The following is a 104558-nucleotide window of genomic DNA, read 5'->3' on the forward strand; positions in this document are numbered from 1 at the left end:
GATTGGACAATGTGGGGTGTTGACAAAAGCATTGGACAAATCATGCCTTTACACTTATAGTTTGATGAATTGTTCTGTGCAACTCTTAATAAATAAAATAAAATAGTAATAAAAGTGTGTTTCTATTTTTGTATGTTACATTTTGTTTGGTTAATGAGTTGCCTTTGTGTTTTAATTGATTAAATATGGTAGAAAAGACAATGAATAGCGTAAAATTTAGCAGAAATTTAAATAGGCTAATAAAAAAAAGAACAGGATAGTTTTCACATGACTTTGTTGGAGCACATGTTCATTCTGGGGACAGAAACAACTTGAGGGCTGACATGTTATTATTTATGAATCAACAATTTTGTAAAAAAAAAAAAAAAAAATAGAAATATTTCAATTCATTCACTCTGTTGGGTAGGAGGTGGCCTATTTACTTTGACACTAATAATTCAAATATCCAAAAATGAAATTATCTCAAAAAATTGTGCCAAGAAAACCAAAGATTCCCAATTGCGTCATCTTGCCTCGATAACCAACACATTCTCCAAAAAAAAGATCAGTGTGTGAAAATTTTCGGGTCAAAAGATCAGTTATTTCCATGAATAATGGAAATAATAGTGTAAAAGTTAACTGGCCTTCTGTAAACCAAGAGTTTCTTTTTAGTTTATCATATCTAACATATTAAAACAAATACTTCAAAAATTAATCCATCCTGAGATGTTTTCTCTGTAGTAATAAGTGTGACAACTAGCCCCGGGCAAATTCCATTCTGACAATATCTTCTCAAATAAACACCATTGTTAGGTCTGAAATTGTCCAGGATGTCATCTTGAACAGGCGTGCTGCAAATATATCTATCCATATCAAGCTGGTCTAAACATAATACTGAGCATCATCAAATGCATGATGTGGTTTCATTGCATCCTTGCTCTTCTGCGCTCAGGGTTCTCAGATGTGCTTCATTTGTGAGCGGACTATAAGTTACAGCCTTGTGGATACCATCTCATCATCTGTGTCTATCCTATTCCCCATCTTCTGCCATCAGCATGACTGCAGAGATGCCTGCAGGACCCCCATCTGCCAGCTGTTCCTGAGCCTGGCAAAAGAGATCCTTGACTTGGTAATCTTCTCCACCAGCCCCCTTTGATCCAGCTGATAGATCAGAATGAGGCCTTCAGCAGTGCTGGAAAATGAAGAGGACCTGAGTTTGAGCATTGGGGGATTCTGGCAAGCTTTTTACGGTCACTGTACAGACTTGAGGTCGAATGATTTATAATATTTTTGCTGATTAATTGGCACTGATAACAGCTTTTGTAACTATTCGATACTGGCTAAAAGAACGGCCATAGAAGTTTAGGCTTGAATACAACCAACAAATCACTGGCTATATCTAGTGTCAAAATGACTTTCAAAGTCATATCTGTTATGCATGTTATAGCTACATAAAATGCAATCAATCGATCAATATAATTAGTCGGAATTTAATAGTATGTGGTTTGTTAATTCAGTTATTGCTGGTAGAGAATTGGAGAATGTTCACAAGTTCACACTAACTTTAATTAACAGTACAGCAAAATAAATTTTACCCAGGCTGTAATTTTGCAGTCTGAATTGAATTAATTTTTTCCCCCTCACATTAGTTGTTACATTTGCAAAATTGATTATCAGTCAACTTTTAGTTCGTATGTCCGCCTGTTAGCTGCTTTCTTTGTATGGTGGCTGAAGGTCGACTGAGACATCCACCTTGAAACATGTTATGTACAATGAAAAGCGAGGATAAAATTATTCCCATGTTTTTTTGATGGTAAACATGATCAAAGTTAAGTGCAGTGACTTTCTGTGGAAATGAAAGAGGGATTATGATTTCTGTTTGTCTCACTCAAAGAGAAATATTCATTAGTTGCTGCTTTGGAAGTAGACTTGCAGGATGGTGAATGTAGGTCATGAAACTTGAACTGAAATGTTTCCAGCAGTGTCTCAATTTTTGACTCTAAAAGCATTGATAGTGTTCAGGAAAGGAATAAAGCTAATTGTAGGCTGTTTAGAGGAGATCCATTAAACCTTACAGTATTATATAAGCAATATGTCAAATAGTGGGAACCCTAAGATGCAGTGATATGCTGTAAGGTATGTGTATCACGTCATATCTATGTATTAAAATCGATACCTTATTTGGGTGTTATCTTATGAATAGTCACGTCTTTCAGAGGTTTTGGTGAGGTCTGGTCCTGCAGAGTTTAGCTCCAGCCTGCTCAAACACACCAGTATGAACATTTCTAGCAGAGGTCCAGATGGTTCTGGCCGTCTTTGGAAAGGTGCTTTTACTTATCAAAAATTTAATTTTTCCTCCCTGCTGATTGATAATTTAAGTTTTCCTACATTTTGATCTCCCAACTCTTCTGTGAGTGTTTTTTCTTCGTTCATTAGTTTGTAACCTGTTTTGGCCTGTATGTCTGTAACACCTTTAAGATGGACGTTTTCTCAAGAGTTTAGTTTGTTACTTATTTATCTTGGATATTTTATTTACTTAAACATTTTTTAAATCACACACACACACACACACACACACACACACAGATATATATATATATATATATATATATATATTAGAATTAGTAATGAAAATAATAAAAAAATAAATAAATTATTTATTTATTTGTTTGCTGAGTTGAATTGAAATGTGTGTCAAGTTCCAATTCATATTATTTTATTTGGGTCCGAACCGCGGTTCGTTTCGTCATCAAGCCAGCAGCTGTTTACCCCGTTGCTTAGTAACGACGGCGCAGGAGAAGGCGGCAAATGCATAACATAGCTCTCTGCACTTTTATATATTTACATTTTTGAACCGTTCATTTGTTTACAAAGCTTCGGTACATAACAGCACTTACGTCTGTCTTAGGAAAGTACTGCAAATGATCTGAAGAACACTGAAGGCAAATAGAAATGAGATATGTAGCTCTCTGTTTGCAGCGTGTCAGTCACGCTCATCAGGAAAATGAGTGAAACACACACAAACACACATTTTTATCAAATGATACATCATTAATAGCGGTTCACTTCCACGATTTGGTACGATTGTGTTCACATCAGCAGTGAACCGTACTGGATTTCACATGAACCGTACCCCAGACCACCCTTTTTAAGCGGACTCTGGTACGGTTCGCGGGTGCGAACCCGAGTTCGGAAGACATCGTTCACATCATCCAAACAAAGCGAACTCTGACGTCAGTCGAACCCGGGTGCGCACCAAAAGTGCTATTGTGAAAGCACCCTTAATCACAAGTAAATTTCATTTGTCCTCCACAGAGTTTTCACAGCATTTCTTAATTCAAACCGACAAATGGCTAGTTCCACTATAAGATACTGTGCTGTATCCTGACAGTCATAGACTTTGGCCTTCAAGCATTCCACCTCATTGCTTTAGTGTCTGAGCTTTTGACCATATAAAAGAATTCCGGATGGGCTCTGGCGGTCCCTGAAGGGCTGTCTGCAATGGTTCCGAAAGCACAGAGATGCCCACACAGATACACACACACCTGAATGGTGCAGTGGGAATTACTAAGGGGAGACAGACAGGCCTCAATAACCTCTACTTTCAGACCCATCTGACAGGGCAGACTGCTTCTGCGCATCCCCAGAGACGTTCACTGCTGCTGGGTCACCTCTACCGAACCTCTCCCTGCTGACTTTCATCGATACGCTCTTGGTGATTACCAGTCAGTCACATTTGAGACGGTGGTGGTCTCGCATTCACCCTCTCTCTCCTTCTGTCCCACCCTTCAATCTTCATCCCCGCTTTCCTGCTCTATTGATTTTTTTATTGTCCTCTTTTCTCCCTCTTCTCTCTATCTCTTGCTCTCCTCTACTCTCTCGTGTTCTTGGCTTGTTTGTACTCGCTCCCGTGTCAGGGAGGGCGAATGCCAGGATCTCTTTCTGTCCAATGAAGTCGCAGTCTTGGCAGCACGCACCGGTTCTTAACCTGCACAAATGTAGATGTAATTTAATTGAGAAGAGGGTAATGGAATCTATGAGCAGTGGACTTGATCTTGTTAGAAGGGCAAGTTCTGGACAGACTCCATGAGGAGAAAAAAATCAAAGGTGCAGCTTTGCTTGAATTGAAGAGGAGGCTTTTAGTGGAACTCTCTCTGTCTTTCTGTCTTGACCCCTATCAGTTTGTGCATTCTGTAAATTGAGAACAGCCTGTAGATGTTTGTAGTATCAAAACAGTAACTCTTGTATTGGACTGAGGTTCAGATAGAAGTTGAAGTTATATGTTGAAATGACTCCCTTTTGACAAAAAAAAAAAAAGACAAACTAGTAATGTGCTATCATTCAAAAGTCTGAACTCTGGTCTCTTATGCTCACCAAGACTGCATTTATTTAATCATAAATACAGTAAAAACAGTAATATTGTGAAATATTATTACTATTTAAACTAATTGTTTTCTCTGTTAATATATTTTAAAATGTAATTTATTCCTGTGATGCAAAGCTGTATTTTCAGCATCGTTACTCCAGTCTTCGGTTTCACACGATCCTTCAGAAATCATTCTGATATGCTGATTTGCTGCTCAAGAAACATTTCTTATTTTCAGTGTTGAAACATTTTTGTGAAAAGTGATTGCTTTTAGGATTCTTTGAAGAATAGAAAATTCAAAAGAACAGCATTTATTTGAAATAAACATTTTGTTACACAATAAATGTCTTTACTATCACTTTTAATGAATTTAATGGATCCTTGCTGAATAAAATAAATCTTACTGACCCCAAACTTTTGAATGGTAGTGTGATTGTGTAACCATTAGTGAGCTAAAGTGAGTCATATCATTGTCTTTGAACAGTTCATTTCAGTGAACTGGTTTTCAGTGTTTCTCATATCTTGCAGATCATATTACATAATTTAATGTTACATTAAAGATTCATTTATAAGCACATATCACTGTTTATTACAGAATTGCAATTAGGCTTTATTAATAAATGTGTTTATTGTAATTTCAGGTGTCCAAGTTTAGTTTGTTGCAGCCATGATTCATGAACAATTGCTGTTTATTTAAACCAACTCGTTTTATATCTGTTTATATATAAACTCTCATACAATTGACATACGATTCTATTATGTTTTATATGTAGCACTTAATTCTCAGTTCACTCCAAACACTCTTGCTATCAGCTCATTTCAGAGAGTCATTAAGTTGTTGATTCAGACTCAAAAAACAATTTGTATGACCAATTAACAATTTATTGATCTACTAACACAAACTGTGCATTACACATTGCTCTTCTACTTTCTATGAAATCACTAATCTTAAATATTAAATTGGGTGCATAACTCATGTTGTTGTGTGATTGATATGACTGATGACTCAAATTGTGTAGTTTAGGACAGGTTTTTCACTGTTGTAACTGACTGGATAATTTTCACAGATTTCAAGATCAAAAGGATATTAAAATATCCTATTTACATAGAGACCAAAATATCAGACTTGGTTGTGCACTCTGTTGACCTGGACCCACAAACAACCACCTAGAATTTAATTTCAAGTGTTCATAATGTATTTAGAAAGCAATATGAAATTAAATCATTTTTTTGTAATTGCATAACTTAATTGTTATAAAATGGCATCATATGTCTTTAGGTCATCTGCAAATATGGCATTAAATGTTTTATCTCTTTAAGTCTTCATCTTCAGTATTAAGCAAAGTTTTGTGCTCTTTAACTCTCTCTCTCTCCTGTTCTTTTATATCCATTAGTCTTTTTCTCCATCTGCCCTTGATCCTGATTTCTCTCCACTCATCACTCATACCTTATTGACTCTCTTCCATCCCCCTCGTTTTCCATCTCTATTGCTTTTATCCTCTCATTCGTTCTACAAATGAATCAAATCAGGCCCTGTCCTCTCCATACTGCATTAGGAAAAACATCTTTCACTCTCTTGCTCTTGTACTTTAGAGCTCCATCTCTAAAACTTTTGTACTACCTTTCAAGTTGAATAAGCATAACAAACATGTTCAGTGTAGTTTGCAGTCTGGGCAAGTTAAAGTCCCAAAGGCCACAGAAATCAGACAAGGATAGACTGTTTGGCTAGGAATGGAGAAGAATTGCATTAGCATTAATAATCTAATGTATCACCAAGTCCATCTCACTCTCGAACCCATTTAGTCTAGACTCTAGAACATGTATACTACTGTTTACAAATACATGGTGTTCTGCAGGAACAGACCATAGTAAGACAGAAAAAGGTTAAGTTGGGATGTCATATCTTCCCCTCAGGGGTACGTACCCAAGATGAATGCCACAATAACCCCAGATCTATTCTCGACAGAAGGGCACAGCAAGGGCACTGGAGCACCGTATCTATCAGCCAAATAAACGGCCATTTCTTCTAGAAGCGACTCTGGTATACATCAACACCAACATAGACCCTTTTTCCAATCTTTTTTCAGACCTATAGCAGCAGGTGCAGGTGTACACACACATGCTGTAAAGATACATTACCAGAGTTGTGTGCCATTCAAAATTGAACCAAGAATTAAATTGCTATTAATTCTTGAATTTGAATTGAGTTTGAACAGCAAACAGAATCAGAGAAAGTGGAATTAAAATGAATTGAAATTAGATGAAATTCATATAAATGCTTGAGTTTCTCAGTATGAATGACCTTAAACATGTTATCAAATACACAACATATTGGGTGTTTCCCTAATTATTATTCCATCATAATCCTTAAAATGTCAAACACTGATTTTATAGTCTCTTATGCTGAGCAAAACTGCAGTGATCTGATAAAATACAAAATCGGTAAAATTGTGAAATAGTATTACAATTTACAATAACTGTTTTCTATTTGAATATATTTTAAAATGTAATTTATTCCTGTGATGTTAAAGCTGAATTTTCAGCATCTTTACTCCATTCTTTAGTGTCACATGATCCTTCAGAAATCATTCTAATATGCTGATTCGCTGCTCAAGAATTTTTTTTTTAATTATCAATATTTAAAACAGTTTCGTATATATATATATATATATATATATATATATATATATATATATATATATATGATATATATATATATATGTATATATATATATATATAAAAAGAACAGCATTTATTGGAATTTTTTTGTAACAAAAACAAAATAAGTTTTTACTCTCAATTCTGATTCATTTAATGCAAAAAAAAAAATCTTACTGACCCCAAACTTTTATAACAGTAGTATATATATATATATATATATATATATATATATATATATATATATATATATATATATATTTCATTTTTATTTCTCATCTTAAGGATCATAGTGGAGAAATATATAACTTCAAAAGAGAGCAGTTATAGGCCTAAAAAAAATTCTCAGCATTGCCAAAAAATAGCGCTATAACAAGAACTGTCTTCTTTAATGGTAATATTGTTTTTCTTTTGGGTCAAGAATGTTCAACCAAACCAAGCTGGACTTGCAATGGCCAAACACACATCTAGATTATTAAAATATGCACAGCTAAAAAAAAGCGGTAAGTTATCTTTTCTTGTCCATTTTGTTGTTTCGTTAAACTAATGAAATGCATTGGTTGTATTTCTATGAACTGCATTTCAATTCAAGAACCAATGGGGGTCAAACTCCATAATTGTTACATTTAGAACCAATGTCAAACACCGCAGTACACACTCCTCTTCCATCCGACCCTTTCACACACCCTTTTTGCTTTTGATAAACTTCCCCAGACAGCTCAGATGATTAATGATAGTTAACAGAATTGAATCAAGGTTGAGAAAGACAGGGGCCAGACGGAAATCGTCAGGGAAAAGGGCCAGGTTGGTCTTAGAGAAGGCATGGTAAATAACTTCTTTACAGGAATATATGACAGGGGCCCTCCCCTTTGCCATGCCCAGTAATTACTCGCCCAGGCCCTCTGTAATAATTCCTATTACAAGTAGAACGGAAAAAGTCGGTAACTCACAGCACTGGGACAAGGTGAAGGCAAGGCCACGGAGCAGTGGATCAATATTTCATTTACTCGCCCCTAGCTTCCACACCCAGACCTGGGTTAAATTCTTCACAGCCGGCCGTGGAAGGAGGGAGAGAGGCCGAGCGCTAGAGAAAGGCAAGATGTAGAAGGAGATAAGAAACAAGGTTCACGAAAAACAACAGCACAAGGCCTCTAATTTCTCTGGGGTGCTGGCAGAGGTGGTCATTCATTACGCACTACTGTCAATTGGAAATGCACAGACCTGTTAGAACCGCGCTGGTAAACAGACGTCAATCAGCGGCAGACAACAAAATGGGCCTTTTCACTTCTTCAGTACCAGCTGGAAATAAAAAAGCCCTTGTCAGCTTCATTATGAGACCAAGGTTGGTCCAGCAATTGTGTTGAAGCTAGCGTGTAGTGCTATCTCTGCCTGAGCTGCGTAATGTCGGACATTGTGGAGCATTGTTAAAGAGATGACATTCACTCTTCTGTTCAACATAAAGGAAGATATTCTGAGAAATGTCTCAAAGTTTGCTTTTTTCTTCTGTCCATACAGAGGAAATCAATGGGCTCTGATTTTATTCTTCAAAATATCTTCTATTGCGAAAAGAAGTCATAAAGACATGAAGGAACGACATGAGGGTGAGTAAATGATGATCATTTATTTTTGCGTAAACTATCCCTTTAATACACTCCACTGTTCTCTGTTTACCCATAATTCCTGCACAGAATCAACAGAGGCCAAAATGGCAGATTTGACTTGATGCACTCATATGGCCTTTTTGTCCGTTCAAATGGATTTATTTGTCTTCTGGATATTTTTGGATATGTGTATTTTAATGATTGGTTGACTGAGCCTTTACTAAAGAAAATGTAGAAGCTATTTTCACTCAGAAACTGTAAAGGTAAATTTCACAAATAAATACAAAGAAATGATGACAAGTAATAAATTGAATTAAATGAATTAAACTTTGATGTAGAATGACTGAAATAGTATTTTCTTGTAAAATAATAGAATAATCTTTCATTTACAAATTTAAAAAATATATTTTTAGTGTTTTTCCTCCCTAAAATGATTTTTAGAGCACAATGCATGGGGCATGGCTAGTTTACTTGTGTAACTCAGCATTGCAATAATGCTTACTTGTGCAATATTGTTAAATCATTAATGATAAATTGCTTGTGACGTTACTGATTTTGAGTCACTTTAGTGTCTGCTCAATGATTAAATGTAAATGACTTGCTTCTCTTCAGCCACTTAAAGGTACCATTCCATTTAAGTTTGGGGTCAGCTAGATTTTAATTTTAATTATTATTATTTTTTTTTAATACTTTTATTCAGCAAGGATGCATTACACTGATTAAAAGTGACAGTAAAGACATTTATAGTGTTACAAAAGATTTCTGTCTTAAGTAAAAGCTGCCCCTTTGAACTTTCTATTGATAAATGTATTGTAACTGAAAAGAAAATGCTTCACAGATTCCACAAAATTATCAATCATCACAACTATTTTCAACATTGATAATAATAAGAAATGTTTCTTGAATAGCAAATCAGCATATTAGAATAATTTCTGAAGTATCATGTGACACTGAAGACTGGAGTAATGATGCTGAAAATTCAGCTTTGATCACAGGAATATATTATATTTTAAAATGTATTGAAATAGAAAAGTGCTTTTAAATTCAAATAATATTTCACTGTTTTTACTGTATTTTTGATCAAATAAATACAGCCTCGTGCAGATAAAAAGACTTGATAAAGCATTCTTTTCCTCTAATCTCATCTATTATGCTGAATCTTGATGTGTTTTGACGTTTTTTTTCACAACTTTTCAGTACTCTTCATATGTGTGCCCATGTTTCTCTTAGCATTTATGCTCAGTATGGAAGTGGCTTTGAGAGCGCTATCAAAGCACCCATGCCAAATTAACTTCAGTAGCCGTAGGAGTTTGAATTTAATAAATAAATCTCGCTGCTTCTCCTCTGAGCTTTGCTTTGTGCTTAATTGCACTGTATTGATTTTCTGTTTGTAGCCCGGGCTGAAGTGCATGTTGCCGGGGTCTTATTCTCAACACAATCAGGACCACAAAGTGGACCTTGGAACCTCTCGGCCCCCTTGTTTTTAATTCCTTTTCCCCCATAATGCATCAGAACAGAGGACAAACCAATTTGGTTCAGAGCCAATGGTCTATGTCGGCCAGGGTATGTCATCAAGCAAGCAAATACCTCTGAAAATGTTTGAAATTCTTAGGTAGTCATTTTTAAAACTTGAAATCATTCTGAGAAAGCATTGAATTGGTTTTATAGGATTGTATACCAAACCTTGCAAAAATATGTTGGGTTTGTGTATTATTGATGGATAATTTATCAAGTAGAAATAACTTTATAGTTTCAAAAGTGTAAGACCACTGTTGAAAATTTTAGTTTTTTGTATTTTTGTAATTTAATACAAAAATTTGCTTTACAAATTAGGCTAATTTAACTAGAAATAAATGAAGAAAATAAGAAGAAAAGAAACTGAATTGTGAGATAAAAAGTTTAAGAATTAAATTTTTATTAAAAAAAGAATAAAACAGAATTGTGAGATATAAACTCGGAATTGTGAGATAAAATGTGTGAAAAAAAAACAAAAACATTTTTAATTCCATGACGGAAATTAGCTTCCATACTCTTGTGCAGAATATTATTATTATTTTTTTAATGTAACATTTTTCTTTTCTTTTAACTGTTTATTTCCGAGTTAAATTTGATTTTCAATGGCATTCATGTGTTCAGACATTTTTAACTATAAATGCATCTTCCTGTCTGATTGTATTCAGCTTTATTTTCTCATTTCTCTGTTTTTATGAACCAAATTGCACCTTTTATTGTTCCAATATTTTGAAAGGTTTCAAAGGTTTCAAAACACAAATGCAAACTTCATGAATGACATTTTACTCTCAAACGATGTCCTTCACCTTTCACTGAGATGGTGGAGAAAATGATGGGTTGTACTATGACTTTGCATACTGTAGCATAATTAAATATGATGAATGCAAAGTAATAAGGCTCAACGCAATCTTGAAAATGGCAGTAAGGATCTCCAGTGACAACACGGGCATACCTTTCTTTCTTCCCCTTTCCAGGGGGTAACGCATGTGTATCTTCATGTGAAAAGCAAACAATTGTGACGAACCCCTACTCGGGTTGGGGACTTGACATTTCCTGTCATTACTGACACAATGCACTCCATTAGTGAATGAATGGCAATTACACACAATGAAAAATGTCAGGAGGATTGCACCACGCTGGCCTGTTTGGCGCTTGAGAGTTAGTCTGTCATTGCAGCGTTCACTCTCTCTCTCTCTTTCTCTCTCTCTCTCTCTCTCCATGAACGATGGTAGGAATGTAAGACAGCACATCATTAGTTTACCAACTGCTTTGTATAATTAACAAATACAAATTGTTCTTTCAACAGTTTCTAAATTTCATTGACCAAGGCATAAAAGAGGCATACTGTCTCTGATTTGATCATCATCCCCTTTTCTGGTGTTGCTGTTGATTCATTTTTCAGCATTGTTTTTCATGCATGAGTTTGACCTGTTCTCTTTTTTCATAATTTGGGGTAATCTGTTGATGAATATAGCATGTACATATTTGAATTTACAGTTTGGAACTAACTCTAGAAATCAAATCATTTGCATTTTTCTTTTGTTATCGCAATATTTGTTAACAGATATATTCAATATAAAAGGATAGACTGAATAATAATTTCTATATAATTAATAATTATATATGTATAATTTATTTTTTGTTATTTTATAATAAAGTGTGATAGCATTTGCTTCATATGCTAATATTAATCTTCATATGCTAATATTAATTTTGATCTCATGTAGCAGATGGATCCACGGACCACAATACATTAAAATTCAATATAAAAGGATAGACTGAATAATAATTTCTATATAATTAATAATTATATATGTATAATTTATTTTTTGTTTTTTTTTAATTACTTTATTTTGCTTAATTTTATTGTATTTTATTTTTAATTATTTAAATATTTATTTTATATTCTGTTTTGTATTATTTTAAGTTTGTATTTTTTATTTGTATAATTTCTTATTTGTGTGTTTTGTTGATATTATTTTTGTTTGTTTATTATGTGTTGTTTTATATTTTATTATTTCATTTTTAATTTTTATATTTTTGTTATGTTTATTTATTGATTCATTTATTTATTTGCTTTATTTATTATTATTTATTTATTTATTTGTTTGTTTTTCATTATTATTGGCAGAATTTAGCTATAACCATTACAAAGAGTAAAGTTACAACTGAATAACAATTGAATAATAAAATTTGATAATTAGGACAAGCAAAACACAAAAAGCTAAAATAAAAAATAGTGCAGGTTGGATATTCTATATTAATAAATATATTCTAGAATACATAATAATATACTCTATATTATTAATATAGTACTTGTCAATGCAGTTCATATTCCAGAAGCCATTCTGTATATTATTAATATTATATATTAATAAGAACACTGTAAAACATCTGAAAAACTAAACAAAAGTCAGAATAACAGTGCAGATGAATTCATCATTGCCTTATATTACTGTCGTATCCCAGAAGCAATTATGTCCACCCATATTATCCTGCCATTGTGTCCTCAAGGTTTTTCTTGGCAGGCAGTTTGGCGCTGCGGTGAAGAGGTAAAGGCTTTAGTGCTGTTGCTCTGCACCTGTGTCCCTCTCCAAAGTGACCTCACCTCTAAGCACGTAATTTCCCAGGTTGCAGTTTTTTTTCAGATGTATTTCAGGCCTCTTACATCATGGCCATTGAACCCCGCGCCACTCAAGACCAACACATTTTGATTATCAGAAGGCAATAAGTGCTTTTTCAATGTCAGAGGTCAGAGGTTAAGCCTTTAAGGGTCACCAGGGTCAAGATACTTGTGTGGACAAAACACATGTGATGTATTCCATCATTTTCCCTTCGAGGTTGTTATCTACAGTCATCGGAAGGTAAAGTCTAGAGGTCATCGTTGAAAAAAGCTTTTCAGTTCATGAGTTCAATATATTGTGTTCATCTTGTGCAAACCTTTTAAGGCTTAACCTTGTCCTGGAAAAAGAAAAGCGTGCTGCCTTAACAGTTATATTAACAATTGAGAATGCTCGCCAAGTATTATACATCACATTCATAGTGGGTTACTTGGTTGAATTTGTTTCAAAATACATCAGGTTTAGTCTACTCAGTATGTTTTTTGGCTTTGCTAAGTAACATTTTACACAGACATGAAAGTTTTCTTTTTAAGCCTATACACATTTATAATATCTTCAATGTTTTCAGTATGTTCAGCAAAAGGAAAGCGAGTCCAAAATCTACTTCTGCCATCCATCTTTGGAAGCCAAAACAATGAAACACATGGCACATGTTACTCTAGATGCTTTCATCTGTTTTGATGTTTGTTAACGTATGTATCAGTTTAGACTGGATTGAACTGTTTTTCTTTGTGGTATTCAGGTTTCTGCAGATCTGGCTTCACCAGCAGACATCAGTTCACATGTTGCTCCAGTCCTGAAGTCTTCTAGCCATAGTAGAGATCTTCTACCTCAATTTTAAAAAGTGACATATATGTAAACTATGAAGTAAACATCATAATGGACGTGTTTTGTTTCATTAGAAGTTTTTAATAACTGAAATGATAGAAAGTTTGATTTGGTTATAAATCCTTATAGAACTGCATTAAAAAATGCTGTGGGGGGACATGCTGTCCTTTTTACAGTAAACCCCCGGGTCCTACTACTCACACCCGCTCCAAGCAGGAATCAAACCCGGGTCACCAACATGGGAGGCAAGTGAATTAACAAGGAGGTTAAAGACCGCAGCCTCTAACATCAGTTGCCAATATGCCTCTTGAGATCAGGGGAGTGAGGTTTTATCTGCACAGAACCTACCAGCTGGCCTCTGTTACACTCACCACCCTAAACCTCACTCCCATCCGGGTCACGGCACCAATATAACCCCTCCGGTTCCTACTACTCGCACCCACTCCAAGCAGGAATCAAACCCTAGTTACCGACTTTTGGGTTTTGATAATTTATTCCCTATAGTGAAAGGCTTCTGAGTAAAATGAGTTTTTAATGTGCCTCTTGAGATCAGGGGAGTGAGGTTTTATCTGCACAGCACCTACCAGCTGGCCTCCGTTACACTCACCACCCTAAACCGCACTCCCATCCGGGTCACGGCACCAATGTGACCCCCCTGGCTCCTACTACTTGCACCCGCTCCAAGCAGGACTCGAACCCAGTTCACCGACATGGGAGGTGGGTGCACTTACAAGGAGGCTAATGACCGCAGCCTCTAGCTGGCCTCCGTTACACTTACACATGTAACTCACTGTGTTGGTGATATTTTATATGCTTTTTCTTTATGGATAGTCATCGGTTTGGTAGTTGTTTACACAATAAGCAGCTGCTGGTATTTGTTTGTGAACGTAGATGAGAGAGGTGGGCATGTCGTAGTGGGTTGTATAGAGGTCTGATCTAGGTGGTCATCATCCTTGGCTGACTGGTTTTGATAGTAATTGTGGTGGATGTTGTGGCAGTGGGAAGGCTCAGGAAACATGCACAGATGCCCCCCGTCTCATTATTACAGCTTCACTGAAACTATGAGCACCACTGCACATTACAGTACACTTATTATAAAGACAATCCTCTCGGAGCAACCTGAGGTTAAGTACCTTACGCACAATGGAGCTTATAGGGTTCGAACCAGCAACCTAACATCCCACTTACTAAGTGGAAAAATGTATATGCCATACAAGCACCAGAACGTGGTGTTATTGGAGCATGTGCACTAATTGTTTGGCCATACCGCTGATAGGTTGAAGTTTATTTAATTTATTTGTTGTTTTAAGCAATTATTTATTTAATTTGTTTATTTATGTATTTAAGTTTAAATTTATTTGTGCATTTGTTTATGCATTAATTTTAAAAATTGTGTTTGTTTAGGCATTTATTTATAATTTATTAATTTATTTAATGCAATTATTTATTTGTGCATTTGTCTGTTTATTTATGCATTTTTTATGTGTTTGTTTAATTTCAGTTTATTTGTATTTTTTTCCTGTGATAGTGATCAGGCCCCTTTGACCGCTCTGTCTTTTGGATATTTTCTATATAGCCATTTCTTATCACTGACACTAGACATCATGTACAGCACATGCCACTTCATATTCCCTACACAAGAAACACATGCAAAATGACACAAGTGTGCACAGCTCACATGCCCTAATGCACATAGCTTTATAAACACACATGCACATCATACTAGCACCTCTAGACCTCATTAATATTTACAAAAAGATTTAATTACCCGTTATAGCACCAAGTTGCCCTTGGTGAAGTGAAATTGTCACCTATCAAAAGAGACTCTTCTTACCTGCAGCCAATCAAACACTGTGCCTGACAAGTGACCTTGTTTCTGAGTAGCTGATTGGCCGTGTCAGAACTGTCAATCTCTTCAAGACCCTGACAGGATAAACAGAGCACAGATATGCACATAGTCACAAACAAAAGAGATGCGGGAGGAATTTAAGAGGATGGAAACAGATAGAGAAGGTGCTAAGGCATTCAATCAGGGTCACATTTTTTTTTTATTATTATTATTATTTATTTACCGATTCTTTATATAAAATTTTGACCTCAAGTGTAAATGTATCTTTATCCCACAATGATCATTTTACAGAACTTGATGGCGATGGATATACAGTGCCCTCCACTAATACTGGCAACGCTGGTAAATATGAGCAAAGGTAGCTGTGAAAATCAATCTGCATTCTTTATCCTTTTGATCTTTCATTCAAAAAAATCAAAAACTCTAACCTATCATTGATGTAACACAATGAAAAGTGGGGGGAAATCTCATTATGAAATAAATGTTTATCTCTAGTTCACACTGTGATACATTAATAGATTACTTGTATACTCAAATACTTTGTATGTATACTAATACTTGTACTTAATATGTTATTACTCACCCTGCAGCATTTGTTGACATTTCTATGGCATCTTTGTGTCTTCAAGTATAATTCATTCTACTAATACTTTTATGTTACATTTTACTTAAGTCTTGTTTGTCATATTTGTCATTGTGTATTTGTGTTTCTTTTGCAGTGTATGTATGTTTCGCAGTGGACAGGAAGTGAAGCACAGTACCTCTGCACTCGTTTCTCAGGCCTCGCTCCATATTTGTATAGGAGCTATTCATTCTAATTGTATTCTGGTCATACGCATCACACAGGAAGCAGAGCACATGGAAGCAGGAAGTGCCCCATGGGCAGCTAAAAGTGTCACAGCATGAGTCGACCACACACACACACACACACACACACACACACACACACACACACACACACACACACACACACACATAAACACACACACATGTCGAATGGGTTGTTCAAAATGGGTTTGATATCATTATCAATTATCGTATAAAATTATAGCTAATTAAATTAAGCAATTAAATGAAATGAATAAATCAGTATATATAAATTTTTGGTGAAGACATTTTAATAATGCAATTATCAAAATACTATTTTTATATAGATAATTACAATTATTAAAATGTATTCACCACCAAATAATTTGAACAAAACTTAAAAACGCGCAATCATTTTAATAAAACAATAAAAACAAACATTAATTCATTTTATGGTGATTATTTAATTATTTGTTTAATTTAGTTCAATTATTTTAAGTTTAAGTTTTTAATTTCAAGTCAATAAGTGTAATTAATTTATTTTGTTTTTATATGGTGAGTTTTTCTGTTTTGGATTATTTTACTACAATTTACTTGAGAGCAAAAAAAAAAAAAAATGGAATTACAAAAGCTGTTTATTTAAATAAGTCGATCCTTCACTATTTCTAACGTCATTTGGGACCTCAGAGTTTGACCACTGTGTCTCAGGCTCAGATTAAACGTTGGCTCTTTCACGTCCTCCTTGCACCCGCTGACCTCTGCTGATGTCATCTCAACCCCTCACCTCACCCCCATTTTCCTCTATTCTAATTTTAGATGCAAGACAAAACTTGCATTTCAGTCTGAGAGCACTTAATAAATTACCCCCACTTTTCTGTTCTCTCTTCTGTCTCCGGCCTTTTCATTTTTTTTTTACCCCAGTCTTGAATATTGTTTTTGAGACTTGAGATATTTTAAAAGGCTCTGTGGGAAATGTGTGAGCAGATGTTCAGAAGCAACAGCGTGGATGGTCCATAAAGGAACTGCCATTTTAGTCACTCATTGTGAGCAGCGAAACACGTCAATACCAGAACTAAAAAAGCCTGCCAGCCTACTTAACCTCAGAGCTTTCATGAAAAATTCTCATAAAATTACAGGCTGCCACTAGCATTAAGGCAGGTAATTTTCCCCTGTTTTTTTTTTTCTTCCTCTTTTCTCTTTCCCTGACACTCAAAAAAGTCCTGTGACCTCTTCGCTGCAAAAGAACTGGCCAGACAACGAAAAGATTTTATTTCTTCTTTTATTGCGCAAAATAAAAGAAACACCTAACCTTTATTTAACATTGTTATTTATGCAGTCTTTCATTCTAAATTGGTATTCTGGTCATACGCAATATCACACAGGAGCAGAGCACATGTAAGCATGAAGTGCCCCATGGGCAGCTAAAAGTGTCACAGCATGAGTCGACCACAACACACACACACACACACACACACACACACACACACACAACACACACACAGCACACACACAGACACACATAACACACACATCACCACGTCGAATGGGTTGTTCCAAAACAAAAAAATGGGGGTTTGATATCATTATCAATTATCGTATAAAAGTATAGGCAATTAAATTAAGCAATTAGAATGAAATGAATACACCCAGTATATATAAATTTTGGGTGAAGACATTTTAATAATGCATTATCCAAAATACTAAATTTTATATTAGATAAATTTACAATTATTAAAATGTATTCACCACCAAATAATTTGAACAAAACTTAAAAAACGCGCACTCATTTTAATAAAACAATAAAAACAACCATTATTTCATGTTATGGTGATTATTTAATTAATTTGTTTACATTTAGTTCAATTCATTTTTAAGTGTTAAGTTTTTGTAATTTTCAAGTCCAATTAAGTGTAATCACAATTTTGTATTTTGTTTTTATATGGTGAGTTTTTTCTGTTTGTGGAGTTATTTTACTACCAATTTACTTGAAGAGCAAAAAAAAACAAAAAAAATGGATACAAAAGCTGTTTATTTAAATAAGTCGAATCCTTCACTATTTCTAACGTCCATTTGGGACGTCAACAGAGGTTTGACCACTGGTGTCTCCGGCTCCAGATTAAACGTTGACTCTTTCAGTCCTCCTTGCACCTCTGCTGATGTCATCTCAACCCTCAACACTACCCCCCATTTTCCTCTATTCTAATTTTAGATGCAAGACAAAACTTGCATTTCATCTGAGATCACTTAATAAATTACCCCCACTTTTTCTTTCTACATCTGTCTGTCTCCTGGCCTTTTCATTTTTGTTTTTACCCCATCCTTGAATATTGTTTTTGAGACGTGAGATATTTTAAAGGCTCTGTGGGGAAATGTGTGAGCAGATGTTCAGAAGCAACAGCGTGGATGGTCCATAAAGGAACTGCCATTTTAGTCACTCATTGTGAGCAGCGAAACACGTCAATACCAGAACTAAAAAAGCCTGCCAGCCTACTTAACCTCAGAGCTTTCATGAAAAATTCTCATAAATTACAGGCTGCCACTAGCATTAAGGCAGGTAATTTTCCCCTGTTTTTTTTTCCTTCCTCTTTTCTCTTTCCCTGACACACAAAAAAGTCCTGTGACCTCTTCTGCAAAAGAACTGGCAGACAACGAAAAGATTTTATTCTTCTTCTATTGCGCAAAATAAAAGAACACCTAACCTTTATTTAACGTGTTATTTATGCAGTCTTTGGAGGAATGTGTTGCGTTGTTAACCATCACTTTTAATGTTGTTTTATATCATAATTCCAAAATTATTTCTGTCTTTGCTGATTTATAGTTATGTAATTTACAAATATATACTTGGTAAATGTCTTCATACTGATGTAAATTAAAATAAAGAGTGCAAATTACATACTATTTATGCATATGTGTCTTTAGGGTAGGTGAGTGAGATCGAAAACTGGAAGGAGATGAGAAAGGGGGGAATTTTCATCGGGATGCAAGCCAGCCTTGAACCTTGAGCTTCCTATGAGCACAACGGCTCTTCATTGGTTCAGACGTATGTATTAACCACTGTGCCACATAAAATTTTAGATAAAAAAATTAAAGGCGGCGGGCAACTTTTTATAAGTTGACTCATAAAAAGTATAGACAAACTTAAAATCAAAGGCTTAATTTTTATACAATTTGTTATAAGGGGTTCCTAGTTAATTTCCAGATCCCTTATGTACATTATTTTATATTTCACATTCATTTTACATTCATAAAAAAAAGATTTTTCGAAGTTGTAAATGAAACAAAGATTATTGTACATTATACGATGACGAAAATACTATTTCAGTTTTTCTACTTCAAATTTTAATGTTTAATTCAATGCATTACTTGACATTTCTTTGTAATTATTTGTGAAATTTACTAGCAATTTCTGCAAACAGTATAAAGCAATTACAAAGAGTATAAAGCAGTATATTATGATCAGATAAAGTAGTTTAATGTACTGCATTATCAGAATTCAAGAGAATTCAGAAGAACTCTTCATATGTCAGATGTTCTCTGATGTTCTCTCAAGCTGTATATTTCCAAACATAATGCTTTGTTCTGGCCCTGGAATTCATAATCAGAGTGACGGTGCTGCTGTTTTGGTTCTCACGTGCGAGAGCTTGGATGAATGGGGATGGGAGGTAAGCGATGGCAGAGGACCGATGGGTTGGTGAACAGAACAAGAACAGAAACGAAGGAGATTTGCAGTGCATTGCAAAACAGCAAAGAGCAGTGGCAGTGACACAGGGGGTTATAAATAGATCTCCATATACAGAGCCAGAGGCTACCTGGCTGGCGGAGGGCGAGCGCTTGCTACAGTAATCACACATGATTTATACCTGGTCCAGTGAGGTGCTGCGATTCTGCACCTGAGTTCTGCCACATGTGGTGTCAATTATGTGATTAAAGATCATAGACGGTGGCTGTGTTTACATAGACGGTGGTAATATGACAACAGATAATATTTTGGATAAGAAAATTGGTGTAATAAGGCACTGGGAACATTTTTTTGAATTTTATGTCATTTTATTTAAGACATGTAGACACTTTAATCGGGCTATAACTCTGTATTTAGTTTGTGAGCGACTGGCAGCATATGGTAGTCAAAACACTTCATGGCACGTGCTTTACATTCCTCATATACAGTCATTAATCAGACCAAAGCATGAGCGTAAATGGGAAATCTGAATGAAACCGCTGTACAAACAACCAGTGTAAACAATTCACAACCTGTGTAAACAACTTAATCAGTATGTCGTCATATTCATAATAAACACAGAATATATAAACAGTGAGTTGGAAGTGAAACAGACATTTATTAGAAAATAGTGCTGTTGATCCTGTGAAACATTTTTATAATAATAATAACAATAATAATAATTTAACAATTTATATTAAAGGCGTCATATGATGTGATTTCAATTTTTCCTTTCTCTTTGGAGTGTTACAAGCTCTTGGTGCATAAAGGAGATCTGTAAAGTTGCAAAGACTAAAGTCTCAAACCCAAAGAGATTTTCTTTCTAAAAGTTAAGACTCGTCTACGCCCTCCTAAAACGCCTCGTTTTAAACACGCCCCCCACATGTCTACGTCACCATGTGGGAGGATTTGCATAACGCCGCCCAGATGTTCACACAAAGAAAGAAAGAAGAAAGAATGATGAGCTTTGTAAAAAACTATGTGTTTCAGAAAGGCAGGGCATAGAGGAGAAACAATAATGTACAGTATGTGGAAAACAATATGTTTTTTGAACCTTAAACCACATAAACACTTTTAATTACACCAAATACACCAAATAATGTTCTTTTTAGCAACATCATATGACCCCTTTAATGGTTTAATGGTTAAAACTTGATGGTTTGTAATGGTATTTGTAGTGGAAATCATTCAGATTTCTGTGATGGTTTCTATTGTTTTTGTCAGCAGGGTCACCATGGGTTTTGTGATGTTATTTGCCATAAATGCGATAGGATAGCTGTGAAAATGTGAGATATTAGCGACTGTTGAAGTTGTGGTGGGCCTATTTGGGAGAAAATCCAGGGCCGTTTTTTACTCCCAGTCCGCCCCTGCTCCTGTATATACATATAATGTAAATGCTGCAGTTCTCAGTATAATGACCCCTTGTGTATACACATCTGGACGTACACACACACTCTTAGCTTCCTCTGTACATACTAATATTCAGACTCCCCTGCTTGTGCTGCAAAAACAAGCAGCTCCCGTTAGAGGCCTGGAATAATGGTTCCATTTTTCTCTCTTACTCTCCCTCTCTTTCTTTCTTTTTTTTTCTCTGAGACGGGCCATTCTTTACATCCTATGAATACTGCATAAAGCTAGCCACGCGCCTACTAGTCCTCCGGGGCCTTCCCCAGACACAGGCGGGCAGGCCAAGGCCCACTCAAAGAACTCACTCGCCTTTATTCTTGTGTAAAGCGTTCACACACAGCCTACGGACTGCTCAGAGTCTAAACCGGCAGAGCTGAGTTCACAACATACAGTGACGCGCAGGACAGGTTTGGCCAATTCTGTGTAGGTTTGTCTTAAGGTCAAACATACATATTTATGCGCCCACAGTGCACATGGATGAAAACGGACTTATATTTATTGAAGCTACTAAACTGCTTATATTATCATCTAAATCTTCTGCATGAAAACACTGCATATGGTCAATTGAAATCGACAGGAAAAAAGCACCACGCTGTCATTGGGGGCGTACCCTGAGGTACAAAAGCTAAAACCTAGACATCAAGATGTGTCAGCCCAGATCCGGCCCACATCTGGCCCACATGGATTTCACGCAGGCCAGATGTGGGCCAGATCTGGGCCAACACTATGTTGCTGTCTGGGAAGGTATATCTTTGTAGCTTATTTGCACCTTAATAGTACATATTAGTATCATAAAGATACATGTTAGTATTTTGAAACAAATTACAGACATCCCACCTCTCCCAGAAGGTCCGAGATTCTCCCGCATATTGATAGCAGTTGATGGAACCATCTCCTGGAAATGGGTGGGATGTCTGAAATTAGTACTTAAAGTGTAGATATTAGTACCCTCGGAATATAAAAGGTAAATGTGACTTTTTATCTCACAGTTTGGTCTTTATTTCTTGGAATTCTGAGGAAAGAAAATCATAAATGGGAGATATAAACATGCAAGAAAAATTAACACATAAGATAAGTGATATATGAACACAGAATTCTGACCTTTTTTTTCATTCTTTCTGAGATTATATCTCGCAATTCTGACTTTTTTCTCAGAATTTCAAGAAAACAAATGTGAGAAACTCATCTGAGTTTACATCATAATTCTGTTTTTGTGTGTGTGATTTTTTTGTTGTTGTTGATTTTTATAAAAATAAAATAAGGTAATCTTGACTTCTTTTTTTTTTTAATCCCACAATTCCTACTTTGTTTCTCACATTTCTGAGATGAAAAAAAAGTCACAATTGCGAGACATGAACTGAGAACTCTGCCCTGGTTCTTGAAATTCTGAGTTTACATTTTCCAGTTCTGTTTTTTGTTTCTGCCATGGAATTAAAACAATATAATATGAATTTAGACTTTAGACTAAGAAAAATACTTTTTTTTCTCACAATTCTGACTTTTTTTTCATACAGTTACAAACTTATATCTCACAATTCAGACTTTTCTTCTCAAAATTGTGAGATTTAAGCTTAGAAAAAGTCAGAAAAAAGATGCAATTAACTTTTTAATTTTTTTATATTGTGGTGAAAATGGGCTTTCATATGGGCTTTCTATATTTCGCATGCATGTTCAGAAAAAAATATAAAACTTTTGTTTAACTCGTGGTTGTTGAATTGCAAGTGACAATGCAGGAAATATAGATAAGTAATAGGGATGCAAAGTGTTAAACTGTGTTATAGAAAGACTAACTGAATCTTTATGCAAACCAAAGCACAAATGCTGTAAATCAAGGCAGAACAGTATACTTTATTTTATTTGTAATATCAATATATTTCAATTGAACGTGTTACTGTAATACACATCATCAAGAGTGAAATCTGAAAGTTTCAAGGAAAAATTTAGATTATTTGTTAGATGTGTGTAGTTTCAACTGGTGCAACACTCTTATAAAATGAAGTTCTCACCAGATAAACTACATTTGTGTAAAGACAGTCGCAGTTTGCAGTCCATGCTTTGAATGAGCAGGTCTTTTTGATACAGAGATGTCTGGTAGCACTTTGACATGAAACCCATTTTAATTCAGTATTCACAAAGTGATAAATACTTTAGTCTGTATCACTACCCATCTTGTTTCAGTTTGCTTTTATTACTGTTTCACTCTTAAATAAAAATTATTGACTGAAGCTTTTCAATGGTTCTTTTCAGCAACTTACAAGAAAAGCCTGCTGAATAGAGGTTTTCACTGGACTATTACTGAGACTCCAAAATGTATTTGGACACTTTTATAACGAATGTCTGAATTTCATGAACTAACTTTACTTTTCTGAAACATTTTTCTGACTGTTCACCCGTGGTGTAAAGGTTTATTAATAGAAATACTGTATGAAGTCACTTCTCCAGGACGCAGGTGTCCAAATACATTTTGAACAGTCTATCTATTGTTTTATCATTTCAAACCTATTTTTTTAGGATCCACTGTATATGGTTCTTTGGAGATTTAAACTATATATATCACAGTTTCAAAAAAAAAAAAAAAAAATAAATATATATATATATATATATATATATATATATATATATATATATATATATATATATATATATATATATATATATATATATATATATATATATATATATATATTAAACAGCACAACATTGATAATAAATGTTTTACAATATTGCTGTTTTTACTGTATTTTTGAACGGTAGTATTTCTGTATCAACAATGTCTTGGCAATTTGTAATATATATATTGGTAAATTTTTGACTAATTCATATGAATTCAAGCAATGTAATTCAGATATTTTCGTATGATCTGCTTACTCTCCATTGCTGGTTATGTTTAGGAGTGGACCATCATGCTTACTCTTTTGCTAAAAATTGGAAGTTTTTGTACTATTCACGCTGTGCAGATTCACACAATATCGCCACCTTGTAAAATAGTTACATTTTCCCATAATATATATAATATATTCATATATACATACAGTGTGTGTGTGTTTCTGTGTATAAAAATATACATTCATTACTTATATATATACCTTCCCATGTGTTTTTTCCCCCTCTGAACTGAAACTCTTAAGTATGGATGAAAAAAAAACATGGACTCTATAAGCAAAAGCTACAGCCTCCCACATCAAGGTAAACATTGTACTATTGTAAGAACCCCTGCTGAGTGAGTGATTGGAAACATGAACTGCAGCTACATTACAAGGTAAATCATATTGTAAACCATATACACACATGCATGTAGTTCTTTGCTTGCCTTTGCAATTTTTTCTTGTCATCTGTATTTATTTTGACTGTTTGAACAGACAGCATTCGTTTCCAGACAGAGAGAGGCAGAGAGCAGCCCAGATGTAACACATCAGTGAGCGGCAGATTTGATTGTGTGTGATGGCCCTGAGGTTGTGAGACGCTACAGAGAGGCGTTTGCCACAGATACATGAGGTCATCAATTTAACAGACAGACTTTATTTATCTGTTCCTTTTTCTTCCCTCTCTCAGTTTTTGCCCACACACATAAATACACGACACAAACACATCTCCTGCACCTCATCAGTGCTCTCTTTCGCTTTCATTTATTTGACTGTGCATGTGAATAGTTATGTGTTATTCATGTACTGTAAATAATGAACAGACTTTTAATATATATATATATATATACATATATCAGTGATCTGCTTAAGGGTCAATGTAGAAGATTTGATTGGACCGAACCGATGAGGAGGATCATTCCTACTGGACAGATTTTCATATCTTCAGTAAATTTGTCTTAATTTTTAAAGATGAAAATCATATTAGTTCGTTTGTTTTCATCGGTTCGGTTGTAGTGGGTGTAGCATTCCTGAAGCTCAAATTAGATCATGGTGTTAGCAATGCCACTGTCATGGGTTTGTTATTTTAAATTGTAATATTATTTCCAAATATAACTATTTTTTGCTGTGTTATTGATCAAATAAATTCAGCCTTGGAAAGTATAAGAGACTTATTTAAAAATATATTTTTTAAATGTTACAAATCCTAAACTTTAGAACAGTATTTAATTTGAAGATTTTGCAATATTTTTTTTTTATAAATTGCAATATATTATTCTTTTACTAATAAGTCATTTAATATAAGTCAGTAGTTTTACATTGTACTCTTTCTAATTTAATTATCATGCATCATGCTATTCAAACCTGCATTAAAAAAAGAAAAGGCAATAATTTCAACTTTATTTCTCATAATTGTGACTTTCATATGTTATAATATTAAACTTTATCTTTATAGTTACCTGTTTTATTTTTCACTCCTAAAGGGGAAACGAGCTTCAATACTTATGCATACATTATTATGATGATTTTTTTTTATTGTGATCACTTTATTGTTTTTATCTTCTAAAATGTTAATTCAATTTCACTTTCCATCTATAGTCTTTTGTAATATTCATTTATTAGTGCTATAGTGGCTTCAGGAAGTGACATCATTTTGGTGCAAAAACCACACAAATATAAGTGTTTGCGATGAATGGGATGTTGCTGTTTCTTTTCTTTTTTTTCTTTTTTTTTTTTTGCATTAATTGGTATTTCACATTCCTGCTTGATAATATTATACAAATCTGTATGATATCAACAGATTTTTTTAAAAGATATCAAAATCAAGTTGACATCTTTATGTAAGCTAATGTCAATCCCTCATTTATCAATGGCTAACTTTAGCTCTTTATTTCAGTCCTGGTAGATATCTATTCATTTTCTTGCTATTGTGTAAGTAATCGATTTATTTAAAAAAAAGTCCCTCAAGTCTGAATACCCTTTATTAGAAACACATACTTAAAATACAAACATATTCAGTTTTTACACTTCAAAAAGGTAGTGCATAGCAGGAATGACCCAGGAATGCTTTTATGAAAGTGCTACAAACAGCCTTCTAGTTGCAAAATATGACAGACAGAGTGAGAAAGAGAAAGAGAGATGAATTGGAAGCAGGCAGAGAGGGGCGGGAAACAGCTCTTTCATTTTCTGCAGTGGGGACTTGGCTAAAACATGGTAAATCATGGCCACGGGACAGCAACTAGGAATGCCATCGACAGGATATAAAACATTGCATGTACTCGGTTGGCTCTCACTCATTCCACACGCACACACAATCACGCTGTCTGTGTTCCACATAATGAAGAGACCATCTACCATCTCCTCTCGAGATGGAATAGAGAGTTAAATGGAATTGGGCAGAGAGGAAGGATGGGGGAAGGGAAGGAGATATAGAGACAGATGTGTAGAGATGGAGCGATGGGTAAATGGACGCATACAAGAAGCAGAGATAGGGTAAGTATCCCACAGAGGATGTAGTTCTGTTCTGCATTCTACAACCCAATTAACTCTGAAAAATTCAGGTAGTGAATACACTGTTGAAATTAAATCCACATTGCATGTGAACAACCAAACTAAACTGTTTTGGCTTTTGGAATGACAACTATATTTAAATACAGGAGTGAATTATATTATCATTCTGTGTGGAATGACCATAGATTTTTGGCGTCTCACAACTATAGACAAGACACATGGATGTTAAAGGGATACTCCACCCCAAAATGAACATTGTGTCATTAATCACTTACCCCCATGTCGTTCCAAACCCGTAGAAGCTTTGTTCATCTTCAGAACACAATTAATGACAAAATTTTCATTTTGGGGTGGAGTAACCCTTTAACATCCATGTGTCTTGTCTATAGTTGTGAGACGCCAAAAATCTATGGTCATTCCACACAGAATGATAATTTTGGATGAAAACCGGGAGGCTTGTGACTGTCCCATAGACTGCCAAGTAAAATACTGTACACTGTCAAGGCCCAGGAAAGTATGAAGAACATCGTCAGAATAGTCCATCTGCCATCAGTGGTTCAACTGTAACGTTATAGCGACGAGAATACTTTTTGTACACAAAGAAAACAAAAATAATGACTTTTTTAAAGAATTTGTCTCCTCTGTGTCTCTCTGCATCACCGTAGCAACATTTTGAAGAATATGAGCTGAACGCAAACTGCATACGCTCTCCTGTGTCAGCCGCGACACAAGGATACGTTTTCTACGTGTATTTATGCCTTGATTTGGATGAAAACAGTGCATCCGTGCAGAACGTGTTCTGAAGACAAACAAAGCTTTTATGGGTTTGGAACGACATGGGGGTAAGAGATTAATGACAAAATTTTCATTTTGGGGTGGAGTAAACCTTTAACAGTTTAATTTATTGGGCATAAGCTATTTTTGACCTAACAAATGATATAGACTGGCAAATGTTAGGATTATTTTATTTTTAAGTGCTACTTCATGACAATCCAGGCAAACTGTAATAAACTGAATTGGGTAAGGAACTATGCTGCTGAAGTCACTGCCAAAATATAGAAATATTCAAATGATCCTTCAGAAATCAATATGCTGATTTGCTGCATAACATTTTTTGGAAACATTGATAGATTTTTTTTGCAGGATTCTTTGATGAATAAACCATATTTATTTGAAATATATATATATATATATATATATATATATATATATAATATATATATATATATATTGCATTATAAATGTTTTTACTGTTACTTTTGATCAATTTAACTCTTCCATGCTGCATACATTAAATTGCTTTAAATGTAATTTAATTTTGAATTGTATTATTTTAAGATTTTGCAATAAAGTAATTTTTTTATGAATTGCAATTTTATACAAATAATTGGTGACTTTAAGTCGATTTTATATTGTGCAGTTTCTGATTTGATTATGTCATGCTTTATGAGACAAGTATACATCATTCACTTATCATTTTTGATTTTGTTTCAAATCAGAGATAGCAAATGTGGAGTTGGTTGTTTTGGTTCATATGGTTGGATCATGGTTTGGTATAGTGTGAAAAATAGTGTGGTAACAGTTAAATGACTTATTAGCAGCAGTTTTATTCAATAATTTTAAATGTACACTGCGAAAAAAGGTACAAAACTGTCACTGTGGTGATGCTCATACTTATATGCACACTTTAGGTACTAAAATTTAATTTTTGAGGCTAGACCTTCATGCATTCTGACTTATATTAACTACTAAAGACTTGGATTCTCATGCTAAATGGCCAAAGTAAAAAAAATAAAATAAAATGAGTTGGATGTATGAGAAGTATTTCCGTGCCAAATATTTCGACCACAAAATCAACAGTCACCAAAGAAGTGTGTTTTTGGTTGTGAAGGAAAGCTAACCTAAGTCAATAAAGTTTTTGTTGCTGTTTTATGTCGATGTCACATCTTGCAGATAATCCCTCTTTGCTCTTCAGCTCCACTCACGGCACACCTCCAGTAGTTTGACTGTTTTCTGAGAGAAGCGCTACAGCTGTATCTGTCTTTTATAAATCTGATAAAACTAAAGATTCTTTGGAGATATGAAGGTCGCAAAACTACAGGTACTCAAGATTAACATGAAATCGGCAGAAAGGGTGTGTGTTTGGTCCCCTTTAAGGTACTAATACATGCCATTTAGGGGTAAATAAGGTACAAAGATGTACCTTTTAGCTTTTGTACCTTAGAGTACTGTCCCAGTGACAGCTTTGTACCACCTTTTCTGTGAGTATAGTCATATTTATATGTAAACGAATAATAGAAAAAAATTCTAAAATGTTTTTTTCTTGCTTGAATAAAATCTGTTAATTTCAATGTTTCCACACAAAGCACATTGTTTTAGGTTACATGACAAAGCATTCATAATTTAGGGGATTCTCTCCAGTTATCACTGCCAAACCTTGTCACCGCAGTGTGCATTTGGCCAAATACTTCTAACATGCATCCAAACAACCAAGAGCTCTGAGCTTTCAAGAAATTAAACAGTGTGGTTTGTTTGCTTTTGTTCCAAATGAATCTGAAATTTCATTAGAACCGAGAGCCCGAGAACATCAAGCCTCTCAATAGGCTTAACGACACCCATGATTTCTCTTTTCTCATTGCATATGGAGAGACTATAAAAATGTATTCAATACATTCTAAATCAAATTGGTTTTCATATTTGTTTCTTTCAAAATATAATATGCAATAATGCAGTGCATGGGCCTGCAGTCAGATTTATTTGATTATTGGGGACAAAGAAGACGTAAGCCTTGTGTTTCATTGCAGGTCTGTTGAGTGATTGAGCGGGATGAGAATGAATGTTTGACAAAGAGTGAAATAAAGACACTAAACATCACCTGCCACACACATACAAACGCACACAATTCTCAGAGCAAAACACCATCAACAACCACAGCAGGGTGGAAAGCAATGAAACTATGATATCGTCTGAGACGCGTGCAAGCGCTAACGCACAGACTTCATGGTCCAGATATATCACACACTTCTATATCTAAAGCTAAACATCATATACATATATTCATGATTCACATGCATTATTCACATGAGAGACCATTTCATGTGGTATATCTGGGGCCATAAAGTCTAAACTTGCTACGCTGCCATGTGACCCTCACAAACACGTCGAGCAGTCGTTGTTTCACACTGCAGTTGCCATCCCATCTCTACAATAAAATTTTCTGTTCTTCCTTTTTTTATTGTCACACTTTCAGAGCCGAAGGGGAGAGAGAGGGAAGACTGATTAATCCATCTCTGCGGTTTAGCATTAGTGGAGGAAAGAGAAGGGATTGAGAGTTCAGTCTCTCTGAAGAGAATCAACTTCATTCTGGATTCTGAATTCTCAAACACTCAAAGAATTTACAAGTAAGAGGAGAGGGTCAACACTAACTTTCTTATTGTTTCATCTATCTATCTATCTATCTATCTATCTATCTATCTATCTATCTATCTATCTATCTATCTATCTATCTATCTATCTATCTATCTATGTCGTTTTTTTGTATGTATGTGTTTATGTGTTTTTGTTGTTTGTCTGTTGTTCTTTATATAATTATTTATTTTGTTCTTTATTTATCTGTCTCTATGAAATGTGCTGTTAAAGAACAACAGACCTTTGTAAACCCTGTCAAAACATGACAAGAGACCATTCCACGTTTTGTAGAAGCAGCATTGTGGCGCAGTGAGTTCTCACCCTGATCAGTGCTCCAGTTCTCCATGACTTCCGAAAAGTAATACATGTAGCGCACACCCTTGGACCCACAGGCGCAGAGCTGTCAAAGCGACAATGAACAAAACACTGGGTTAAACGTTACAAGTGCAACCTGATATTTTACAGATACACTCTACTGCTCAAAAGTTTGGGGTTTTTGAAAGAAGTCTTATGTTCACCAAGGCTGCACTTATTTGACCAAAATACAGTAAAAAACAGTAATACTGTGAAATATTAATACAATTTAAAATAATTGTTTTCTATTTTAATTTATTGTAAAATGTAATTTATTCCTGTGATGCAAAGCTGAATTTTCTTCAACCTTCAGTGTCACATGATCCTTCAGAAATCATTCTATGCTGATTTGCTGCTCAAGAAAGATTTATAATTATTGTCAATATTGAAAACAGTTGTGCTGATTAATATTTTGGTGGAAACTGTGATACTATTTTTACAGGATTCTTTGATTCAAAAGAACTGTCTTTACTGTAGATTTAGATCAAACTAATGTGTCCTTTCTGAATAAAAATATGATTTTCTTCAAAAATCACTTGACACTAGTTGTCAACTGCTGATAGTTGCTACAAGTCAAGGGTGCAGATTTTGAATAGTTGAGGTTGACTGATTTTACAGAAAATTACAAAGTGTGTGATGGGCAAGACTGATTTTTTTAGTTTCAGACTATAATTCATTTCAGACTTATCAAACATGTTTGATATTGTGAGTCGATTTTAATAATTAGTCACATGACATTTTATGGCTCAAGTGTTTGGCTCAAAAATTTGAGCATGAGCAAAGATATACGGTTGTGTATTTTAATGGCCATTGTGGTTTATAGGAATGTTCTCAGATATCTTTTTCTAGGTATTAAGTGGGTCTGTAATAATTCAGACTTTCATGCAGTGCAATATTAAATGAAATCCAATTATATTTTTCTCTACTCTAGTTCCCTCTAGTCTTGATTTCCTAATCCAAAGAGTGACAATATATATGATCAACATAAATCTCTCTGTGTGTGTGTGTGCTTCTATCTATCTGAGAGCCCTTTGTGCCCCTGCTGCTAGATTTGGGTTAAGTGAAAATCACCCACCACTCCTCACAGATTCTATCCCACCCTCCCGGTTAATATGATTTTTATTCCGTTTCCATTTTCATAGAGTAATTTTGCCCCTCTTTTATAGAAGGTCATAAAATATATAGTGAATTTTTTAAGCATTCTGCATAACATTTACATTTTCTATTGTATAGATGTGATCAGGGGAAGAAGACTGAATAAAACATTCATGTCAGAGGCCATTTCTTCAGTGACATTTGAAGCTGTATCCATCATCGCTCTCTCTCTCTCGCTAGCACAGGCAGGGGACAAATGATGGTGTGGTGTTTAACAGCGGCCTCTGCAAAGAAAATTCCTACTCTGCCTTCACATTATTGCCCGCTGGCTAGTTCGATGAAAACACATTTTCCAGAGATAAGAGAGAAGTTCAATAGAAATGTTGCTTCGTTGTGTGTGGTTTGCGTGTATTAGTGTGTGTGGGTTTCTGTAAATTGAAACATGTCAGTGAAAAATCCACATTTCAATGATTCATCTTCTTGCTTGCAACACGTAACAGTAATGCACAGCAGATACCAATGCCGTCATTTCACCAGCAAGGTAAAAATGTACTCTTTTCAATTAGCCCAGTCGTGATTTTTACGGCTTAGTATAAGTCACCACGTTTATGATCCATATACTGTATAAGGCATTCAGATCTGAATTTAACATTTGCCACAATACTTGACATGTGAACTGATTTGATTGGTCTGAGTGAGCAGTGTACTGGGGCAGGGCAAATCATTTTCAGAGGCTGAATGGGAAAAGCATAAAATCAATTCCTTGACATGCTAATAGCAACAAATATACAATTATAACGTTTATATATTTACATGCTAATTGCATCAAAGCATAAATAATAAAGCCATTAAATCAATTCCTTGTCATGCTAATTGCAACAATCAATTGTAAGGTTTATATAGTTACAAAACACTATAGAACACCTAAAAAGTATCACATTTTTCAAAATAATCCCATATATGTATAAAGACTAAATAAAAGTCAAATAAAAATGGGCCTTTGAATGTAATTTTGACCGGATTTTTGAAATATTTTGATGGTTCCTTTCTCTTTAAATAACTCTTTGATTAAAAGAATCTAATTACAAGCTATATGTTATATGTACAGTATACTGTATGAATGCATTATCCATAAATACACACATATACATAGAAACTTACATTACACCTGTTTATTTGGTTATCAATTTTTGAAACAGCACAACTGCACATAAAATTACAATTAACAGCTGTTTATGTTCTTTAGAGCTCTACACTAATTTGTTTCTCTCTTACACACACATCTATACACACAACAGTACGTGGTACCGATGAGTTTTAGTAGGAAGAGTTGCTTTTTATTGCTATATTTGTTGTATATTATTCTTATTTTGACACCCACGTGTGAAACGCAGTAATTCTGAACTGAACCTATCGCACATACATTTTGACACATTTAACAGGCATGTCAATAATGCATTTCTTATAATGGTATGATACAAGATCTCATTTTACCATGAAGCACAGAAGCTGGGATTTCTGATATTGTAATAGCTCTTGTTGTTATTGTTTTTGGTTACATATTTTAACATAAAATGATAGAAGAGACCCGATTTAACAGTGTGGACCAGTGTGGAAAATTTGGCTGTGAAATTCACCAAAATGTGGCCCATTTTACCCGACTTTACACTATGAAATGAACGCAGACCCTTTTAACTCATTCCTACATGGAAAAACTTTGCAAACATCACTTCATTTTGACAGTAACAAAGACCCAGTGCTCTTATAGACTACACACAGCGTGAAGTAAATCATGGTGTCTCCTTTAAAATGTACCCTAAAAATGCACTTCCTCAAGGTACTTTAGGTCCTCTTGGGTTTGATTAAATCAATGCAATAAAATGTAACCCCCAAAACAAAGGACACTGCAGAAAACGCAAAAATAAAAGGCTTATAAGAAGGTCTCTCCTCTCCACGTGTGAATGCATATCATGGCAGACTCTTCTGAGGGAGGGGAGGAGTAACCACACACACACACACACACTCTCTCGCTCCGCCATGCTAGTACGGAGGCTATGCTCTCGTCGCTGCTCTCTGACCCCAGTGGCAGTGCTTTCTTCCTCTGCCGCGGTCTAGACTCGCTCCCCCTCTCCGCCAGTCAGAGCGAGGCTCGCCGCCTGCCTGCGCCGCTTCTCCCGCGTCTCGCCGCCAGCTCGCCGGAGGGTCTCCCAGGGTCGAGGGTCCTGCCCCTGCCCGGCTCCGAGTGCCACCTCTTCGGCTACCGACATCTGCATTCCCCGGCGTGTATGGAGCAACATCTTTAGAGGTGGGCGAGAGAGAAAGAGGGTCTTTCGACCTCTTCTGCCGTGTTATGCAGCCTGGAAATGTACGCTTAGACAGGGAGCGAGAAAAATAATAAGAAAAAAAAACACAAAAGGGTTAGAGGTGGCTTGTCATTGAGCGGCGGTGTCAGCGCGGCCACTCACCCGGGGAACGATCACCCTTCGCGGCGGGCGCGTTGGACGCATTTACACGCGACTTTGCGTGTTTTTAACTCGAGATGTCGGTGATATATTTTAGTCCAGGGTGATGCAGGTTCAAGTTGATCTCGTTTGCTCTCTCTGAAGAGTGGAGTCCGCACTTGAAACATGATTTGCAGCCTTTATTTTGATCGTTCCCTCGCATTTTTCAGCCGGAAGCAGTAACGTTAGAGTTGAGCGCAAATAAATATCACGCTGTTAACGTTATATATTAAACGCAACTGCAGGTTTTTCGCAGCTAAGCTAGTGTTTGCTAGCTAGCAGAGGTTGGGAAAACGATTTTATTTTGCAGAAGACGCGGAAAAAAGAAGATGAATATTGTTTTATGCAAAAAAAAAAAAAAAAAAAAAAACGGGTTGGTTTACGTCAAACAGACTAGTACATTACCTGTAGAGTTATTTGTAATTTACTGAAAAAGTTTAAAATCAAAGATAACTTAATGTATTTCGATTTTAAAAACTGTTGTAAGTTTACAACATATTAGCATCATGTCGTGCATATGATAGTACTTTTAAATTAAATTAAAATGAATTTTTTATTTCTGTCATCTGTACAGTGTTGTAGATGTAAATACAGTAAGCATAAATAACACTGTTGCAGTTGGGGAGGGGGGAAAGGAATATTAGGACTTTTGCAAAATTGCATAATAATGTTAGGAGGTAAAGCTACAGAAATATTGGAAAACAAGACTCATAAATAATTCATCAATTAAAAAAAAACATCCAGTTGATTGACAGAATACTACTGACTAATGCTTGCATGTCTGACACTACAGAACAAAAAATGCAATAATTCAGAATTCATTTGCATCAATTTAAATGCCTTCAGCCTTGTACATATTAAACATATTAGTTGAATAAAGTGATTTTTACACACTGCTACAGTAGATAACATGGAGAGAGCAGTGTCACACTTTACTCATTTTTTTTTTTTAGGATGTGCAATAATGGATTGGATCATTAAATGATGTCGAGCTAAATCTAGTGTGGTAAACATACTTTGTAGAGGATGTTCCTGTGCAAAATCAGTGATTATTGCTGCATTCACTTAAACAGTAAATAGTAGTCAATGCGATTCTTTTCCCATATAATTATTATTTTGTTTTATTACAGCAACATGCTATGCGGTTTTTGCACTAAATATGTTATAATATCTTTTAAAGTAAGTGAGTGAAAGTTGTTTTGAGGGTTTTATATGAAGTTGTTAGATTTTGTTGTCAGCTTGATAAGTTAGATGGTTTAAGGTTGGGATCATGGTACTGTTATATCGATCTGTCGTTAGAGTTTTGGTTAAATTTGCAACTGGAGTTTGTGTTGTTGAGTTTGGACGAGATTCTGAACTTTATTAGTGATCAGCATGAAGGTTGTTTTTATCATGCATTTAAAGTGGAAATTAAATGAAAAGTATTATAATTATTAGATGTTTGCCAGAAAAATGTTAAATATTTAAGCAGATGTATTCCAGAAAATAAAATTGATATGCACTGTAAAAAAAAAAAAAAAAAAAAAAAAGAACTTAAGTGGGAGTTTAATGTAGTAACATCTAAATTAACAGTTTTTTTTTTTTTCTACAAGTCAAAAATATACTTTAATATGACTAAATACACCTAAAAAAGTCATTTTTAGGTAAAAATGTGTAATGATTGTCCATTTTAACTTTTTTGCAGTCAGTTACTCTTTACATTCATATAAAGAATATAAAACACTTCATTAATGTAAAAGACTTTCTACAAAGCAAATATTGCACATAATTTAAATTTTTTGCAATACAACTTCAGTTATTTATTTAGCCGTTTCCATGTTTTACTATCTATTTTATTATTATTATTATTCTGTATTACTCTTACAGTCATTTTATGCAATTGTTTTCACATCATAATCTTTATTCTGTCACTCTTTCTTTACAGATAGTATCTCGTCCTCCATCTCGGCACTGTCAAGGGTTTTTTTTTTCCACGTTTAAGTGGTGGTTCTGAAGGATGCTGACTTTGTGGGTCGCTCCAGGGTCCTGGTGAAGTGTCTCATGTGTCACGTGGAGAAAGAATGGCCCACAGAATGCCGTCACAAGGCAAAGTGACCATCTCGGTGGACGAGTACAGCTCCAACCCCACGCAGGCCTTCACCCACTACAACATTAACCAGAGCCGCTTTCAACCGCCACACGTGCATATGTGAGTAACAAGGGACGATGCACAGAAATACAGTTCTGATTGCCTTTTTTATGCATTCTGTTTGTGTTTGTGAGTCAGTTTAGTTTTTAGCTGCTCTGTTTTGTGCTCACTTTGAAATTAAGTAATGCATCAAAAGTTTTTTTTCCTGGTCTGTCAGGCTCGCAGTATCACAGAGCCTTATATGTCTAACATGGTGTTTGTTCCTAAATAAGCAAACTTTGTAATAGGTTTGGACTGCATCCGACACAAGATACCTTTCATAGCATAATGGTCTATGCGGGTCAGACAGAAATAGATGGTTACTATTACGATTTTCAAGCTCTTGGTTTTTATATCGACCTCAGCTGTGGCAAAATATTGCATATTTCAGGTGAAACGTACACCAAGCTTTTTGTCAAATAGATTTTCGTGCACTGCATTATGTGCAATTTAAAACCGGATTGTTCACTCTACGTGTAGTGGTTTGTGGTTTGGAGGAAAAAGTCTTTGCAGCAGACATGCTGTTTTTGAGCATTATTAATTTTTGGGTAAAGTCTTCCAGACTGTTGAATATGATGATAAAATTAGTATTGTCGCACGCCGGTGTTATTACAAAAGCTTTTACATCATTCCAATTCTTATTTGGAATCCATTTTTTAGGCTGATAATTTTTTGCACCAAAGTATAAACTGAGCCGTTTTAACACAGCGCGTGTTTTTTGAACTGTAATATGAGGAAGATTAAAAAGGCTGCATCATTATTTAAAGCCATTGGTGTTTGCATCGCCTGCGGTTTAACGTCGCGAGGCCTGTGATTCCTCTCTAGTTGCAGCCCTGCTTCATCCACTGCTTTCTCCTTAATCACCTCCTTGCTTATAGAGCAGTGTGTTCTGGGAAAGCAAAGGCTTGTTTAGATTGGGGAGATAATGATTGTGTTTACCAGAGGCTAGCGTTGCTGGACATAAACACACACAACTGCACATTCGCTTGAAGAAACGGGGGACATTTATTTTTGTTTTTGGTTTCTTGTCAGCATGCACTGTGATTTGCATTACTTTAAAGCTGCGTCTGCCTGATCTGGTCCTTTAAGTCAGCCTGAAAAAAAAATAAAATAAACAAAAAAATCTGTGAAATTTACGAACAAGAAAAAAAAGACAGCAGCTGTGGTTGCCTGAACTTTACTGTAAAAGTAAATATGGTAGCAATATTCTCAGATTGAAATTAAATTTACAGTAAACAATGCATATTTCATTAACTGAAATATTGTTAATATATACCAAATTACTCAAATCTGTTTTTACCTTTATAATATACTGACAACCACCTTAAAATCCCATGTGGTGAAGAGAAGATGTAACGTTAAACACGAATGTACATGATTAATTAGGAAAAACAAAGAAGAAACCATCATTTAATTGAAAACCCATCAAACGTGAGCTGTCACACAGAGTTCTGGTTATGTGTTTTTTTTACTGTACATTTTAAGATGACTTGTTCTTTTGCACTTTCAAAAACGGTACATTTAACAGTATTTTACTGTAAATTACATGAAATATCATGTTAGAGCTATTCCAGTATTTCACTATACTGTAAGGGAACTTTTTATAGTTAAAATTGTGATCATTTTGTTAATTAACTTAAACGTTACATTTTTAGATTACCTGAAAAAAAACAATATTATTTTATATATATTTTTTTTTTTTTTATTTTTATACTGAACTGAGATTCAAACCTGTTTTATGTCGGTAACATATTTTTTTGTGAACGGATACAAGAGAACAAGAAAATATGCAGGGTAGGATTTGTTTTTATCCATTGGGAGTTGGTCTTTGTGGCAGCTCAACACTAGAGTTTACAATAAATTTTATAAGACTAGCTAGTTGGTTGATGTCAGCTAAAAAGGAAGGATGCTTTAGAGAAAGATTATAAATATTTATTTTACTTAGGAATAATGTCTATAGGCTAGATGAATTGTGCAGCACTCCAGGAACGTGGTTTAACAAATAGGCTCAGTTTGGATTTCACCTTGACTTCATGCATCCCTCATGTAGGTGGTTTAGCAGGGAATTTCGTTACACTACACAGTACACAGTAGACAGTGTGTGTTCAGACGATCATGGCCATGACCCAGTTATGCACATGGCCCCTGTGCATCGACAGCAATTACCCTCGTTAAGGCTCGCCAACATGACCTCAGGAGTCAGAGGAAGACTTAGGAAGAAAGGTTTTTCTTTTGTGCAGCACTCTGGCCAAGAACTAGCACATATGTCAGTTTTGGTTCCCTCCCCTTTCTTTTAGGCACCTATTTGTTTTGTTTTTCTCCTCTTGTATGCATGGAGCAAATTCATAGCAACAGAAAGCATATGCTCCTGTGCTAGTCATGTCAACTAGTGAAGCTTGTGTGATTTTTGGGAAGCTGATTTGTGGAAAGGAAATGCTGAGCACATTGTTTAACAATATCTAAAGCTGATGTGATTTCTGCATTGTTGTTGTAGTTGTTTTTCTTTACTTTTTAGTGTGCTTAAAAGGCAGCAGCACTCGATTAAAACTCTTCTTCTCATCCACAAAGTTCTACTATTAGTTTAGTTTGAATTTTTTTATCAAACTAATATAAATTTTCCATGTAGATAATTTCAGCCTCGGATTTGAATTATTGGAGAAATATAATATGTAAAGTTTGAAAATGTTGATAGTGTTTCAGAACCTAAAATACTGCATTGTGATTGAATCTGTCTGAATTTATTTGTATACTGCATTTCAATTGGTCTTCTTTCTTGTGCTTATTTGCATATGTGATTTTGTCATTTTTTTGCATCTATTTAACCACATAGCTGGCTTTGCACTGAAGTTAATATTACGTTATGTGTTTATTCTCAATGACAAATTACTGATGCAGCATTTACGCAGAACTAAAACTTAAATCCCAAAATACCTAAAGCTTGAACTATTCTTTTGCTGCCTTGTAAGCACTGCTAGTCTGCTCTAGTTATTTTTTTACCTATATTGTCTTCCCTACATCCTTTTTTATTTGTTCCCTCTCTTTCGATCTTCTTTGTGATTGAAATCGGTTGTTCACCTGCTCTCTCATTACCCCTCCTCCCCACAGTCTCCTTCCACCTGAAATTGGTTGTTGCCTTTTTTCTTTTCAACCTGATCTAACAGAAATAACCAAGCACGGCCCGGCAGCTCCTGTGTCTTTATTTCTACAGCCCTATTTAATAAGAGTGTAATTGATCTTTGGCTCCATTGCCCTGCTCTTTAATGTGCATTTGTTTAGGCCTGAACGAAAGCCAGCCTAAAAATACTCAGCTGTTCAATACAGAGTATTTTGATTATGAAATCACAAAGAGAAAATGAAAAACAAAACAATAGTCCTATTTTTGATAGATTCATCAATGGGATAATGCTTAGTTTAAGTTGTGAATGTGAATTTGCAATCATTCAAAAAGAGTTGAATGAGTAATCTTATTTATATATATATATATATATATATAATATATATAATATATATATATATATATAAAATTAATAAAAAATTAATTCTATAGGAAACATTACAATGTTGTGTACTACTTTGAATTATCCCTCTCTTTTCCACTCTCTCTTTCTTTTATTTTTCATATTTTCATATTTTTTATGCAGCTCTGATCGCCTTCCTTTAGCCTTGTTAATTTCTCAACCTTTGAATAATTAAAACGCTCATGAAAGTGTGAAGCATTTAAGAATTTCAACTCAGTGTTCATTTCATCCCAGCCAGGGGGGAGAAGAGGGTGTACGTATCGAGCTAATCGAATGCAGCACACTTTCCTACCGCACAAACAAACCACAGCACAGAAAGACTTCTGTGTTGTTTGAATTACGTCATGTATTTATCTTCTTGTTGGACAGAAGAAAGAAGAATATTGTTGCTTTATGAAGCCTGTTTCTCTTCTAATTTGAGAAAATCATTGCTTTTTTTTTGTTGTTGTTGATGAAAGGCATGCAGAAAATTCCTCTTCTAAAAGAGGATATGGTGACTAGGCTAGTTCTTTTGCATTGATGTGCTGTGTACAAGCAGGTTTCACCACACCTGTCTTAAGAGATTTATGTTAGGAACATTTACATCGTCTTTCTGAAGCACATGAGTGACAAACGACAGGAATGGAGTGCAGTTCGTGTGCGTATCCGTGTGTGATGCATGTAATGGAAGTGCATGAGATTGAAAATATTGGAACTAGCGAGGCTTTGCATGGACTGTAATTTCAGTAAGCATCGCTCTAGCCGGCCTCCGTAATGCAGATGTCCTGCAGAATTAAATCAGAACTCTCTCTCGTTCCATCGGTTCCTCCGAAAGGCCTTAACTCTTTCTTTCAGGGGGATCTGTTTTAGCTTATGTGTGTGTGTGTGTGTGGGAGGGTCACACAGAACTTCCCGATGCCTTTGAAATGAGAGAACCCTTGATTAAACTCACACAGCTTCTGTCCGCCGAGGCTGCCACTGCACAAGGTCATGGGGGTCAAGTGACAATTGACACTGGGCAGGTCTGGGACCTGTATGTTTGAAGGTTTTTTTTTTACATTTCGGCACAGACGACCGAGCACTTCCCTTCCAGACAAACGGCTCTGTGGCCGGTACAGACGTGAAGATCCTGCTAAATCGATTGGCTAAAATTTCCCACTTGTGTCGCAGATGAAGGATGTCTGACTTGCTAGTTCTTAATAGATTATTCATTAAGATTAGATTGGCCTCATACTCTGCTTTAGATGTCATGGTGGACTGCATTGCATGTTCTGTAACTTTCCCTTCAATTGGTTTCCGTACGATTGAAAGAATCTGTTTTATAACAGCCACTTCAGGATTAACTCTTTCAGTCTGCACTGTTAAAAAATTCTGAATCACAAAAAGTTTGCTTAGCTCACCAAAGGCTGCATTTATTTGATCTGTAAAAACGGGAATATTGTAAAATAACATTACAAGATAAAATAACTGTTTTCTATGTGGATATATTTTAAAATGTAATTTATTCCTGTGATGCAAAGCTGCATTTTCAGCATTATTACTCCAGTCTTCAATGTCACACGATCCTTCAGAAATCTTCTTAATATGCTGATTTGCTGCTCAAGAAACATTTATTATTATTAATAAGAACACAACCTGTGGAAATACAGAGTGGTTTCTAAAAGGGCTGCAAATTGTCAGAGTTCTAATTGAAATGTTCGTTCTCATTCATCCTCATCCTCCATCCTTTTTTCCAGCTTCTTTCTCTCTCTCTCTCTCTCTCTCTCTCTCTCTTTGTGCTCTCTGTGTTGCTCTGAAGTTTATTGAATTAGCGCCGACAGCTGAGAAGCACAAGATAAGATAGAAATGCTGTGTCTCTCTGTCTGAAATGGATTTCATTGCTCTATATGAGGGAAGGTGCTGGACTGCACGTACGGCTTGATGTTTCTTCACCAATAGCAGTACAACCGGAGCTGCATGAGTGGAAAAGCCAGTAAATATTTGGCTCTTCTTGATGATTATCATTATCATTTTTATTCTTTGGCCCTGGTTCACAGCGCTTCCTGCCCCTGCTTGTCTTACACACACACACACACACACACACACGTGGCCCTGAGTGAGGCAGATAAGCCTGAAAGTCCATTTCCTGCTGCAGATCAGTGCAGTGGCGGTGCTATCCGCATCAAAGGCTTGACTGCAGGGCACTCTTTTAACAGCCCTGTGCCCCACATCTACAAAACCTGGCCCTCTAAAATATTCATACTGTACACAGAGGGTTCACTCTCTCACTCTTTCTCTCGGTCACTCTCTCTCGCTCTTTAAATTCCTACATTAAAGAAGGAATTTTTCCATGGCGGGAGAGAAATGCTAAATATTTCCTGTGCAGAGCTCTGATTTATCCTTCTATAAAGAAATTGCATGTCATCTTTTAATGGCTGTAACAATTTTTTTTTTTTGTCCTATCCGTTAGTCCATCTGTCTGTTTATCTGTCTATGATATTTTTGATGTTGTCGTATTTGTGAAGTTAAATCAATAAATACTATTCCTCTAAGTATAATTAATAACATTAATATTAAAACTTCAAACCTAAGAAACCAGATAATGGGCGTCTGATGTTAATTAGCAGTCGGAGCACTGCCTTTAATCCCGCAGACCAGAGGTCGGGCTCTAAATTAACCGCCTATTGACCGGACAATCATTATGTAATAATGAGTGCTGGGGGGGTCTAACGTAATTATTCCTTTCTTCTCATTGGACAGCAGGGGTCTCTGTGCTGTAAAGCACTTTGACTAACAGTTCCTCTGTCGATTGCAAAGAGTGGGCGGGATCACAATGTAAATCTGGCTATATGAATGTCAATGGAATTAGTCTGGTTAAAAAAGAGAAGCTTAATTTGGAAGTGGATTTTAAACCCATTTTGCTCTGATAATGGATGCATTGTTCACTTATAGGCTGTTAGAAAAAAATCTGGAAAAGTTAAAGTGTAATGTGTTTGATGCAATCAGCCAATCAGAACATATTTGATGTTTAATATACTGTTATGTGCAGCAGGATTTCCGACCAGTGAGAGTGTGCAGTGGGCGGGGCTACCCAGCACAGCATACAGAAATAGAAACCAAGCAACTAACAAAATGTCACTCATTTTTAGCTCTGATTGTGACTTGATTGACACAAAAAACTCAGATTTGCATGGCAGATATACCCTTTATCGGATATCTTTAATCACTTGTCACTTTATTTCTTCCCATGAGGACTGAGGGCACAAATGTTAACTGTGCTATAAAGGGAAAAAAGTCAAAATAGAAACCAGATAATTGTTCCCTACCTCAGTTTTGACCTTACAAACAATTGTGGCTGCTATTTACAAATTTTAGGTTATTTCTTGTAACAAAAGCCAAAGGAAGGAAGAGAGATCCACAAATAGCACGGCGTCTTCGAGTCTGTTTCTGAAGCTTTGATACAGTTCAATCACTTGTTGTTTCTGAAGGTTAAAGAATCAAGTGAGCGCTGTCAAATAGAGTATCTTTGAACAAAAATCAAAACGCTTTCCTGTGCAATATGACACATGTATCCAATAAAAGAGCCGCAGTGCATCCGGAGTCTAAGAGTGCGTGTTTTATAAAGGTCTTTTCCTGACATGAGGAAGTGTGATCTTCCCACAGCTAAATGTTGTTTTTACCATACCTTTACTGTGGATTTGAACAACAGTGTTATTCACTCAGTTTCCCATTCTTTCAAGATATATCTTGCCTTTTTCAGTGTCACACACTCTCTCTCACTCTCTCTCTCTCTCTCTCTCTCTCTCTCTCTCTCTCTCACACACACACACACACACACACTAGTTTTGCTCTAATGCAATTTCAGTGGCTCTATAAGCCCCTGGTCCGAATAATCCTTTCTTTTCTCCCCCCACCTAATGAATATTTAAAAGACTGTGTGAATATTTAAAACAATGAGCAAATATTCAAAAGGCTTCATCCGGTCATGGTTTTCTTTTAGAGAGCACCTTGAACAAATGTTTTGTCAGGTAACCTAAAGAAATGTGCTTAGTGTTTAAACATCCAAGAAATTGGTTTCATTCAAGTAAAAATCAATGAATCAAACAGTTTTTAAGGGTCAGGAATACAGTTCCTCTGGCTTTATGCTTGAACCACCAAACTCATGGGTTTGCCTTCCAGGTAAAAGAAAAAGTATTAAGATGGTAAATGGTCAATTTTTTTATTTCATTTTGGCATTAAAATGTTGGTTTACTTGTGAAACAAATCCTGTGAGTTGCATGTTCAGGTGATAGCGAACCAACAGATACGCAGGTCTGCTTCCATGTGGAAAAACCTTGTTTACTCTAATAGATTCATATGACTGTGTGTGTGTGTGTGTGTAAGCCACAAAGTTCAGCATGCCAGCCGCTTCCATAACTCTGTCGAGTCTTTTATATCTCCGTGGCTGGCCTGACCACCACAGACCACATTTAATCAATACGTGTGTGTGTGTCTATGTGTGTGTGTGGACTTGCTTTTATTTACTGCATTGTGATCAATAACAAATATTATTTTCTGTCTGCCTGTTTCTCTCTCTCCTTTTTAAAGTGTGAGGATTTTCTGTGCAGGTGGTTCATTTCAGATATGACTCGGTCATATAAATGTAAACACAGTTCAGACAGATGCATGAGCCAGTGTCTTTTTCTTTCTTTCTTTTACTCATTCATTCATTTCCCTTTACTGTGTTTGTTCTTCCTTATGTGTATATTTCTTCTTTTTCTATCTGTCTTCTCCTTTTTTGTTGACTCGCTATTTGCCATTCTGCACTATTTTCTTTTCTTTCATTTGAGTATATTCTCTTTTATGTACAACTGCTTAACATACTTGTTTTCCTTAATGGAATTGTGTGTGTGTGTGTGTGTGTGTGTGTGTGTGTGTGTGTGTGTGTGTGTGTGTGTGTGTGTGTGTGTGTGTGTGTGTGTGTGTGTGTGTATTGTGCACAACCACCCACCTCCCTTCTTAAGGCCCTTTATATTTTTAGTCGGACAGGAGATGTAAGTGTTAATTAGAGAGCCAAGGGCTTTTTGTCGACTGACAACCCTTTTAGTAATGAAATAATAGTGTGGGGAAAAAGTGCGGCTTATTGCACGTTTCTGACTTCAATTACAGCCAAGATCCTTTTTTCATTCCTTTTGAGTTATAGAGGAGAATTTCTTCCATCCCCGTCCTTCCCCCAAACTATCTTTGGGAAAATAAATAAAAGGATGTTCAGACAAGAAGAGAGTGATTCTCTTAAATAGACATCAAATGTGAGAATTTCTGAAGGCTGCCTCCATTTTCAGAGCTTCTGCAACAAAAGATTCTGCTCTAGTTTTCACTTTTCCACAAAAGCTGTGAATGTAAATGTGAAAATGTTTCTGCAACAACAGTTTTTTTTTTGCACTCCATTTCCAAAATATCTATCTATCCATCTGTATGTCCGTCTATCCAACTATCCATCTATTCTTTGTTCTATTTGTCTGTCTACATAAAAAAGTCTAGACAAATGTCTTTGAAACAAAAAAGCATGTTGAATTACACTAACTGAAAAAATCATGCATTGCATTAACAGTGCTTGCATTTTTATGCCTTGTATTTTCAAAAAAACAAAACAAAAACTGATATGCAGAAATGGAGCAAGCGGTAAAAGTTATGATTATCAGGGCAAGTATGTATTTGCGGAAAAGCTGATTAAGACTTAAAAGCTGTGTTTACGTTTAATTCAGTATCTTAGCTATTGCTTGTTTCCCCGTGAAGCCACATGTAAGTAGCTTTCTCTACCAAATGAGATTATAATGCTATTTTACGTAACGCTATTTTTGTTGTTGTTGTAGCTGTATGTGTGTGTATTGTATTGTGTAATGTGTAATGTGTATTGATGTAAATTAATGTTAGACAGTAAACTCTATGGGATGCGAGACATTTTTTGGAAGAAATTCCAGCAATAAAGTGAAAATTGAATTAAATTTAATTAAATAATATAAATGCATAACATAAATGCAGCCTTGGTGAGCATAAGAGACTTCCTTCAAAAGCATTAAAACAATCTTACCAACCCCAAACTTTAATGGTAGTGTATGATAAGAAATTTGGTTCAATTCCAATATCACATAATGAATCCAGTTCCTTAATGTTTCCGTCACACATGATTCTGTTATAGATCAAAATTTTGCCACTACAGTGATGTTTCATTCACAATTTTTTTTTTTGGTTTGTTCTGTTGTGTTACGTGCATAGCAATGACAGACTGATTTAAACATGTCACTGAGCTCATGTACTTATGTAACTAGCCGGCTAACAGTTGAGTCAAGTTATTTCTGCTGATTTTCATGCTCATAAAATAAGCTCCTTCTCTTTCTCTCCCGCCATCTGTTTCTCTGTCACTTGTTCTCGCTCTCAGGGTGGACCCCATCTCGTACGACACTCCCAAGCCGAGTGGCCACACGCGTTTTGTGTGTGTGTCAGACACACACTCACGGACAGATGGCATCCAGATGCCTTACGGGGACGTTCTCCTGCACACGGGGGATTTCACCGAGCTGGGCCTGCCCTCGGAGGTCAAGAAGTTTAACGACTGGTTAGGTAAGGAGCTGCGATTAACCACAGTTTAACCTCTTGGATCACAGCTGACCCTCACACACACACGTAGCGTTTAGAGACGTGTGAAGTGGTGGTGACAGGTTTTAGTGACTGAAGCTAATGGTCAGGAGAGGCTGAGTTTCTCCTTACAGCATCCGTCACAATAACAGAAAGTGTTCAGTGAGGAATTCTGGGTGCAATAAGTCATTTTGTTAGATCTTTTTGCTGTTTTGGGATTTGTCAGATTAGGATTTAATTTTCCTCAGACTTTTAACTTTGTATTTTGAAGTATGGAAGTATTTCTCCTGTAAAAAAAAAAGTGCTTATCTAGTCATTGTACAGTACCGTTCAAAAGTTTGGCATCAATACAATTTTTTTTTTCTTCAGGGATCAGTAATTTTGTTCTTTTGTTCAGCAAGGATACATTAAAAATTTAGAGTAAAGATTTCACTAGAAAAGATTTCAAATAGATGTTGTTGTTTTCTAATGAATTTTCTATTGATCCAGAATTTCAGAAAAAAATACATTTACATTTAATCATTTTGCAGAAGCTTTTATCCAAAGCGACTTACAGTTGAGGAAAACAAGTTTAACAAGTTTTCAGTCATCGTTCAAAACAATAAAACTTAGGACAGGAAGATATTAAGGGAAAATAAGAGCATAGAAAAAGTGAAAGAAGTAGAACTATATAAGCTGCACAACTGTTTTCAACATTGATATAATAAGATTGTGTGTGTGTATGTGTGTGTGTAGCAAATTAGCATAATTTCTGAAGGATCATGTGATCAATGATAGACTGGAGTAATGATGCTGAAAATTCAACTTTGCCATCACAGGAATAAATTACATTATAATAAATTACCATAGAAAACAGTTGTTTAAAATGGTAATAATTTTTTACACAACATTACTGTTTTTACTGTATTTTTGATCGAAGAAATTCAGCAGTGGTGAATGTAATTTACTTCTTTTAAAAACATTTTTAGAAACTTAAACAAACCCAAACTTTTGAATGGTAGTGTATCTGTGCCACTATAACTCATATTGATTGATTAATAAATTTTGATAAATCCAGAATCCTTTGATTTGATATTTGTATTTATGTAATTTTTACTCTGTGTCTACAGTAGAAGTTTCCAGTGTTGCATCAGTTTTTGAGACCGTTTACTAAAACAGACCAATAAGCCACACTTCAACCATAGTAAAATGAAGAAAAAGTCCATTGAAAATAATTCTATATTTAATTTTATCAACTAAATTTCAGTACTATTAACCATTTACTAGGTTATGGAATTAAATATTTTACACAATACAGATGATCGGAAACCAAACATTTAAATTAGAAAGCAAGAAACCTGCAACATCTAAATGTGGCTTTGATTTAACAGTAAGTTGTTTGAATTCACAAATAAAACTTGTAACAAAAATATATTTGTATTTGTAAATAAATTCAGTTTATTTCATATGGACTAGGACAATAAAGTGGCAGGAGAATTTTTGTTCAGTGTAGACAGCTCTGCTTATTATAATCTTTGAGATCTGTTTTTTTTTTTTTTTTTTTATCTGGTGTAGACATGGTGTAAGAATTATTTAGTATTTTCTACAAGCCATTCTAATTACAGATTCATAGGAGAGCAATGGGTACTTCATTAGCAACTAATTATGCTTATTTTTGTAGGGTTAAATTCAACATGATTTTATGTGTAGGAACAATCCTCTGAGAAAAATATGTAGAATACAGATGAAGAAAAGGCAAAAAAATTATGAGATTGAAACATCAGTCCTGGCTTCCATAACTCTTGTTAATATATCTGTTTGGAAGCCCTTGATGCGTGACATGCTCTCATTAGTTTGAGCTGTAGTACAATGTGTGTATAACACACACACACACACACACACAATCTGTTATGCGGTGTGTGTTAGCATGCATGGAGTTTGTAATTTGCATAAGTCTCAGCATTTGTAATGCACTTTGTTTAAACTGTGAAATCTTATTGTATTCTTTGAAATTCTTCTTTTAACGTGTTTTCATTTCATTTAGAAAGTCATAAAGTTATTGGTATTTGAAACCAGTTTATATTTAGCTTTGATGGAAGTTTCTTTCATATGGTATTTTGTTTACTGATCATGACTGAAAAAAAAAAAAAATAATAATAATAAAATTTACCACTCACAAAATACTGTGGTATTACCATGGTTCATGTCCAAACATTTTTTGTTAGTGACGTTTCTTGAGTTGGTTTCTTTAAGAACTCTGTTCATAGAAATGTAGTTTAGCAAGTTTCTGTATTGTTTTGTTCACGTGTGTAGTAAATCCTGCACCTCAAGTCCTTTTGGATCCTGTGCTTTGGTTGAGGTGTTGATTCAAAACACTTGCGATTAAATCAAACAGTTGTCGGCTCTGACATCCAGAGCTCTGTTGGTGCCAGGGAGTCCTGGCCTGAGGGTTTGGGATATTTGCACCTGACTCACGTTGACCCATGAAGCCTCTCACATCTCTGACCTTCAGATCAGTGAATCCGGTGTAATATCATACTGTATTCATACAGTATACTGTATAGCATGTGACACACAAGCAACATTCAGAGTTAGGAAGCAAATAAATACTAGTAAAATGTACCACACTAAATTTGCAAACATAACTTTTAAGTTTCGTAGTATTTTAGTATAAAGCAGTAAGCCCCGTGAAGCCATGGTTTAATCGACCTACACATATATGGGTACAACAATGCGCATGATGTTATTGTTTACACGGTCATCAAGGATACGCAGAGCGAATGTAGGCAGCCACGCATCTTTTTCAAAAGTCTCCGTTTTGGTCCGTTTACACTGAAATGCAACCCCAGAGTTTTCAAACTAAAACGGGGTCTGCAGCGTTTTCAAAAGTCTCAGTATTCGAGGCTCGAAAACGCTGGAGTAGTGTAAACGATAGGTGTAACCGTAGCAAAAGTTATGCGTTTTAAAACGAAAACTCACTAGTGTAAACGGGGCCTAAGTCAATATGTTTGCAACTTACCTGGTTTGAACAGTTTCAATGAAGTTCAACTTAGATTCAAAGAGTTTTTGCAAAATTCTTTGTCTTTTTAATATTCTTTTTTAGTTGTTGTTGAGCAGAATATTTCATTTGTCATTGTTTTCAGTGCAGTGTTTTTAGTAGTTAGTATTTTTTACATAATCAGATTTTTGGGTCCACAAAACTGTTTCTGCTCTGTTTTTATAATAATTTTATATCTTCAATATAAAAGTACAACTCCAAAAGGGGTTTCTTTTTATTATTCTTGTAAGCCTGACAGTAGTTCAGCTGTTTTCGCATCGAATATAGGCGCTTCCATCTACGCAACTTTATTTCGTACATAATTGCTTTCTGAAATGTGTGGGACTGCAAGTATGGTTGTATTCTCAGTGTTGCCACAATAGGTATTATAGCAAACATTTGCATAAACTTCGCCTTCTGTTTTCTCTTTCAGCTAATCTTGCTAAGTCAGCATTGTTGCAGCTTAGTTTGAATGGGTTTATTCAGTGAATTGGTTCAGTCTGAAATTAGATTCAGTGATTCATAGATTTGGTGATTCATTACTCATATAGTGTTTGCATTGCCATTGTACTATTCCACCAAAATATTTTGTAAAATACTCTGTCATTGTTTTCAGTGCAGTTTTTAGGTTTTTATGGATTCAGATCCTCATTTTTTTTAATTATATAAGAAGTTTCTTCAAGATACTGTCTTCATAAATAACTTCAGTATAGTAAGATACTTGTGCTTGTAGCTTGTAGAATATATAACTACTTTTTACTATAGTTTGGTCATTTAGATAATAATTGACTCGATTCTTGGCAAGTTGCAATTTCAAAGTAGCTTCTGTGACACTCGTATTTGCAGGAGCCTGATTTTTCATGTCGCAGGCTCTTGGTTTGTCCTTCGGGCCGTCATTCCATCCATGCATACTCCCGTGTCACACACGGTTGAAATAGTGCATCAGAAGGGAGGAAACTGAGAGAGCTGTCAGCAATCTTTCCATCCCTCCATCTATCACCATACTCGACGCCACCTGGCATGTGACACCTGGCAGCTTTTGAAGTGCCTGGTGGTCGGAGAACGCTCCGACTTTCTTATTATTCACGTCCCAAAGGAAACCTGACGATGAATTATTTTTCACATCGTCGCTTTTTGTTGTAAACACTCAGCTGTGCGCTAATAGATAATCTCATGATGGCTGAAAGCTGTCTTCTGTCAAAAACCATGTTTGGAGAGAAGAGTTTAGTCAGTTTGAAACAAATCGTGACATGATGATGGAGTAGTTTATATAAGCCTTTTGACGAACTCAAAGAAAGTTGTTCAGACGAGCCTGAAGTGGATCTTCGGGAAACAGGATTCTTTGTGTTTTCATCGTCTGAGCCAAAGCATTCCTGTTATACTTTCTGGAGAGTTCCGTAACATAAATGCTTGCGTTTCTTTCCAAGGTCGCTCCTTTGTTCTTTAGCAGTAGGGGCTAAATGATACTGAAAAAAAACAAAACATAAAAGGCCTTTATAAATGAGACTTGCAAGGGGAAATTGGTGTTGTTTATTTTAGACCTTTTAAATACTGCCGCTTTTGCCATTCCTTTCTTTCTCTCTTTTGCATTTGCCTCATTCAACATGCATTTTCGTGAAGCGTAGCTCACTTTTGTTGGTTTTTCTGCCACAGAAAGCCCAGCTGCTAATCGTTGTCATTGATCATGGTGTTTGTTGATAAGTGGGATCGATTCTCAAGAATCGTTCGGTGGGAATGAGGTTTCTTTGCTAAACTTCAGTTCTGCTCAATATCTTGCCCGTGAGATCTGACCTGTACTTCTCCGGATGCAAACATGGATCTGTGCACCGTAAATAAGGAGCTTTCCTAGGTCTTGACTTTGTTTGTCTGAGTTCACTGCTTATTTCTTTGATCAGTGCAGGACAGCCGATAGATCCAATGTCCTATAGATCAGCTTTGTTTCTAAGTTTTGCAATGTTGTGAGGTTGGGAAAAACAAAGTGTTCACATGGTTTTTAAACAGTCAGTGATGAGATATAGGGATAGTTTGCCTTAAAATGACAGTTCTGTTATTATTCACTCACTCTCATGTCATTGCAAATCTGTATGGCTTTTGTTCTTGTATTAAACAGGAAAGGTATATTTTTGAAGAATATCCTGCCTGCTCTTTACAATAGGCTTCCCAAAGCACACAAACGAATCATAAACTTTCTTAAATTAGTCCATATGATTCATGAAACTTGCCATAATTTGAAATCTAATTTGGAATATAAAGTCCTCTCCAGTGACCTTATAACTGCATTGACCTGAACATTGAGTCAGTGAGTTGAACTTGAGAACCAAATCAGTCAGATTCATGAATAAATCATTCGGACAGGTATTGTGCACCAGCGCAAGTGATTCATTGGAAACATCTGATTTGTGAATCACCCATTGGTATTTCTCTCAAGAACATCATTACATTTTATAAAAAATAAATATAGAAAGGATAAGTTCAGACTCTGAAATCTGGTTGGATGAGATGTTCAGTTGTAAGATAGTCATTTTTTTCTGTTACTGTACATCAGTCCATCTCTATTGATGTAATTGTTTAATGTAAATATTAATTATCATTTTTTTTAAATGACTTATGCAATCTGTATTGATACAACCAATCTACAATCTATAATATGCCATTATTGCTGCTATTTTGCAATAAGTTGCAAAATAGTGTAACACTGGCTTAATCAGACACTAAATTAAAAGCAAAATATCTCTTAAAAATCTTTTACTCATAATACGTTAATTGTTTTGTGTAAAATATGAACTGGTCAGATTCATGAAAAAAATCTTTCAGACAGGTATTGTGAACTAAACAGACTGATTCAATGAGAATATTTGACTCCAAAGAAAATTTAATTCAAACCAAGCATCGATATTTCTCGCTAGAGCAAGACTTTTAATAAATAACAATTTATATTTTACTATGTTCATCACAAAACTATTGTATGGTTCCAGAAGACATAGAAGATTGTCATGTGGACTATTTTTATGATGCTATTTAACCTTTTTTGGAGCTTGACAGCTCATCATATGAAAAGAGTGACCAGGATATTCTTTAAAAATGAATCTTTTGTGTTAAAATGAAAGAAGACATCATACTAGTTTGAAAAACATGATGAAGAGTAAATAATGAGTTTTCATTTTGGGGTGAACTGTTGCTTTAATTTATGATTGAACGTTTGGTGATTTGTGCTGTTGGGTTTTCTGGTGCCATGTGCTCTTTGTTTTTAATTCAATTCATCAAATCCCACGTTTTTTTTTTTGTTTTTTTGCGCAGCGGTTCGAAAAACTTGACGAATGTGATTGCACCGCTCTGTTTTCAACAAAATACACATGTTCCCTACCAGCCATCCTTTAGTTTCAGATGTTTACGGTGTGTAGTTTATTTTCACTAATTTGATTTACATTCATTACGTACAGCGATTGCCAAACTGTGCCCCGCGCCGGTCCTCTGATGTAAATCAGATTCAAACACTAGGCTAAACCCAAATCCCTTTCCCAAACGCCACATACCTTCCCATATTTTCCTCTGTAGCTTCTTCAAAGTAATAAACAGACTATATATCTGCAGTCCTTTTCGAAAAATACATTTTGATGGCAATAAAATGTTGTAAAAATCCCTGCGGGGATGCAGAAGATGCAGTCTGTGGGGAGGTAATTGCATTCTAGGCCTTTTTCCACCATGGAGCGGCTGGCACGAAGCTCGTCCGCCGGGGGTTTGTGATTCAGTTTTGTGCGACAGGAAAGCCCCATGTAAATGGATCCGTGATAGCGTTTGGCTGACTGCGGACCGCGGAGCTGAGAGATGGGCTTCTGGTATTAGATTAGACTGGGATTTATGATATATCCCAGTCTATATAGTGCCGAGCTCATGGAAGGAGCAAGAAAGTAAATTAAACTGCTGGGAAAGTGTTTACTTTTAAATCAGGTTATCTTTTTATTTTCTTTATGCTTTCAGTCAAGCGTTTTGCTCCTTTCTGATGCCTTTACAGTTCAAGATTCAACTGGTTTTTATTGTTTTCCATAAAAAGACACACTTCCCATTCAAATTTTGAAAAGCCTTTATTAAACTTGCTATTTCATACTGTTCTCTTTTATAAAAGAGAACAAATAATGGGCTACGAAGAACACCTTTAGATGTATTTTATGGAGCTTCTGATTTTGACTTTTATTATGTCTTTGCTTTTGAATTTTCAGTCCCATTTTGCTTTGAAAAGTACCACGTTTCATCTTTGTTTTGGTAGGAGAAATATTGCGATTTGTTCTCAAACTCGCTCCGCATTTGAAGCGTTCCATATGTGTTACGCAATCCACTGACAAGATGGTCTGTGTGTGTTTTCCTGAATGAGGATTTAGCATATTAGAAATAGAGACGCTCGTTTTTCTTTGAGTTCTGTGAAGAACATTATCCTGATGTACCAGCACAAAAGAGCTTTGCTGTGATGATGGAGGGAGGACGAGAAAAAGGAAAATGAGGCGGCCGTGACTTCAATAAATAGGGATGCAGTATCGATGTCGGGCCCAATACTGCGCTCCTGTACTCGTACTCGTACTCGTACTTGTTAAAATGCGCCAATACCATACACAGCATGTGTTCAGACAAAGATGTAGTGTGCAAAGTGTCCGACCGCACAGGGCCTCACGCCTGCCCTGCATTGTATGTGGTTTATGTCTAATTTTTTATTACTGTTTTTTCCACCCAGCATTGCTTAAATACAATTCCTACTCTCCTTCAAATATATAATCAAGGCCACATGGAAAAAAAAAAAAATTTTAATTATTATTTTTTGAATTTCAGTATTACATTCTTCGTGCTCGCTCCACTTGTGCATGTCTGTGATGAAAAGAAAAAAATGTCGCTGGATAAATTTATAAAAACTAGCGGTTGTGAAATATTGCGCCAATATTGCGACTACAAGCAGCACAACCTACACTATCACTGAAGCAAAGATGAAGTTCAAGGTGAGGAATACAGTAATAAGTCACCGGGGTGACTGAAAAATATGTATAATCATGTTTGTGACATTTTAGTTAAATTAAACCACACAATCAGTTTTTTTTTTTTTACAAACAAGATTGCATGGTTTATTTGTCCATTATTTAGGGCCCCCTCTTGCGACGGCTCTACTGGACAGTTTGTAGTTTGGTCGGATACGTCAAAAGCAATTATGCAAAACAATGCACAAGTTACTAAAGTTTTTTGACGATAAATGTGGGCGCACATTGGGCATGTTTTGCTTGTTGACGTCAACTGCATTATATGAATCACTTTGGAATATAAGTCGCAGCATGTTTCATTTGATAAAAAACGTGATTTGTTTCAGAAAATATTTTCATCACTGTTACAAGATTTATGTATATAGGCTAACGAGTGATTCTTTACGTTATTACAGGAAAACACCTTGTGATTACAGTACTGTGCCGCCACAATGGAGCAGCTCTAATGCTATTAAATTAAAGATGAAGTACCACAGAGCAAAAAAAATAAAAATAAAATGAACAGTGAAAGTAACAAAAGCTTGTAGAATACATTTTAATGGGCATAATTAAGTGTGAAAATAACTGAAGGAAATATCTGTTTTCTAAATTAACTAAACCAACTAACATTATACATATTCTTTTGGTTTCTGTACCCAGTGTTTAAAAAAATTACAGATGCAATGAAAAATACAGATGTCAGTACACTGTATCGGCAAGTACCAAAAATAAAAGTATCCGTATCGGCCAAGTTCTGGAAAAAGTGGAATTTGTGCATCCCTATTAATAAATGTGTGGTGCTGTTCAGGGTGCCTGTTGTATTTTAATGCACTTTCTGTACATGGGAAAAGAAAGACCATAGTGGCCTGGAAGACACAGACAGTACCTTTTATGTTATGTTTCAGTTTTATTTTTTTCCCTAAAGGAAAATATCCAACCATAGTTGTTAAGGAGAAAGCTAACTTAACAATACAGTGGTTGTTGTTTGAGAATAGACAGTAGCCTGAATAGAGAGCTAAAGAAAAATGTTTTGGTGTATGTTTTGTTGTAATGGCCTGTTTCTACTTACAGAGTCCTGTTTTTCATTATCTGAAATTTTCCTGAGGATCACAATAACCTCACATGAACTTCAACAGAGCATTTTTTTTGTGATAAATTTAGATGTGACCAAACGCACAAGTTCCATCGACAAGAAATCTGTCTATCAGTGGTGAATGCAAACCAGTGTCCAATCAGAAGATATTTGATGTTAAAGGGATAGTTCACCCAAAAATGAAAATTTGATGTTTATCTGCTTACCCCCAGGGCATCCAAGATATATTTATTTCAGCCTGTCAGTCATATAATGTAAGTGGATGGGAATCACAGTTTTGAGAGTCTAAAAAACATACACAAACAAAATCAAATTAAATCCTGCGGCTCGTGACGATACATTGATGTGTAAAGACACAAAACGATTGGTCTGTGCAAGAAACTGAACTGTATTTTTATAGTTTTTTACCTCTGATTCACGCAATGTCTGAACTGTCCTGAGTGCATTCTCAACAGCCAGCGCCTGAGCGTCTTCTTCTTCTTCTTGATTTAAGGCGGATCGCAGACTTATAAGTGCATTACCGCCACCTATCTCTCAAATGAACCATTGACGCTGTATCTACAATCTCAATTAGGAGTGTCAATGGTCTTTTATCATGTCGTGAAATATCTTTTCTGAATAATTTAGTTGCCAAAATTCGTTTTGTGTTAAATATGAAAATTATTAATTTGGAAAAGGGTTAATGTTCTGTTTTAACATGTTTGTTTTTTATGGTGTTGCAGGTGGACTGCCGTATGAGTTTAAAGTGGTGATCGCGGGGAATCATGAGCTGACCTTCGATAAGGATTTCATGGCGGAGCTGGTCAAGCAGGATTACTATCGCTTTCCCTCCGTGTCCAAGTTGAAACCCGAGGACTTTGACAGTGTTCAGTCTCTCCTGACAAACTGTGTTTACCTGCAGGACTCAGACGTCACCGTCAAGGGCTTTCGAATATATGGCACACCATGGTAAGTTCCTCATGCGTTTCTTGTGTTTTTACTTTTACGGTAAATATATTTTAAGATCAATTACGTTAATCAAAATCGCAAATTGTTGGGAGTCATTCGATGGTCAGAATTCTCTTTGCTTTGGTTTCTTCGGTATATATCTTCATCATCATCATCATCTTGTACTCCGTTTTTGAAGATTTATGTTTTCTCAACACCTTTAACTTCTGTAACGTGACCTATTTCTCAGTGGGCGATAATAATAATAATAATAATTTATTTGAAATATAAATCTTTTGTAACATTGTAAATGTCGTTACTGTTACTGTTATGGAATTTCTTTAGAAAATTCATTAACGTACTAAGAAAGTTAATAGTTAAAGTACTGTAAATATGACATTTTGAATTCATATGAACTTCAAAAGCTCTTGTGATGTCATTTCTGTAATGGTAAACAAACGGCCTGAGAAAGCACCTCCGCATCATTCCCATACTCCTTCCCCGTGTGTTTGAATTTCCTCGGATGCTCTGATCCTCTCATAACCTGTGTTTTTCAAGCGCTGCTCACCTCGCGCTCTATTGGGCATCCCATTTAGCTGCACCTCTGCCCTACTTCCTGTTTTCTTAGCATCCATCTAAAACTATAAAATAACCCTGAACTATAATTATCCCGCACAACATCTTTAATGCTTCCTGGCATTTTCTATTTTTACATCTTGTCCCTTAGACTTTGTTTTCCTGTGTGTTTTTTCTCTCTTAAGAGCCATTGTGAGATTCACCTCTTGCGCTGTCTTGTTTTTGTCTATAATTAGCTGTGAAATGAAGTTAAAAAGGGCGTTGTAGAGGGCATCCTGCAAAATGTAGCGAAACAGACAGTGGGGAAGCGGAAAACAGAGGGAGGAAGTGGAGAAGGAAGGAAGGAAGCCCCCCGTGGCCCTTCAGCGTGAAAGCTGCTAAATGTCTGTTGTGACAGCGTGGGGTCTTGTGGGAAACGGGGAGGAGGGGGGCATCAGGTGGATACTGATAACTCAACACCACACACACACACACACACACAGATGGCCGTGAGGTGGTCAGTCTGACCTGCAGCGTTAGGTCTCACTATGAAAGCATTTGGGTGGCCTTGGTGCGGCATGTGCCTCATCTGGCCGAGAAATTTGAGAAGCCGGCTAATTTGTATTACCATATTGTCACACCATCGAATGTGTAACATAAGTCAGACGGTCACTGAATATCGTGACGGAAGACCAGCCGTTCGCCTCGAGCGCTGCTGACTCATTCCCGAGAGTGAAAACCGAGAGAAAGTGGTCTAAAAGAAAAGAGAGCTATCCATAAAGATATCTTGATGGACAGATGGAGACAGTAATGGCATACTTTGAGACACAGAGACAAACGGTGACAGAGGAAGGACTGGAAAGAGGACGGGTGTCAGAAAAAAGAGAAATCAGGAAGCGTCGATGCAGACATTGCGGTGGCTGTACTGATGGAAACACATCATGCGCTCCGGGAATCAAATATATCTTTACACCAGGATCTTTTTCTTGAAATTGTCCCTGAGAAATAAAAAAAGAGGATTTTATATTGTAGTTTTGTATGAACTGAGTCTGTTGATCGTAAGGTAAAAATCAGATGTTAAATATATTTTCCTCTTGTTTATTTAATAGAAATGCATTGTTTGTTTTTATTAAAGTAATAACACTTAGTCATTTAGCATTAAGTGTAAATGAATATTTAACCTGAAACGAATGAAAATAATGTCATTAACTTTTTCCTGGAAATGTTTGAAGGATCATTTCTTTTTATTTTGACCGTGGTGTTTTTAGTGAATCAGTTTTGTTTTAGTGTTAATTTACTGTATATTTAAATATGGTATTTAATGATATACTGAATTAGCTTTCCTATTAATATTTTAGGATCTCATTTTAATTTTATTAAGTATTAGTAATTTTTGTGATTTTTAACATTTTTGTTATTTGTTAATATATCTCTATATAGATTGAATTCATTTTTATTTCAATTTTAGTAATTTTTACTATAACTTTTTAAGTATTTATATTGTAACTTGATAACTTGAATGTCTGTTTGTAATACTTGAAATATAGTGCACGAGTCGTGGAACATGCATTAGTATTATCATGCTTTTTTTTTTTATGCCGTTTTCATGAACTATGGAAAAACATCTGCACAATTCTTCAAAATGAAGCCATGTGGGTTTGAGTGCGGGTGACTGGCAGGAATTTATTATTGGCTTATGCTGATATTAATATCTAAAAACCAGCATTCTCCAACAGAACTAGGCCTGTTCGTCTAGGCCAAAACATGCATCACAGTTTAATTCTTCTTTTTGCAGTCAGCTACTTGAAATTTTCTGTTTGACGTGCAGCAGTGTTAAACACATGTCTGCAGTCCAGGGTGACGTGTGTTGAGAAGTCGAGGTTAGCAGCCTGAAACTATCTTTAAAGAATCTTTAAAGCTGTAATGACAATAAAAACTCCTTGTTTTGTCGTTTTACGTTTTGAAAATACATGTTTCAGAAAAAGCTGATGTACACTACTGTTTAAAAGTTTGGGGTCGAGCTACTGTTTGCATAGCGACAGAGAACCCAGACATCTTTCAGGAAGTGGCTTTTTGTTCAGGAACATCCTGGTGCTTTTGTCTGCTCTGCGAGATCAGACCCTGGCCTGACCTCAGAGAGGCACTTCCACAAACAAACTCACACAACATGATAAACCCTTTGAAATTAAAGGACAAGAAAATATGAACTGAGATGAAAACGACAGTCAAATTATACATCCACTTTGATAGACTTAAGATCCTTATGTTAAACCTAGGAAACTCTAAATGTTTCCGTGTTCAGGTAGAATTGAGTTTAAAGCCTTTTCAGAATAAATATTCCGCTGGTGTTCTTTTGGATATTTTTGGAGGTTGAAGGATTGATGAATGCCTTCAGATGCGGCACACTGAGTGAAAGCTATATGAGGGGTTGTGGTATGCAGGTTTGGGTATTAAGGAGAAGGGTGGGGGTGTCTGTCTGGCTTTTTAAAGCTGCATGCTCGCAGTAATCTCCCCGAAGGCCTGACCCGTCTGCCAGTGCGGTTGCCGTAATGGTCACGTGATGCAGTTCATATGGGGTGAGTCCTTCTGCTAGTCAGTCTGGGCGTAAGACCAGCACCACTCCCCAGGAGTTAAGACTACTCTTATATTCTCTGATGAGATTCAATCCCTTTGAACTTCAGAAGAATATTTCAAGCATGTTTTCGTGGGCACAATAAATATTTGCCTGAAAGATGCCAAGCTATGACTCATTTTGTAATTTAAAAAGAAACAAAAACAGTATTTAAAACAATGTTAATGGCTTTTTCGATATATAACCTATGAAAATTCTAATGAAAATTGGCAAAAAAAAAAAAAAAAGAGTTTAAAATCTGTCCTTGGTTAATTCAAAATCATAATGGTAATTGGCAAGTTGACTTTTTGTTTGTGAATGAAATATAATAATATGTATTTTTTCATTTTATATATATTTATATTATATAAGGTATTAAGCACACATGTATATGTATAATTGATAATATTTATATAACAATAACAATTCTCTATAATTTTTTTAAATATATATGTATATATGTATGTATATATATGTGTATATGTGTATATATATATATATATATATATATATATATATTATATATATATATATATATATATATATATATATATACATACATACATACATACAGACAGACAGACAGACAGACAGACAGACAGACAGACAGACACACACACACACACACACACACACACACACAGACACACAGACACACACACACACACAGAGAGAGAGAGACATTGCAAGTTGACATCCTAAATTTAGGGTCAAATGTTCATATATTTAAAAAAGTTTTCTTTTTTATTTTGAAGTTTTGATATTAATTTAGTTAATTTAGTTTATAATTTGATATTTATTTATTTATAATTTAAAGACAATTAATATGACTTACAATAATGACTTAAAATAAAAAATCAAATTTTTCTGAGCTAATTGACACACACACACACACACACACACACACACACACACACATATATATATATATATATATATATAAAATATATTTGACATGGCAAGTTATATCCAAATAAATATTCTTAATGTTTGATCACATTTTGAAAGTTTTCTTTTTTAGAATGTTTTATTTTTTTATTTTTAGTATCTAGTTTATTTACTTGTTTATAATTTTATAGACAATTATTATGACTTAATTTAAAAAAAAAAATACTGAAACTTTATTGATGAAGCCAACATTAGTAGAAGTACAGCGATACTAAGTTTCCAAAGTAGACAAAAAAGATCCAGAGCTTTAATGGTTTTGCTCAAGTGTATTCAGCGCTAGTCTGGATGCCGTGAGAGTTTGGCTGTGTTGGGTAAATGTTTCTCTGTAGCTTAAACAGGCTGGTGGTGCAGGCGCCAGGCTCTTCTCTCGTTTGTGTTGGCCCGGCGCCCTTAGCCCACGTCCAGTTCTGTACGATAATGTGAAAATCCTCCTCCGTCCACAGGCACTTGCTCCGGCACTCTCTGGTACACGCACACAAAGACGCTTATCCTCTTCCACTGTTCTTATATGCTGTGAGAGTAATCCTGAGCCGTTCATAATATCTGTCTCCCTCAGTCCTTATCTGAGCACGAAGTGATTGATAGTGTGTGGAAAAAGACCTCACAGAACCAGAGAGAGAAATGATCGCTTCTCTCTACCACCTCCAGGTTATTGCATACATATGATAACTGCTGGGAAATACTGAATTCGAGACATCCAGTCCCATTATTTTAAGCACTGACATTCCATGCATATTGTAGCTTCATCGTAATTTCACAAACTGACAGCTGAGCAGGCCCTTACCCCTTCTAAGAATTTACCACGGTAACTTTCCACCAGAATCATCATGCACTCTTAAAAATGAAGGTTCTTTATTGGCTTCTATGGTTCTGTGAAGATCCTTTAACATCCATATTCTGTGTGTTGATTAAGTACTTAAGAAAGCCTTTTATTATTATTGTCATTTTACAGTTACTGTAAAATAAAATAATAATAATTAAATAATAATTATTAAAATATGAATATAAAAAATAATAATCTGACAGCACTTAATCCCAATATACATCATTTTTACATTTGATTATCTTATTTGTTCTGCTTCTGTTTAGATGTAAGTACATTTATTTATTTGTTCTACTGTATATTTGCATTTTTGTTCTAATATTTAATAACAAAGATAAAATAAAAAATTGCTATACTGTGATTTATTAATATAGTAATTATTATTAAGAAAAGAAGTGGAGGAAAAGATGCAACATTGTTAGGTAAGTTTGCTTTAGAACCTTCAGAAAACTGTAACTTGGTTTTTCTCAAAATTGACTTTGCTTGGATTTTTTTTTTTTAATTTTGGATTCTCATTTTTGAAAATTTGCTTATTGCCGCTCATTTTGCCAGCACAGGTCACAATTGTTATTTTTATCTGAACAATCACAATTCGATTGCACCCCAGAGCAGGTTGACTGGCTTTGTGTTCAGATTTTGGACTCATACTGAGAGACCATGAGAAGGTGTGAGTGTTATGTGTCCCTAGTGATTTGGTCATTTTAGTTTAGGGAACTTTGAAATGGTGGCACCAGGTGTTGGACTTACAGTCCCAGCGCTCTGCAGTTCCCTGACTGAGCCGCGGGCTTAAAGCAGGGCTCATAATGTAGTCAGGTTACTGATACTGGGGGATTTAGGCAGTCGGACTTCATACAGACTTTATGGAGCCTACAGGCTGAGGGGGAGGGTTTCTATATCTGTGTGTGTGAATGGCTTTCCCAGGCCGAGTCGCTCGGTTGACTGAGTGAGTTTTAAATGGCGCATTTGTCATCACCTTTGCCCCACAGAGTGTGACGGGATGCAGAGCTCCCCCTCAAAAACCTCCCGTAGCCTTTCTCACGTATACGCTCACATACTCCGTTCTTCCATCATTGGCTCATCATCCGACCCCCACTGCTCTCCGCGGTTACTCCTCCATCACATTCTCTCCATCAGGCGAAGGGTCAGTGACAGCAGCTACTGTTTGAGATCCTCTCGATACATCCAACACACACACACATTTAGACTATAGTTTAATAGAGAGCTAATTGTTTAATGACAAAAGAGGTTTTTAAAAAGTATAGCTGATTATACCCCCACACAAACATTAACAGTCCGAATAGAAAAGCATCACCCCCTTTAAAATGATCACATTTCGTTGCTTTTCAGCCTGAAATGAAGACAGACACAGATTTATCCAGCTGTATTTACTCAGTGCAACTTATAACATTCAAGTGAAAGATATAACACCAACTTGTCAGAAAAAAAAAAAAAAAACAGAATCACTGAGTTGGAAAAAGGATCACCCCCCTGTGTCAGTATTTTGTTAAAACAACCTTTTGCTTTAATTACAGCCTTTAGTCTTTTGGGATGTGTCTCTGTCTTAACTAACTTCGCACATCTAGACTTTGCAGTATTTGCCCATTCTTCTTTGCAGAACTGCTCGAGTTCAGTTCAATTTGTTGAGCATTTGTGGACTGTAGTCTTTAAGTCATTCCTCAGATTTTTCAGTGGGGTATAGGTCTAAGATCTGATTAGACCAGGGGTCGGCAACCTACGGCACGCGTGCCAACAGTGGCATGTAGAAGGATAATCATTGGCACGCGAGCAATAGGGAAAAGTGCATACTGACATACATTTCAGGTAATAACTTCTCATATTCACACAGCCTGTTAGGAGCTATAAATACCATTAAAGTGTGAGAATTAACTTGCACTAGTCTACGGATGTGTGCGCGACCGCTGCATATAGACACTTCAGATCAAAGCCTAGGCGTTCTAACCGCGATCGTCAATGTCAAAATAACTAAGATGGCCAATCAAATCAAAGTAGGCGGAGTTCACTTTTGAAAGAAGCAGAGCGTGCAGCGTCAGTTTAACGTTAAAGAGAGCGAGGTAAGATGAAGCTGCCAATCATTTAATATTAGTCAACTTTTAACGATATGTTTACAATAGAAATGTTAAAGACCAACAGATATATCCAGTGATGCAAACTATTTTTTTTTTCTCTCAAATATGGCAATTTTGAGATTAAATTTTTTTCTCTCAGAGAGAGAGAGATGTGTAAATTGTCTGCGTCTGTCTGTCTCTAGACTACAAATATATGAAGCCGAGTTTAGTTACTTAAAAACAGCGATTTTACACCCCTTCTTGATGAGAAATATAAGCGATTAAGCAGCGATTAATAAAAGTCGCGTGGCAGCGCTGACAAAACGTTTATGAGCTTCTGAATGTTACTTTTTGCACAGCGCGATCTCAGATCTGTGTGCCAGTGGGGTGTATGCGCGCGTGCATCAATTAATGTAGCGCATCATTTAATGCAGCGCATTAATATAGAACGCAATTAACCTGAATGGTTTTAATGCATTGGCCTTGTCACACACATAAACAGACATACAGTGATGTTTAGTACGGTCACACTGTATATCTGTTATTCAAGAAACTTTTTGAAAAGTTTAAAGAACAATTTATGGAAAAATCTTCAGAAACTATTTGCATGAAAATCAAAATAGGCCTATTGTTTTTTTTTAGCATATCATTTAAAAAATGTGTATGTACTGTACAAAGCATTAATGCATACTGTATTAAACAGAATGCATTAAAAAGAGGGGGTGGGGGGAGGTTGGCACCAAATTAAATATGGCACGTCAGACCTTCTTCTCATTGACAAATTTGTGACAAAGGGCAGCAGATTTTCCTCCAGAATTTGACGGTATTTTGCCCTATCCATTTTTCCTTCTATCCTGACCAAGTGCTCCAGTCCCTGCTGCAGAGAAACTCCCAATAACAGGGTATCACCAGCTCCATGCTTTACTGGAGGAAATGCTGTTAATTGTACTGTAAGCTGTATGGATTTCTGCCCAGATATATCATTTTGGTGTTGAGGTCCCAATAATTAAATTTTAGTCTCATATGCCTCAGAATCTTCAAGGTGTGTTTTGGCAAGCTCAGTCGACTGCATGTGGCCTTTATTGAGGAGTGGCTTTTTTCTTGCATCCTCCCTATACCCTCTTGGTCGACTCTAAGACAAGTTTCCTCGGGCATCTATCATCCAGGTTGAAAGGACGTATGATCCAGGGAGGGTCTGTGTGAACCAGATCCTTTTTCCAACCCAGTCATTATGTTTATTCTCAACTGATGGCCAATCAAATCCAAAGTAGGCGGGGTTTACTGTTGAAAGAAGCAGAGCGCGCAGCGTCAGTTTAACGTTAAAGAGAGCGAGGTAAGATGAAGCAGCAAATCATTTAATATTAGTCAACTTTTAACGATACGTTTATGATAGAAATGTTAAATGACCAAGAGCTATATCCAGTGACGCAAACTACTCAATTTTTTTTCTCAAATATGGTCATTTTGAGAGAGAGCGAGAGATGAGAGAAGAGAGAGAGAGAGAGGGTGTAAATTGGTGTCTGTGTCTGTCTGTCTCGGACAAATATATGAAGCCGCCGAGTTTAGTTACTTAAAAACAGCGATTTTACACCTCTCCTTGATGAGAAATATAAGCGATTCAGCATCGATTAATAAAAGTCGCGTGGCAGCGCTGACAAGAAGTTTATAAGCTTCTGAATGTTACTTTTTGCACCGCGCTATCTCAGATCTGTGTGCCAGTGGGGTGTGTGTATGTGCGCGCGCGCATCAATTAATGTAGCGCATCATTTAATGCAGCGCATTAATATAGAACGCAATTAACCTGAATGGTTTTAATGCATTGGCCTTGTCACACACATAAACAGACATACAGTGATGTTTAGTACGGTCACACTGTATATCTGTTATTCAAGAAACTTTTGAAAAGTTTAAAGAACTATTTATGGAAAAATCTTCAGAAACTATTTGCATGAAAATCAAAATAGGCCTATTGTTTTTTTTTTTTTTTAGCATATCATTTAAAAAATGTGTGTATGTACGGGTAAAAGCATTAATGCATACTGTATTAAACAGAATGCATTAAAAAGAGGGGGTGGGGGGAGGTTGGCACAGTGGTTAGCCAGAAAAATTAAATATGGCACGTCAGACCTTCTTCTCATTGACAAATTTTGTGACAAAGGGCAGCAGATTTTTCCTCCAGAATTTGACGGTATTTTGCCCTATCCATTTTTTTCCTTCTATCCTGGACCAAGTGCTCCAGTCCCTGCTGCAGAGAAACTCCCAATAACAGGGTATCACCAGCTCCATGCTTTACTGGAGGAATGCTGTTAATTGTACTGTAAGCTGTATTGGATTTCTGCCAGATATATCATTTGGTGTTGAGGCCAAATAATTAAATTTTAGTCTCATATGCCTCAGAATCTTCAAGGTGTGTTTTGGCAAAGCTCAGTCTGACTGCATGTGGCCTTTATTGAGGAGTGGCTTTTTTCTTGCATCCTTCCTATACCCTCTTGGTCGCCTCTAAGACCAGTTTCCTTCTGGCTCTTTCATCCAGGTTGAAATGACGTCCTGATCAAGGGAGGGTCTGTGTTGAACCAGATCCTTTTTCCAACACAGTCATTATGTTTATTCATTTTTTTAATTTATTTTACTATATTTTATTTTTTCATACATGTTGGTGTTATATCTTTCATTTGGATGTAAGAAGTTGCACTGAGTAAATACAGCTGGATAAAAACATTATTTTCTCTACCCACTGTATCCATCAGCGTCCGGTCAGTCATGGCTGATAAACCACAAATAACAGGGAAAGTTTGAGGAAACGGCCTTTCAGCATCGAACTTAGCATTTGTTTGTTTGTTTTTTCACACATTAATTATTTAGCCTTCAATAAATGGGTCTTAGTGTTTGGTTTTCTTCAGGGTTAATTAGGATTTGCTAGAAAATGTTTTTGGTTTGTTTATTGTTTTTTTGTGTGTGTGTGACAAATTATAATCTTTATTAATTCTGTGTTGGTTGGTTGTTTTCCATTAGGTCTCCCGCTCTCTCACTCCCTTTGAACTTTGTAAAACCAAAGGGCATGTTATTGAATAATACTATTTCCAAAGGTTTTATTCATCATCATATTTCATACTTTTTTTTTTCTTTTTATAAATTCATTTTCACATGTATTTGTTGTCACAACAAGCCTGTTTTATATTTATTAGATAGATAGATAGATAGATAGATAGATAGATAGATAGATAGATAGATAGATGATAGATAGATAGATAGATAGATAGATAGATAGATAGATCAGTTGTGTAATGTAAAATATCATCTATATATATAAATTATTTATCATGTAAAAGTAACATATTTTATGTAGTATATAAATGTAATATAATTCTATGTTTACACAATATTCAAATGTATGCATGTGTGTGTATATAAACACAAACACACACACACACACACACACACACACACACACACACACACACACACCCACACACACATATATATATATATATATATATATATTATATATATATATATATATATATATTGCTTATTCCTCTGCATTATAGAAAATCTTTCCTTCCCTGTTTCTTTATATCCCCCATTTTTTGTACTTCCTCCTCTCATTGAGTGCATGAATGGGACGGAGTCTGCTTTGCGTGTTTAAGATGCAGAGTGAAAGAACAAAAACACTTTGCCCTCTGTTGAATGTGGAGGTAGGGGCAGTTATGGGGGTCGAAATCACTGCTAGTGCTGGAGGAGGGGGGAGGAGCAGCCCAACAGGAGAGGGAGGGTCAGAGGAGGTCGTCTGGGAACCTTTGTCTCGTCTTTCCAGGGGCAGACACTACCTGCAGTTGTCAGTGATTGCAAGGTGACCCTTGACCGGGAGGAGTGGCGGCTTGTCAGCATTAATTAGTGGCCCATGTCTGGGTATGTTCCACAGACCCTCGGCCATGACCGTCAGACAGACAGACCCACAGCGGCAGGCGGGGTGATGGAGGGGTAGCGGCCCCCTCTCTGCTCTGAATGACTCTTTTCTCTTTTCGTGTCAGAGGTCATCGTGTAGCCGTGGTCTGCTAATTGTGCTTAAAAACGTGTTTCTTCGTCTCCTGCCTTCTTTCTTCGGGTTTAAACCGCATAGACATAGCAAAAAACTGCTTAGCATCATTCTGAAAAGGTGAAGGGAAACATATGGCAGACATCGATGATCTGATTAGAAAGACAGAGGTCTGTGCTGACAAGACGTCAAACGGAGCCGGTGTTTGTTTACGTGTACGCACATATGTTAAGCGCTAACCTTCCCCGCACCGGGCCACGAGTTACATACCACACCGCGGCCCCCTCAATCCATCAGTCTTGGAACCAAGCAGCCAGAGAAAGAGAGAGAGAGAGAACTATAATGAGAACTAGGACAGTTGCATGAATCTAATTACCCATGAAATGAGCAACATAGAGGTTCTGCTATTGGCCAGGCCGTTGTTTGTCATACACGCCAGGGATTTTACAAGCACAATGCAAACACAAGGAGCCATGCACTGTCGTGACCTCACATGACTCAACCATTCATTACATTTATTAGATTTCAGTGGCGTTTATTTTAGTGGCAAAGGTCCTGCGTTTAGTTCATGGATTTAGGTTCATGTCATAACCTTTAGGTAGATACATCATCATAATATACTGTATACAAAATAAAAAGTCAAATTATGTTTTTTTTTACTAGTATTTGAACAAGTATTTGAAAACACCACAATATGGCTTCATTTCCTCACAAAGTGTAAAAAAAAACTTTAGCATCACTTTTTTTTTCTTTATATATTTATGCTTGTGTTTCACTTGTTGTTGCTCTTACTCCTCTTGTTCATATCCATGAGACTGAGAGGGGGGAAAAAACTAACAACTGGCTGTTTATATGACATCCTGTCCATTGTAAGTGCCTATTCTCTCTGACCCTGGCAACACCCAACACAGAAAGGTTAAGACAATAGCCTTTATCACCCTGGCTCTCTTTCTCACTCACATGGGCATTTATTCACTTACCCCCTTTTCCTGTTGACTACCAAAACCTTTGCCCTAGACTCCTTACAAGCAATATAAGGTGCACGGCTCAGTGGATAATAGTGTCGCCCACCCTCCTCCCAGACTGCAGATTCTAATCTCTTCCCTCCCAGCAGCCACTTCTTCTGGCAGACTGAATGGAGACCTGTGTGAATAATGCTGCCTTCCTTCAAGTTCCTACTTACCAGTTCAGGAGTGATTTTGGTCAGGGAAAAAAATAGCAATTTTGTATTTCTTTCTTTCGCTTTTTCACTTCCTGAAAGGATGCTTTTAGCGCTAGCTTTTAGTGGTAGCGCTAATACAACAGAATGAAGAGTGAAAGATGCTCATTAGGCTTTTAATTGACACTTTTCTGTTGGTGTGTTCAAGTCATGTAGGAATAATCATTAAGTGCACATCAACATCGCCGTGAAGATGTATTTAGGAAACTGAAGTAGGAAACTTTCTTTAAGCCAGACTTTCCAAAGAGCATGCGTGTCAATTAAAGAATCACAGAGGAAACAGAATTATTGATCATAATAAGTAGTTGTGAATGTTGACCATTTAGTTTATTTGCATTTTGTGTACTTTTGATAAAGAAATGATAAAGAATAAATGACTCATTTAGCTGGTCTATTACAAGACAGACTTGTAGAATGAAACTATATTTCCCATCATTCCCTGTGAAAGCATAATAATGAAAAAGCACATAGATATGGCTTCAATTAAACAGCTAATGCACATCCTTCATCCAGTGAGTCTGTTTTACTCCTAACAAAATGATATTATGATAAATATAGTTATGTTTCCGCCATGAATTTCCTTCTTGCCATGAAAGTCTACAGTTTTCTTTTGGTATTAAAGGCACTCAAGCATATATTACTACAGACACACACACTCACATACTATAAATAGATAATAATTGGAGGATTTCAAATCATAATGTATTGAAAATAGTACATTAGATGCATGCAGCATCCCTTGCATGCAACGGTTTCCAATGGCTTATAATTTTTGCATTTTTTTAAAACAGAATTTAATATGAATATTTACACTACCATTCAAAAGTTGTGGTCTGTAAGGTTTCTATTTTTGAAAAAAGCTTTCTTATGCTTATGCAGTAGTGATTGACCGATAATTGGTTTTACCGATATTTTCCCAATATTTAAGCATTTTTCCATAATCTAATATACTATATAGTTAGAATACTAACTTTCAACACCTTTTTGTTTTTAAATGACTGAGAGATGACTGAAAAAGTTATAAATCTGTTAAAAAATCTGTCGGTATCGGTTATAAAAACTCAATATCGGTCAATCTCTCTGTAATATATTTATGTGATGGCATGTTGTGAAAACCATGATACAATTTTATTTTTATTTTAGTTTTTAGGATTTGTTTACATACATTTTTGATAAAAATCTTTTGTAACATTATAAATGTCTTTACTGTCATTTTTGATGTGTTCTTGCTGAATCAAAGTATTAATTACTTTAAAAAAAATGCACTGAAACGTTTGAATGGAAGTGAATGTGCGTCCTTTTAGCAACTAATACAAGTTAGCAAATTGAGATTCAGTAGCTCTGTCTGTCTCTTTCTCTCTTCAAGTTTTAATGCACTTTGTAAGCATTATAAATAGCGCTACATTTCCATTATAACAGCAGTTAAGCTAGTTGAACAAACATGGCTCTCTTTTGTCTTTTCTCTCGTTCTCTCAGTCTTTGATTTGACACTCAGCCCTCTGAACTTCCTCAGAAAAATATCTTTCTTTCTATGCTGTTTTTCAGCGGTGTAGGTTCGTTCGCTTCTCATTTGTGTGTTTTTGAATCCGCTCTGAACAGTAACTCGTGCTGGAATGGTTAAGGAGGTAGAGTACACAAGCTCAGGTCGATAAAAGGAAGCAGATGCCAAAACGCTAATTGGTACAGCCTGTGAGCTGCTCTCTTTCTCATCTTCCTCTGTAATCTTTTTTCATCCACCTCTTTTTGATCTTTGGCTTACAGTAGGAGAATGAAAATAGGGATTTCTATTGGGCTTTTTCCAAAGTCTTCCCAAAAACATTTCCACATTTGGAACCATACATTCAGCCCATAGGAATGAGCAGGAGACCTTTATCTGCTTCTGAAGATTTATGTTCACCTCAGATTTAAGTTCTTCAATAAAACATCCAGATTTTATATCCGAGCCTGATCCTTTTAGATGGGTTCCAGTGTTGCACATCTTTATTATAGATCTCTTTTCTCTTTGAAGGACAAGTGAATGTTTTTCTTTTGAATATTTGAAATAGGTACATAGAAAAGCATCACGCTTAAGCTTCACTCTGGAGAGAATCAGATGGTAGTTACTGTTTCTTTCATTCTGTTGATTTAACATCTACAGTCTATAAAATGTTATGGCCTGGGGTTGCAAGTTTCAACCTTGCAAGCAATGAAACACCAGTGTGCTACTGACCCGTACAACATTTAGCAAAGTAACCGCAGTTTCCATACCGTAGCTCTGTTAGTACACAGAACAGGCATCTGTTCAATGTGTGTGTAACGGAAAAAATGTTGGAAAATATTTGCAATATGCCTCTCAAAACATTCCCTGTTGAATGTTAGAAGAACATTCAGCAAATGTTTTTGTGACGTTTATAAATGTAAATGTAAGTGAATTAGGGTTGCATTGTGTACTATTACATTAAAAGGTACAGAAGGTGTATTAGAATTATTCACTTTCTTTATTTTATAATTTATGTACAGGTTAGATGGCATTTTTTTTTTACTGTGTATAAAATTTGTTAAAGGAAATTATGCACTTCAAAAGTTTGTGTTAGATTTTTATTGTTCTTTACAAATGTCTCTTACGCTCACAAAGCCTGCATTAAAAAAAATGCATATATATATATATGATTCAAAGCTGAATTTTCAGCATCATTACTCCAGTCTTCAGTGTCACATGATCCTTCATAAATCATTGTATTATGCTGATTTGGTACTCAAGAAACATTTGATATTATTATCAGTGTAGAAAACAGTTGTTACTTGTTATTTTTGTGGAAACTGTTACCTTTTTTCATCAGGATTTTTTGATGAATAGAAAGTTTAAAAGAACATTATTTTAATGTAAAAAAATAATAATAATTTGAAACAGGAGTCATTTTTAATGTTTAATTGTCACTGTCAATTTAACGTGTCCTTGTCGAATAAAAGTATGTTTTTTTTCCAAAAAAAAAAAAGACCCAAAACTTTTGAACAGTTTTGTGTGTGTCTACATACAGTATAAAAATATAAATTTTAGTAGTATTTATTTATTTGACAGTCCTATTTAGCAAGCAGTGCTTTTCAGATCATGTGTTATTTAAAAGACATCATGGGATGATACATTTTTGTAAAAGGAGCATGACACTTGAGCCCAGAGTGCTCCAGGGTGTTATTCCTTGTATTGTAAGTATACTGTTAGTTGCTCAGATAAAAGTTTCACATAAAAAACTAACCATGACCAACATCAAGTTTGTAAGAACCTCCAGATCTCCACCTTTTTCTGTGGATCATTTGTGGTGGGTCAGGTAACCTTACCGCACCTCTGGCCCTCCTTTAGTTAAACAGAGCGTGGTCCGGGGTCTCTGTGGCTCTTTTGTGTGTGTGAAAGGGCTTTAGTGTGTGAATAGGGTTGAGGTGGGTGAATGGGGCTAACTGTGTCTCTCCATCTGTCTATCAGAGAGGGCTCTCATTACTCTTTAGCTTCCTGAAATGATCCATATTTCAAAGTCACGTCATCCTGCGTTGATGTGTGAATGCACAGGTCTTCATTTTCTTTTCCGCGAGGCTTTTTATACCTGCCAAGAGGGAAGAAAAGGAGTGAGAGGGAAGCGTATGGGCTTGGAAAGAGCACACTTGCTCTTTGTTATGTGACCCGAAAAACATACAGTCTGTGTATTCACACGCACACACATATGTTCTCTCTGGCACGTCGAGACATTTATCTACCCGTGTGCTCTTGAACTGTTCTTTATATTGCACTGCACAATATCTTTTCCCCCTGGATGAACATTAATTATTTGAATAACTCTGTAGATGGTAAATCTTTTGTGTCCTTGTGAATTTTGATGTTAGTAGTGTGTCTTACTCACTAAACCTGTAAACCTGTATTTCATCCCAAAATCAAAGTACAAAAATTATTATATATTATTAAGTGCCACAGAATTTTTTTTGCATTGTGACACACATTTTCCTCTCGAATTGTCATTATTTTAATAATAATAATAATAATAATAATAAAAATATATATATATATATATATATATATATATATATATAATGTTTTTGTGATTCATGGTGGTATTTGATAAACTGCCTCTAATTTATGCTGATTCCAAAATAAATTATGAAATGTTAATAATAATAAGTGAGTAACAAGTGAGATTTTTATGGCTTAAATGTAAAAATATATACATTTTTAAATTATTATAATTTAATTTAATGGGAATTTAGGTAGATTAAAAAAATGCATATCATTAATACTGGAAAAAAAAGTACATTTTGCACATTATTGCAACCTACTAGAGTTTTTTATTTTTTGAAATGTGACATTTCATGAGGTTCACCGAGAAATTATTTACTGCATGCTTTTGAGCTGTTTTTATTTATTTATTTTTTATTTTATGCACAGCACAAACTGTTTTCCCTTCTGAATGATCATTAATTACTCCAATAATTCTGCTGTAGATCGTAGACCTTTTTATCTCCTCATGAATGTATTTTTTATATTTTTTTTGGCATCTCTCACTTCAGCTGTGGAGCTCATATGCGTAGTGTGAAGTGATTTCCAGCACTGTTGAGCTGGTTAAATATTTAATGTGTGTCTGACACTTTCTCTGTACAGGGTTCAGGTACTGAATCCCTCAGCTTTGACTTTTGTGTGCATGTGCAAGACACACATGCACCGGAGCTCCCACTTCCCACAGAGACTGTTGAATATTTCACTGGTGCACCGTGCCCTTTGATGCCTGCTTTAATCCTTCATGGTGCTCTGCAGGAGGAGCTCTCGGGGGACATGTGTGTGTGTGCTCGCACACACGTGTATGTGTCAGATGTGTTTTAATGAGCCATATTTTTTTTAAAGAAAACTACAGTTGTGTCATGTCTGATGCTGTTTTTTTCTTCCACGTCTCCCGAAAACCCACAACCGGTATTTTCAGTGTCAGAAATGCAGATGTGTTTTCTTGTTCAGTTCCTGTATTGTTCAATTTCCTTTCTACTGTAACAATGATTGTACCTTTCATCCCTCAGTTTCAAAATGTTAAGACATGTAGTTGATACTATATAACACTGTGAATTTGGAGATTACGTTACAAAGACTGTGATTGCACCTGGTATTTACATCTGTCTTATGTGATCCGATCACAAGTGAGCAGCATGAAAATGCAGGTGGGATCAAATGCGTCTTGCTGGTCAGGGTTTATATGTGGCCACTTTTATTTATATATATATATATATATATATATATATAGATAATATATATATATATATATATATATATATATATATGCTGCTCACTTGTGATTGGATCACATAAGACATATATTATATATATATATATATATATATATATATATATATATATATATATATATATATATATATATATATATATATATATATATATATATATATATATATATATATATATTTTATTTATTTATTTAATTAATTTTTTATTTATTTATTTATTTATTTATTTATTTATTTATTTATTTATTTATTTATATATTATTTATTTATTTATTTATTTTATTTATTTATTATATATATATATATATATATTTATATAATTTATGTAAGTTTTTATAAATGTTAATTTTCAGTATAGGGGTTATTTATATTACCATATTTATTTACATATAGCATTTATGACATTGTTATGAGCACAAAATATAATATAATTTACATATATAAACCAAAAGTTAAACAATTAGTCTTGATGAAATATTTTTAGATCTTAAAGTAACAATATAATATTTAAAATTATATATTTATATACATTATTTTATTTTAAGCTTTATATAGTAGTATTGTTTTCATTGTCACCTTTGTCTTTTATATTTATACAATAATTTTAATATGATTATTTAAAATGTTATTTAAAGTGGTTTTAATTATTAAAGTTTAGCTTGTCGCTCCGCTGTACAGTAAACTGAGCAATTGTTTTATAGCTCGAAAGCAAACAGTTGTATCTAAAAATTAAAAATCAGGTTTATTTTATTTTATTTAGTATTTTTATTTATATACATTTTTTTTCTATCATATTTAGACATTGTTTTTTATAGATACCCTAGGGGGTAATATCAGAAGATGCTGTTTTAATTTTATTGTTAACAAAATAGTAATTTAATTTTGGGAGGATTTATGTTTAGGGTTTATTATTTAGTGTCCCGCTCTCTCCCTGAGGACCGCACTGTCTTAGTGCCCCACAGTTAAACATCTATCCCTCTTCACTCCTGTTGTCCTCCAGGACTTCTATAAACTCTGTCGTTCCCTCGCCCTCTGCCCGCATCCATCCATAACAGTCCAACACAGGTCATTATCAGCGTCCCAAACAGATACAAACCCCACTATTAGTGCCCCACGTCTCCTCCCCTAAGTTAACCTGCGAGTGGCCTTGGGCCGAGAGGTCATTTATCAGGGTGCGGCGCACTGGGTATCATTACAGCGGGACTCTGGGTGCTTGATAAAATGGAGATGAGTGCTTTGAAACAGGCCATTACACGTGTGTGTGTGTGTGCGTGTGTGTGTGTGTGTGTGTGGATAGATAAGTATACTGTCCTGTGGCAGTCGGGTCGCCCCCCCCTCGGGACAAATAAAACCCCTATTAACATCCAACCCTTCATTGCGTTTGACAGGCGAATCAATTAGGTGACCTGTGTGCTGCAGTGACAGTGAGGTGAGGGAGCAGATGAATGGAGCGGTCACTGGAGCTCTCTCTGGGGACTGCAGTGCGCTGCTCTGTGCTGGATCACTGTCACATGATGACCCGTCTTTCACTTCCTCACACTTCCTGCAGCTCTTAGTGCTTTCATGTTTTCCCACCTTTTTCTTCCTTCCTTAGTTTTGTTTTTCTATCTGTTCATCCTTTCTTCCTCTCATTCCTCTTCTTTTCTTCAATTTTTTCTTTCTTAATTGATTGCTCCAGTATCTCTGCTCTTTCTTTCTTTCTTTCTTTCTTTCTTTCTTTCTTTCTTTCTTTCTTTCTTTTTTCTCATTCCTTTCTACTGTCCTTCCTCTCTTTCTATCTTCTTTTTGTTTTTCTTTCTTCTTCCTTTACTTTTTATTCCTGTTCCTGACACCTTTTTCCACCTTCTCTTCATTTTTCTTCCTTCCTACCATTCTATTGTTAATTTTATACTTTTTTGTCTTGTTCTTATTCTCTTATTCATTTCTCTCTTCCTTCCTTGTTTTTCCTCTTTCCTTTCTTCTCTCTCCTCTCCTCATTTTCTCCCTTTCTTGTCCTCCTTTCATCCTTTCTTTCTTTTGCACCTTTCCTATCACCTTCTGTCAACCTCACTACCCTCCTTCTTTCATTATTTCCTTCCTTCCTTTGTCCCTTACTTTTTCTTTCATTTCTTCTTTATCTTGCTCTTTCCATCCCTCCTTACTTTTTCTTCTCCCTCACTTTCTGCTTTCATTCTCTCTTCCATCTTTCTTCTGTTTTTGTTTTCCTCCTTGTTCATTCTTCCTCCTCCCTTGTTCTGTTCTTTTTTAACTCTTTTTTCCCTTCCTTTCTTCATTCCTTGTCCACATTCTCTTCCATTTCTTTTCTGTCACTCTTCTTCTTTTCTTTCTTTCTCCAACCTTTTCCTTCATGCTTTCACTATTTATTTTTTTCCTTTCTTCCTACTGTCATTCCATCATTAATCTCCCTCTCCTTCTCTCATTCATTTCCTCCTTGCTTCCTTCTTGCTTTAGTTTTCTCTTCCCTTTTGGTTTCTACCCATTATTTCTTTCCTTTTGTCTACCTCCAGTAGTTCATCTCATTCTCTCTTCCGCACACATTCCTCTTCTTTTTCTCCCGTCTGACACTACCACTGTTCCCTTCCTGAAGCTCTTCCATTGTTTGTCATCTAAAGCAGATTAATGGTGTCTCAGATGTATATCACACTTAGGTTTCTGATCTTAATGCAATGCTCCACACGGCCGAACAAAAGCTACGTGAACCTGTGTGCATCGTGTGAATACACGCTCCCACATTCATCTCCAGGCCTATTGAACACAGATTCTCTGAATAACATCAGATTCTCTTACCAGAGGAGGGCAGATTTCACCCCTGACCTGAACTCTACCCTTTCATAACATGCTGTAATCCATAACACGAGCGACCCGCCCTGCACACTCTCAAGCGCGAGAATCAAAGCATTATACCTTTAATTCATGGATGCACTGAGGAGAAAGACTCTTTTCCCTTTCTGGCGGCAGTTTCTTAGGCCACGGCTGGGTCAGACCGCAAAGCCTGGTGCACTTTTTAATAGTGTAAACGGTTCAAGCACGGAGCTCGTGCTGAGTGTGGGTGGAATGTTTGTGTTCATAAGCTCTATGGACTTTCCTTTGTAATGGTGGAGGAGGTAAACATTCAGGAAGACTGTGAATGTGCTCCGTGGCGCTGTGGCGTGGGTCAGAGGAGCGCTGTGTATTGAGAGTTTAATGTTATCTCGCTCCCCCTCTCTCTCTCTGTTTGTTTTGTCTGTTATATTCGCAGGCCTCTGACCTTTGCATTGCTCGGTGTGTAATGTCCTGCTGCCTGACAGCTGGAGCTAGTAATACTCCATCCGTTCCTCACACATGAACAGAGAGCAGTATATGAGGAGACAGAGAGGCTGTGTGTGATGATCGAACTCACTGGGGTTGACATAGAAGGCCATCTGAGGACAAACAATGATCAAATATGGTGCATTAAATTACCTTCCTACAGTGTAATGATGCCAAATTGCTAATATTTATATTTGTAATATTGGTTAAATTTTGAAGAACATTGTCAATTTCAGTAAGACTGACTATTGTGTAAACAGGGCATTTTGAGAGTCACACTTGTTCCAAAAATACTGTGTATTTGTTGTCAGTCTCTGTGTAAATGTAGCCTATATCATGAGTAATATCACATACTACAGGACAATTAGCAGAAATGTTATTATCCATTCAAGTAGGGACATCAATTTTTGCACTACAAAATCATTTTATAGTATGTTAATGAATTCTTCATTGAACCCTGTACTGAAACTTGAAACTTTAAAAGTTTTAAATGGTATTATTAATGTGTCATAGTACTAATAATTATTCTGTAGAAACTAGGAAATAGGACTGTGCAAGTACAATCATTTATTCAGAATTTGCTATTCTTTTCCTAAACATATTTTATGGACACTTCAGATCTTTTAAAATTATTTTTTTTTAAGTGTTCAAAATTTTGTAGCGAGACCTGCTTGATCTTAACGCTATCATTTTAGTATTATATTTTATTATTTATTATTATTATTATTATTATTATTATTATTTTTATTTTTATTATTAACAGCTTTAAAATAATCATTTATTTCTTTTTTTATTATTTTAATAAAATTAAATAATATTTTTTATCAATGTTCAAAATGTTGTAGTAAGACCTATAATATATTATTATATTAAGTATAGAATATTGTATTTTGTATTTTTTTAATTTTTCTAATATAAAACTCTTAAAATCACACACACACACACACACATACACACACACACACATATATATATATATATATATAATATATATATATATATATATATATATATATATAGTTTTTTTATGGTTTAATAACAAAAAAATTATCCTGAACACAATCTTACATCATAGTGATATGAATCTTTTCATAGTTGAAACTTCTATCAATCCAAATTTTTTTTTTTTTTTTTAGTTTTTTTTATGGTTATGATTTTCAAGTTCATAAAACTATAATAAACGGATATCAGTGAGAAAAAACCAAACCACACACAAATTACCAACATGACTCAAAAACTGACAGTCACCATGGATCTATTGTAGATACGGTAATGTTTTTTCCTTATGAGTTAACCAGAATTATTCCAAATGAACTTGAGTTGACGCCAAAAACGCTATCTATATATTGGAGAAACTTATACCCAGTGTCCTTTCTGGATAATTAACAATTTTATACAAACAATACTTTAGAATGAATTTGAAATTTATAGTTTACAAACCTTAAGCCTGAACACAATCTGTTACATCATAGTCCAATGTCTTTTCATAGTCGAAAGTGTATCAATCCAATTTTTTTTCACATATCCTCATTATTAGGTGTGGCCTTGATTTTTCAGTTCATCAAGTTCAAAACTTTAGAAAAGTGATGTTTTGAGAATAGTGAGGATTATTAAATCATTCATATTATTGCGTCTTAATGTTGGACGAGTCTGATAGTGACCACTGATAAGCTACTACTAAATATTGTAGTGTATTAATTAATTTTCTGTAAAGTTGCTTTGCAATGATTTGTATCATAAAAAGCACTATACAAATAAACTTGAATTGAATTGAATTGAATTGAATTGAATTGGACCAGTGAGAGTACTATCTAATCTGGTGCGTCGGTGTAGCCGGATCACATCCCGTCCTCAGATCTCCCCCTCAAAACACACACACACACATACTCTCACCTCTGTACAGTATAATAAGACCTATGTGCTTGGGTCCATAGAGGAAACAAGCTTTCCTTTATATGACCGGGATGTCATTAATCTTTATGGAGGTTAACAAATGCACTCGCATGGAAGGTGTATTTCATTCACAGACACTAACAATGGGGCCATTGTGCAGTCTGATCTTCCAGCGTCCGTACCATGTACTATGCAGTATGAATTAAAGTTGTGTTTTCTGGACAATATATTTATTTGAGAAAATTTTTATAATATGTTCAGGTCATGAGATATAGGTTAGATTTACGCTAAACTATTATTGTCCCTCGCTGTGCTCTCATCCTTTTTCTCATTTTTTTTAAAGTCAATTTTGCAGGATTTTTTTTCACGAAAGCTCCATTTTGCGCAGTGTCTGTGACAAATTGCTGCCACAGTGCAGAATGGTTTGGTTCACTATGAGTTATGTCAAATTTTACTTCCCCCAAGACACATTTCTGCTTATTCTCACCACAGGGATGTAACGCAATACAGCCTTGTCAGCTTAACATACTCATTTTCCTACACATTTCTTGACAATTTTGTATAAATCTGTTCACCTTCTTGCAGACATTGGTTCCTTGTTAAAGAAACAACACCTTAAGACCTCTGTAAAATCTCTATTTTTACTCATCTGATTTTTTTCTTCCTGTATATCGAGATTGAACGACTGCAGGAACCGTTTTATATGTGTCAGGTCTCCCCTCCGCCCAACCGCTGTTCAATAATCATTCGTGGCTGTCGCTGTGGCAGCCTCTGACTGTAACAAACCTTATTGATGTTTCGGAGCCCTGATTTCCCCCCCGGTCAAATTCAATACAAAAAACGCTGCAGCTAAATAAGTCAAAAATAGCACCTACAACCTAACTGCTTCGCTCTCTCTTTCTGTGTCACTCTATTATAAAATGTAAACCTGTTTGGGAACAACTGGCTTTATTTTATCATGCTGCTTATTAATTTTTTTTTAATTAACATAAATTTACAGCATGCATCATGGGATAATATAATTTCTATTAATAAAAAAAAAAAAAAATGCACTACAAAGTGAAACTCATAGTTCTTTCAGTAATTTAATATTGACTGAAAAATTACATAAGTATCAAAACAGCAACTCGAATGATTACTTGCATTTTTTCCTGATAACAGTGAGGGGAAAATAACTTAAAATGTTTCATCATTTTTGATCGTACAGATGAGTAATACATCATTTGAAACTGTGAAAGGTCTACTTTTATTTATATACACACAAAAAAAAGGTGCGCTTTCTGCCGCCTCGGTCTCCGCAAATTTATTTTTGAAATACGCCACAAAAATGAACTAAAACTCAGTGAATACTTGAAGTAATTTCAAAAACAAATATTCTCTGATAAAGTAATCCGTATGAAACCAATGCGAGGACCAGTCTTTCCCATCTGAGCTAATAATCTGTAATGTGATCACGCCCACACGCAGCGCACGCTATTCATAAGGTAATCATCCACATGAGACGTGCGAGCCTGTAAACGCCCACATCACCTCCGTAAATAAAGCCTGAAGATTCACGTTCATCTCGGATACTTTTAGTTTCTGGAAGAAGACACGCTGAGAGGAATAAGCCAGAATTTACCTCAGAAGAAGAACGCGACGCGCGTCTTGATCCACCGGAGGAGTTATTGTGTACTCATTTTACTAGTTTACTAGTTTCCCAAACTATAATGCCAGATTAAAATGTGAAATCGAGTGAAACATTTTGAAATATGAAATAAACCTTCTATTGTATCTAAATGTTGTACGACTTATCTGCATTTCAGCTTGCATTCTCTGGTGATTTATTAAACACCATACTGATGCATAAAACTGATTTTAAAATGCATTTACTTTATATTTTTTATCATCTGCATTTGTAACTTAAGTATGCAATAGACCCTTTTCACATGACGTCACGCAACTTCCATTCTGAATCGAAGCAGTGTATTCTTACTTCTGCCAGCATAGTAAACCACTATCGCTACCAGCATGGAGTTCACCCAGTAATTTTTCCCATAATCACGAAGTTCTTTTTTATTGCAAAACAACTACACTTGCATGTAAATATACACAGAGAATTTACACAGTGCTCCTGCTATTACAGTCATCACAGCAACAACTGAAATAAATCAAATAAATTATCCAGGGAATGACATGAACCGAAATAAAAAGTGAAATGGTTTTAAGTATATATTTCATGTGGATACGTAATCATTATCATACAAATCTGAAAGCAAGTCTATAACATTGCTACAGTTGCTGCAAGCAGCCTCCAAACCATCTAAAGCAGATGTAGAATATCGTTCGCAAAAGAACCCGACTGTAAGTACATTAATTTTATTAGTATTAACTCATAACGTATGCCTTTGTATTTCAAGTTTTTCCCACATTTTCCAGAGAAGTCTCCGGTGTAAAGGCATAACGGAAGTATAGATACACTCTTTTACAGAAAAGCGGAAGTTAGCTGACGTCATTGTGAAAATACTGCGTTATCAGGAAAAGTAATTAGAATACAGTAACCCAACTCTGATTATAATATATTTTCATTGAATATATAAATATTTTTAATTTGTTCATATAATTACGATTTATTTTCAGTAAAATATTTCTCACATTGCTTCACGTTTTTTCTATCACATGTAAATAACATGAAACTGACTTCTATTACAGTACCTGCACAAATATATCTATTATGGTTAAAAAAAAAAAAAAAACACTGCACAATCTCCATCAGTTTACCTATATCCATCATCATACTGCCAGCCCAAATATGTAGCGCTATTGGGCTTTGCTAAAAGCTTTTCATCACGAAACATGTCCTGCGCTGTCTGTAATTTTCTATAAAGGGTGCTAGACTTCCTTTTCTGGTGATTTCCACAGACAGTGATTAGTGTTTTTCACCAGACCTGGGACAAATGGACGCTCAATTTATCATCGCTATCAGACCGTCAGCTTGACACAAACATATAGATGTATAAATACGCACACATACAAGCACGGGCTCATTTTTCACATTATTTCATTTGGGCGTCGTACCTACATTAACCCTGTGGCTTTATTTGAGCTATCAATCCATAGCAGTCATGGGAGAGGGGGCTGTTTGCTCTCTGCGGCTGCATCTCCCGTAGCATTTGCATTTATTATGGCAGCCTGCAGTGAAGCCCTTCTCATTTCACACTTTGAAGCCTCCTCCAGGGATGGATGGAGGAAAGAAGATCACTTTGACAGGTTGAGATTGTTTCTCCACATCTGCCATCAGCTGTCATTTTAAACGGCGCGTGTACGTCTCTGTCCCGCCACATGGAAGGATGCATGTGCGGTGCTTATGAATGTGTTTTTCTGTGTCTCCCCGCAGGACGCCGTGGTTTAATGGCTGGGGTTTTAACCTGCCCAGGGGACAGTCCCTGCTCGATAAGTGGAACCTCATCCCAGAGGGCATTGATATTCTCATGACCCATGGGCCTCCCCTCGGTGAGTTCAGTTAACCAATCCTAATGGAGTTCCATCCAATTATTCAAATGCTCTCGAATACATTTAATGGCTTTCCCATGAAGCCTGTTGTCATGCTTGTCAAGAAACCCATCATATGAAGTTATAGGAAAAGGAAAGAGTGACCATTTTTACATAAAGTAATATCTATCGTCAGAGCATTTTATTACAACTTTAACCATAAAAACACATTTCCATTGCTTAAAATATGCATTACCTGAAATAAAATGAAACATTAAAAAGCATATTTTACTTCAGCTAGTTTTCCAAGCAACATTTCTATTTTCTTTTCTTCTTTTTTTTTGTAGTAGTAGTTTTAGTTGCTAAAATTAAAACTTTAATATAAACTGTTTAAACAAGCAAAAAAAATAATAAAATAAATAATAACAATAATAATAATAAATGACAAAACAATACAACAAAATTATCAAAACTTTAACTAAAGGCTATCCTCAGAGCAGGGTTATCATCATTAATTAAAACTATTTAAAAGAAAACAAATAAAAATGACAGAACCACCAACAAAATGACTACAGTTTTAACCCAAAACAATAACAGAAAATATAAAAATAAAATATAAAAATAAAAAATAAAATAAAAGCTATAATGGCATATCATTGATAGTAAAATAACACCATAGAGTTGTAAAATGGCTGTTGTTTTCTTACTGATTGACTTGTTTTTGAAGCTTTAGGTTAAAAGCGCAAATGATTGGACATGAGTCACAATGCAAGCTGTTTTTCCTCTGAGATTAGAAGCTGATTTATGGTGTGTGTGTGTGTGTGTGTGTGTGTGTGTGTGTGTGTGTGTGTGTGTGTGTGTGTGTGTGTGTGTGTGTGTGTGTGTGTGTAGGTTTTGTGTGTTTGGTACCGAAGGAGCTGCAAAGAGTTGGGTGTGTTGAGCTGTTAAACACAGTCCAGAGGAGAGTCCGGCCCAAACTCCACGTCTTCGGAGGAATTCATGAAGGTGAGTAACCACAAAAACCAACTGCCACTGCTATACAAAAAAAAAAAAAAAAAAAAGGTGAACAACCATGAGTCATCATGCACTATTGTGATTTCTATGGTTGAAGAATGTAACAATAAAGACTACAGAAAGGTGGCTAGAAATATTGCAGTGTGACTTTGATGTAACAGTTACACGTGTCTCTTTTGGTTACCAATATCCCTATATTTTTATATTTTTGAGTCGGCCAGTATCCCTGTATGATAACCTAGAGCACAGCTGATGGATCTTTGAAAATGCAATCTGAAGCAGGCCTAAAATATACTCTTCTATTCAAAAGTTGTAATATATGTAAATGTAACTTATTCCAGTGATGTAAAACTGTATTGTCAGCATCATTACTCCAGTCTTCAGTGTCACATGATCCTTCAGAAATCATTCTCATATGCTGATTTGCTGCTCAAGAAACATTTCTTATTATTATTAATGTTGACATCCATTGTGCTGCTTAATATTTTTGTGGAAACTGTTAAATTATTTCAGGATTCTTTGAATAGAAAGTTAAAAAGAATCATTTGAAACCAAAATCTTTTGAGAAATAGTACTGTAGTATAGTATATTATGTTGTATATTTGTAACAGAAATGGCTTGTTCATTCCTTTAGAGATTCAGAGTCTCAGAACAGCATTAGCTGCACCGGCACAAACATAAACCCCATAAGCAGTCCAGGATATAAATATATATATGGATATGATGTTGCATTTTAACACTAGATTTGGCTACAAGTTCAACCCAGCACTGAAGGGAAGAGAAATCTGAGAGATCTGCCTTTGGGTTCATCTTCAGACTGTTCACCAGATGTGCTGCATCCCCTCACTTCCTCCCTCCAGCTATTGAGGCTTTTTATTATTATCATATTTTTAATTAAACATGTTGAAGACAGAGAAGGGTTTCTAATTTGAACGAGTGCTCCACTTGAGGAAAGACCTTGTACTGTTTATTGTGTTTCCTCAATGTGTTTGTATGTGCACACATACAGTCAGTGGGCAAACTCATAATTCCCTTTTCTGAATACAGATGTTATTTAAAATGCTCATACTGACACATGTCTGAAGAATTTTTAGTTTTTCAATATTGTTACCAAAAGTGTGTCATTAAATGTTCAGTAATGGAAAATACACTGTTGTTGTGTCAGTAAGATATGTTTTGGAAGAAATTAATACTTTTAATCAGCAAGGACACATTAGATTGATCAAAAGTGACAATTAAGACAATAATGATTTTACACAAGATTTTGTTTTGCAAATTAATGCTGTTCTTTTGAGCTTTCTATTCAACAGAGAATCCTGAAAAATTAAATATCATGGTTTGCACAAACATATTTAGCAGCACAACTGTTTTCAACATGGATAATAATAAGAAATATTTCTTGAGCAGGAAATCAGCATATTAGAATGATTTCTGAAGGATCATGTGACACTGAAGACTGGAGTAATGATGCTGAAAATATAGCTTTGCATCACAGGAATAAATTACATATTAAAATATATTAAAATAAAGAAAGTAGCTACTTTTAAACTGTAATAAAGTTTCACAATAGTAGTGCTTTTTGATCACATAAGTGTAGTTTTGGTGAGTTTAAGAGCCTTAAAAATCTTACCAACCCCAAACTTTTAAACTTTTGTACATCATTTAGTGGATTCTTTTGTCCAAAATGACTTAAAGGGGTCATATGATGCGATTTCAAATTTTCCTTTCTCTTTAGAGTGTTACAAGCTCTTGGTGCATAAAGAAGATCTGTAAAGTTGCAAAGACTAAAGTCTCAAATTCAAAGAGATATTCTTTATAAAAGTTAAGTCAACCACACTCCCCTGAAACAGCTCATTCTAACACGCCCCCATATATCTATGTCAGTATGTGGGAAGATTTGCATAACGCCGCTCAGATGTTCACGTGAAGAAAGAAGGGCATACCTTTTATTCTCGTTGTAGTATTGTTGTTGCCGCCGCCGCCGCCATGTCGTATAGATGCTGTGTGTTTCACTGTGAAAGAGAAACTACTTTGTTTGGCCTTCCGAAAGAGGACAATATCCCCTTCGTCATGCCTGGGGCTGATCCGTGCTGGTCACTGAGGAAATACATCAACTTTGCACTGTGGATCACCGAATTGGCTTTCACCGTCAACCCTGGGTTCATCACGCGTGGTTGCTGCAAGCCCAACGGATGCTCCTCCGTAGAATCCGCCTGCCGCACTGTTCTCAAGCCGCCCGCCTCCGGCCTCTGCTCACTAAAGGCTGCGGTGTGTGATGCTGTTTCGTTGAGAAAGCGAAACTACATTGTTTGGCCTTCCAAAAGAGGACACGACTAGAAATCATGTTTATATCACATTTATAATGGGTTTTATGTTTATGTCTCGTCGCTCCGGCCGGACAAGGCATTACAATATGTTGAGAGGCGCAACCTTTCCGTCACACGCTTGAGGTATTCGGCCAATCACAACGCACTGGATAGCTGGCCAATCACAGCACACCTCACTTTTCAGAATGATGAGCTTTGTAAAAATCGACGTGTTTCAGAAAAGCGGGGCATATAGGAGAAACAATAATGTACAGTATGTGGAAAATAATGTTTTTTTGAACCTTAAACCGCATAAACACATTTCATTACACCAAATACACAAAATAATGTTCTTTTTAGCAGCATCATATGACCCCTTTAAAAATTTGGAAAAACACCAGAAATTTGTATTCAACTAAAGAGAAGCCATATGGGTTTGAAACAGTTTCATTTATGGATGAATTGGTGCTGTAAAGGGATAGTTCACCCAAAAATTAAAATTACCCCATGATTTACCCCCCCTCAAGCCATCCTAGGTGTATATAACTTTCTTCTTTCAGACAAATGCAATCAGGTGTTATGTTTAAAAATGTCCTGGCTCTTCCAAGCTTTATAATGGCAGTGAATGGGTGTTGTGTGAGATTTTGAAGCAAAATAAAGTGCCTTCTGAAGCGAAGTGATACATTTGTGTAAGAAAAATATCCATATTTAAAGTTTAATAAACCGTAATCTCTAGCCTCCTGCGGAAGCACAGAGGAGAGAGCAAAACAAAACACCAGTCATGAATTAGAAATGCAAAACAAGGAACAATAAAGAAAACAGAGGATTTCATATCGATATGTGACCCTGGACCACAAAACCAGTCTGAAGTGTCAGTTATTTTAAATTGAGATTTATATATCATCTGAAAGCTGAATAAATAAGCTTCTCGTTGATGTATGGTTTGTTATGACAAGACAATATTTGGCCGAGATACAACTATTTGAAAATCTGGAATCTGATGGTGCAAAAAAATCTAAATACTGAGAGAATCCAAATGAATTCTTAGCAATGCATATTACTAATCAAAAATTAGGTTTTGATATATTTACGGTATGAAATTTACAAAATATCTTCATGGAACATGATCTTTACTTAATATCCTAATGATTTTTTGCATAAAAGAAAAATCGATAATTTTGACCCATACAATGTTTTTTTGGCTATTGCTAAAAATATACCCTAGCGACTTGAGACTGGTTTTGTGGTCCAGGGTCACATATATGTTTTTTTGGGTATTGTTTTAAATTTATGTTAGCGAATTGTGGTTGTAGTATATTTTCACCGGAGCTTACACTACGCCTGTCACCCACTGTAACACAGTATCGTGAACACGCGTACGACGGTTAGTGAAAGCTAGAGATTACGGTCTCGACCCCATTCACTGCTATTGGAAGAGCCAGGACATTTTTTTAACATAACTCTGATTGCATTTGTCTGAAAGAAGAAAGTCATCTACATTTAGGATGCCTTGAGGGTGAGTAAATCATGGGGTAATTTTCCTTTTTGGGTGAACTATCCCTTTAAGTTTGGCATATGAATGTTGACCCCTTCATCTCTCATTTCCTGTAGGTTACGGCATTATGACAGACGGGTACACAACATTCATCAACGCCTCTACCTGTACCGTCAGCTTTCAACCCACCAACCCTCCCATCGTGTTCGACCTCCCAAACCCCCCCAGCTCTTGAGACGCCCGCAAGCGTCACCATATTCTCCTTCTCTCCTCACGTTTTCTAACAATACTTCGAAAAAAAAAATTGTTGAATGTTTCTTTTAAAATCGCCAGTCTTTTGCTAAAAAATTCAGTGGAAGTTTCTGATGACGGACGGGATCATGCAGGTGTTGCGTACAGAAGTAGTGAACAATCTTATGAAAAGATCTGATTAAATCTGTAAGATAATAAGCTTTGTGAATTTGTAAAATTGTCTCTTTTTTGGTCAATATTCAAAGTATGTTAGTATGGGATGCCATTGTTCATTTTGTATATTATTTTTCAGGATAATTAAGCTTTCTTTTAGCTGACAGGGATAATGCCTTAAACTAGCTTTAAGTTCCCCCGGCTGGAGCCCCTTCTTTCTGCTAGCGAAGAGAAAGCATCATATTTATTGTTTTTATCCAAAACTAGGGATTTCTCTCTTTTTTTGCATTCGAAGAACACTTTCTTACAAGCGCAGGGAAGACATGGATGCATTTTAACTCATGTATATTCTGGAGCGCCTCATTCTGCATAGAAATTGGAAAATGTCTTAAAATATGAGTATATCTATATGTATGTGTGTAAGCTGTAAAATCTCTAAGTAAAATTGTGTTTGTTCTAAGCCTCTTGAAGAATATCATTTTGCCTGTAAGTGATGACTTAAAGTGCGTAAAGCGCACACATGCTCTTTTCTGTTTTCATGAAATGTTCCTCTGAAGCTCATTCAGTGTTGCCTACTTTATGGCGTATTGTTCCATACAATAAACGAGTACTCGAGTTGAAATTATTTAAATGTACAATCTCAAAGGTTGTTTTTTTTCTTTCTTTCTTTCTTTCTTTCATTGAACCTGCCAAAACCAGATTTAGTTGTCCTTTGATATCTTGCATATGATAGTTTTTTTTTTTTTTTTTTTTTTTTTTTTATAAAGTTTGCACTGTGTAAATGCAGTCTTGCTAGCACACACAAAAAAAAATGTTGCCAATAGTTGTTTCAACTCTTGCCACTGTAAATGCCTCTCAGCCCTTCTTTCAGTTACAGTCTCATTCCTGAGAAAGTTTAGATATGTTTCTGCTTTTTTTTCAGGTTTCATTGTGATATATTTAGCTGCCTTTATATGCAAATAAAATTGCAAGATTTTTACTTCTAAATGTTTTGTTTGGTTCATTGTAGGCTCAAGTCATGCTTTGCACAGTCAAAATCTGCAAGTTTTTATTAGCTCAACTGAATCCAATGTTGTGCCTTGTTAGTCACAAAAACTTTTGAAGGGTTTTTTATTTTTTATTTTTGTGACTTTAACTAGATAGGCAAATAAGTAGACCAGACTTTCAAATCAAATCAAATCAAATCAAAGTTTATTTATAGAGCACCTTTTTAAAACAGCAGGTGTTCACCAAAGTGCTGTACATACAATATAAAGTAAACAGTAGAACTAAAAACCATAAAAAGTAAAACACAATAAAAAATGCAATAAATACAATAATGATTTATAACACACACTTAAAAGAACTCCTAACAGGTAACTCTCATACTGTGTTATATGCTGTACTATACAAATATGTTTTTAAATGTAATTTAAAACAGCAAGTGAAGGTGCCTGCCTAATGTACAAAGGTAAATTATTCCAGAGTTTCGGGGCCGCTACTGCAAAGGCACGGTCACCTCTGCTCTTTAATGTACAAAGGTAAATTGTTTAAGAGTTTTTGGGCAGCTGATGTAAGTGCTCTGTATGGTGTGTTTTTTTGTTTTAGATCTGAGAGGTATTTAGGAGCAGTGTTATTTAATGATTTAAAAACTAAAAGTAAAATCTTGAAATCAATTCTAAAACGAACTGGCAACCAGTGAAGGGAAACTAATATGGGTGTAATGTGGTCTCGTTTGCGTGTCCCTGTTAATAAACGTGCAGCCGCGTTTTGTACCCTCTGCAAACGTGTTAGAGATGCCTCACCAATGCCTACATAGAGACTATTACAATAGTCCAGGCGGGATGATATAAAAGCATGGATGACCCTCTCAAAATCAGTAAAAGATACAAATGACTTGACTTTAGATAATTGCCTTAACTGATAAAAACACGATTTAACTACCAAACTTTATGACAATAGTCAAATATGCAACTAAACAGGATTGTTTTTATTTTATGTATTTATTTATTTATTACCTAAAAACCCAAATTGGATTAATATCTTATTAATATCAAATGGATGCAACTGAAAGAATTTTAATGTCCCTTTAATGCATTTTGTATTTTCATCTCTTTGATTTGCCTTTTTCCATTGTAACCTATATGAACTGCCCTCTGCATCTTTTTTCAATTGAGGTCGGAGGTTAATGTCATCTGATGTCTCCAAGATATAATTCAACCACATTCCTCAATACAAAACCTCAAAAGATCTTTTGCTTCCTCCAAGCAGTCGCCTTGTAAAAAGACCTCCAGTGATTGAAAATTTTCACACTCACAGAAACCTTATTCACATTTATCTCTTTGTAATCCAATTTGAGATACACATGAGCCAGCGGTATGCTGTAAGAGAAATAAAGCCAGCATTGCTCTGGCCTTGGAGTCAAAGTGGGATCTCCTTTCATCTATCTGGATCCCTCCAAGGCCACAAAACAGAAACACACTTTTCTACAGTCTCACATTCACCCTCCCCCATCCGGCTTACCAGCAGTCACATCAAACGCTCCAAACCAATTAACACTTCCCCCAAACGAGAGCATGAAATATAGCCCCGGACCAGCTCGTTGGAATAATCCACATAATCATATTAGTGTAACCCTGTGAGCTGGCAGCATGGCACTGACACTTTTGTTTTCTCAAATCCCATTTATAGAAGCACCTACACTTTCTGTGTTTTAAATGAACAATAATAATTTACTACTTTTTACATTTGTGTAATGACACATGCCAGAGTGTTGCTATCAGATTGCAAAGGTGTTCTGTATGATTTTTAGCATTTTATGTCATGCAGTTGCTAAAGTCTTCTGAGAGGATTTTGGCATAAATGGTTATTAAGACACCTACATAAAACTATAGAATCATTGTTATATGAGATTAAAATAATCTAATAAATACCCTCAAACATAGCCTGAGGGTAAATTAACTAAAACTAGTGATGTTAGCAGCTTAGCTGCATTCAAAAAAATAAAAAAATAGTGTAGCCTTTCCAGTATTTATATATTTTTTCCTAACCAGCCATGATAGTGACAAGCAAAGACTACAGGTGCATCCCATATCGTGTATGTACTATTCTATGACATTTTGTAGCATAAGTAGTGCATTAAAAGTGCACTTTAAATACCCATATGATGCACTTGAATAACCAAAAAGAGTGTGGAATGTTGGACACTTCATGCACTCAACTTTTGCAGCTTTAATTACATAGCGAAGGGGGAGGGGCTATCAGACTCTGATTATGTGTAACAAAATAACCTCCAATAATTCATACACTACATGAGTACATGGTGCATAAGTGCAGTGTGCATAGTGAAGTGTGTCATTTGGGATGCAGCTTAGCATTACATTGTGCCGGTTGTTTGGTAATATATTGTAGAATTACTGCTATACCAAAGTAAAAATCTTCAAACAAACACCCTCAAATTTAGTGGAGGGTAACTAGCTTTCACTAGCATGACAGTACTTAGCTGCATTCAAAACAGTGTAGATTCTCCAGTAACAATGCTATATTGCTGTTTTTTGTGGAATTATATAGAACACAATTGTAAACTGTGTAATCACTTTTGTGAGTCACTTTTTATTTTGGATGGATGCACTTTATTTCACTTTTTTTGGACTGATGAACTGTAACACCTGCTGACTGCCATTAAACAGCTTGGAAGATCAAAGTCAATTTTTAATATAATTCCGGTCGGATTCATCTAAAAGAAGGAAGTCATATACGCCTAGGATGTATTGAGGGTGAGTACATAATGGGCTAATTTAAATTTTTGGGTAAACTATCCCTTTATATTCACACAGCTTGAGTGGCCGTTAGCTGCTACGATTTCAAAGTAGCTTCCTAGACACACTGAAGCATCAATCGTTTCTCTTTCTTCTTGTTCCTGCCTTAAATGAAGGTGAAAGTGTGTATGTCAATCTAAATTGTGTTGGGAGCATGTGTGAGTGTATTAATTACCTCGTCCTGCAGCAGGGGCCAGGCATTAATAGGTGCCTGTGACAGGGACTGCTATTACCCTACGACGCCCCGACAGCTTCTATTAATATTGGAAATTTGTCAACTTAGCCTTCGTGCCGCTGTGATGGATGACATGCAACTCTGAAGGCTAATACCCACAGTCGCTATTTGAGAGATGTGTGTGTGTGTGTGTGTGTGTGTGTACACTGCTACACAGAATATAAGGTAAGGTTTAGAAAGTGGTTATTTTTTTCATTATTATGTTTAAAATACAGACTACATGTTTACAGGAAGTACCTTTGGTGGAGCAAACAGTCACATGATCGAGCTGTTTGTGTCCATTATGTGTTTGAGGTAACTCTTCATAGGCACAGTAGTATTTCACTGGGGAACTAAAAGAACATTCATTCATGAATTGGACACTGCTATGTTTCTAATGAATGTGTCAGGATTTTAAATGAATAACGACTTAAATTTTTATATCTGTAAATATTCAAACAAAGCTATCATATGGCTTTAGAACACTTGGAATAGATAGTTAGTAGTTTCTGTGTGGGCTTACATGTTACTGCGTGTGTGTGTAAACGTGTATAAAACAGCCTCCAGAAGTCTGTCTGTGCTGCCAGGAGCTCAGTATGGAGTGTTTACGCTCTCCTAATTGAACCCAGCCCTGCCGTTATTGTAATCTGGATTTCATTTGGGCCCGGCTCGACTCACCCAAGAAATTATGAAGTAAAATCTGGGGTAAAAAGAGAAGTGTTGGGATCCTTTGTTTCACTATTTCCTTGCTGCCCATGTGTTGTGCATTGTCAAAGAAATCACTGTAGTATTATTTTATTGTTTCAATTCTGATTAAAAGATTAGCCATGTCTGGGCTAGAAAAATGAAAACACCACCAGCTCATGACTGTCCTGTTCACTTACAAACGCACACCCTCTCTGAAGCTAAGAGACATTACATGGCCTCATTACATTAGAAAAATGACTCTCCAAGGATTTCCATGATAAATGCATCACTATTTTGAGCGACAGTATATTTTTCTCTTGGTGTGTGAAGATGAACTATTCACCCTCTTTTCTTCATACACTCATCCACACAAAACAAAGAGCTGAATGGCGTTTACTCTTTGTACATTAGAAACACAAGCAGTGACTATGACACCAATGTTCTTTGTTTTCCTTATTGTTTAACTAACCGCTTTTGTTTTGTTTTTTTTTCTTCTTCTTGTTTTACATTTTTTAGATATATTTTTGGTTTGTATAAATGTTTTTTTTTTTTTTCAGATATATTTTTAATTCTTATATATATATATATATATATATATATTTATATATATATTTATATATATTTATATATATATTTATATATATATATATATATATATATATATATCATATGTGTATGTATATATATATATATATATGTGTGTGTGTGTGTGTGTGTGTGTGTGGGTGGGTGGGTTGGTGTGTGTGTGTGTGTGTGTGTGTGTGTGTTTCTTACATTTCACCTATTATATCCAACATATATTAGGTTTATTGCAGTTCAGATGTAGAAAGAAAATCTTTTTATATATTTCACATAGAATTCCATGTAACACAGAAATGCTGCTTCTGTGCATGAAATCTGGTGATTTGATGACCCTTACGAAAAAGAAGTTTATTCAAGTGTGCTATTAGTATACTTTTTTTAAACAAAAAATAGGAAAGTATGCTTTTAGTTTACTTTTTATGTACTTCTCAGAAATGGGCTTTATGTACTTCTCAGAAATATACTTAAAATGACATTTAAGTATATTTGACTTATACTTACAAAAAGTCTAAATATACTTGAACTTTACTTAAGTATACTTAATAAAATAAACTTGAAGTATACTACTTTTTGGTAAGGGGAGTCTTATAGTTGTTTTTAATGGAGCTGTAATCACAAACATCACATGAAAACCTGTAATGCAGAAACAACAGCTCAATCTAGGACTGTGTAGAGATTAAGATGAGGGATAATCACAACTTGTTTGGAATTCTGGAACATGTGTGAATCTAATTTGGATTCATCATGTTGGTTTATACAGATTGGATGATAATTGGCACTTATTCAACTGACATTAATTTTCACCCCCCTAAAAAAATCTGAAACAAATGGTCTTAATTATGAACATCTTACATCGCAACGCCTTGTTGTTAGATTGAATAGACCCTTAACTGATAAATTCATATGAAAAAAGCTCAGTTTGAACTGGTGTGTCAACAAGTACAGATAACAGCTAAATAAATGTTAGCTTTTCATGTATTCTTATTTAAATTTAGAAGTGATCTTATGTAGAAAAATAATGGTTATTTCAGAACATAAAAATCTGTACATCATTTGAAAAGCTACAATTATTTTGGTGTCTTAAGACCCTGCATTGATTATTTATATATATATATATATATATATATATATATATATATATATATATATATATAAAATATATAAAAATTATTTTTATGATTATGTTTATTTTAACCAATGCTATAAGCATGCTAATAGTAACTTTATAGGAAAAGGTTACTTTATATGAGGATTACTTTATATGAAAGACAGAAGGATAGAAAGAAAAAAAGAAAAAAACGTTTTCTTTGCAGAGATGTTAATGTCTCAGATTGTGTTGGGTAAAATCAATAGACACTTTGGCCTCGTTTACATCTGGTATTATCATCCATCTCAAACGGATCTCTTGTGACCTCCTGTGATTAGATTTTGTCAAGAGGAGGGTCTCTGATTTTGTGACTACACTGTCAGTGAGTTACTCCACGTTTTCATGCACAAAGAATTAAATAAAAAGTCTTTGTTGAACCCAAGTGCACCTTTTCTGCAAGATTGGTTTTATACTGTACACTTGTGATCTGATTGCCAGATATATATACAAATACCAGGTATAAATACACCATTTGCATTAGTTTATTTTTATTTTTTTACCTCCAACATGAATTAGCAGAAGTTCAAACCATATCATTGTTACTGACACATTGTAAACTATTGTACGCTTCCAGAATGCAAAATCCTGTTATCTGCAACACTTGTGTGGTATAAATCGTGGCACTTGCATCTCACAGCAGAACACAAGTGCAAATCAGTTGATTTAATAGCTGCTGCTGATTTGGGAATTAGTGCCTAGCATATGACGATTAAGTGGCGCCACGACATCGCATCCTCTGGTTTCCCCATCCCCACAGCTGCTGTAGTTGGCACCATCCACGGAGATAACCGAGATGTCCAAATGAAATACATTCACTGTAGAGAATGCATTGTGTGCATCAGGAGAATAGATAGCAGCGTAGCAAAACTTTTCTATTGAGCTGCTGCTTGTGCTGGTTTTGCAACATTGTATATTAGATCACACAAAGCTACATTTTCACAAAAGCAACTTCTTTAAAGGAAGCAATTCAGAGTTCATGTAAAATATTTTAAACATTGTGAGCATAATATTCTTGCAAGGGATGAAATGTGACTACATTACTGAACCCAAAATTAAGGAACTAAAAATTTATTTTAATTAATAAATCTATTTGAAATGTTTGGTCATAGTGAATTAGAAAGGTACATGAATTGCATTTTGATGCTTTTACGCTGTCCTGCTCTCATCTGCCTTTGTCTTTCCTTTTCTGTTAATGGATGAAGGTCCATTTGGTTAATTAGTATTAATTTATTTTCAGCATAATTGAGGCCTTATTTAATTGACTGACCCTCACTGTAATTGTAGTTATCGTGAACATAAAGTGACAGCATACCAGCGGGTCCCTGTTATGCTGTCACATACCTCTATCAGGGGTATGTGGGTATTTGGCAGTGGTGTTTGCAAAATCCTCACTATTACTAATGCTCATATGTAGGGTTAGTGATTTGAACAAACCCTATCCACCTTTTTCATACTACCATAATTGTGCGAATCATGGGAGTAACTTCTGTTACACTGTAAACAATCAGCAAAAGGTTCTCTCTATGAATGCAATAAAAAACATTTTCAAAAACTGGGTACAATGACGTGACATTATTCTACTCACTCTTCAACCATCGATCATTTAAAGAAAATTTAAAGGTATAAAAGCATTAACAAGTTTCAACTTTCAACATACCATGAATAACACCAAAAGATTGATTAATATTAGAGACAGGCAACAGGAATGGGATAAAACAAGAATGGCAATGGCAGCCTTTAATTTGATGGAATGTTTGGGTTTTGATCAACAAGACAAATTGGGTGAGTTTCTTCTAGATAAGCTGAATTTTAAAGTACTGCTAAATGTTGGACACTTAATTGAAAGTAATCTACTCTTACTTTTTGAGACATGCCTTCACTTTTATAGACCGGTGAGTATGGAAGACAAATGGGGCCAAAATCCTTTAAATGGAACATGTGAAGTTTCACCGTTTCAGCACACACTGTTTGTCTGTGTTAATGTGATAACACGCACAGCAGCCAATGAAGTTGCTGTATTTGAAGCTATATTTAAATATGTGACGCGATGGTATCTTGGCATATATGCACACAGTGCATACATCAGACATCCTTTTGATTCATGAGGGATGTTGAAATTGTACAATTGTATGCACGTATGAAAACATCAGACGTTATATCTGTTCATGAAGGATATTGTAGCATTACATTGTGTGTGATGTCAGTTATGTCATGATTTGTCATATCCTTTTTACTGTGAATGTGACATATCCCACTTTTCCATCGGGATTCTGACTGTGTTTGAAGAAGACAGCCAGGAATCTTCACAAGCACTGCATTTGCATGGTTTGCCCAGCTCAAGTACACCTTTGATTTTATTCAAAGAGTCTTTCTTTCCCTTGGACACAAATCTCTGAATCCAAAACTACAGTCAGTGAAAAACCTGCTGAAGATGTAAGTCACGGATGTTTGAGATTCAGACAGGGATAGTTCACCCAAAAATTTTCATTCTGTCATCATTTTGCTCACCCTCATGTCATTCCAAACCCATAAGACTTTGGTTTGATTTGACTTTCTGGTCTTTGAAGCACAAATCAGGTAATTTTTAATTAAATCTGTCAGGTTTCTGTCCCTCTGTTGAAAGTCCAGCTAACCAAAACTTAAAAGATCCTGAAAGGTCATTAAGGTTTATTTAAATAAATCATATTCATAATGCAACTTTATTCGTTCTGTTTATTCTTTATGGCATTTGTGGATCTTTTGTTTACCTGGATTTTCAGTGAAGGAACAGAAGTCTCCTTATAGGGTTTCATTAAAAGTCTTTGAAAGACAAAGATAATCTTGTGAGTTTGGAATGACACGAGAGAGAGTAAATGACAACAGAATTTTCCATTTTGGCTGAACTATCACTTTAAGCTTGTGGTTGCAAAAGTTTTAAAATTCTTTTAAATGAAGTTGTACATTGTTAACCTTGGCTGAAAATGTTTTTCTACTATAACCATGTTATATTGTTAAACTTTAACAATATAGTTTCAGCTCAAAGATTGTCAGACAGTCAGGATCCTTGATATAGTTTCTTTTGTATAGATGCACTTGCATTGCACATTTTTGGCAATTTTTTATTTTTTTTGCTTCATAAAGCATTAATACTATGTTTTTTTTTTGTTTTTGTTTTTTTAAGAAGTGTTTAGAATTTGGCTGTGCTTGAATGAAACTGTTTGGTTAACACTGATTACTGCAGTTCATTGGACGTAAGGGTTTCTGCTGGTAGGAAGAAGGGGGTGATGGGGGATTACTCCACAGATGGGTATCACGTTCCTTTTGTTCTTAGCCTAATTAAAGCACTGCTAATCAAGGCTGTTGATGAGGGGAGAGAGAAAGAGAGGGGCAAAACAGCAGGAGATGCTTTCCTCCATTTGTAAGAGTTGCTCATCATGCACATGCGATTAAAGTTATACCAAGAGTTCTCTCCCTCATTCTCGCTCTCTTCCCCTCTCTCTTTCATCTCTGTGGTAGTAAAGTGACATTTGTATTGAACTACATTTCCTCTGTATTAATCTTTTACACTAGAATCATTGCAGGGGATCCAGGAAGCATTGAGATGAGACTCTTTGATATGCCAGCTGCTCACTTCAGCCCAACAGTACAGTACAGACTCTCTAAAATGAATGTTACAACTTCAAAACAAGTTTGTAGAAATACTAAAATCTCTTTAACAATTTAACCCTCTGGAATGCTACTATAACCGCATTACTTTAAACGAGTAAATGTGTTTTTTTTTTGTTTTGTTTTTTTAATCTTTATCATGGTGGTGCATTTTACAGGTCTATAGGTAAATCTCATGAAAATAAGTAAAAATTATTTCACTCCAAAATCAAAAGAGAAAGATCTGTTGCATTAGTCATTTATAATATTCATAAATATTTATAATATTTTCATTGATTTATTTGCATTATCACAATTTTTCATGACAATTCAACACAATTTCTCCCCAAAATCACATTATTTTGACGCATTGAAATTTTTTTCTTTTTTTAAAATTCCCTACCTGTGGTTCTCAGTAGATTCTTCTTATTCCTTATTGTACTGTATGGTACCGTTTTTTTTAAGATTTGTCCTATATATATAGGATGCTCTACCACTAAAAAAAAAAAAAAAAAAAAAAAAAAAAAACTATCTGGGACTATCTAGTTGCTTAACCAATGTAGACAAAGGGAAACCCATTTGAAAACAGTAATTTTTGCCATTGCATTCTATGCCATACACACTTGAGCTTTAATGACTGCATGTTCTGGCTTTGACACCAAGAGACCACATGTGAATCAGAGATTCTGCATCTAGAATCTTAGCCCCCATATTCCATTTGCCCACAGTTCCTCAGCAGTCATCTTCACTTTTGAACACTGAGTGCATATGAAGACACTCAGGGTCTGATGTTTTTCTCACACTGACATATCTCTCCCCTCCTCCCTCTCTCTTCATCCCTGGAGCTATCTCTCCGTTCCACTGGATCACTATAATCAGAGGAAGACAGCCGCATATATCGTCTGATTCCAGAGAGAGGAAGGGAGCAAATACATGTATAAATTTTGGGAGGTAGCAGAAAATCAGGAATGCTTGAGCCACAGAAAGGCAGTAAAAAAGTTGGCAGATCTCAAAGCTGTAATCCAGTGTCCACAGACCTGTGTGACTGATAAAAGATACAGGGTGAAACATATTCACACTCCAGACTGAGAGAAAGAGCTAGGCACACTTCACAAGTGAGAATATGTGAACCTTCTTTCCCTTCATATGAGGATGAATACATAGAAAACATGGTTTATCCATGTAATTCATCCTAAGTTTTGTCATTCTAATGTAATGTATATTGTACAGCTTGATTTCTTGATTTGTGTTGAAAAATAGATTTTACTTACCACATGACATGTCATAAAGTATTTTTAATGTGACTGACTTCACATATTTAACGTGAATTTAATAAAAAAATATATAGTAAGTTACTAAGTATAACACTTTAATTGTACAAAAAGCTAGCAAAGAAACATTCACATTCTCTTATAGCACATGCACATCATGGAGACGTCTATTTGTCGTCTGCATTTACATCTGCAAGACGTATTTTTTAGAATGTTATTTGCTCATCTGCAGTACATCTATAGGACATTTCCTATCAGATGTCAAATAGACGTTTAGAAGATGTCTTTAAGATGTTTATTATTTAGAATGCATGTAAAACTGACATCTTAAAGATGTCTATCAGATGTTTGTACACAGCAGATTCTTTCCAGATGAAGTGATCTTTAACAGAAATCTCGTAGATGTACATATGCTTTCTGGGTGATCGAAGAACATCATTGACTTCAGCCAGAGTTCAAGCAGTCTCAAAAGCTTCCATTATAATCACTGAAGCTATTACACTGTGAAATGAATATCTTACATCGTATGCACATCTGCACTTCGTTGTTTCTGATGAATGAATTTGCCAGAGAACAGAATTCAGTCAGTTGCAGTTGTAGTAAATGAGAGAGCTTTAGGTAAAACATTCAGTTAGATAGAAATTAACAAGTTTCATGATTTTGTATACTGATGTAGTTATCTGGGTTATTTTTTTAAACAATATATTTCTTGTGCTTTGGTAAGGCTACTTCCGGGTTATGTTTTTGAGTTGGACATGATAACGAACTCCCAACTCTGAAGTATGAGTTTAGCAGGTGCATGTAAAGTTACCCAGATAAGCATGATGATAAACAGTGATGCCATGACACTGAATATTAGGAAATAACAAACCGCTAAATGGCACAATTCGGCACAATCAGAATCAAGTATTCTAGCTAGACAAAGGCAGCATCCAAATATACTTCTCTATATATTAGGCGAAAAACTGTAGTAGTTAAAAAATAAAACAAAAAGAGTAGTATGTCCAAATCCAAAGTGTTCATAAAACAGTAGGCAAAGAAACTCTGGATGACCTGCTACAACTTCTGGCAAGACTGTGAAGTCTGCATCCAATGGATACTTTACTATCCCATGAGGTTAGCTGGTAGGTCACATGACAATGACATTCATTCTACACACATCCTTAGTATATAATATAGAGCAATAAAATGGCCGTATAAGCTAGGTTTTTTAAAAAGCAAGAAAAAATAGAAAAAGCAAAAAGAAATAGATTCATGAAAGACTAAAATAGGTGAGATTTGAACAGATGATTCTCTGAGAGTGCAAAGTTCTCGTGTTATGGGTTGGCGGCACTGTTGTCAGGAGGCAGATTCTTTTAATGCATCCAGGGTATTGATTCTTTCCCGCTCTAAATGTAGGGGACATGCCTTTTTATTAAAGTAAGCAGCTGGTCAATGTGCCTAACCAGTAATGGGAATTGACTTTCTGCTAATTACCCAAACGCAGAGCATTAATGCAGCTTCATAATGGAAAGAAGCACTTTAAACCTCAAGGCGGTGTGTAAAACTCAAAAGATCACTGCTCTTTCCTTTTTTCACCCTTTCTTTGTGGCTCTGGCTTCTGCCAATGGTAAAATCTAGCTAGCTATAACCTGCTATTCAAAAGTTTGGAATTAGTAAGATTTCTTTAATATACAGTATTCATCAAAGATGCATTAAATTGATCAAAAGTGACAGTAATGATATTTATAGTGTAAAATTTCTTTTTTAAATAAATGCTGTTCTTTTGGATTTTCATGAAAAATATGTATCACATAAGTTTCCACAAAAATATTAAGCAGGGCAGCTGTTTTTAACATTGATAAATAATTAGAAGTCATGCAACACTGAAGACTGGAGTAATGATGGTGAAAATTCAGCTTTGCGTCACAGAAATAAATTAGATTAGAAATACTTTAATAGAAAACAGTTATTTTAAACTGTAATAATATTTCACAATTTTGTAAAAACACTGTTTTTTACTGTATTTTTGTATAAAACATGCTAAAACACTCTTTAAGAAGTTGCAACTCTCAGTTATTTAGGAATTGTGGCTTATTTGAAACATTAAACCTGAAAACAGAAAGATTAAGGTTAATTATAAATCTGCTCATTTTAAGATTCCACATGTGCATTCAGCTGAAAGATATACAAGCAAGTATTTTAAGTCTTTAACTTGAAAAAAATGGCAGTTTGTAGCCTCGTGTGTGCAGGATTTGCTCACTTATTATAAAAAGGCCTGTATCACAAGCTAAATCATACATTTTGCAAAATTCATAAATTAGTCAAATTGAACTTTTTTTTGTCTAGTATACTGAATCCATGAGATGAGTTTCTTAATATTCTGTGCTGAAATAACAGAGAACAGCATCAGTGAAGATGTGTGAATGTTTTACTAGCATTGGCTTCTGTGCACACATAGGCCTACACTTAAAAAATTGTATGTGGTATCTACTTAAAAAAATTATGGTAACAATCTCTAAGGCTTGATTTCTTTAATGGAATCTACCAGAATAAATCATGTAAAATCTATAGATAGAAATGTTAGAATTACAACATAATAGAAACTCTTTCTAATGTCAAACATAACTGAACAATATTAAAAGATATTTCCCTTCACTCAAAAACACATAAAATAGCACTTAATTTCAATATTTAGTCTCCATACCCAATCATATGCAAAGCATGTTGGGAACTAACAATCACCAACAACTAGGGGTGCACGATAAATATCGGCCGATAATTAATGCACATCTTGTCAGTAAAGCCGGTTCTCTAATCAGCAGTAAATTCCATCAGGTGTGTGATTGCACATAGAGCAGCTGTTACAACACAGAGTCGTTGTTAACTGACAAGCTGCTCAAATCCAAGTTCATTATCAGCATGGATTTGCGCAGTTTGTCAGTTAACAACGCCTCTTTACTGACAAGATGCGCATTAATTATCGGCCGATATTTATCGTGCACCCCTACCTAACAAAATAAAACTGCATAATTGAGTTAATTCCCTGAAAATAAATAGGTAGCCACTTTTCCTTAATTTTATCAGCTTAATCAGTTCCTCAATTCAAGCCTCAAAACTGCTTAAGTTTCTTTTTAAAAAATTAGGAAAACATATCTCTTGGTTTTATTAGTGAAATTTTCTCAATATTTTCTATACAACACTGAATCACGTTTTTTAAAAATAAAATACACACACTTTTTAATTATCACCTTAATTCTTTAATGAAAATTACAAAACCCATAATTCATTTTTTACAGTGTACAGTACGTACCCTTGGCCAGAGACGAATGAGAAGAAGAAATTCAGTGTGTAGACCATAAACTTTCTGTCTGCAATCCACAAGGAGATTACATAGGCATTAGCCATTATTTATTATTTAAACAGGTGTCTGAATCCAGTGAGTGTGTCCTGTGGTTAAGCAGGCTAACTTCTCATAGCTATTCCTTATTAGCATGCATGAAAGCCTGTTAACTTTGGCAAAGATGCTTGCTTTACCTCATGCAAGTGTACTTTACTGTAGGCGTGTTTTCATTTGGTTAAAGGGTTTAGATCTATTGGGAATCAAAGTGCTAGTGAATAAGTAAATACATTCACCACTTCTATCATAAATATTATCCTGAATATTCACATTTGTAAAAGGGTACAAAAGAACAAGGACTTAAAATCAAGTCAAAACACAAAAAGCATTCATCCAAAAGTCTGTCATAATTTATTCCAAACCTATATGATGTTCTTCCTTATATTGATTTCATGTGATGTCTCTCATTTGTAAATCGCTTTCAAAAAAGCATCTGCTAAATGACTTAATGTAATTTCTGTTTCTACCAAATCAAAGCCTGTATATCCATCCCAACTTTATCTTATATGCTTTGCCTTTAAAATTTCAAAAACTGTTAATGTGACATTTCACCCAAATATCAACGTTGCTTTTTTTCCCATCTTAGCTAACATCTCTCCCACCGAGAGGTCTCATAGCAGACTATTTGCATGTCTGGCTGAGGTTTTCTTTCCCCCAAAAAAGCTCTGAAAACACTCTCACTTGTACTTCAAATCAATATGGGGATAAATATTGGCAGAAATGTCATTTTAGTGTACTAGGGTACTAGGGTACATATTAGCTTCACTAATCTGATCCTTTTGACAAAGATTTATCATGTTGACTTGACCAGAAATGGGACTTAAAGGGATAGTTCACCCAAAAATGAAAGTCTGATGTTTATCTGTTTACCCCCAGGGCATCCAAGATGTAGGTGACTTTGTTTCTTCAGTAGAACACAAACAAAGATTTTTAACTCAAACCGTTGCAGTCTGTCAGTCAAATAATGTAAGTGGATAGGAATCACAGTTTTGAGAGTCAAAAAAACATACACAAACAAAACCAAATGAAACCCTGCGGCTCGTGACGATACACTGATGTGTAAAGACACAATACGATCGGTCTGTGCAAGAAATTGAACAGTATTTATATTGTTTTTTTTACTTCTGATTTTCACCGCAATGTCTTACACTATATCTACAATCTCAATTAGGAGTGTCAATGGTCCATTTGAGAGAAAGGTGGCGGTAATTCACTTATAAGTCTGCAATCTGCCATAAAGCAAGAAGTAGAGGAAGATTGAGAATGCGCTCAGGACGCGCTCAGGACAGTTCAGACATTGCAATGAAAATCAGAGGCAAAAAACGATATGAATACTGTTCAGTTTCTTGCACAGACTGATCATTTTGTGTCTTTACACATCAATGTATCGTCACGAGCCACAGGGTTTCATTTGGTTTTGTTTGTGTATGTTTTTTTGACTCTCAAAACTGTGATTCCCATCCACTTTCATTATATGACTGACAGACTGCAACGGTTTGAGTTAAAAATCTCAGTTTGTGTTCTACTGAAGAAAAATAGTCACCTACGTCTTGGATGCCCTGGGGGTAAACAGATAAACATCAAATTTTCATTTTTGGGTGAACTATCCCTTTAACTGCTTTTGCTGTACAAATGTGGAAAATATACAGTTTTATGACAGATAGAGGGGAAGGAATAGCATAGCACACTTATAGTATAGCGATGTTTAGGCATCGATATTCCTTGACACTGACAGTCGGAGATTGCAGCAGATGAATGGACGGCCTAAAGTGCCACACACGCAAATGTCTTTCCATGTTTTGTCTGGCTTATTCAGATGTAAATTTCCTTCCTTTCTCTGGGGGTGCGGGGGAGTGTGGGAGGTTGTGGGGGCCGGACTGAAAAATCTAGCCCAAATTGAAATGTCAATAGTAATTTTTGGCATACTGGAACCTTTAAGAGTCAAGGGCTCCTTCCCTAGTGAAGAGAGAGAGTGAGCGGTCGTCCTCTGGGAGTTGATGTCTTCTTGACAGACATGCTGAAATACCAGGGAATACTACCTTCTTTAATGGATTGATGAATGAGCTTTACTGCCCTTCTCCACACAAGCATGTCTGGATAGCGGTGAAC

The 104558-nt window shown here is 35.5% G+C and overlaps 1 protein-coding gene across 1 annotated transcript; it reads left to right on the forward strand.

Moving 5' to 3' along the window:
• The first annotated feature begins 33741 nt into the window (after window positions 1–33741).
• LOC122145576 (metallophosphoesterase MPPED2-like) lies at window positions 33742–88373 on the forward strand. The gene is made up of 7 exons (XM_042759555.1): window positions 33742–33881; window positions 36002–36265; window positions 46139–46320; window positions 56164–56389; window positions 82434–82549; window positions 83420–83533; window positions 87460–88373. Exons 2-7 carry the CDS (start codon window positions 36138–36140, stop codon window positions 87576–87578), a joined length of 885 nt encoding a protein of 294 aa, XP_042615489.1. The 5' UTR covers window positions 33742–33881; window positions 36002–36137; the 3' UTR covers window positions 87579–88373.
• The last annotated feature ends 16185 nt before the right edge of the window (window positions 88374–104558 follow it).

This window comes from Cyprinus carpio, chromosome A7 (assembly GCF_018340385.1).
Source record: "Cyprinus carpio isolate SPL01 chromosome A7, ASM1834038v1, whole genome shotgun sequence".
Taxonomy (NCBI): Eukaryota; Metazoa; Chordata; class Actinopteri; order Cypriniformes; family Cyprinidae; genus Cyprinus; species Cyprinus carpio.

Bases quoted from the DNA above. Each gene is read 5' to 3' on its own strand.
- LOC122145576 (XM_042759555.1), top strand. From the start codon at position 36,138: ATGGCCCACAGAATGCCGTCACAAGGCAAAGTGACCATCTCGGTGGAC. The intron at 46,321-56,163 runs GTAAGGAGCTGC...ATGGTGTTGCAG, and splicing joins GAAGTTTAACGACTGGTTAG to GTGGACTGCCGTATGAGTTT. The intron at 83,534-87,459 runs GTGAGTAACCAC...CATTTCCTGTAG, and splicing joins CTTCGGAGGAATTCATGAAG to GTTACGGCATTATGACAGAC.